Source organism: Xenopus laevis, chromosome 3S (genome assembly GCF_017654675.1).
Source record: "Xenopus laevis strain J_2021 chromosome 3S, Xenopus_laevis_v10.1, whole genome shotgun sequence".
Classification (NCBI taxonomy): domain Eukaryota; kingdom Metazoa; phylum Chordata; class Amphibia; order Anura; family Pipidae; genus Xenopus; species Xenopus laevis.
The window spans coordinates 38,122,913-38,267,091 of NC_054376.1; the positions used below are offsets into that span (position 1 = coordinate 38,122,913).

A 144,179-nucleotide genomic window follows, 5' to 3' on the forward strand; every position below is an offset into this window, starting at 1 on the left:
GAGAGAGGCAGTATTTTACTCTAGTGGACTGTGGCGATCTGTAACTTAGCCTCTTTGGTAACTATACCCCTCTATGTCTGATGCAGTTGCACCCAATGCATCAAGACACACACAATATTTGCGTTTTTTGATGAATTCAATGAAGATTTCTTGACATTTATGTATGACAGCAGCTTCAAGGATCCCATTAGTGCAGGAAGCATATTTAGGTGCAAGAACCTTTAATGAATGGCATCAACACAAACAACTGCATCTATTTTTGCAAGTCCAGAATTGTGGTTGCTGTTGTAAATGAGCTCTCTGGGTTTGATGTTTGATGTTCGGGGCCATTTTCTATGCTAATGCAGTATGAAAAGTGCAAAAAATGGTGGGACAAACATAGGAGTCCACTCTCCCATCCCATATATTTTCTCTAATTTGCATGTCATGTAGACACCCAAGTTGAGGAGCAGTAGGAAGCACAGGCAGCAGGGAGGCCCTAAAGCTGGGCATAGACGTAAATTTTCGTTTCCGTGTGTGTAGTGTCCTGACATTTTATCTTGCCATTGTGATCGGTCGTTCAGTCGAACGGGAGATTGCACTGCACGATCGTTCATCTAACATTGAAGGTATATCTGCACGTCTATGGCCAGCTTAAGGCAAGCGGTAAGGACAAGGCTCGCCTGCGCCCCTGGCACTACACTTTGTCCTGACACCAGATTTTTAAGCCATTGTGAGGAACAGAGTGCAGCTTTCCTGGGGCACAAATGGGAAATAGAAAAATACCCCTTTTATATAGCAGTAATATATTAAACAGCACTTTATAGAGAATGTTTAATCATTTACATAAACTACTGTCTAATTGATCTTATAATTTCCATACCTGTAAAGATGGCCATACATGAGCCAAAATAAGCTGGTAATTCAGTGCTTTCTGTGTATGGGAACCTGCAGCAGGCCTGCCCAACCAATATTGTTTTGTCGATGTGGCCCTCATCCTGACGGCCTGCATTTGCAATCATTGTGGCCAGAGGACCAAATGATCCAAACAGCCTGATATTGCTCACCACAAGATGGGCATATTGGGGGAAATGGACAATGCCACATGGAGAAATAAGCTGATACTTTCATTTATGAACCCATTTAGAACCCACCATCTTTGGCACCCCCACTGCGTGCGAATCACCTTTAAAAATACCCTTAATGCCTGAGATGCATTTACCATTATTTGAGACATATTTTTATTTTCTCTGTTTTAGGTCTGTTCAAGTGCATTTTTAAGAGTCGGCAGCATTTATCGCTGCAAGGAAAATCATAAAACTATGAGGAATAGAACATTTTTGTCCCCAGCAACATGTATAATGAACTTTGTTCCTGTCTTTTCTGGTTTGCAGTGGGTGAATCTTGAATGTCTTGCTTTGATTGAATGTGCCGCTCAGGGAAGAAATTTAAAACATATTTCATTGTCTTGGGAATGATGGAGTAGACAGTGCCTGAGGTACACAGACCTGGATGTTAGAGTATTTGGTAGAATGTCATTTGCTGAATAAAATTGTGAGTCCCTAGGTTAAAGTCTAGTGGGTGTACCGCTTGCTACTAAACATGAATGAGAAGCATTAAAAGTGGCACCTGCATATAGGACATCAACATGGCTGCTATCCAGCTCCCTCATCTGTAGTCTTTTCCTCTGTGACCTGCCATCTTTTGCCAAGCAATATGTACTTGCTAATGTTTAGTAACACCAAATATTTTCTTGACTCCTCAATTTGACCCTTAACCTTGAGCCATCCCACTGAACCCCATTATTGTCTACCTTAATGAAACCAGGAGACAGAGATGGGTGTAAAATGGCCACAGCATTTATTCACATTTTATATATTAAATAGATAAGACCTTGCCAGCTTAACCCAGAGCAATATTCTAAAGCCAGAATTTAAGGTGTGAGGCCAGAGCACAAAACAAATTGTGATGTGCACAAAATTTTGTTCTGACCTGAGTATGCAGTTTTTAAAAAATGCGTACACAAGTTTAAAATGTAGGCACAAAACATTTCATTTGCACACAGCTGAGAAGGAACATTGATTAGAGACAAGGTTTAATTGCATAAATAAACAGCTGTACTGCCAAGTAGAGTCTCCTGTTGACTGCCAGTCCGCATAGGGGCTACCAAATCAAACCCAATCAGTCCACATAGGGGCAACCAATCACAGCCCTTATTTGCCACCCCAGCCAGGGACCTTTTCATGCTTCTATTGCTCCCCAACTCTTTTCACATTTGAATGTGGCTCACAGGTAAAAAAGGTTGGAGACTATGTGTGTGGGGGGGAGGGTTCAGAAAAAGATTCAGTGGAAGACAAGTTAGATGAGAAGGGCAAAAGGAAGGGAAAATGGGGGAAGAGATTTGGTTGGGGGTATTGTTAAGGATAGGGAGGACCACATGTCATTTGTTCAGTATGGTACCAGTATTAAATTTATGTTTGCAAATGCAAGGAGTCTGACTGTTAAAATGGGAAAGCTGGAGGGAAAATATGATGTAATTGGTGTGGCCGAAACATGGCTGAATGAGTCGCATGACTGGGCAGTTAATATCAGTGGCTATACTTTGTTTTTTGGAGGGACAGGGGCAATAGAAGAGGAGGAGGTGTCTGTTTGTTAGGCATGATTTAAAAACTTATTTAAAGGAGGAGGTTATGTAAGAAAATAAGGAGGCAGAAGTCTTATGGGTAGAGTTCTTCACCAACTGCAAAGAGTCCAGCAAATTAATTGTAGGCGTATGTTAAAGACTCCCTAATGTAAGTGAGGAGGAGGAGGCTAAGCTCCTGATGCAAATAGAAAAGGCTGCAAGTTTGGGTAAAGTAATGATGATGGGGGATTTTAATTACCCAGATATTGACTGGAGCAACAATACTGCCAGATCAGTTTATATAAGTTTATAAACTTGTTGCATGACAATTTTGTTGAGGAGGCAACTAGAAAAAATGCTATTCTGGATCTAGTGATCTCAAATGACCCAGAAAATGTAGCAAATGTGCAAGTAATTGAACCCCTGGGTAATAGTGACCATAATGTTATATAATACACAAAAGCCATGAATATCCTGTAAATTATATCCTTATAAACAGTGAGTTCTGATGTCATCAGTTATAAACGGTGAGTTCTGATGTCATTTCTGTCACATGACTCACTGAAACTTGTGTATTATAATAAATAAAGTACCCCCAGTTGCAAAATATGAGGATATTAGAAGTTACCTTGGAGTTCCATGACATGTATAAAAACTCTCTGCCTTCGGCCTCGTACTTTTATATGGTCATGAAACTCCTCGGTAACTTCTAATATCCTTATATTTTACAAGAGGGGGTACTTTATTCACTATATAATTTAATGTCTGGTGCATACAACAAATATACACTGGGGCAACAAAAACCATGAATTTCAGAAAAGATCATTTTAGTGCCTTGATGGCTGCCCTTCAGAGCATTAAGAGCATATGGTACCTATGGATTGGAGAAAAGCTGATGTCGTTCCAATATTTAAAAAGGGATTACGAGCAGCAATCAGCATGGCTTTATGAAGGATAGGTCATGTCAGACAAATTTGATTGCTTTTTATGATGAGGTAAGTAAGATGCTGGACAGTGGAGGGCAGTAGATGTGATCTATTTGGATTTTAGCCAAAGCGTTTAATACCGTGCCCCACAAATGACTGCTTTCTAAACCAAGTTCTGTTGGACTTAATGAAGTCATTTGCACATGGATAGGAAACTGGCTACTGGATAGGGTACAGAGGGTGGTTGTTAATGGTACATTCTCTGCTTGGAGTAAGGTTCTTAGTGGGGTCCCTCAGGGCTCAGTATTGGGTCCACTTTTATTTTACTTGTTCATTAATGACTTAGGGGAGGGTATTGTAAGTAATGTATCAGTGTTTGCAGATGACACAAAACTATCTGGCAATCTGGGCAGCTAAGTGGCAAATAAGATCAATGTTGATAAATGTAAAGTCATACACCTGAGATATAAAAATATCCAAGCCACTTATACCCTTAATGGGACTGCACTAGGCTAATCCATTATGGAATAGGACCTCGGATTCCTTGTAAATAATAAACTTGGCTGTAGCAAGCAATGCCAGTCAGCAGCTTCAAGGGCAAATAATCTTCAACTTTATAGAGCACTGGTATGGCCCCATCAAGAATATGATGTACAGTTTTGGTCTCCAGTGCTCAAACAGGACATTATTGTATTAGAGAGGGTCCAGAGAATGGCAACTAAGCTGGTAAAAGTTATGGAAAATCTTAGCTATTAGGAAAGACTGGCCAAACTGGGGATGTTCACACTGGAGATGAGGCTGATACCTGGTTTCTGCTTGGCCACATTTTTCCGACATTGCATGTCCACTCCGGTGTATATAACATAAAAGAGAAGGGATTACCCATTAATACTGATACAAACCCCTCTCTGGAAACACTGGACACCAAGGATTCTGAATAATTAAATGATTCCAATAAATGCCCCATTACCTTTAGTAATAAATATAAAATCAAACAATGTCTTTCTAGATCTGTTTGCCTTTTTTTTGGTTCAGGCTGGTAACTGTTAAGCACCACAGAGTAAATGTTGTGTGACATGGGCTTGGCTGTCAGAGCCATTATTTAGATTTCTTATTTCAAACACAAAACAAAGGCTGCTACTATAATTATGCTTGTGTGTGTGTTTATTCTCAGACAAGCTATTTTATGTGAAAATCAAATAAAAAGTGTAAAATTTATACATAATTCATTGTGTTTTCAATGCAGCTGCTAAAAAAAAGACTTTCTGAGCCAAAAACTGTAAAATTACTGAAAATGCCAGTGGAAGTGCAAATAAGTTAAACGAGTATTTCATTATAACAATAGCTGCAATTCAGATAAAAGCCCTATAGCAACGCATGTAACTCCTCTTCCTAAGACCACTGCATTTTAACAAATTTATTTATAAAAGGTTGTTAAAATAGCTGCTTGAAAGAAATAATTTCAGAAATGCTAGTTAGTTCATTCCATATAAGCAAATAACATACTTAGGTGTTTTTAGTTCTCTGTTAATTTTTGTTTAATGGCATAGTAAACGTAAGGACATTGCAATTAAATGGCATTATTTAATGACTTATATTATCTTTGTTTCTCCAACTATTTACTAATTATACAAAGATTTATTCAGAGACAACCAGTCTTGGCCCTGTAAGGCCAAGGACACACTAACCTAAGGAGCGTGTTTTGGATACAGGTGGCTGAAAGCAGATGATCTGCTGCGTATGCCCTTGGCCTAAAGCTTACAATCTATAGATACATGACAAGATGTGATCTGAAAATTAATCCAATTTTTACTGAACTGAAAGACAGTAGCTCTATGTATTTATGATTTATGTCTCTGATGCTGGTAAAGAAAATCTTGTCAGTTGTTTATTGCAGCAGCATGCCTTACTGCTCAGCTTCTCTTCTGATCAATCCATCAAATTTTGGAAAGAATATATGTGCCCAATTTTCCCACTACACCTGTGACAGTGTATTCATTCACCCTGATCAACTTTGTTTTAGCTGAACCCTGCAAAAGTTAGGTTCTGCTCAACCAAGTGCCACTTACACCTAAGGTATTATGGGGGGGGGGAATCAAACCTGATAGGAACAGTCAACCATAGAAGTAGACTCGCAAGTGTCTCTAACACTAATTGGGGGCTTACCTGGCAGTGAGTAAAAGAAGCTCAGCAATGGAGAGAGACCAGAGGGCCAAAACACCTACGTAAGAAAAAATGAAGCAATAAGTATAGTCAAAACAGGTCCAGATCAGAGCATGAAGCAAAGATAAGCAATGAAATAGTGTATGTTAAGGGAACAGTCCAGTGTACAAATAAAAAATGTGTAAATAGATAGAATGTGCAAAATAAATGTTTCTAATATAATTAGTTAGCCAATGTAATCTATAAAGGCTGGAGCGACTGGATGTCAGACAGAACAGAACACTTCTTCCTGCTTTTCAGCTTTCTAACTCTCAATCCATCAGCGACTTGAAGGTGGGCCACATGGGACATAACTGTTCAGTGAGTTTGCAATTGATCCTCAGCATTCAGCTCAGATTCAAAATCAGGTGCTTACAGGGTCGGACTGGGGGGCCCGGGGCCCACCGGGACTGGTGTCCAGGGCCCCTCTCTGACCCTCGCTACCTTGGCGAATCGCCGCTCGGCATAATTGCCCAGGCGGCGCATCGCGCATGCGCAAACGGCGCTAGGCACGCATGCGCAAACGGCGCTAGGCACGCATGCGTAAACAGCACTAGATGCGCATGCGCAAACGGCGCTGCGATCCGCCGAAATTTTGTTTATTTTTTTAAAAAAAACTGTTTGGGAGAGGGGGTCTGGCCCCTAGGGTCGGGGCCCACCGGGTATTTTCCCGGTATCCCGCCGGGCCAGTCCGACACTGGGTGCTTATTTTTGAATTCCAGGCTTAGAGGCAAGTTTTCTGTCAAATAGAGTCTCCTGTAGTCTGCCAGTCTACATAGGTACTACCAATAGCCCATGATAGCCCTTAGGGACTTTACTCATAGTGTGTTGTTCCCCAACAATCTTTACCTTTAAATGTGCCTCATGGGTAAAAAAAAGGTTGCAGACCTCTGCCCTAGGTTATGTAGGCACTTATGCCTTTAATTGCATTCAAGGAGCTGTGCAGTGTTCTAGAAATTAAGCAATCCATTTTACACAAAAAGATATATTTTAAAACCAAATTGGTATGATATACTTAGCCCACCTTCAGAAACATAATGAATGTTCCTCGGGCCCCCACCCCAGCTCTAGATGCAATTTTCGGATTCGTGTCAGGGCCGACCTTGAGGAGGTGTTTGCCTGGGTGCGATCACATCCCCCGCAGTTCTGCCACTGCCCACCTTTGGTTACTTATCAACATAAATCTTCTTGTGCATAATAGGCATCAATGTAACATAAATGGGATGAGTTTAGTTTCACATATGGCACTAATCTCCTGGGGGTATTTGCACACTGTTTCGAAGATAGGCAAAATACATTCTCTGGTTCTAATAATCTGGATGTTATATCTGTCTATTGTGGGAAACTTGTGGGAATGTTTTCTTGTCCCCTAAGGTGGGGAAACCCTTCCAAAATAAAGGCGGTTTCCCAGTAAATAAAATTGGAGGGATGGCGGCTGAAATTCCCTGGGTGAGTAGCTGAATGAAACACAGATATATGAAGGCAGACATAGACATATATTGTAGTTTACAGTGTGCAATACTGTCTAAGGCCCGGATTTGTGGAGAAGCAAACAAAGGCCCGGGCCTAGGGCAGCAGGATTTTAGGGGATGGCATGCTGCCCAACCACACCCACATTGGTTCAGAAACACTGCGTCAATCCAAATTGCTCTGGTCCAGACAGGGGTACTTCGCAATGAGGCGAGTTGAGGCTATCGCCTCAGGCGGCAGCGCCCCACTAGGTACCAGGGGCAACAAAAATGCTGCTCCTGGTACTTTAAGAGCGAATTTCTGGGGGAGGGGGGGCAGCAACTGCTGCTGCCTCAGGCGGCAGAGGGGCCAGGATCGCCCCTGGGTCCAGATGATGAAAATGTGTGTGAATAAAAGGGAAAGGATGGGGGGGGGGGCGATGCCGACTATGTAAATCCGGCTCTGAGTCCTGCTGTCTTAATGGCTGTATAAAAAGGGGCAAAACAACCAAGATGACAGTTTTACCAAATGAGTGCTCATATTAAAGCTTGTACCTTCAACACAATTATTACACGGTCCAGAAGCTGGAGAAACATAAGGAGAGCAATGGGTGGTTCAGGTGACTTAAGCAAGGGAGATGTGCTGGTGCAACAATGGGTGTAGAGGATATACTATGTGCCTAATGTAGGTTTAATCACTAATAATAAATGGGATTTAGTGTCACACCATTTACATTGTATAAACTTAATGCGCCCAGTTTTAGACTCCTACACATACTCTATGCCTGCTACTGTATAACCCTCCTCGCCTTCACCATCATCATCATCATCATCATCATCATCATATCCCACTCCCTCATAAACCTTGTTCCCGCCCAAACTCGCACTAACCTCTCCCATTTTATCTCACCGTGCGCAGGTTGGACACGGGCTTCCCCGCTGATTGGCTCAGGGGTTGACCAATAACAGTGGGTGGAGCGGAGCCTCTAGCAGATGTCTAGAGCCGGGAAGTTGTGTACGTCTTGTGTGTGCTGTCAGTGGGTAGCGGACCTCGCACATACACCTCGCTCCCTCCGAGCTTTTTAAACATGTTCTCTACTACCGGCCGTCTCTTACTCTTGTTACTGGCCGCTTGCCTGGCTGACAATCCGCTCACCGTCTTCTCCAACCACTGGGCAGTGAGAATCCCGGGGGGGCTCGAGGCGGCGGCAGAAGTGGCTGCACGTTACGGCTACCTGAACCTCGGCCAGGTGAGTAGAGCTGGGGCTTCATACCTGTATAGGCACGTGTGTATTTATTGTGTTATTCCCACAGCACAAGGGACCTGCCTGCAGTTTCTCATATAGGAATAATAGTACTAATATCATAGGAAAGTGTCTGTTCCCTTCCAGCCAGGGTTTCTATGTCTAATTTTAAAAACCAGCCAATGGTGGCTACAAAACTAGCCATCAAGCACTTTAGAAGTAGCCTAAAATCAGCGCAATATGTGCAGTGAAAAAAAGTCTAAAAAATAAAGGAAACAGTGGAAATTTGTATTTTCACATTTAGTCAAATATTTTTCCATGAAGTGAAATGTGACAGATTCACTTGTCCCCAGATGACGTAACTACAGAGGGGGGCCCAGGAGCTATAGGGGTCCCACAAGTCCCTAATACATAAACAATTTCAATAAATATTGGTAAAACAGCTCAACCTCTAGACATTTAGGTGGCCGGCAGATTTTTGCCGCCAAAATTGTCTGAAATTGAGGAAAGTCGAGAATGGGACTGGAGACTGGGGTACAGAGCCCAAAAGCTGGTAACTGGCGACTTCTAGAAAAGTCGGTCTCATTGCATGCTGGGTATTGTAGTCTTACATTAAAAGTGGCAGTTGGAAAATTGTTAAACAAAAACTATATTATCCAACATGCATTGGGAGACACAGGCTTGGCACATTAGGGCAAGAAAAAAAACATTGACTGGTTTCCAAACGACAAACCAGCCAAAGGCTCAAAAAGTAGCCCAAATCCATAACTTGGCTAATTTGTACTTTCAAAACCCGTCTGGGCTTTAAATAAGTAGCCCAATTTGGCTGGAAAACCGCCAGCCTGGCAACCCTGCTTCCAGCTGTTGAACTACAAATCCCAGTTTCCCCTCTGTGTTTCAGCACCATTTGTAGGTGAGCTGTAAGAACTCATCCAGGGCAGTCATGGGTGGGGGGTCCTACTCTTTGGGTGCCAGGTTTTTGCTGGGTCTCTGTGAGCCTGAATGTCTTTCTGAATGTGGAATTAGCTCCCCCAATTGTTGCACTTTTATGTCCCCAAAGGGAAAAGTGGGTGATAATGTCACACATCTGGGAGAGAAAGGGGCACCCATGAATACACTGACTCCTGCACATGTGCAACTTGTAGCTCTGTAACAGCTGCAACATTGTCCAGTTCCTTTTAGTGCTGGGCGGCAGTTCCCTGGTTTTATATAGTGAATAAAGTACCCTCTCTTGTAAATTATAAGGATATTATAAGTAACCGAGGAGTTTCATAACCATATAAAAACACGAGGCCAAAGGCCTCATCGTTTTTTGTCTGATCGACGCCCGGCGACAGAACGCACACGACAAGTCGAATGGAGTCGCACTGAAGGAAAAGTCGGAGGTTACAATTACACGGTCCGACTGTCGGATGAAGACGCAGTTTTCTGCGTCCACATCCGACAGTCGTGTCACGTCGGATGTAATGTGGTTTTTACGTGCGACTTTTCATTCAGTCCAGTTAGAATCTTGACGCCTGTGTCTCCTTCTGACTTGTCGCGTGCATTTTGTCACAGAGCATTGATCCGACGAAAAACGTTTGTAGTTATACCCTTATTATCCTGGATCCCCAGCTTGCTCTTTTCCTGTTGTCAAACAACAAATACTTGAATCCCCCTAACAAGGGAAGGCTGCTAAGTTTCCTCTTATTTTGCGTTATAGCCCCAGCCTCCCTGTGCAGCCTCATCTACCTCTAACCTTTGTTATATTACATTTTATACTCCTTTTATATTCCACTTTTATTATAATCAGTCATCCCTTTAATGCAGAGCATTCTATATTTCATGCTCCTATCTGTTCTTGATGGGGCTGCGTTCTTTATGACCCTTGGCAGTTTGCTTGTTGGAGCAGCCGGTGCTACTTGCTCATTGTATAGCGCTTTTTAATAAAAAATGCTCAAGCATTATTGGCAATCTCAAGTGGCAGCACTATACACAGTAAATTGTGAAGTATTGTGGTTGCTGTCAGGAAGATTCGTTGTGCATGCTGGAAACTATTGCTCGAGCTTTCAGGCTGGAGGAAGTTAATGATCAGTAATTTGGAAGTGAAAAAGATATAAACAGGCATCAAATAGCCTTTTGCATAATTTAGGGCACAGCAGAGTTTTTATGTTTTAGCCCAATGGAAGAGTCCAGTTACATTTAACCCTGGGGGGGGGGGGGTCGGCGGGTTGTATGGAAATTCGGCAAACAAAGAAGTGACAGTATTTAAGGTATTGTGGGTGACACAATACCTTAAATACTGTCCCTTCTTTGTTTGCTGAATTTTCAGATGCACTTTATATTTATTTTTTTGGACGAAATGAATGAGAGGTGCATTATATTTCTTAGCTGCCAATTGGTGCTGTTGCTTTAGATCTTTAGCTGGTGATGAGTAGATCTCAAGACACTGTCAACAAACAGCTTGTCTAAATCACCCTCCTATTTCATGCTTTTCATTTAGATTTGTATTATGTTAAGATTACATAAGAAATAGTTGTTTATTAAATATACCAATATAAAATCTCTCATAAATCAATATAATGTTTAAGTAATATTTTTCTTGGAACAGAATGTGAGCAATGCTATTATGGATGTAGATCATAATGGGACATCACATTAGTAAAGTATGGCCACTCCTGCTTTAGATGGTCTGACTTGATTCTGTGTTGTGTTGTGTCTTGTATGAGGCATTCAGAATGTAACTAATGATTTCTTGTAACAATATATCTATGATAGTTTGTCTAGTCCTTTGGTTGTGTTTACAAATCCATTATGCATCATTTTTTTTCAAAATGAATGTTAATAGTGCTGCTCCAGCAGAATTCTGCACTGAAATCCATTTCTCAAACAGATTTTTTTATATTCAATTTTGAAATCTGACATGGGGCTAGACATATTGTCAATTTCCCAGCTGCCCCAAGTTATGTGACTTGTGCTCTGATAAACTTCAATCACTCTTTACTGCTGTACTGCAAGTTGGAGTGATATCACCCCCTCCCTTTTCCCCCCCAGCAGCCAAACAAAAGAACAATGGGAAGGTAACCAGGTAACAGCTCCCTAACACAAGATAACAGCTCCCTGGTAGAGCTAAGAACAACACTCAATAGTAAAAACCCACTGAGACACATTCAGTTACATTGAGAAGGAAAAACAGCAGCCTGCCAGAAAGTATTTCTCTCCTAAAGTGCAGGCACAAGTCACATGACCAGGGGCAGCTCCCCATGCCCCATGTCAGATTTCAAAATTGAATATGAAAAAATCTGTTTGCTCTTTTGAGAAATGGATTTCAGTTCAGAATTCTGCTGGAGCAGCACTATTAACTGATTCATTTTGAAAAATTTTTTTTTTCCCATGACAGTATCCCTTTAAGTGACAGGAGTGCAAAGTTGCTACTTGGTCCAGCCAGGCATAAGTAGGCGCCTCTCTAAGAGATTTCAGTAACGTGCCCCATAGGGCAGCCCTGGGCTAGCAGCAGATGTGGGCATTCAATGTGAATTGGTGTGAAATTGCCTCTGTGGAACAGATGTCAGCAGTATTTCTTGTTTTGACATTAATTAGCAGTTTCTCTCTCTGGGGGAATTTTAGCAGTAAATGCGAGAAAGATGTCTTCGATTAATGTTTTTTTTCCAGTTTTTTTATTTATTAAAGTAACAGTCCATTTTTTTCCCTGTTTATGCTCCTGATTGATGTATTTTCAGATGTTTTTGTATTTGTAACCTCTGTGCCAGGCACTTAATTGGCTCTGTTTACCGTAAATCTGTACAGTGCTCTTGGAGGTGATAGTACTATAGAAACAATAATAATAATCATGATAATTAACAAGAGTAAGTGGAGATTTGCTCAGTTTGGAGAGTACTTTTCTTAAGGGTAGGACTACATGGACGTTTTCGGTGCGATCCGATGCGCTGTGACAAAACGCAGCCGTCAAATCCCATGCAAAGTAAATAAAAAATCGTCTGCGTAGTCCTACCCTTATAGTCAGTGGTGATGATTATTATCCAATACACTATTAGCAGAAAGAATGGGAAAGCAGAATAGAATGTGGTAGCTTCTTAACAGGCTCATAAAGATATTTAAAGTAATACAGGTATGGGGTCTATTATCCAGAATGCTTGAAAGCTGAGGATTTCTGGTTAAGGGATCTTTCTGTATTTTGAAAGGACAAGGAATGTGTTAAGTATAACTTTAGCTGCTTTGAAAGGCATACCTCTGGTCACTTTTGTAGTGGTATTCGATCTCCTGTATTTCCAGCCATAATCTGTTTAGACGCCGCATTTTAGAAAAAAGTGCTGATTTGAAGCAAAAAAAAAATCCCATCATGCAGCTACTCGATGTTCACCTTTACATTCTTTTTGAAATGCAAACACATTGATATTCTGAGACAATTTGCAGTTTTAATTTTTCTGTTGTTTTTGAATATTTAGATTTGCTTACAGTTTAATCTTCTGGGGTTATCTGGTTGCTAGGAGCTAGTTTACCCTAGCAACCAGGCAGTCATTTGAGTGAGAGACTGGAGATGGCCTGAATAGAAGGATAAGTAGTAAAAAGTAACAACAAAATTGTAACCTCACAGAGCAAAGGTATTTTGCCTGCTGGGGTCAGTGACTCTCATGTGTAAGCTGGAAAGAGGCAGAATAATAGGCACACATTTTAAAAACTGTAAAACATGGAGGTCAAATTGAGAGGTTGCCAAGAACAGGCTGTTTCTATAATATTAAATAACTCAAATGTAAACTACCCCATTAATGCTTACTGAGGTTCCTCTATAGAAAAGGTATTTACTCCTTTGCCTTGTGTTTCAGTACATACAGGGCAAAGGCAACCTGTTTATTTGTAATTTTATTTGGAACTGTGTATTCATAAAACACTGGTTTGTGTCAATAAAAGGTTTTGCCATTGGCCTTGGTAGTTAGTTAACCAAGTGAAGGTCCCCATTATTCCTCTTTACTTGATTAGAATTTAGGGCTTAATTTATTGCAGTCCTGGGTGCAAAAAAACTATTAAAATTACCCCTAGAAAATGACTAGAAAATTACCCCTGCAGAATGCAGACATCACTGTATTCATAGCAAAAGCCCTTTTGTCTTTGTGCTGCATTCAGGATGCAGAGATCTTACCTTAATTTGCTAAACAGGGCAAGGTGCAAAAAGCATGGTATACACCCATATTTTGCATGATGCCTCATAAATTAGCATCAGATCATCTTGTACAGGTATGGGACCGTTATTGAGAATGCTCGGGACCTGGGGTTTTCCGGATCATGGATCTTTCTGTAATTTGGATTATTTGATTATAATGGAGTCTATGGGAGATGGCCATTCCGTAATTCCCATATCTGATCCTATATCTGTACTTTTTTTTAACTGTTTGATATAAGATTGCTTAACAGGATGAGAAGTTCCACAATCTTCAGAATCATGGGTCGCTGCACTTTCCACAGCTCGCTGTCCTAAGGTCTGTAATCTGTAGGAGAAATCCTGAGCTGCTGTTTTAACAGGGGCCAGCCTCAGTGAATGAAGTAATGCATAGTATTTGGGTCCACCCATTTTTCACCAAGGTTGTTGCTACTATGGAAAATATTATGAAGTAATCATTCTCCTTTTACAGTATTTATAGTCCACTCAGAGAAATCCTTTGCTTGTTGGTATTTTTTTTTAAATGTGAGCTTTATATTATATTCTGCAAAAGATGCTCTGTAGACTACAGTAGAGCCTTCATCAGTATAGATGTTAAACTCCATAAATAAATAGATAAATGTTAAAGGGACAATGAGCAGTTTAGAAGGCATTATACGTATCTCAGAGAATAAAACATATTAGCAAACATTGCAGCTGGAAATTTGTATTTGCTGTGTATTTGCTGTATTTTTCCATTCTGTTACTGTTTTTGACACTGGATACTGTATACTTTGATCTACGGATCTGTTCATAATATTCAAAATCTTATGCATTAATAGAATGCAATGCAGGTGTTAAAGCTAATATATATTTAGCATTAGTCAATATAGAACATAAGGTACTTGAAATATGTGCTGAGGTTTAACTAGGTGGTTGAGAAGATACTATAGTGCTGCTAACTTCACAACCACTTAAAATTATGTCCATGTGTACAGAGCAGCCTTTTAATAATATCCAATAAGTAGCTGATTTTTTTTACAGAACAAGAAGTAAAAAATATGATATAACTTACCCTCCTAACAACTTTGATTTCTGCTAAGAAAACATGTCTCTTTAGTGTTAGTTAGTGTAGGGGTTAGTGTAGGTAATTTGCTGATATGTTTCTATGACTTTTCTATATTTTTCTATAACTTTTCTGTATTGAATAACAGAATGCTTACTTAATTACAAAAGTAAATTACCAAGGTTTGATTCTGTAGTCTGCTTTGGCCATGAGCTCTCTTCTCATGGCCAAAGCACAGTACACCATCCCACAAAGAAACCAGAAGTGGAAGACATTATAAAATTGAAATGTTCTAAAAAATAAAAAACGCAATCTGCTTGTAACAGCACTACTTAATTTCTTTAAGTTAAAAATGCCATTATTGCATTATTCTCCAGGCATTACAGCTAAGTTTCGGGCATGTCTTGGCCCTTTATTAGCTTGATAAACATAAATATACTTCTGTACTTGCTTTTATTTACCTGGTGGAAGATGGCTTTCTTGTGAGTGCTTGCTCAACTATTACTTAGTTTAATCCACTCACTTTGCTATTGGGGGAAATCTGCACTACATTGGACGTTTGGAACCTATTGTGCCGACTACTTGCCGTTGATTTAAAAAAAAATGGCCATACAAGAGAGAAGAAAAAAAGAAATTAGTTGACATAAAGGGAATGTAGAATGGTTCATAAAAGAAAGAAGAGAAGAACAAGCGATCCCAATATAAAAATGAGGTGATGTAGAAATGTTGCATTTGATGGTTAAAGAGGTTGTTCAACTTGAGTTAACTTTTAGAATGACATAGAGAGTGCTATTCAGAAGACTATTTGCAATTGGTTTTCATTTGTTATTTGTAGTTTTCAAGTTATTTAGATTTTTCATTCAGCAGTTTACGATTTCAGCAATCTGGTTGATAGGGCCCAAATTACCCTAGTAGCCATGCACTGATTTTAACTAGAGACTGGAATATGAATAGGAGAGAACCTGACTAGAAAGATGAGAAATAAAAAGTAGCTATGACGATACATTTGAAGCCTTACAGAGCATAGGGTCAATGACCCTTGTTTGAAAGCTGGAAAGAGTCAAAATATAAAAATAATTTAGAAAACTATACAATAGAAATAATGAAAACTAATTGAAAAGTTGCATAGAACTGGTCATTCTAATCTCTAGCATAAAAAAACTTTACTAAAAGTGAACCACCCCTTTAAAGAAGTTTACTTTGCTGATAAGTTAGTGCTCCCTTCTGTGGATCCTCTTTAGGGATGTCGCGGACTGTTCGCCGGCGAACTTGTTCGCGCGAACATCGGCTGTTCGCGTCCGCCGCAAGTTCGCGAACGTCGCGCGACGTTCGCCATTTTGGGTTCGCCTTACCTGGCGCTTTTTTTTGACTTCTCACCCCAGACCAGCAGATACATGGCAGCCAATCAGGAAGCTCTCCCTCCTGGACCACCCCCACACCCCCTGGACCACTCCCCTTCCATATATAAACTGAAGCCCTGCAGCGTTTTTTCATTCTGCCTGTGTGTGCTTGGAAGAGCTAGTGTAGGGAGAGAGCTGCTAGTGATTTCACTGATTTGAGGGACAGTTGATAGTAAGTTTGCTGGCTAGTAATCTACTTGATACTGCTCTGTATTGGAGGGACAGAAGTCTGCAGGGATTTGAGGGACATTTTAGGGTAGCTTTGCTGGCTAGTAATCTACCTTCTACTGCAGTGCTCTGTATGTAGCTGCCTGCTGTGGGCACTGATCTCTTCTGATCTCATCTGCTGACTGCTGTAATAACCCAATAGTCCTTGTAAGGACTGCTTTTATTTTCTTTTTTGTTGTTTTACTTTGCTACTTTAACAGCCAAGTGCTATTAGTCTAGCAGTGTTGGGGAGTGGGACTGGTGTGCTACTGTGCTGCTCCTAGTAGTTCAGCAGCACCAACCCGAGAATATTTTTTTTTTTAATATACATATAATTTTTTTTTTTATTTTACTTATCTTACTGTTCTTTAAGGTGTCCAGTGCTGTTTGCTGTTCTTCATAGTAGTGCACCAATAGTAGTGCACTTGCAGGCATTATTTGCCCAGTGGCCATCTAGCTGTGTGAGCTTGTTCACATTCTGTCTAAATATCAATAATAATACCGTCTCCAGAAACACCACCTGAGTGACGTTTTTCAAGCAGCAATAATATATTCCGTATCCACCACTGCTGTAGTGTATACGTTGACCTTGTAGGCATTATTTGCCCAGTGTGTTCTTCATTTTCAAACCACTGCCACTTAGCTGTGTGAGCTTGTTCACATTCTGTCTAAATATCAATAATAATACCGTCTCCAGAAACACCACCTGAGTGACGTTTTTCAAGCAGCAATAATATATTCCGTATCCACCACTGCTGTAGTGTATACGTTGACCTTGTAGGCATTATTTGCCCAGTGTGTTCTTCATTTTCAAACCACTGCCACTTAGCTGTGTGAGCTTGTTCACATTCTGTCTAAATATCAATAATAATACCGTCTCCAGAAACACCACCTGAGTGACGTTTTTCAAGCAGCAATAATATATTCCGTATCCACCACTGCTGTAGTGTATACGTTGACCTTGTAGGCATTATTTGCCCAGTGTGTTCTTCATTTTCAAACCACTCCCATCTAGCTCTGTGAGCTTGTTCACATTCTGTCTAAATATCAATAATAATACCGTCTCCAGAAACACCACCTGAGTTGTTGTTGTTTTTGTTTTAAAAATAATGCCAGGCAAAGGCAGGCCGCCACGCAGAGGCACTAGGGGCCGTGCTGCTATGCTATCCTGTGGCCCTAGGAAATTGCCCAGTTTTAAAAAGGCAATGACCCTGAACTCCCAAAATGCTGAAGAGGTAGTTGACTGGCTTACACAGCACACCCCATCCTCTACCGTTTCTAACTTTACCACAACATCCTCATCCTCCACTGCTATGGGCACCCCACGTAACACTTCCTCCACCACCGGCGCCCCTTCTTCACTGGAGTCAGAGGAGTTATTTTCACATGAGTTTCTTGAACTGAGTGATGCGCAACCATTATTGGCAGAAGAAGATGAAGGAGATGAGGACGTTACACCAGATTTAATTCTGGCAGAGAACACAACAGAGATGGACATAATGAGTGATGACGAGGAGGTCCCCGCTGCTGCTTCCTTCTGTGAGCTGTTAGAAGAAATTGATGCATCTGAGGAGAATGATGATGAGGAGATTGATGTTTTGTGGGTGCCCAGTAGAAGAGAGCAAGAGGAGGATAGTTCAGATGGAGAGACGGAGAGTCAGAGAGGCAGGAGGAGAATAAGACTTAGAAGAAGCCGGGAGGACAGCTCGCAGGGAACAGTAGGGCAACAACATGTATCGGCACCTGTGGTCAGCCGGCCAACGCACCCGCCATTGCCGCCAACGCCGCCGACTTCTACTTTTACCCCCAGATTGCCAGCCTCAAAAAGGTCAGCAGTGTGGGATTTTTTTAATGTGTGTGCCTCTGACAAAAGCGTTGTAATTTGCAATGAGTGCAGTCAGAAACTGAGTCTTGGGAAGCCCAACAGCCACATAGGTACAACTTCTATGCGAAGGCACATGAACGGCAAGCACAAAGCACTTTGGGAGCAACACCTCAAAGGCAACAGGCAAACTAAAAGCCACCCTCCTTCTGGTCCAGCATCTTACTGCTCTACCTCTGCTGTCCTTGACCCGTCTGAACCACCCTCCACTCCGCCTTCCACCTTGACCACCAGTTCCCATTCCCAGTCATCTGCCCCCAGCCAAGTTTCTGTGAGGGCCATGTTTGAGCGTAAGAAGCCAATGTCTGCGAGTCACCCCCTTGCCCGGCGTCTGACAGCTGGCTTGTCTGCACTCTTAGCCCGCCAGCTTTTACCATACCAGCTGGTGGACTCTGAGGCCTTCCGCAAATTTGTAGCAATTGGGACACCGCAGTGGAAGGTACCCAGCCGCAATTTTTTTTCAAAAAAGGGAATACCACACCTGTACCACCATGTGCAGAGCCAAGTCACCGCATCTCTGTCACTTAGTGTTGGGCCAAAGGTCCATATGACTACTGACGCATGGTCCTCCAAGCATGGTCAGGGCAGGTATGTCACCTACACTGCCCACTGGGTGAACTTGGTCATGGCTGGGAAGCAGGAAATGTGTGGCTCAACAACGACAGTGGAGTTGGTGTCACCGCCACGGATTGCACGCGGTTCTGCCACCACCTCTACTCCTCCTTCGCTCTCTACCTCGTCTTCTTCCTCTTCTTCGTCCTCTGCTGCTGGGTCCTCCTCCTCCTCCACACCTGTGCACCCCCAGCTCCCCCTAGGCTATTCGACGTGCCAGGTACGCCGTTGTCATGCTGTCTTGGGGATGACGTGCCTGGAAAGCAAAAACCATACCGGATCTGTACTCCTGTCATCTCTGCAGTCACAGGCCGATCGGTGGCTGACCCCACACCAACTGAAGATCGGAAAAGTGGTGTGTGACAATGGAAGCAATCTGTTGGCAGCACTGAGACTGGGCAATTTAACACATGTGCCCTGCATGGCACATGTTCTGAATTTAATAGTACAACGTTTTGTCTCAAAGTACCCAGGATTCCAGGACGTTCTCAGGCAGTCCAGGAAGGTGTCGGCCCATTTCAGACGTTCCTATACAGCCATGGCACGCCTTGCTGACATTCAGCAGCGGTACAACATGCCAGTCAGGCGTTTGATTTGCGACAGCCAGACTCGCTGGAATTCAACGCTCCTCATGTTGGAACGTCTGCTGCAACAACAAAGAGCCGTCAACGAATACCTGTTTGAACTGGGTGGTAGGACTGGATCTGCAGAGCTGGGGATTTTTTTCCCCCGTTACTGGGTGCTTATGCGCGATGCCTGCAGGCTCATGCGCCCTTTTGAAGAGGTTACAAATATGGTCAGTCACACCGAAGGCACCATCAGCGACCTAATACCCTTTGCTTTCTTCCTGGAGCGTGCCGTGCGACGAGTGACAGATGAGGCTGTAGACCAGCGTGACGAGGAGCAGGAAGCGCACGATTTCTGGTCGGAATCACCAGAACGAACCCAGGCACCTGCTGCAACGCAGGGAGAGGTGTCAGAAGTGGAGTCAGAGGAGGAAGGTGGCTTTGTGGAGGAGGAGGACCAACAGGAGCAGGCTTCCCAGGGGGCTAGTGGTGACCTTTTGGGGACCCCTGGTCTTGTACGTGGCTGGGGGGAGGAGACCGTGGATGATGCAGTCCTTGATAACGAGGAAGCGGAGATGGATACCTCTGCATCCAACCTTGTGAGAATGGGGTCTTTCATGCTGTCATGCCTGTTGAAGGACCCCCGTATCAAGAGGCTTAAGGAGAAGGACCTGTACTGGGTCGCGACTCTACTAGACCCTCGGTACAAGCATAAAGTGGCAGAAATGTTACCAACATTCCACAAGTCTGAAAGGATGCTGCATTTACAAACCAGCCTGCAAAACATGTTGTACAATGCTTTTAAGGGTGATGTCACTTCAGGAACTCATCAACATTCCAGGGGCAGAGGTGCCAGTAATCCTGCCACGAGCGCACATGCAAGGACAAAGCACTTTGGCCACTCTGTAACGTCAGACATGCAAATGTTTTTCAGTCCAAGGCAGCGGCAGAACCCTTCGGGATCCACCCTCAAAGAACGCCTCGACCGGCAGGTAGCGGACTACCTGGCATTAACTGCAGATATCGACACTCTGAGGAGCGATGAACCCCTGGACTACTGGGTGCGCAGGCTTGATCTGTGGCCAGAGCTGTCACAATTTGCCATGAACCTCTTGTCTTGCCCCGCCTCAAGTGTCCTCTCAGAAAGGACCTTCAGTGCAGCAGGAGGGATTGTAACTGAGAAGAGAACTCGCCTAGGTCACAAAAGTGTGGATTACCTGACCTTTATTAAAATGAATGAGGGGTGGATCTCGGAGGGTTACTGCACGCCGGAAGACTTGTTCTGAGTTTCTGATTCTGACTCCCCATGCAGCTGTCCTTCTCTGCACGCCTCATGACTCCACATACAGCTGTCCTTTAGCGTCCTCCTCCCTCCACCACCGTTACAAACTAGGGTGCAAACCCTACTGGTTTAATTTGAATCCAGGTAAATCCTGAGTTTTTCTGGCCTCTGTGCTTCAGTGGCTGCGACCAAAAAAAACAGAATATTTTCAGCATTTATATGGCATATTTTTTCTGGCCTCTGTGCTTCAGTGGCTGTGACAAAAAAATGAATATTTTCAGCATTTATATGGCATATTGTTTCGGCCTCTGTGCTTCAGTGGCTGCGACAAAAATAAATGAATATTTTCAGCATTTATATGGCATATTTTTTCTGGCCTCTGTGCTTCAGTGGCTGCGACCAAAAAAAACAGAATATTTTCAGCATTTATATGGCATATTTTTTCTGGCCTCTGTGCTTCAGTGGCTGTGACAAAAAAATGAATATTTTCAGCATTTATATGGCATATTGTTTCGGCCTCTGTGCTTCAGTGGCTGCGACAAAAATAAATGAATATTTTCAGCATTTATATGGCATATTTTTTCTGGCCTCTGTGCTTCAGTGGCTGCGGCGAAAAAAAACAGAATATTTTCAGCATTTATATGGCATATTTTTTCTGGCCTCTGTGCTTCAGTGTCTGCGACAAAAAAATTTTATATTGTTAGCATTTATATGGCATATTTTTCCTGGCCTCTGTGCTGCAGTGGCTGCGACAAAAAAAAATTAATATTGTTTGCATTTATATGGCATATTTTTTCTGGCCTCTGTGCTGCAGTGGCTGCGACAAAAAAAAATTAATATTGTTTGCATTTATATGGCATATTTTTTCTGGCCTCTGTGCTGCAGTGGCTGCCACAAAAAAAAATTAATATTTTCAGCATTTATATGGCATATTGTTTCTGGACTTCTGGTTCAGTGGCTGCGACAAAAAAAACATAATTTTTCAGGAAAGTACACATGCCTAATTTTTCAGGGTTCTGCAACAGTGGCAAAATCGCATCTTTTATGGTCACCGCAGGTGATCAATAAAGTAGACCAAAACTGGGCCCACACTGCAGAATCAGTGTTTTTTGGTTCACTTCACTGTACATTGAATTACCTCTGCCTGACCGTGCACGTGCGCACAAGCACGGTGACTGCTAAACACACCACTACAGAAATATTGCCACCAACAGGACGAACATCCTGGAGGTGACAAGCATGGGCGGATTTTCATTAAGGCTTGGGGAGGCTAAGCCTCCCCAAACCTGTTTGTTCAAAAATTAAATAAAAAAACCCCTCCAAAAAAAATCAAAGCAAAAAAAGAAAAGAAAAATCCTTTATTGACTGACCGGTGGTTCTGTTTCTATCTGTTTAGGGGGGTGGGCAGCTGCCGATACCATATTTCTACATGTCAGGGTAATTCCAGTGTGCAATGACATCACCATGAGATTTGAAGGAAATCTCGCGAGATCTTATACAGGTGAATTCCACAGCCGTTCTGAGCTCCTTCGACTGTGCTCACAGTTAGGGAGAAATGACTGCAAGGTAATCCCAGATGGATCCACTCTTCGACACCTACACTGTCTTACAGAATAAAGGACTGAAGAGAAAGGAACTATACTGCAAGTGCTTTATTAGCTGATACAATATATTTAAAGTTAGCCTGTAAAGAGTCTTTATAATAGTCTTGTCTTGTAAATTGTGCCACGTGGTGTCTTTGCTGTTCTGTGTATTTGTAACAGTCACAGAGCTGCCCTAATACTAGTGTGTTTCTGAGTCCTTAGATTTGTGCTACATTCAGTATTCATATAGGTGTGTGATAGCAGACCCATGTTACTCCCCATCAGCGCTGAAATTAGAGCAGTGGGAATAGTTAAAGGGGTTGTTCAACTTTAAATTAACTGTTAGTATGATGTAGAGAGTGATATTCTGAGACAGTTTGCAATTGGTTTTCATTTTTTATAATTTTGTTTTTTTAATTATTTAGCTTTTTATACAGCAAGCAATTTCAGCAATATGGTTGCTAGGGTCCAAATTACCCCAGCAACCATGCATTGATTTGAATAAGAGACTGGAATATTAATAGGAGAGGGACTGAATAGAAAAATTTGCAATAAAAAGTAAGTAACATTAATATTGTAGCCTTAAAGAGCATTTGTTTTAAAGATGGGGTCAGTAAAACAAATGCTCTTTAAGGCTACAATATTAATGTTATTTAAAAAACTATAAAAAATAAATAATGAAGACCAATTGAAAAGTTGCTTAGATGTAGCTATTCAATAACATACTAAAAGTTAACCTAAAGGTGAACCACCCCTTTAAAGGTGCTGCAAGTTATGATAGAAGGAGACAGAGAAGAGGCTGATTGCATACCCAGAGTGAAAGGCATAACAGTTCAGTCAGTAAAATAAAAAATTTAGGGAAATTAGGAGGAGAGCCTTGTGCGTTAGAGTGATTGCATTACAAATTATAATAGAAGAACACTATTGTCTTACCTCACTGTCTACTCTCTAGTGCCAGGGTCACATACAATGGATTCATTAGTGGTGCTAACTTTCTTATTAACGGTGATTTATAACATGAATTGGCCCTAAACTATAAGCTTAAGGTAAACTGACCCTTGGTATCTCATAAGGGCAATACCCCCTCCCTGTGTCCATTTTTAGATTTAAAAAAAAGTCCTCTGGCTGAGGCTAAACTGTATACCTCTGAGGTAGTGCCCAGGTGAGAGCCAACCCAATTACTCTTAAGCAGCTAGGCCAGATTGTGTAAGTGCAGCAGATTCTTGTAAAACTTGCCTAAGAAGATAATATTAAGAATTAGGTCTGCTTGGTGGGCAGCTTGGGCCCCACCAAATTTTGATCTGGACAGTATGTTTTTTTCTTCAGGCTTTCTGGTACAGTGTGTAAGACTGCATATTCATTGCATTTTATGCAAAAGTAGACCAATAAAATGATTTGATGGTAAACAACCCAATCATTAGTCCTGATTTATAGTAATGTGGATGAACATCACATTGTTCTTTTAATGTTAATACTAAGTGTGCTATAAATATTGTTTTCAAAATAGACTGGACTTTATCCATGTGGAGTGACACATTCGTCTGCTAGTTACTTAGTATTTAAAGGAAAACTATACTCCCCGAACAATGTAGGTCTCTAAAAATATATTGCATAAAACAGCTTGTGTAAAACCCTGCTTCATGTAAATAAACCATTTTCATAATAATATACTGTTCTAGTAGTATGTGCCATTGGGTAATCATAAATAGAAAATTACCATTTTAAAAAATAAGGGCCGTCCCCTGGGATCCTAGGAAGAATGGTGCACATAAACATATCAAACAAACCATACATGTTAGGTCACATAAGCCAAAGCTTGATAAAGGATAGTTTGTGTCCGAAAATTCGCTATGCTACATTGAGATAAAAGCGGTTTTAATGAAAAACCTGGAGTGCTGCAATCTATATACACATAAGCCAATTATGCTTCCACACTTCTTCCTGTTAGAGCTGCAGTATTTCTGGTCAGGTGATCTCTTCCTGTTACAGTTAGAGCTGCAGTATTTCTGGTCAGGTGATGTCTAAGGCAGCACAATATTTACTTAAATATATATATATATATATTTATATATATATATATATTTATATATATATATATATTTATATATATATATATATATATATATATATATATATATATATATATATATATTTATTTGTAAAGATTCTTCAATATGTCACTTAATTTGATATAAACGTTTTGGGGGTATAGTTTTCGTTTAACCATTCAGCCTGTGTTAGAGGCTTTTTAGTCAGCCTGTGTATGGTACAGATTTCAGCCTGATCATGCTGGAGTGCTTTGTTAGACAAATCCACCCCATGTGCTCAGTGACAGACTTTTGGTAATGCCACATAATATGGGACTGAATCAGCTGTTTTTTTTGTCAATGGAAAATTGGTGGCAAACCTACACTTGCATTAGCCTCCCCAAACTAAAATATCACCCTCCGCCTATGGTGACAAGCAACTAGTAATTAAAAACTATTATTTGCTCACTTGACGGTATCATTCATTAAAGCTCTTTGCGTCTTTTTGCGTTGCAGTAAGCACCGCGTTTCGTCTTTGCGTGTGAACAGGCTGTAACCTTTACACGACTTGATTGGCATGTAGACGCCGGACGTTTTAAAGCATTTTATTACACAGGTTTAGAAATGTAGTGTGATTTCTGCCCTTTACAGCACAAAACGCAGCGCTGTGTCAACAATGGATTTTTTAGAAACATTTTTGCCCTTGATCCCCCTCTGGCATGGCACTGTCCAGGTCGTTGCACCCTTTAAACAACTTTAAAATCATTTTTCTGGCCAGAAATGTCTTTTCTAGCTTTTAAAATTCGCCTTCCCATTGAAGTCTATGGGGTTCGCGACGTTCGCGAACCGTTCGCATTTTTGACGCAAGTTCGCGAATATGTTCGCGAACATTTTTTCCGACGTTCGCTACATCCCTAATATTTGCCACTCTACAGGATTATCAGCATTACATGATGTTCACTCAGTGAGAAGTAAATCACACACACCTAGTTATACTTTATATAGGCCTGCCATATACACTGAATTTATACATCATTCACATTAGTCCCTCCCCAAGTGGGCTTTACAGTCTATGGTCCCTGTTACAATCAAACACAATATAATCATATTGATTTGAGTTTTTATCACAAGCCAGTAACCTGTCTGTATGTTTTGGCGTTTGGGAGGAAACAAGAGTACCCAGAGGTAATGATGATTACAAGTTGTTAAAAAGTGAGAGGGGAACTATCACGAAAATGAAAAATTTTATATAAGCTTCAGCAAACTGAAATAAGAAACTTTTTAAATACAATCAATTAAAAATTCTGTACCGTTTCTGAAATACTCATTTATCTTCACTATTCCTCTCTCAGCATCTGTTTCTTCTCACTCTGTCTTCATTCAGGAGTCGGATGAATGATCCAATATATCTTATAGGGGGGCTCATTTTGCATAGAAGATGTATTAGAGCTCACTCTATTAAAATCACCAGAAATCATGTTTCTCTACATGCAGAATTTGCAAATGGCAGTTATTTTGTTATATTTTGTTTACACTGGAATACGTTATTTAAGTAAGCTCTAATACATCTGCTTGGAAAGGGCCCCCTATAAGATATATTGGATCATTTATCTGACACCCAACTGCTGCATGCAGAGAGAAGGAAGGGTAAGTAAGGGTGAGAAAAGACTGGTCCAAAGTGTTATTTATTTGATTCCCCTGCTCCCCCCACACTGGTTTATATTGGTAAATGACTCCATGCTGTTTTCAAATAAATCTGGTTTATTCAGGTAAAATGTTAGAGAAGGGGGAAACTCACAGGGGAAAAATGGAACATTACTGAAGTACTGAATTTGCCCTCATCCTGCTTACTGTATATTAATGGTTAATAAATGTGCTCAGCACAAGGGAATATTAATGTAATGCGATTTCCTCCATTCCTTTAGGCATTATATTTCTGTAGTTGTCACACTAGCTGAATGGCATTTTAACTGGCCGTGCATGAGCTGAGACTCTAATTTGGATTCCCATCTTATTATGTGAAATGTCAGATGTAGGACCTCCAAAAAAAAAATCCCTGGAACCTCAGTTCAATCAATATTTAATTTAAAAATGTTCATTTTCACTCCCATTGAATTCAGATTTATTTTGCAAAAGGCGGGGTTGCTTAGCGTGGGTTCAAATAAATGTGGGAACTTGAGTATAGAATTTTCTGACTTACAAATCCCCTAGGGCGGTAACAGAACCTAATATTTAGGGGCCCTGCAGCTCTGAATGTGAGGCGCCAGATCAATAATTAAATGCAGAAACTGATGAAACCCAGCCGGAACAAGCTCAGTATTCGAAAGCTACCAACAGGCACATCTTTCAGTTTTACAATTTAACTGTTCTAGTTATGCTTTGATCCAAATTATTTAAAAGCGTAATTAAAAATGCTGCAGTTAAGAGTTCTAATAGTCTGGTTAATTTTTTTAGGATTATCTGATCAAAGTATTGAAGCACATTCCTGAAAGGTTAAACCTCCAGCTCTATTTTAATATACTTGCTATAGCCCCTCCTTACACCACATTAAACAGACAATGGTTTCTTATGGAATTTCTTTATATTTTTTTTTAAATCCAAAAGTAATTCCTAAATTTAACAGGTTGTCTTGAAGAATTGATAAAAATGTTGAACTGAAACAGATAAGATACATGTTTTTTCTCAAGAGAAGAAGAGCATTCTGTCCATGCAATGCTGTTTGCCTTTCAAGGTTTGCATAGTTTGATTCTAAAATTCTAAATAGAGAGTGTCCCTGGTGTAGTGTGTAGTAACCAGCTTTTGTGGCCATTTTGGTTAAGGGCATTCCTGTTGTTTTGCCATTACCTTATGATTAATTTCCTGTTCCTGTTTTACCTCTTCCTGTCTAAGCTGAGAGCAAGTGTGGAACAGGGCTGTGTTATCTGCCATGTTCTAATAAGAATTAGGGATGCACCGAATCCAGGATTCAGTTCAGGATTTGGCCAGGATTCGGCTTTTTTCAGCAGGATTCGGATTTGGCCAAATCCTTCTGCCCAGCCGAACCGAATCTGCTTCCTAATTTGCATATTAATTTTTGTGAAGGATTCGGGGGTTCGGCCGAATCCAAAATAGTGGATTCAGTGCATCCCTATGAAGTATAAATCATCAGGTATTTCCAACAATAATCCTGCTTCTATGTGGCTTTTATATTCTGCTGACTGTAGGATTCGTGACAACCTGCTATGGCTGGTTCTGCAGAAATATTTCTGTTTTTCTGGTCTTTCTACAGGCCCGCCATTGAGTACTGTACATTTCTGTTCTGTACATATATCTGTCTCCATATTGCTGGATATCTACTTTATCAAAGATGCAAGTCTGTATCCCTTTTATAATTTCCTGGGTCTTGGTGACAATATTGGATACAGAGATATTACCATTTCTCCTTATGTCTGCAGGACATTTAGTAACATGTTTAGGTGTCCCCCTGTTCACCCAGTAAAGTTCAAAACGTAACAATTGTGTGCTGTTTTCCTTCTGAGTACCGTATATATATATGTTGCAAGTCAAAATTTGTGGCTGCTCATTTATGAGCATCTATATGTATTGAAAATGCTCCAACCAACTTCTTTGTCTGTTTTAGTTAAACGTCATAGTTTATCTTGCTCCTTGATTTGATGGAGTATTGAGGCCTTGCATATTTGGACTTTATATGAAAAATTTCCCATTCTTGGATTAAGTTTCTTGCCTATCATTGGTATAATTGTACCCATTTTTAAAGAGAACATCTGCACATAGTCCCATATTTTGAAAATTGATACACTTGTATATGTAATGAGGTAGCTGATGGCTTAAGAGATAAGGTTAGCCAGGGTAGGCATTTAGCCCCATTCCTATGGTAAATGGTTTTGGTTATGTTAAGAGTTCCTCTTACCCCTAGATAGATGGAACCCAAGGCTGTGTTGTGTACTTGAACTCTGAAATAAAAATCTCCCCATTCCAGGGAGATGTTGACTATCCTTGACCTAAATGAACCAGTCTTTAGAGTCTGGTAGTGTTTTTGACGAAATATTCAATAAATCAATATACAGTATCTTGTTTGTTTTTTTTGGGTTTTTTTAAAGCACAATCCTTCAATATTTTAGAGTATAATGCACTTGCATGTTATTGGTTTTCATGCAATATGTCTTTTTAAGCAAAGAGTTATGAAGGGTTAATTTGTTGCAAAATATTATTTATTTATTTATTTTTCTAATTTTCAAGTAACTAAACCCTAAACACAGTGTTCTTCAGTTAGGGGGTTATTTACTAAAGTCCAAATTATTCTGGTCAAACTTTTAAAGGGGAAAATATGTTTGTTTTTTTTATAGGAAAACTCAAATTTTTAGAGATTTATTAAAATCCAATGGTGTTAAGTCTAATCTAAAAAGTACTTCAACTCAGACCTGTGGAGAACATTTAAAAGCCATTGGCAGATGACCCGTTAACAACTGGAAGTTTTTTGAGTTGTGCTGTGTTTCCGAAAAAATCTTTCGGGCGATTTTATGATAAAAGGTTTCAAGCACAAAATCTAAAAAAAAAAAAAGACTTTATTGTGACTTTTCACGCACAAGAAAAAAACGTGTTAATTTATTGATAAATAGGAGGGAAAAGTCAAGTGCGTATTTGGTCGGAGTGGTTTTCAGAAAATAGTGGGAAAATTTTGGATTTTGATAAATAATTAATCTATTACCATGAAGGGTTTAAGGAAAATCAAAGTGGAATTGGGGATCAAACTCAGTGTCCTATATAGAGATGCAGTGAATCTGAGATTCCCAGTGTTTTTTTGCAGGGTTTTGATTTAGCCAAATCTTTAGGGTTCATATTAGTTTGGCAGAATCCTTAAAAGCGCCCAACAACTAAAAGTGATGCAATGTTTTGATTTATCTTAAATTTAAATATGCAAATTAGGGTTTGTATTTGATTGAATATTCTGCTATATTCTTTGTGGAGGGTTGGGAAGAATTCAAAAACATAGGATTTTGTTGTAAAACATTTTTGGCCTAATGTGCAGGCAGTCCAGTAACACACAACTGACACATGTAACTCAGATAGCATGTGATCAACTTTACTCCATAGAAACGTTCATACTTATACATTTGATATTGTTGTATGTTGCATCTCCCTTGCACCCTGATTTTATAATGTGCATGAATTGGTGCAGTACTTGGGCAATGATCTGAATAGTTCATTAATTAGCTTACATTTGTTTTAGTGAATTAAAGTACTAGACAAAATGCAATTAAGGGTTGTTATAAAATTACATTCCTGCTGTTGGATATCTATTGTACAGTCTTTTTATTTTGAGATGTTTTTTTACATGGAGTATTTTTTCTAGTCGTTGTCCATAGTTGCATTTGGCATTCTGCATTTAGATTTTAACTTACTAACTGTACGTTTTCCCTTGGCATTTAATAGCATTCATATTTTAGACCAGTATATGTAATTAACAAGAAACCAAGGAAACGAATTCTTAGAAAGTGACTTGAAGTTTACACAGTCATTTGGTGTGGCTTTGTACTGGGAAGCATCCTGGATACAAGTTGTTTGGAAATGTTCACTCAGAATTGGCATTTCATATTTTTTTTTTAGCTTAGGTTTACATTTTTGTCTGTTTCAACATGAAAAGAGGGTAAAGGATAAATAGAATAGAAAATAAAACCGCAGAGCACTATTATGCATTATTTTTGGTATGAAAAGAAAAGCATAGGAATATCATCTTGTTCAACCTGCTTACCCCCTACATCAACCGTTGTTTCGCCATATGTGTCCCTAGTCAGATTCTTATGTTTTCCATTCACAGGCACGGTTCTATTTTTGATCTTGTAATTCTAAATAATTTGCCCAATATTTTTAAGGTACAGATATGGTATCTGATTCATTAAGCTCCGAATTACAGAAAGACTATCTCCTATAGGCTTCATTATAATTAAATAATCCACATTTTTAAAAATGATTTCCTTAATAATAAAACCGTACCTTGTACTAGATCCAAACTAAGATTTAATTTATCCTTGAAGCAAAACCTATTGTGTTTCATGGTTTATTTATGTGTTTTTTTAATGGGCAGATTTATCAAAGGTTGAATTTATGTGAATTTTTTTTAAGCTCTAATAAATTAAAATATACTCACAACTGGAATTGCAGGTTATTTAAGAAAAAAATTGAATGTCTAATATTCAATCGAATAGTCCTGACCTGAAAATTCGAATTGAGTTTTACCTCTGGAAAAAAATTCGAATTCAGGAAGGCGGTTAAAATATTCAAATGGTTCAACGGACCTCTGCCATTGACTTGAAAATTAACTCACCAGGTTTTAGGTGGCGAATATTCCAATTAAAATAAATCTCACATTCAAATTTACATTCAAATTGGGCTAAAATTCAAATGTGTGAATTTTGACACCAAAAAAATAAAAATGAAAATTCTAATTTGCTATTCGCTGACTCTTTAACAGTTCTAAATTGATACATTTAGTTGATACATTTGTTATCTTTGTCCCTGCTGAACAGAATCCCTGAGCTTCATTAAAGGTGGCTGCTAGAATTGATAAAATAGTTGCTAATATTCCACAGCTACTGCCTAGGAATGTATCAATTTAATGTAGCAAATTGTAACCGTTCAGAATCTGCTCCTGGATCACTGTGCTGCCAGACTGAAACCCCAAAGACAGGAACATTAAACTTAAATTTTGGGACAATGGTAAAAAATAAAAGATGGAAAGCAATTGAAAAAAGTCTTTGTTTATGGGGAGCAATCGGAAAACAATTCAACTGAAGTGTTTGGAAGGTGAACAACAAGAAACACTAACCTAATCAAGCAATTGTTACTATTCAGAAATCCTTCACTGGATATTGGCTGAGGGGCAAAGCTAAGATTAGTATTATTTTTAAATTTCCTGAAAAGATTAAGAAAACATCGGGTATCCAACAGGAAAACCAAATGTGACACAGCACTAAAAATGGTTGGCAAATTACAGGTCCTTCACCAAGAAATATCTATAGTTTTAAATGGTTTTCTTGCCTGATGTCTGTATTCTAAGAAGGCAGCCATTGTTGTTGTGAACTATTAAATAATCATAATAAATGGTAAGCCCTGTTAATATGTCTTTATAATAATATATTAGGGACAGTGCCTGTGCTCACTAATCTAAAATGGTAGTGGTTAAGCTCTCAGGTTCTCATTGGGATCAGTGGGAACTGTTTTGGGTGTTTTGTATAGTTGTGGCAGCTAAAATATTGAAATCTCCTTGTTTGCCGTTGCAAACAGAGATGGTCTGTTGTTTGATTTGATAAACATAGCATTAAATAACTAGAGAAAACCTGAATTACATAATTAACCTTGTTTTAACGGGGACCTCCGTCTTATGAAAAATGGTTTTCTACTAGATGTTGGAACATTCTTTGTATTCAGGGCTGTATTTATATAGGCACCTGCCTAGGGCAGCAACTTTTGGCAGGTAGCCTTCAGGTGCCTATGTAATTGAAAAAAATATATTCAACGCAAAATTAAAAAAATCGCAGCAGAGGGAATGAGGGGTACAGGGCCCCGTGCAGTATAATCCAGAAGTGACTTTACGCACACCCATGCACATAACATAATTTCATATGTTGGGGGGGTGCTATATGGACTGGTGCTTGAATTCGGCCCCAAACAGAGGTACATTAGACCAGTCCATTTTTATGTAAATTGCAAAGTGCTAATACATATCTTTTTAAGTGGAGTGATGAGTTTTGTTACAAGGAGCCAACTTTAGGTGCTTTACTGTTTGGCTTTGCTTCAGATCCTCCTTTCTGGTCAATGACACCTTTTGTAGGTCACACACCAGAAAATCAATCACGATTCCTAGCGGCCGGCACCATTCCTAGAACAAACAGGCACTGCTATCCCAAAATGAATCATACATTTGAAGCTGGCTCTAATTAATGGATCATTGGTGCTGTTGTAACCTTCTTTGCGTGATACTTTGACTACTTTATCGTTAATTACAGCTTCTAAACAATATCGCATAGTCAGCAGCAGCGCATTACAACTAATATTTAATGAAAAGGGAATAAGTGATAATTCTTTAATGAAACCCCGTTTACTAACCCCATAAACTGGCTAATCCAGTGCAGTATAATCCTGAGCAACAGATAAAGAAAGTTATAAAATTGCCTCTATTTTTTCCCCTGCATTTAAGCAAAAATTAGCACCTCGAGAAAAAGGGAGAACATTACTGCAGGCAAAGAACCTAAGCTTTACGAAGATACATATGAGTCTGAGACACACACACTGATGCCACTTAATATAGCAGAAGGCAGACAAATACACTGTTTAAGACAGAGAATGCTATTTGGAACCAGGTGTAGCACAACTATGCCAGATACACCTGCTGCTTAATGTATTGCTCATAGATAATATTACAATTAACTTTTATGTAATTCTCTGCCAGTATGGTGTTTTTGTGTAATTATTGCTGCTAATGTTACATGGCTAAGCTTTAAAGGACTCTTTCACCTTTACGATAACTTATAGTATGTTCTAATTCTAAGCAACCTTTCCATTGGCCTTTATTTTTTAATAGTTTTTTAATTGTTTACCTTCATCTCACTCTTTACGGCTTTCAAATAGGTCACTTACCCCACCTAAAAACTAAATGATCTTGTTATTGCTACTTTGTATTACTCGTCTTTCTATTCAGGCCCTCTCCTATTCATATTCCATTCTCTTATTCAAATCAATCAGATTGCTAAAAATTGCAAACTGGAGAAGTGCTGCATAAAAGAAGCTAAATAACTGAAAAGCCAGAAATAAAAACCAGTGGCAAATTGTCTCAAGCTATCACTCTCTACATCATACTAAAGGATTCAAAGATGAACAAGTTTAAGGGAACCAGTTGGTTTTAGGGTGCAGCCTTTTGAGCAGAAGTTACCTTTGTGCTGTTTTTACAGGCATGATCCAATGTGGCCATTATTAAGGAAATAACAAACATCTAACATTAGCAAGACATTTTTGTGGGCACCCTCTGCCTTAGGACACTGTAAATATTCAGAACAGGATAATACTGTAAACTTTGAAGTGTTAAACCCAAGGGAAATTCTGGTCTATCCTTCAATAAATGGGAGCCTCCAGTTATTTGAAGAAGAAATAAGTAACATGGTAAAAGGCTCTCTAAACTCCATTCCATGAGTCTCTCTTTCTCCCTTGTTTTGTAATAAGCAAAAGTATAGATTTTTCTTTAGCAAAAAGTATGTCCAGCACAAGGCCTATTTGTTGAACTCAGGGAGTACACTGCCCCTTTCAGAAATATGTTGGATAGGTATCTTATGGGTGTCCGTGGGTCAGCATGCATGGTACAGTTCCAGAATAGAACAAAAATCCATCTAGAAAAAACTAAACTGATCCCATAAAGTTCTACCAGGATATTGTTTGTATGTTTGCCTTGATAGATGTGATTTGCTTATCATAAGTATATGGTTTTTTTTTTAGGTTCAGGCTATCGCTTTGGGAACTGAGCCACAGAGGCGTAGACGCCGTATGGTAATTTCAGTTATTTGTTTTTCGGAAATGATAGCTTTCAGTGCCAGACTTTAAGGAAATATGCAATAGGCAATGCCAATATTCATACGCTCAGCATTACCAGTCTGGTGCCAACTTACAACATACAGAAGATATGCTTGTATCTGATTCTGTACAAGAATGCGGACTACTTTTATCCTTTTGTAGCTAGTGGCTATACTTGTATTACTATTTTGGGCAGTGGGCCCATTCTTGGGTAATTACTCAGCTGGATCCCAGATTGTTGGGTAGTGAGTGGGTGTCGCTATACAGATGATGTCCCATACAAAACCTCACAAACGCTTCATTGTGGAGCAATGTATGAAGCTCAAGCCCTTGTTCTTTATTCCATATATAGTAATTGGTCAAGCAAAATGGACCTAGCAGCTGTTTTGATGATCACTCTTTGGAGGAGTACATTGGCTGGCACTTGTTTCCATGGAAACTGAACCATCAGTGCATTTTAGTAAGATAATAATGGCATTTACTGTGCTGATAAAAAGGCTTCCTTGTTGTCTTTCTGTAACGGGCCCGAAGGCACAGTAATAGTGTAGACCAAAGAGGAGACCAGACCAGGTTCGAGGTACAAAAGGGTTTATCCAAAGAATCGTCAAAAATACAGGCAAAAGGTCAGACCAGGCAGAAGACAAGCAAAATCGAAGAACAGGCAGGAATCGGTACACAAGAATCAAAATAGATAATAACACCCAGGAACACTGTAGCAGGAACCTATAGTTGGGCAAGGACTGGAAGGGGAAGTGAGTTTAAGTAGTCCCTGGGTTGGCGCCAAATTTTGACGCGCTTGCGTCAGACGCAGACGCCAGCGTCCCCACGCTGACGTCTTGACGCCGGCGCCCGATTTTGACGCCGGCGTCCATTCCGTCGCCGACGACCAATCCTGGACTGGGAAGGAGATGAGGTCATAGACCTGTGCCCGGCAGGAGCCATGTGGTGAGGCAGGCGGTCGCCATCTTGGACGCCATCTTGAAGACTTGGAGTAGATTCCATTACAGTACCCCCCTCCTTAGGGGGGGCCTCAGGACCACCGAGTCTAGGGGAGAGAGGGAATAATTTATGGAATCTACGAACCAAGATGGGCGCATGGACATCTGAGCTCCTGACCCAGGAGCACTCTTCGGGACCGAACCCCTTCCACTCGATGAGATATTGAAGAGTGCCCCTGGAAAGACGAGAGTCCAAAATCCTCTTCACTTCGAATTCCTGGTGATTGTCAACCAGGACTGGAGCTGGGGGAGAAGAAGAAGAAGAAAGAGACACAGCAGGCTTAAGGAGAGAGACATGGAAGACATTCGGGATCCGCATCTCTGGGGGGAGTTGAAGACGAACCGCCACCGGATTGATGATTTCAATGACAGGATAGGGACCGATGAATCTGGGACCAAGCTTTGGGGTAGGAATCTTCAGGCGGATGTTACGGGTGGAAAGCCAGACCTTATCACCAGGAGCATAGGGCGGAGCAGGAATCCTCTTCTTGTCGGCAAACCTCTTTTGGATCAGAGAGCTCTTCTGTAGATTAGAGGCAACAGCAGCCCAAATCGCCATCATGTGGGCAGCCTGGTCGTTGGCGGCAGGAACATTGGTGAGGAGAAGATCCTGGGGAAACGCCAATGGATTCTGACCGTAGACACAGAAGAAAGGGGACTGATGTGATGAAGAATGCAAGGCGTTGTTATGGGCGAACTCAGCCCGGGGAAGGAGATCCGACCAATCGTCTTGGCACAGGGAAACATGGCAGCGAAGAAATTGTTCCAACGCCTGGTTCACTCTCTCAGCAGCTCCATTGGATTGCGGGTGATAGGCAGAAGAAAATTGTAAAGAAATGTTGAGAGCTTTGCATAAGGATCTCCAAAACCTAGAGACGAATTGTGAGCCACGGTCAGAGACGATCTCGGCAGGAAACCCATGGAGACGAAAAATATGATGGATGAAAAGCTTGGAAAGTTCAGGGGCAGAGGGAAGTTTGTGGAGGGGAATGAAATGAGCCATCTTGCTAAACCTGTCAATGACAACCCAGATGACAGTGTGACCGGAGGAGACAGGCAGTTCCACAATAAAATCCATGGCAAGATGAGTCCAAGGACGAGATGGAATAGGTAATGGAAGAAGGAGTCCTTTAGGGGGAGAATGTCCAGACTTGGAAATGGCACAGATGGTACAAGAAGAAACAAAGTCTTTGACGTCTTTCTTCATGGATGGCCACCACACCAGGCGAGAAAGGAGTTTGGTAGTCTTCTCTACTCCGGGATGACCAGCCTGTTTAGAACTGTGAGCCTGGGATAGAATAGACTGGCGACAATCAGGAGGAACAAAGGCAACCCCTAGAGGAATATTGTCCGGAGCAGAAGCTTGAGCGGAAAGGATTTGCGAGGCCAAGGAGGGAAATAGGGCAGCTACGATCTTGGAGGAAGGCACAATGGGTTCAGGATCTTCGGAACAGGGAACTTCAGGGATAAAACTTCTAGACAAAGCATCAGCCTTTCTATTTCTAGAGCCAGGACGAAAGGTGATGACGAAGTTAAAACGGGAGAAGAATAGTGACCATCTGGCTTGTCGAGGATTCAAACGTTTGAGGGACTGGATAAATTCGAGGTTCTTATGGTCTGTAAAGATGGTCACGGGAATGGAGGATCCTTCCAGTAAATGTCTCCACTCCTCCAGGGCGAGTTTCACTGCCAATAACTCACGATTCCCCACATCGTAGTTCTGCTCGGAGGAGGAAAACTTCTTAGAGAAGAATGCACAGGGATGCAATTTCCCATCCAAGGAAGATCTCTGTGACAAGACAGCTCCAGCTCCCACATCTGAGGCGTCGACTTCGAGGAAGAAGGGAAGAAGAAGATCAGGGTGTCTGAGAATAGGTGCAGAAGAAAAGGCAGTTTTCAGGGATTCAAAGGCTTCCAGGGCTGGAGGAGGCCAGTGTTGTGGCTTACCCCCTTTGCGGATGAGGGCCAGGATAGGAGAGATTTTGGAAGAGAAACCTTTAATAAATTGTCTGTAATAGTTGGCAAAGCCAATAAATCTCTGGATAGCCTTGACACTTGTGGGGAGGGGCCAATCAAGAATTGCTGAAACTTTGGCTGGATCCATCTTGAAACCCTGCTGGGAGATGATGTACCCAAGAAAAGGGATGGAGGACACTTCAAACGAACACTTTTCCAATTTAGCGAAGAGATTATTCTTTCTTAGACGAAGAAGAACTTCCTTCACTTGGGAGCGATGCTCGTGGAGATTTTTGGAAAAGACAAGAATGTCATCCAGATAGACAACAACACTTTGCCCCAACAGGTCTCTGAATATATCATTCACGAACTCTTGGAAGACCGCGGGGGCGTTACATAGTCCAAATGGCATGACTAGATATTCATAATGCCCATCTCGGGTATTGAAGGCGGTCTTCCATTCGTCCCCTTCACGAACTCTAATGAGGTTATAGGCACCCCGAAGATCCAGCTTGGTGAAGATCTTGGCCCCTCTTAACTGATCGAAGAGTTCGGAGATTAGGGGGAGAGGGTAACGGTTTTTAATGGTGATTTTGTTTAACCCCCTATAGTCGATGCATGGTCGCAGACCTCCGTCCTTCTTTTCGACAAAGAAAAATCCAGCACCAGCAGGGGAGGAAGAAGGGCGGATGAAGCCTCTTTGGAGATTTTCCTGAATGTAGGTCTTCATGGCAGCCGTCTCAGAGGGGGAAAGAGGATAGGTGCGACCCCGGGGAGGCATGGAACCAGGAAGAAGTTCGACTGGACAGTCATAGGGTCGATGAGGAGGAAGAATCTCTGCAGAGTCCTTATTGAAGACGTCAGCAAAATCTTGATAGATGGACGGAAGGGTCAACTTGGGAGAAATAGAAGAAACTTTGATAAGGGGCACAGCAGGCAAACAGTTCTGTTGGCAATAGGGGCTCCAGCGGGAGACTTGAGCGGAGGTCCAGTCAATGACTGGATTATGGGTACACAACCAGGGGAGCCCCAAAACAAGTGGAGTTGAAGGCAGTCGATGATTAGAAAGGCCAATCTCTCCAGATGCATGGTGCCCATGTTCGACGGTGGTTTGAGAAATAATGGCCGAAGACAGAGGGCGGTCATCAATAGCCAAGACTCGCAGAGGAGAAGCCAAAGGTTGTAGAGGAACCGCATAGCGAGCAGCAAAAACTCTGTCCAAGAAATTTCCAGCAGCACCAGAGTCCAGGAAAGCTTGCACTGGGATCTTCTGGGAACCGAATTGGATCTGTGCCGGAAGAAGGAAACGTTGAATAGAGGGTTGGGGAGAATGACAAACACCACCCAGATAGGTCTCCCCAAACCTACCTAGGTGCTGGCGTTTCCTGGCTTCACAGGACACTCATGGGCGAAGTGTGATTTGCCCCCACAATACAGGCATAGGCCGGCAGCCCTTCTCCGTAGCTTCTCCTGTTCGGAAAGACGAGCCCGTCTGATCTGCATGGGTTCCTCAGTAGATGGAGCAGAGGAAGCAGAAGCCGCAGGAGTAGGAGAGGGGAAAGCAGAAGCCGGATTGAAGAGTAGGGGTCTCTGAAAGCGAGGAGCCAGGGTGGATTGGAACCGGGGATACTTCTTCGAACGCTCTCTGTCGAGCTCGAGTTGAAATTCCCTCTGTCGGGTGTCAACCTTTATGGCCAACGCCACCAGATCCTCCCACCGAGAAGGAATTTCCCGGGAGACCAAATCGTTTTTGATCCGCATGGCTAGGCCGTTGTAAAAGGCGGCATGGTACCCATCATTGTTCCAGGTGGTCTCCGCCACTAGGGTGCGGAACTCAATGGCGTACTCCGGAACAGAGCGAGTGCCTTGCTGGATCTGGAACAGGCGAGCAGAGGATGCCGTAGCTCGGCCAGGGGCATCAAAGACAACCCGAAGTTCACGGATGAAGGCACTGGCATCGTCAATCAAAGGATCCCTCTTTTCCCACAAAGGTGATGCCCACTCCAAAGCCTTCCCCTGTAGGCGAGTAATCATGTACCCCACTTTAGCTTGTTCAGATACAAACTGACCTGGCAGCAGGGCGAACTGGATCTCGCACTGGTTGATGAAACCTCTGCATGCAACAGGATCGCCGCTGTAGAGGGGAGGCGCAGGAATGCGAGGTTCCGAAGGCTGAAGTGGGCTTGCAGGAATGGCCACAGGGACCGGGGCCACAGGTGACAACGCCGACAACTTGTCCAGGATAGCTTCAAGAGCCTGACCGAAGTGTGTCTGCTGGGCTTCGTATGACTGCATGCGGGAAGCCAAACCGCGGATAGCACCACCGACATCAGGTGGAGCTGGAGTCTCCTCCGAAGGGTCCATGGCCCAACTATACTGTAACGGGCCCGAAGGCACAGTAATAGTGTAGACCAAAGAGGAGACCAGACCAGGTTCGAGGTACAAAAGGGTTTATCCAAAGAATCGTCAAAAATACAGGCAAAAGGTCAGACCAGGCAGAAGACAAGCAAAATCGAAGAACAGGCAGGAATCGGTACACAAGAATCAAAATAGATAATAACACCCAGGAACACTGTAGCAGGAACCTATAGTTGGGCAAGGACTGGAAGGGGAAGTGAGTTTAAGTAGTCCCTGGGTTGGCGCCAAATTTTGACGCGCTTGCGTCAGACGCAGACGCCAGCGTCCCCACGCTGACGTCTTGACGCCGGCGCCCGATTTTGACGCCGGCGTCCATTCCGTCACCGACGACCAATCCTGGACTGGGAAGGAGATGAGGTCATAGACCTGTGCCCGGCAGGAGCCATGTGGTGAGGCAGGCGGTCGCCATCTTGGACGCCATCTTGAAGACTTGGAGTAGATTCCATTACACTTTCACATCCTGCAATCTTTGGACATTGTTGAGGAAAACTTTTGTCAATTCGTGTGTTCCACCTAAGAAATAGTTCTGGGAAAAGTTGAAAATATTTGAAAACCAATGTGGGTTATTAAAAGAGAAGGAAAGTCATCCTGCACTTGGGGGTGCCAAATGTTAGACACTCCCAAGTGATTGTATTGACTTACCTGAAACCCCAGGCCAGTGCTCCTATAAGCAGAAAACTGCACCGGCCCGGGGTTATACCAGTGAGCACCACCGAGCGATTCTCTTCTGTCTTCCTCTTTCTTCACGCATGCGGAGTAGAAAAAAAAGCTGAACTTTAAGTAAAAAGTCAGCTATTTCGTTCAACTGCGCATGCGTTTACCCCAGGAAACTTGAAGCAAGAGAAGCCGGAAGATGATCGATCTGTGGTGCTCACTGGTATAACCCCGGGCCGGTGCTGATAGGAGCAACGGGCGGGGGTTTCAGGTAAGTCAATACAATAACTTGGGGGTGCCTAACATTTGGCACCCCCAAGTGCAGGATGACTTTCCTTCTCCTTTAAGGGTGAACCTTGCATTCATGTTAAATATTAATTGCATACTTTGGCAGTATATAAAAAAAAATACTACCCCAGAACTATATCTTTCTTTTCTTTTTCAAAAAATGCCTATCTTTGTAGGCAACCTGACCCTGCATTTTTTGGGGTGACTATATCACTAAAAATATTTTTATTTTTTGTCTCTCCTTGAAAGTCATTGGCAGTGACCCCCAACTGACGCTGCGCTGCTTACATATTCAGAAACTGGTGGACACTCTGGTGACTTTTAAAGAGAGCTGCTGAGAAGAAAACCTTGAGTTAGCAGTCTAAAATTGCCAATATCTTAGAAACCACTAAAATAGAAAAATATTGAATATTTCAGGTGAATATGGATTCATTTTTTGGGTATAGATCCCTTTTAAAATAATTTTATAATTCAATTGTTTCATCATGCAGAATATGAAAATGTATGTAGACCTAATCCTTACAGAACCCAGACACAATCACGGATTTATTTTTTTGCTAATTAAAAGTCCATTTCCGTTGCATCTTACAATTAGCCGTTATTCACTGGCTCAGTGGTACAGAAACCCCTTTGTAAAGCAAATAAATGGCCAAGTCGATTCAGTAAGAGTGAGTCATTGTTTGAGTCACCTATGTACATGTGAGGATGTCCTTTAAAAGAAGCATTATTGCTTCAAGGAAAATATACTATTTATAAATATGGTTTATAGTCTCTTTATCTTATTTGATTTTATTGTGCACTGTGTGCAGCCACAATTTCAATGAATAATCTTATTAAAAAAAAACCCTCTAAATCAACCATAGTCCTTTTTAAGCAAATCGTGCTCATCTGTACCTCATGTGAGGATAACTAAGCTGCATAAATCCATATTGGTGGCAAAATAGTCCTATTGCATTAGGTTTTTTTGTTTTTTTTTTAGAAGATTTAAGGTTTAGATTTCACATTACATGAAGACCCGTTATATGAGAGTCCCCATCATTCCACATGATTGATCTCATACCTGTGTACATCACAAGAAGGATAATAAGGCATTTGTCTGGGTATTGTAAATAAAGCAATTTTTCAACACATGGCTGCTCCTGCATGAGAATATTGCAGCATTTCAAAGTTTTACCTCAGTTAAAAATATCTGAATCTATAGTCATTGTTTCACGGGTAGTGTCAGGGCCAGACTGGGGTGTCCAGGGCTCATGGGTGCTGCTGTTCTCCTTAACCCGGCAATCTGTTCAATGTTGATGTGCTCCAAAATACGTGTCCAGCAAAAGGATTGAAATAGCTTTGTGCTAAATGCTTAAATCTTTTTATCCTGTTTTCAATATTTAGAATAAAGTAAGCTTGTTTTGTGTTTGTTTTTTGTTCTTTATTTGAAGCTGAATTAGGATGAGTGGTTGTGTGGGAAACATTTTGCTCTCCGGTTAGAATTCTTTGATTTTGTGATTTATTACTATTATGCAAGGTCCAGCCAGGGGTTATTATGCCATGTGTATTTATTTTATTATGGTAGTTGGGTTTAACAGGAAAATGTAATAGATTAGTAGAAGAAGGAATGAAATTAGGAGGGTGTTCTATTTGTTTCTATTAGTATGTGGAAATGTGGGTGTCAAAAGTATAAAATGGACTGTGCTATTTAGCTCAACGATGCACGGAGAGAAATTATAGGAACGTGATCAAAGAGCTTCATAATTCTTGAATGTAAAAGTGGAGCTAAAAAAATATAGTAAGTTAAAGGCTGGGAGGAAGCTCTATGCCTGCATTCTTAATAAGAATGAGATTATTGTGGATAATAAAAGCCTAGAGCTATTGCTTACACAAATTAAGTGACTGATTATTCAGAATATTGTGAGCTGCACCACAGTATATGGAGTCACTAAAAGATTATGAATTGTATTAGTGTAAACCTTATTGTATTGTCATCTTGTAACCCATCATGCAAATTCAGATGCCTCTGGCACCTAGAAGAATGACCACTCAAATTACCAAACCATACAGTAAAAGAAGACCTTGGCCTGTGGACTTTAAATGCTGCGCTTAATTATGTACCACAGTTAAGGTACTGTTGGTATGAAACTTTCTTTGAAATTAAAATGTTACCTTTTTAAAGTATGTAAGTCTAAGCAACTTTCCAATATACATGAATTACAAATGTTGTATTTTTTCCCTTAAAGGAGAATTCAACCGTAAAGTAAAAACAAACCCTCCCCCCAGCCTAGCTGCTACCCCTAAGTCTTTATTTACCTCCCGGTGCAGATTCCAGCGGAGTTCACGGCAGCCATCTTTAGCAGCTTCAGTAATCTTTGGAATGAGACTGGCACTTTGGCAATTTCCGTAAGTTTCTGCGCGTGCGCAGTTGTTGTGAACAAGAAGATTGCTCCAACTATGCATGCGCCGCTACGCTGGTCTCATTCCGAAGATTACTGAAAAGGTTGGCTGCCGTGAACTCTGCTGGACAGAATCTGGACCGAGGGGTAAGTAAAGACTTGGGGGCATTTGCCGGGGTCACAGCTAGGCTGGGGAGGGAGGAGGTAGGGGGGTCTATGTAGGGTAGGTGGGTAGGGTTTTTTTTACTTTACGGTTGAATTCTCCTTTAAGGTTGTTTAAAGTGCAATGGTTTCAATTGTTTTAAAATGTGTAACTTTCTTTAATCTATATAGCATAAATATATGGACACCTTCCTGTCCAACATCTCATTCCAAGGTAATAAAACAGACATTACCAACTACTCTTCTGGGAAGGCTTTCCTCTAGGTGTTGGAACATTGTTGGTGGGATTTGCTTACACTCATATGAGATTGGGCAGTGATGTTGGGCAATCAGGTCTGACTTGTATTTACATTCCAATTCATCCCAGAGGTGTTAGGTTGAGGTCAGAGTAGGCCACTAAAGTTATTCACTCCCATCTTGGCAAACCACATTTGTATTGACCTTACTTTGTGCATCGGGTTATTATCCTGTGACAAGAATGAAATTGTAAGATGCGACACCGTTGCCTTCAAGGTATTGCTTAAAGGAAAACTATACCCCCCAAACAATGTAGGTTTCTATAGAAAGATATTGCGTAAAACAGCTCATATGTAAAATCCTGCTTCATGTAAATAAACCATTTTCATAATAATATACTTTTCTAGTAGTATGTGCCCCTGGGATCGTAGGATTCACTGTACTCACAACCATACCAACAAACCATACATGTTAGGTCACATGAGCCAATTAACAGACAGAGTTGTGTCTTTTGCTTCCACACTTCTTCCTGTTACAGTTAGAGTTGTAGTATTTCTGGTCAGGTGATCTCTGAGGCAGCACCCATACCATCACGAAATGGTGGCTCAAGGCAAGAGATGTAAAAGGGCAATATTTACTTAAATATATATTCCAGTTTGGTAAGATTCTTTAATATGCCACTTAATATGATATGAACTAACTGTTGCTTAAGTGTTCATTTTGGGGGTATAGTTTTCCTTTAAATAGCCCATTCTGATAATTAGAAGGGTTGTCCGTATACTTTTGCCCATATAGTGTATTTTGGATATGAAATGCTTAGTATGACATCTTTCCTTAGGCAACATTTTTGGGGACGTACGCACCCTTTTAAATGTGTTTGGTCATAGTAATGCAGCTGTGTGAAATGTGGGAGTATTCAGCAAAGTGACAGTCAGGATGCTGTACAAATTGTACTTAATGTTGATGACGTTTAATTGGCCAAGATGTGAGTTCAATTGGAATTTTTTTTTTCCAGTCAAACTTTGCCTGGTGTGTTCTAGTTGCTTACAGGAGGGCAGTTCTTGCCTGGCATTTGTTGACACTGTTTTGTTCCCAGGAGATCTTTGTGGCTTTATAAATGTAACTAGAGATAACAACAAGCTGGGCCATGATTGCTTTTTGCGGGCTTTAATATTTTAACTTTATGGAGATAATTAGGTAGAAGCACAATTTATAGACACAGGGGCATGTGGTGGGTGTTTTCATGTTTCAGAACTGCTGTAGAGAAGCCTGCCAAGCTGAAACCATTTGTGGTGGAAAAATATTTTCCAGCAATACGTGATAATGAATTAATTCTGACCTTAATGTCTGTTATTTCCATTGTTAATATTTCTTAATTGGTGCAATTATCGATTTGTTTTCTTAGGACTCTGTAGAAGCTTGTATTCATAGGTACCAAAAAGGTCTCTAGATTCATTCCAGACAGTAGACTGTGCCTTAAAACATCAAACACTCCTTAGTGTCCTTATCTGCTAGCATGTTCTAAATTCTGGGACATGCTTAGGATTTTCACAGGGGAATTATCTAATTTTTTTACTTCTAATGAACAAGGTGGTATTGCTTTCATAATGGTAGAAATTTGCTCTGCGGCAGCTTTATCTTATCCATATTTGTGGTCTGTTAATTTCTTTGGTACCTCATATACCCTGCACTTTGTTGCACAGTTATAACAACTCATATTCCAGCTTTAGAAAAGCTACATTTATTTTATATTTTTCTTTATCGTTGTTTTCCTGCTCATCTTTTCACAGATTGGAAATCTGGAGAATTACTACCATTTTTATCACAGCAAGACCATAAAACGTTCCACGTATGCTAGCCGTGGCACGCACAACTTTCTCAGGATGGATCCAAAGGCAAGTGACTTGTATCTGCATATATACTACCAAGGAAGGAGAAATTTGAGTTTGGTGTGTGTGTATAGTGGTCCTTTGATTCATCCAGGCAGATGTCCTCTTTTCCTGGGTACATTGTAGTTTGTGTTTGCCAAGTAGATGGCAGGGTTTAAAAGTTTAAAAGGGAAAGCACGCATGTGCTCCAGGCTCTTAGTTGCTCTAGGAGCAAGAGATAGTGACAGGGTAATTTAGTGAGCAGCTTTCTTGCTCCAACAAGGAGATTAGTTGAGGTCCGCACCCTTGCGGTGAACAAGCTGCCAGACAAGGACATAAGGGGGCGAGCTCAGTAGCAAGAATAGTGCCAAGGAGCAAGATACATTGTGGGATCCCTAGTGCTGGGGCTTATCACCAAGATGGGTTTCACTACCCCTTAGAGGGATCTACTTGCAATATCCTAAAGTGTGATGGTTTTCCACTGATTGAATGTATAAGAAGATATTATTGCCTGAAAGCTGTGATCAAGATACCTGTCACTGTCCAATAAAGAAGTTATTTATTTGAAGCAATTAAATAATTAGTGGCCAGGGTTCCCCTATACTTTACTTACTTCCTTAACAGCCCCCCAGGAAGAGAGCTTAGGTGCCTCTTTCTGTACTGCCAATTGGTCACTGAAGTCTATGGGCTATATTTATCAAAGAGTGAAGTTAGAGGTCACCACAGTCCTCTAGAGTGAAATTCCGCCACTCTCCATTCATTTATATGGGATTTTTAAAAGAGTATTTATAAATGGGTGAATGTTCATCCTTTGATAAATACGCCTTTCAAAATCCCATAGAAATGAATGTAGAGTGGCGGAATTTTACTCTAGAGGACTGTGGCGATCTCTAACTTCACTCTTTGATAAATATACCCCTAAGTCAGGTACAGCTTTACAGGGATTGGATGGGTGAAGTTTGATCTTCCCCTGCAGCCTATCCAATCCCCATGCAGCTATCCTATCGGCAGTAAAGAAAAGCTGTTAGCATGAAGACGATGCCGGTGTGTAAGCTCCCAACCACCCTTCCAAAGTCTTCAGCTTGTTAACATGTTACATGTTACCAAGTAACATGTAAGTGCAGCAAGGCTTGCCCCCCTGTACCCCCCTGAGTCACATGCAGATCAGACCAAAAATGTCCGTTATAAAGTAGAAAAAAATCATATTTAGACAATCATATTAAGCTTTGCACATTTGTAAGCTTTGCTAATGATTAAGTGTCAGATGGTTACGAAAGAATGAAGCATAATAGGATTGTCTAAATAAAAATTTTTTATACTTTTTAACTGACATTTTTGGTCTGATCTGCATGCGACTCCGAGTGCCCTATAACTTTTTATTGTTTCTACACAGATTGACCTCCCCTCTGAGCTGAGGGCCTGGGGCAGGTCACTGCTTTACTTCGGTGAGTTTTCTACACAAAATCAACACAATTGTGCTTATATTTGCATTTGGTATTATGCCATTCTTGTAATGGTAACAACGTTGACATAGTTCCAAAACAAATCTGCAAGTTTGGAAATGTGCAGATTCTCTATAGTTATTTTTTGAACCATTAAAAGTTGTTCAAATACTTCAGTGTAGGTTGAAGTCCCTTGAGCAGATGCATTAGCGAACCCAAGTAACTTCTGAATTGTAAGTGGCATACCATTTTGGCTGTTTATAACCAACTAGATTTACACATTTTATATTAACCACTACTCAGATTAATCAGATCCATTAGGAAATTGAGTCTGGGGAACTTTTCATGAAAACTTACATAATTGACAATATCACAAAGTTTTTGATGGGTCAACTCGGAGGTCTTATTCAAGTGCATTATATATCTGCAAAATGTACCCACATTTAATCTTGCAGTAATTAGGCTAGCTAACTTGTGCATTCTTTTATCCAATCAAACACACAGTTCATGTGACTCTTAGCTTGCCGCTTCCTGGTGCATCCACATTTTCACACTAGTGATGCAGGGTTAAGAAAAACTTGACCTGCACTGACCCCTGCCCGCACCCAATTTCTGCGGACTAGCGCAACCTATAACGCCGGAAGATGGCAGACCTGCAAATGGGGGGAGTGAGGTAGGCCCGAAGCCTTACCCGTGGGTCCCGCAGGTATTGGGCCGGCCTGCATATCACAATTTCACACATCACAATAATAAGGTGGCAGTGAATATTATTTAACTATATATACAGAAAAGGTACTTCTGTCAGTACCTCAGAGGCTTCAGGACATCTATTCGGGTACATCACACACACCATAGCTTCACACATTAGTACACATGTTAAGTTTTTTTTATGATGTGTTCTCACCCACAAATGTCCAGGGCAAGTGTAATGATTGTCGGTGTATTATTGCATTTTGCTTGAGGACACCATACTTTCTCCTTAATGGATACTAGGGATCCAGATTCACTTTCAGTTCTAGAAGGTGCTAGAGACACCTCGCCTCACCTTAAGAGGGTCCGTCTTTCCCTTAATTCCACTGAGGTATTCTTCTTAAGCATCCTATACCCGGTACTGTCCACACTCCTGCCTTCAGTCTTTTTTAATTGCTGTTGTGTGTCTGTGTGCTCAGTGGGTTTGTCTTAGAAGCTGTTGCACACACAACCTTCCTCTTCCAATATTTGTAGACAAAAATTGTTCCCCTTCCCCCCCGCAAATTCCCTCTGGGGTTAGTACTGTCTATCTGATGTCATGAAAGGTGATGGGTATGTGGCGCTTATAAGTAGGGATGACCTGAATCCAGGATTCAGTTTGGGAGTCGGCCAGGATTCGGCCTTTTTTAGCAGGATTCGGATTCGGCCGAATCTTTGTGCTTAGCCGAACTGAATCCTAATTTGCATATGTAAATTGGGGGCGGTAGGGAAATCAAGTGGCTTTTTGTCACAAAAGAAGATTTTTTTCCTTTCCTGCCCCTAATTTGAATATGCAAATTAGGATGCAGTTCGGTATTCGGCTGAATCTTTCACAAAGGATTCAGGGATTCGGCCAAATCCCAAATAGTGGATTTGTTGCATCACTACTTATAAGTAATGGCTGCTGAATGCCAGCCAGCATAGTAATGTCAGTGAGGCTCTTTATTTACTTAAAATGTTATAATTTGACATGAACACATTTCCATGGTCAATTTCAAAATTGTACAATGACTTACTCGCTATACTCATCGACTGGGGGAGTGGGATAAAAAATTTAGACCTACGCATGAAACTGCACATATCCCCAGGTGTATGGAATATCTCAGAAAATCCTTGTACCTGACAAGGCATAGAGGCGGGGCAGGCAATTACGTTCACTTTCCATTCAACACTTCCTATACGTCGCTGCTCTCCCCATGTTCCCCCATTCTCTTTACCATTTAATTGTGTAACTAGTGCATTGGAATCAACATCAGGTCCCTCATTCTGGTGCACAAACACGATTTTGAGATGATTTTGAGATGATACAAGGCTTGTCTTAATAACAGTGTCCACAAAATGGATGCAGCCTGCTTGCTGTAATTATGAATTCCCAGACTGGAGGAAACAAGATTCAAATACTTTATACCGTGTAATTAAAGTTTATTTTGCTTGACTAATGTGATAAAATAGGATTTGGAATATTTTTTTCGGGTGACAGGTCCCCTTTAAGTGAATTCTTCATGAATGGGTACTTGTGGATACTAAACTTGTGTAACAAGTAGTTCCAGTTTGCAGCAGCCAGGACCAGCATGATATCCTCCAAGAAAAGGGTTATAGGTCTTCATGTGCTTATTTCTGAATTCCTGACTTGGAGGCAAGATTAAGTTGCATTAAAACTGTTTGCACTGCCAAACAGAGCCTGGCAGTCCAAATAGGGGGATACCAAGTAGCCAATCACAACCCATATTTGGTACATCTAGGAACTTTTTTTGCATGCTTATGTTGCTCTTTAACTTTTTTTATATTTGAATGTAGCTCATGGGTTAACAAGGTTGGGGACCCCTGGTTTAGAGTCACAACCTTTGGAATGTTCTAAGATATGGATAAAGAGGAAAGGAGACCAAGGGCAATATAGTAAACCAGAACTTCATACATGACTACATAATTCAAGTTTGTCTAATATCTTTATATGCAGCTATTAAACTACAGTTCCCAGAACCCTTTGACAGCTTTCAGCTGTTGTACTTTAACTAAGGATCGACTCGTGAAGAGCTACTTGTTACACATGCCTTTTTCGTTTTGTTTCCGGATGTATTTATTTGTGACCTAAATGGCTGTCAATCCTTACTCGAGATATCTGTTGGTCTACTGATGGTCCTAGCAGACTAATGGGTACAAAGTCTTGTGTGTGAGTACCATTTCAGTATTCTCCTTCTAAGAGTGCTGTAAGTGTTCAGTTGATATTGCTATGTATTATTGTTGACCTCTGTATCCCTGACTGGCCTTACCTGTTCCTTACCTAAACATTGACTATCCAGCTACACTTATGTTCTTTCTGATGTCCTTCCTAATCTTCCAAGAGTCTGGGGCCCCAAAACGGTGTTGGTGAAGACTAAAGCCAGTGTAACATACATTTACTGTAAGCCTAAGGGATCCTTCTCTTGGAAAAAATACATAATATATGGTGTAAACTATGTTAAACCTTCTTTTAAAGTGAATGACTTGCTAATAGCGAAACTGGATAGTCCCATTGATCTTTATTAGTTTGTTTATAACCTCAGTGCACATTTATTAAAGGGTGAAGTGGCTAACGCTAGCGAAAATTTGCCAGCCTTTTGGCACTTCGCCGATTTACTAACGGTCCCTGACGTAAATTCGCTAGCGAAGTAGACAGACTCTAGCGGTACTTCACACCCTTACACCAGACGAAGTTGCGCTCTGGCGAAGGGACGTAACTATGCTAATTCGCTAAGTTGCGGATTGTACTGAACATTACCTCTTGCGCCAGACTTTACTTCGCTAGCTCAGACCAGGCGAAGTGCAATAGAGTAGATTGGAGTTTCTCTAAAAATAGTTGAAATTCCCAAAAAACGCTGGCGTCTTTTACTTTTTTCAGGGTTATAGGCTGAAAAAGATAGTAATTTTTTTTGGGGTACCCTCCTTCTCCCCTACATTTCCTAACATATGGCACCTAAACTATACAGTGGGCACATGTGTAGGGCAATATAACACCTCTTTTTTATTTTATTAAGGTTTCCCGGGCTTGTGTAGTGTAACGTATTTGCTGCAGCATATACGTCTATTGTACTTTAAATTGGCCCCGTATGCAAATTAGGCATCGCTAGTGTAACTTCGCTATGCTTGATGAATTAACGCTAGCGCAACTTCTCTACCTTTCGACTCCCTGGACATAACTTCGGATTTTAGTGAATTTGCGCTGCCCTGGCGAATCTACGCCTGGCGAAGTGGTGCAAAGTGAGCAAAGCCGTCGCTGGTGCAACTTCAGAGCTGAGTAAGTTTGCCCCTTTGTCACATTATGGAGGTCACATTGCTCTAGGTTACTGACTTTTTGGGCACCATGGGGGTTTAATCCCAAACCTTACCGTGTCTGATATTTCTGCTTATTTGAAGAGAGGTTTTGTTTTTTTGTTTTTTTTTTACAATAACCTTTACATATGTCAGATGAACAAGAGTGTTAAGGAATTAAAATGTAGCATTTATATATTTCATGTTTTAAGCTCTGCAGGTCTGTGCGGCCAACTACTAAATGTATGACCCTCTAGCTGTTCCTACTAATGAGCTTATCATATTCACCAACAGCCAAGGGTCATTCATTAATTCAGCATTACCTGGAGAACTCCAAGTTGTAGACACATGTCATAGAGTATAATTCTTCTTTAGAAATGCGAGGTGTTTATTAATCCTTTTCCCTGCAGGTTGAGTGGATGCAGCAGCAGGAAGTGAAAAGAAGGGTTAAGAGGCAGGTGCCAACAGATCCAAACCCTGTAAACTTTAATGACCCCATATGGCCAAACATGTGGTATCTGGTAAGTACTGACCTGTTTGCTATGACTAAATAGGGTGAACCTGACAAAATACTAGTAATGACTGATTGGTGGAGTCCCGAGTGTGCAGTGTACCTTGAAATAAGTAATTGACACTAAAACAGTGGCAGCCGCAAAGAACTAATCTGCAAAGACATCGGATGACTTGACCAGCCAGTTGGCCTGAATTAAAAGATGTTGAAACCTGTGGTGTTACACAAATGTGTTGACTGAAACCATCCACTGCACAATGTATGAGGAGTCACAGATAAAGGCCTTCTTCACTGTTTGTTGCCATCCTTGTATTAACATGGATTCTGTAGACCTGTAGACATTCAGACTGGTTTCTGAGACATTTAGTGTGCCTGGGTTTCATCTGGGAAATCCTAAAGTCTATTGAGTGTGATTCTTCATATAAGTAGATTCTGTCCACACAGTTCTCTGCAACCCAGTTAAGGATGGTCTTCCTTCTGCAAATTTTGTTACACTGCATACTTGAGTTGAGTCTTATGCAGTAGATCCCCCAGATTTAGTTACCTGTACACTGTTTTTACCCAGTGTTTTTTTATTTATTGCTTTCACTCTTGTCCACTCTTTGCTGGGATTTTGGTAAATTTAGCTGGATGACACAAAATTAGTAAGGTTCTAGCTCTCACATTGTTTAGCAGATGTGCTGCATGGTGATGGACTGAAATCCATCACCATGTGGGTCTCATCGTGATGTTTTTTTTTATGGCAAGTTTAAGATTTCCCTTTATAGTATGCATTTAATTTTTATCTGGCATTTAAACTACATACTGGTTTTGGTTCCATGACAATATTATTTTATAATACGTACCTAGACAGCATAGAGGACAGCTGGGTTAATACACTTTTCCCTTTAGGAGACCACGTAGCATGAACCATGCAATGATGTTTACCCAGGCAACCCTAACAGTAACCGTCTCCCTGCACAGTTCTTTGCCATATTGCTTTCTGAAGGTAGGATTCCATACAGCTAGGCTTTAATTTAGACTTTATTTTTATAGAAGTGATTGCTACTTATCACTTATTAATAACTGGAAGAAAATTGCTTCTTACTCTTTTTCTTGCCTCCAAATCCATCTCCCACAGAGAGAGAAAAAAGGGTTTTGAAACATATTTTCAGCTGAACTCTGTAACATAATTTGGTTCCTGATGTTCAAAATGGAGTCCCTAAAAGAGTAATGAGTAAGTGAGGGGGGGCACTTTTTTTTTCCAAAGGTTGTCATCTTTCCACCCATGGGGGTAGAGGACATTAACTTGACTGTCTCCTGTGCTGATTGGACTTAAATGATTGATGAGCAGTAAACATTCTTTATATATTTACTGGGTTTTTTTTTAAATTATTCTGGGGCATTCCACTTTGGACTACAAGTATCAACTATATCCAATACCAGTAAGCAGGCTTGGACTGGCCTACCAGAGTACTAGGGAATCTTGCATTGGGTCACAGTCAACTCCCAGCAAATCTTTCTTAACCCACCATAGGCCTGTATAAAACCCATGACATTTTGCACTACATTTCTGTATTGTGACAGTGGGTCCTAATCCTAAATGCCATGTTCTCTTAGGAGGTTCAGTCTTGCTTTGAGGATGACAATAGAATTACTTTTTTGGTGAACTGTGCATTCCTTTATTATAGTCTTTAGCTCATTATTCATTCACTGGATGTTTATGTTTCAGCACTGTAGTGATAAAAGCAGCCGGTGCAGGTCAGAAATGAATGTCATGGCTGCCTGGCAAAGAGGCTACACAGGCAAAAATGTTGTAGTTAGCATCTTGGATGATGGGGTAGAGAAGAACCACCCGGATCTCATACAAAATTACGTGAGTATGTTTTGGTTCACTGTCTAATGGGGTAAAATTATAGGTTGGATAATGGGTGCATTTTCACCTACCTTTTACCTTCTCCAGTGCTCCGTTTTGGCATATTATATAATAACGTTGATTTTCCATCTGAATATTGTATATATTATTCTGGCCATGGCTGGATTTCAATAAAATAGAGTGTGAATCTCACTGACCATTTCTCTTTAGGATCCTCATGCGAGCCATGATGTTAATGGAGATGATCAGGACCCAAGTCCACGCTACGATTTCAGCAATGAAAACAAGTGTGTAGGCCCTATTTTGTTTTGGATTTATGTATTTATTTATTTTTTTTATAGTTTTTGCCAGAGATACACTGAATCCAAAGCTTTTAGGCATGATTCAGACAAATCCATATTTTAAAGCAATGCACAATATGAATTTTAATATGATGTAACGCATATGAGGAAACGTAATTAGTAGTAACTAACTGGTTTCCCAATATGTGGTGCTACATGTTATGTATTTTTGGGTTGTTGTAGGTGATTACACTACAGTAAGCTAGGCACTTTTTGTTACATTGCCCACATGAACTGTTGCATTTGCAATAGTGCATTAGCAGTGGAGCAAAATGTCTGGTTATTACAGATAACCCCTTTAATGCTAATTCGTACCTATAACTGTGACTCAACTTTAATTGAGGCTGTATGAACATTTTTTTATTTTTTAAGTAAGCAAAAAAGAAAAACTAGGCTGTTGCCTCCCTCATTACGTGGCTAGAAGAATGGTTGACCCTGGGCTTTCTAGTTTGCACTTAGGATGCAGTCAAAAAGTTTCAGGGGACTTTGCAGGCTTTCTTATGGTTTCTTTGGTTCCATATAGCAGAATCCGAGGCTGGCATAGAACCCGTAGTGTGGAAGCTATTATGTAGCATGCATGATTTTGTAAAGATCAGAGCCTTTATGTAATCTAATATAGAGTACCCTAAGGCTACTAAAAACTATTTACACATAAAAAGCTCAGTAACATTGTTCTGCCATAAACATGGAATTAGTTAGGTAAATATATGGAACAACCGCTATCGGTTGGAAGAAGATCATTAAATGGGGCACCATGATGGAGAATGACATGCCATATTTGGAGCGTTCTGTATAATAAGCTTTCAGATGATAGATGGATTATGTGTTTATGTACATGAATAAATGCAGTAAGTTCTATTTTCTGCTTTTTCCCTTCCTAGACATGGTACTCGCTGTGCTGGGGAAGTAGCAGCATCAGCCAATAACTCACACTGCATTGTTGGCATTGCATACAATGCCAGGATAGGAGGTATGTTTTAAGTCTATCTAAAATATATACTGTATCTAAGTTATTGAAAATATACTGTTTGTAAGATATTGCTACCTGACGTTGCCTGTGGTCGATTCCTCTGACAATGGAAGAGTTAGGAAAACTGTTGTTCATGTCATTGTATACAATTTATTAATTGTAACAAAAAACGGCTTCATAGAATGGCCTTACCCCTTGAAATAATGATAGTGCTTTTACAACGGGTTTCTGCATGTCAGAGCTCCTCTTACTTGAGCTAACCTGGCCTTTCCATTCCTACTATACAGCCCTCAAGTAAGTAAGCATGGAAATGTACAAAGTCAAGCCCTAGGAATCATATGTGTGTGACCAATTAGAAAGAATAGTTTAGAAGTGCAGTTAACAGCCAACTTTCTACAAGTCTGGCTTCAGTTTGTACTCTGAGTATGACTTGGCACGTCTGCTTTTCTGGCCTTTTCATATATACATAGCGTGTGTTTTCACAGAAACAGTAAGTCCCGGAGTATAAGGACATGTCTATTGTACATTGCCTGCTCTTGGGCAATGAGCTGGAACGTGGAACAGGGGAAATTTCTTGTTAGTCACTCTCAGGCTGCAGTATTCTCAGTACATCCTGTATCATTTTGGGTAGCTGGAGGCCAGATACAATTTCTCACCGCTACCTGATTTTGCCTTGTTACATACTGAGCAGCTACTAAGATTTCTCATATAGTTTTATCAGCCTTGTCAACCCAGATATGCAGCCTGTGCAAACATATTTCAGCTGGAAACTGATAGATGTACAGAACACTGGTTTAGAAAAATCTGCACAGCACAGTTTCAAATGACCTAGGGGAAATTATTTTACCGTATATTCATTTTGCTGTAGACTTTTTCTAAATGTCACTGGTGGCCAGCTGTCTTTTTACAATACAAAGAACCTCATTTAGAAATACATATGTAAGAATAAATATTGCAATCAAATACAGTACTTAAGCATACTGTATAAGCTTTTAAATCTTGTTAAAAGCAAAACATGTTGGGTCCTGCCTAGACAGCAGGACATTGATTTTAGGCAAATGAATGTGTTTCTCTGGACACTCTTGTAATACTATGGCTTGATCACAGTATCTTCAGTATTTTATCTAACCTTGGGGGTTATTTATTAAACTCTGTATGCTAAAGACCTGAAAAAATTGTGTTTTTTTAGTAGAAAAAAACCCACTATTTTTTTCGGGCTTTATAATAAGAGGATGGAAAAAGTCAGAATCCAAAAATCTGCCATCTCAGGACTGCGAGGTTGCATGTAAGTCAACTGGAGAAGTCCTGAAGTTATCTTGATCTGTGCTGGGATTCATGTAGTAATCTTAAGATTGCGTGGTTTTCGGGTAAAAATCTGAAAAAAAAAACTAGTTTTCGGGTTTAAAAATCTGAAAAATTTGTATGACTTTTTCCCCCACAAAAATTGTTCAGGAAAATGCATTGATAAATAAGGGGGAAAAAAGTGCAGATTTGGTCAGAGTAATTTTTATAAAATTAGATGATTTCAGACTGATAAATGGGCCTCCCCTTGTTATAAGCAGGAAGGTTGGAACAAGGTTTGCAGCATGTCCAGCTTTGAACCACACCGTCCAGTTTACAAAACTGTCTGTTTATCTTTAGAGCTGTGAAACCTGGACAAAACGCTGGAGGATTTGGCAAGCCCCAGTAGCAATCAGTCATGTCATTGATCCTGCCTTTTGATGTCATCAGGCCACCCCAAACGTTATAACCTCTGCCCACTGACATCTTCCCTCCACCCACTTAAAGTTGTAATGTATTAAATAGCATTAACAAAAGCTATAGCAGTCAATTGGCAGGTAGCAGGGCATAACTATTCATTGCCAATAGTTTGGTTGAAAAAGCATCATTGAGATTTACAGTCATATATAAAAAGTTTGGGAACCCCTCTTAATTCTTTGGAGTTTTTTTTATCATTGGCTGAGCTTTCAAAGTAGCAACTTCCTTTTAATATATAACATGCCTTATGGAAACAGTAGTATTTCAGCAGTGACATAGTTTATTGGATTAACAGAAAATATGCAATATGCATCATAACTAAATTAGACAGGTGCATAAATATGGGCACCCCAACAGAGATATTACATCAATACTTAGTTGAGCCTCCTTTTGCAAATGTAACTCTAGATGCCTCCTTTAGCCTTTGATAAGTGTCTGGATTCTGGATGGCGGTATTTTTGACCATTCGTCCATATAAAATGTCCATATAAAATCTCTCTAAAAAATGCAGTTAAATTTACACATAAACACCTTTGTAAATTTCTAAGTGTGTTTAGGGTCACTGTCTTGTTGGAATATCCAACCCTTGCTTAATTTTGTGACTGATGCTTGAACATTATCCTGAAGAATTTGTTGATATTGGGTTGAATTCATCCATCCCTCAACTTTAACAAGGGCCCCAGTCCCTGAACTAGCCACACAGCCCCACAGCATAATGGAACCTCCACCAAATTTGACAGTAGGTAGCAGATGTTTTTCTTGGAATGCGCTGTTCTTCTTCCTCCACACTTTTTATGATCAGATAACTCAATTTTTGTCTCATCCGTATATTTGTTCCAAACTGACTGTGGCTCATCTAAATGAGTTTTTGCATACAACAAGTGACTCTGTTTGTGGAGTGAGTGCAGAAAGGACTTCTTTCTCATAACCCTGCCATACAGATGTTCTTTGCGCAAATTGCACTGAATTGTAGAACGATGTACAGACACACCATCTGGAGCAAGATGTTCTTGCAGGTCTTTGGAGGTGATCTTTGGGTTGTCTGTAACCATTCTCACATTCCTCCGCATATGCTGCTCCTGTATTTTCCTTGGTCTGCCAGACCTGGGTTTTACAGCAACTGTGCCTGTGGCCTTCCATTTCCTGATTACATTCCTTAGAGTTGAAACTGACAGTTTAAACCTCTGAGATAGCTTTTGTAGCCTTCCCCTAAACCATGATACTGAACAATCTTGTTTTCAGATCTTTTAAGAGTTGCTGTCACTCTTCAGAGGAGAGTCAAACAGAAGCACAACTTGCAATTGGCCACCTTAAATTGAGCAACTACATGCATTCAAATTAGCAAAATTACAAAGGTACCCATTTTTTTGCACAGCCAGTTTTTGACATTTGATTTAATTTCATACAACTGAATACTGCTTCACTAAAAATCTTTGTTCAGAAAACACCCCAGTACTCAGATGTTCCTGGGAAATGAAAGACATACCACTGTTTTCTTTTTTGTTGAAAGTGGAGTTAATTATTATGCAGGCTTAGAGGGTTCCCAAACGTTTTCATATGACTGTATAAGCTTGGCAGTTTTACTGATTATGGCTTAGCGGGGAAGGCCAGTACCAGAATTCCATTTGTCAAGATAAGGTAAAGTAAACTTGACTCTTGTGGCATTAGTAAGTATTGCGTGTCACTGCTATAGAATCATAAGTCATAGGAGCAAACCTGAAAAAATATGAAAGCATTGCTTGGTCAGATAGTGGAAAGGTGTTGTTTGCCATTGCTTGAGCCTATTTATTTCCCCTAAACTCCACACATTACAGGATCACATTACAAGCCCATTTTAGGGACCTGGTTATATATTAAAATAACCACATATGTAGATGCATATTTGATTATGGAAAATGCACAACATTATAATATAAACAAATGTAAAAAGAACCATTACAATTTACACTAGTAGTAGTCCATTACTAAACACAGTCCATGGGTAATCCATTCAAAATAAGGTGCCTCTGTATCAGTTGCCAAAATGGTCTGTTAAAACAGGCATATTTCTAATGTAGTGATTATACAAATTTAGTATATAAGCATAATTAAAAAAAAAACATCTGTAACTCTAGGTTCTAAAGAACACAGCTTGTGTAAACCTGTCGGCACCCTTTGATTGTACAGTGCTGCAGAATTACTGCATCTGAAACAAGCAGCCCACCTGTGATATAATCAAATAATTATTAACTTTATTGAAATCTTTACAGAGAAATCTATTTTTCCATACTTGTATGTGATGGCAAAAAGTGTAGAAGTAAGATTTCCTTGAGCAGATAAAGATGCATCCAGCAGGGCTCCTGCAATTCACATCAAGTATATACTGTATGTATTGGCCACACAAAAAGCCCCAGACAGACATGTATCCATGCACCTATTCTGAAACAAAAGTTGCACATCTCTTCTAAATCTATTATCCATAATGCTAGGGGCCTGGGGTTCTCTGGATAAGGAAAAACAACAAGATCACCGTACCTTAAGTTTTCTAAACATTTCATCATAAAAAAAAAAACCAGTAGGATTGTTTTGCCACCAGTATGGACACATTCAGCTTAGTTACCATCAAGTACAAGCTTACAGGGAAAAAGGAAATGGTTTTTAAAAATTGTTTAAAAAATTATAATTTGCTTAAATTGGACTTCATGGGAGATGGCCTTCCCTTAATGTGCAGCTTTAGGGATAATAGGTTTTTGGATATATAATACATACCCGTATTACAAAAAAATAATTTTACTGTGTACAGAGGTAAAATGCCTTTTAAATCTGGAAGCTTTATGTCCCCTTTAAGGCCACTCCACATATTTTTAGAGCATTAAATGTCAGGCGGAACGCACTGCACCAGATTTCTGTCTGAATGTGTTCTTACTGCTGGGTCACACAACGATACACTCAATTTAATGCTAGACTGGGAATGAACTCTCCAGAAGCCATAAAAGTGGCTCGTATTTTACAGATGAACAAACCTAATGTCCAAGGTGAGACCTAAGGATCAAATACTTTATAATCTTTTTGTTTCTGGTTGTTATGTTTGTATTGCACAAAGCAAGGTGGCACTTGGGGGAGGAAATTGCAAGAAAGTCAAAAAATGCTTTGAAGTTTGTTACTATACACTATAGCAATATGCATAGGGCTTTCTTTGAAATTGTGACATGTTTGATAAATTTACCTTAGTTTAATTTCTCTCTCCCCTTGTAGACCTTCTCCCTTCTTGTTCTCCATTTCATATATTCTGATTTAACATTGCTTTCCCCCATTTTTTTACTTATGATATCACCTTGCCTAGTGTTGTAGAGGTCGTAGCCAAAGCAAACCTGAACATTTCCAATAAATTATGACAATGAATTGTAGTTAATGTGTGTAAAACATGTAAGTAAAATTAGAAAAACTCTTGTGATTGCAAGCTCTTCATATTGCAGCTATCCTTAATATCCCACCACCTTTAAATGTTAACAACCTAAAAAAACAAGGATATGCACGTATCACCCATAGTTTTAATCAGTTGTACCCCTAATGCATCACAAATGTAATCTCACATTTATTGTGTTTTACAGTTCTTTGGACTGTGCCACCATCAACTGTTTTCTTTTAACTAAAGGAATTGTACTTGACAGTAGTAGTTGCTTGTAATCATAGGTGCCAATGAACTTCTTGCATAAATGAATGTTCAGATAAACTTTCAGTTCATTTTTGCGTAACAGAGCTGGTCTATGAACTTGGCATGGCATCTGTTTCACTGCTTTCAGTGCATTTGCCTAGGGGCTGGTATTGAGTATTCTGTAAATTGTATCCTTATAAATGGTGCTTAGTGATGTAATTTGTCACAAAACTCACTAATATGTATGTGTTTTAATAATGTATTAGTTTTGTAAGAGGAGGCTATTATGTCATCTCTGAGTCCCATAAACTGTATAAAAGCACTCAGCCTTCTGTGTTGTACCTTGATATGGTCATGGAACACATTGATGACCTATAATATCCTTGTATTTTACAATAGGGGTAAATTATTCACAATTTCCATTCAGAAATTCTCCTTTGGGGTTCTCACACAAGGGTGTTTTGTCTGTGTTCCCCTATGGTTAGTTTTAATTCATTTCACAGCAGGGGATCATAAAACACATTAAAACTGGCCACAGTGGAACACAGGGCAAAACACCCATGTGTAAGAGCCCTTTCATTATTAGCATAGATTTGCTAGTCTTAAAGTTGTAAATGTACATAAAGTAGCTGTATCCTAAAATCACACCAGACACATTTCTACAAATGCACTTAGTCAACTGGATTAGAAAAACCCAATTTATTTTATGTTGAAACAGATTACTTTAATATGTGAATCCAGTATATCTTCCCTTTAATTAACAGTAACTGTTTCCTCGCTTTGATTATGCCATCTAGTCAATTAAAACTAGAATTTGCCAAATCCTTCAGAAAGTTTTTATTCTCTTTTAACCCTTTCAACAACACAGATTGTACATTGTTGCCAAAAAGTAGAGCATCAAAAACAGTGAATCTGTGTTTCTGCATTTTAATCCAATGATTGGAAAAATCACATTGCCCAGCAACATGCGGCCTCTGGCAGGAAAAGGGTTAAAATGTAAATATTTTCTAAATATGTTCTAATCCCTTTTAAAAAAAAAAACAAACACCTGCTTGTAACTAGTTCATTAACAATTAGGGACAGATTTATCAAAATATGAGTTCAGATTTTAATGAATAAAAACTCCCCCATGTTCTATTCATGCCTATGGGATTTTTGGAAGCCTGTTTATCAAATGGTGAGATCTAAATCTCACCCATTAATAAATCTAAAAATCCCATAGGCATGAATAGAACATGAGTAAATTCTTATTTATTAAAATCTGAACTTACATTTTGATGTTAGGGGGTCATTTATACACACATATTTCCCTGCAGAAGTGTGCTCAGGTTTGCACATTTAAGAACGGAAGGGTTTTTTTTAATTTTTTTTATTTTTTAAAAATTTCTTATATAAGCAGTCCCCCATGTATCCTGTATATGTTGTGACAAATAGAACAACATACTTGTTTATAGCCTATCCATATTCCTAACATAATCTGAATTAATCTTACTTAGCCTTCTGAGGAAATGTCGTCAAGTTTCTGGCATCCCTCGTAATCTGAATAGCAAATTGGGCCAGTTAGCAGACCCAGAAGTTTCCCTGGGTTGGTCTGCTTGATTAAATTATTAAAGGGCCCAGTTACACCAAAAATGAAGGGGCTTCATATACATTTAAATATTGTGCACCCCAGAACTACAAATTGTATGTTTGCTTCAGACGGGCTTATAATATTTATGTAATTGATGTTTTTAACAATGGAGGTTTCCACGTAGAGACCTACATGTAAATAATGTAATATAATGTATCATATTCATATAAGGAAAAAGAGCTCAAGTGCTATGAGACACAGTGTAAGGGTGGTCCCTGCCTCATAGAGCTTATAGTCGAAACATTGGTAGAGATGCACCGAATCCACTATTTTGGATTCACCCGAACCCTAGAATCCTTTGCGAAAGATTTGGCTGAATCTGAACCCTAATTTGCATTAGCACTGTCAGGGAGCCGGGAGCCCCCTCTGGGGAGTAGTCCGGATCTAGGAGGAAGCCCCTCAGGAGGGATCAGGATCGTGGTATCCAGGGATAAAGCAGAAAGGGTAATCGAGTTCAGGCAACAGGTCACAAGGCAGGCAGAATAGAATCAAAGTCCAAAGTCCAGGCAGGGGGTCAGCAACAAGAGATCAAACAGGAATATCCTCAGGGATAACAGGAATAGGCAACAGGGAACCCAGGAATCAATACAGGAACAGATCCTATTTTCGGGCGCCATCTTGGCGTCTCAGGCGTCCTTTTATATTTGAATTTGGCGCCCTTGCGCCAGCGTCAGCGCGCCTGCGACCGTCGCGCCGCGCTGACGTCACGGCGCCGGCGTCGGAACCCACGTGGGTTGACTGGGCGCCGCCATCTTGGATTCTTCGCCGCCGGGAGCGGACGCGACTCCTCGCGCTCCCGGCGGTCTTGACAGTACCCCCCCCTCACGGGGGGCCTCAGGACCACCGGGACTTGGTTTCTGGGGAAACTTGGAGTGGAAGTCTCTTACCAAACGAGGAGCATGCACATCACGATGTCCCTCCCAAGAGCATTCTTCGGGGCCAAAGCCCTTCCAATGGATGAGGTACTGAAGGGACCCTCTGGAGATTCTGGAATCAAGGATTCTCTCCACCTCGAATTCTTGTTGACCCTCCACAGAGACAGCAGGAGGAGGAGATTGGACACCAGAGAAACGGTTGGAGACGGTGGGCTTCACCAGGGAGACGTGGAACACGTTGGGGATTCTCATCTCTGGTGGGAGTTGAAGTCTGATGGCTACAGGGTTAATTATCTCCAAGATGGGGAATGGACCCAGGAACTTCGGACCCAACTTGGGAGATGGCACCTTCAAGCGAATATTCCTGGAAGAGAGCCAGACAGTATCACCCACCTTGTAGGGAGGAGAGGGCCTTCTACGGCGATCCGCGAAAGTCTTGTGGACTAGAGCACACTTCTCCAGATTAGACTTGGTTGCAGCCCAAATAGCAAGCATATGGGCTGTCAGATCATCTGCAGCCGGGACGTCCGACAACACGAAGTCCTGAGGAAAGGCTTGAGGGTGCTGTCCATACACCACCATAAATGGAGACCTTCCTGTGGAGGAATGACATGCATTATTATGAGCAAACTCCGCCCACGGGAGGAGGTCAGACCAATCGTCCTGGCAAAGAGACACGTGGTTCCTCAGGAACTGTTCTAAGGCTTGGTTCACACGTTCAGCTGCCCCATTCGTCTGCGGGTGGTAGGCAGATGAAAATTTAAGTGTTATTCCCAAGTCTTTACATAGAGAACGCCAGAACTTGGCGGTAAACTGGGTGCCTCTGTCGGAGACGATCTCCACCGGGAAACCATGCAAGCGGAAGATGTACTTAATAAAGAGTTGGGATAATTCCACCGCAGAGGGTAACTTCTTCAAAGGGATGAAATGGGCCATTTTGCTGAAGCGGTCAATGACAACCCAGATCACAGTATTCCCACCGGAGGGAGGAAGTTCGACAATAAAGTCCATAGAGAGGTGCGTCCACGGACGAGAGGGAACCGGCAAAGGCTGTAACAACCCGCTGGGGCGGGAATGGCTAGGCTTAGAAGTGGCACAGACATTACAAGCAGCCACAAAGTCCTTTACATCCTTGCGGATATCAGGCCACCAGACTAGGCGCCTCAAGAGTTCAAGGGTCTTGGCCGGACCAGGATGTCCAGCTTGTCTGGAGCAGTGGGTTTGTTGCAGGATGGCCAGGCGAAGTTCTGGAGGGACGAAGGCCATGCCAATCGGAGTATCTTGAGGAGCCGAGGACTGCCCAGCCAGAATCTGGTCGGCAAATTGGGGATACAGAGAGGCAATGATCTTGACTGGTGGAATGATTGGTTCCTGCCTCTCAGGGTCACGGTCCACCGGAGTGAAGCTACGAGACAAGGCATCGGCTTTCAGATTCTTGGAACCTGGGCGATAAGTCAAAACAAAGTTAAAACGGGAAAAGAAAAGGGCCCACCTGGCTTGTCTGGGATTTAGCCTCTTGAGGGACTGTATAAACTCCAGATTCTTGTGATCTGTGAAAATCTGGACAGGAATTTCAGAGCCCTCCAGGAGGTGACGCCATTCTTCAAGGGCAAGCTTGACTGCTAAGAGTTCTCGATTTCCGACATCATAGTTCTGCTCTGCGGATGAGAACTTCTTGGAGAAAAACGCACAGGGGTGCAATTTTCCATCAGTGGAGTGTCTCTGAGACAGGATAGCTCCGGCTCCGACTTCAGAAGCATCAACTTCGATGCAGAAGGGTAGTGCAGGATTGGGATGTCGGAGAACAGGAGCGGACGTGAAGGCCTCTTTCAAGGACTGAAAGGCTTCTATGGCGGATTGAGGCCACAGGCTGGGTTTACCCCCTTTCCGGATGAGGGCCAGGATAGGTGCAATGCGGGAAGAGAACCCCCGGATGAACTGTCGATAATAATTAGCAAATCCGATGAACCTCTGGATTGCCTTGGTACTCAGTGGGAGAGGCCACTCCTGGATGGCCGACACTTTCACGGGGTCCATCTCAAATCCCTCTGGAGAGATAATGTATCCTAGGAAGGGGATCTTGGATACCTCGAAGACACACTTCTCCAACTTGGCGAAGAGAGAGTTCTTCCTCAGACGAGAGAGTACCTCCTTCACCTGGGAGCGATGACTTTCAAGGTCCTTGGAAAAGATCAGGATGTCGTCCAAGTATACGACTACGAACCTTCCTAGGAGATCTCGGAACACATCATTAACAAACTCCTGGAAGACGGCAGGGGCATTGCATAGGCCGAAGGGCATAACAAGATATTCATAGTGCCCATCCCGAGTGTTGAATGCCGTCTTCCATTCGTCACCCTCCCGGATGCGAATGAGGTTGTAGGCCCCCCGGAGATCCAACTTGGAGAAAATCTTTGCCCCTTTCAGCTGGTCAAAGAGCTCGGCAATCAGGGGCAGGGGGTACCTGTTCTTCACGGTGATCTTATTCAGACCCCGATAGTCTATACAAGGCCGAAGGCCTCCGTCCTTCTTCTCCACAAAGAAGAACCCAGCCCCTGCAGGAGAGGTAGAAGGGCGGATAAACCCCCGCTGGAGATTTTCTTGGATGTACTCCTTCATAGCGGTAGTCTCTGCAGGAGAGAGAGGGTAGGTGCGCCCTCTGGGGGGCATAGCTCCTGGCAGGAGTTCAACCGGACAATCGTAGGAGCGATGTGGGGGAAGGAACTCTGCCGACTTTTTACAAAAGACATCGGAAAATCCCTTGTAAGTGGAGGGCAAAGTTTTTAATTCCGCAGAGGAGACATTCACCTTCTCGAGGGGTTTTGGCGGAAGGCAATGTTGCAGGCAAAATAAACTCCAACGAGAGATCTGCCCAGTGGACCAGTCTATGGAGGGGTTATGCAGACGTAACCACGGAAGACCCAATATTACTGGAGTAGAGGGACAGGGAATGATGAAGAATGAAAGTTTTTCTTGATGCAGCGCCCCAACTTGTACAGAAAGTTCCGCCGTGAACTTTGTGACGAATTCAAACTCCAGGGGTTTGTCATCTATGGCGGTAATTCGCAGGGGTGAAGACAATGGAAGCAGGGGAATCTTCATGCGTTCGGCAAAAAAGGCATCCATGAAATTGCCATCCGCTCCGGAGTCGAGGAAGGCCCTTTCGAAGATAGATTTACTTGCCAGGTGAATCTGCAAAGGAAGGAGGAGTCTGCGTGAATTTTTTTGATACTTCTCCTGAGGCCCTCGAGTGATGCCCCCTACATGAGAAACCTGAGACATACCTCGGGGTACAAAACTCTTGGCTTTGGCAGGACAGGTGTTGGCAAAATGGGAATGCCCACCACAGTACAAACAGAGACCTGCCATACGTCTTCGGAGTCTTTCCTGCTCGGAGAGGCGAGCCTTTCCTACTTGCATAGGTTCCTCCAGAGGAGACGTGGACACATGAGTCACAGGGACAGCGGGTGCTTGCAGAATCGGCCTTTGAAAGCGAGGGGCCAACATGGGAGAAAATCGTCTGCTGCGCTCTCTCTCCACCTGGTGTTCTCTGAGACGGGTGTCAACCTTAATGGATAGAGCGATCAGCCCTTCCAGGGTGTCAGGAGTCTCTCTGGAGACGAGATCATCTTTGATGCGGATGGATAGGCCTTGGTAGTATACGGCCTTGTAAGCGTCATCACACCAGGAAGTCTCCGCCATCAGAGTTCGGAAGTCTATAGCGTACTCATTGACACTGCGGCTTCCCTGCCGGAGCTGCAAGAGACGGGCAGGGGCGTTCGTAACCCGACCTGGAGCATCAAAGACTATGCGAAAAGCTTGGAGAAAGTCTTTAACATCGTAAGTCACCGGGGAATTCTTCTCCCAAAGAGACGTTGCCCACTCCAGTGGCTTGCCTTCCAATCGAGACATCACATACCCCACCTTGGAACGCTCACTTGGAAACTGTGTGGGTTGGAACTCAAATTGAATTTGGCATTGTGTGGCAAATCCCCTGCAGGCTTGTGGGTCCCCACTGAAGCGAGGGGGAGGTGGAATGCGAGGCTCACCTGTCGGGTAGCTTGCGTTCGTAGGGGCTGCCGCCATGGGGGGATCTCCAGTAGGTGGAGCAGTGGAAGGCTCAGAAGGCACTTGTGCTAGCAGGATATCGAGTGCTTGCCCAATGCGAACCTGCTGGTTTTCGTAGTCCTCCATGCGGGATGCCAGTCCGCGGAGCGCTCGTCCGACATGAGGTGTGGCTTCCTCAGAAGGATCCATGGCCCGAAAATAATGTCAGGGAGCCGGGAGCCCCCTCTGGGGAGTAGTCCGGATCTAGGAGGAAGCCCCTCAGGAGGGATCAGGATCGTGGTATCCAGGGATAAAGCAGAAAGGGTAATCGAGTTCAGGCAACAGGTCACAAGGCAGGCAGAATAGAATCAAAGTCCAAAGTCCAGGCAGGGGGTCAGCAACAAGAGATCAAACAGGAATATCCTCAGGGATAACAGGAATAGGCAACAGGGAACCCAGGAATCAATACAGGAACAGATCCTATTTTCGGGCGCCATCTTGGCGTCTCAGGCGTCCTTTTATATTTGAATTTGGCGCCCTTGCGCCAGCGTCAGCGCGCCTGCGACCGTCGCGCCGCGCTGACGTCACGGCGCCGGCGTCGGAACCCACGTGGGTTGACTGGGCGCCGCCATCTTGGATTCTTCGCCGCCGGGAGCGGACGCGACTCCTCGCGCTCCCGGCGGTCTTGACAAGCACAAAGTGTGCGTCAAAACATTTTTACTTCCTCGTTTTGTGACGAAAAGTCACGTCATTTTAAGGACGGGCAAATCTGAATTCTGCTGAAAATGGCCGAATCCTAGCCGAATATCAATCCGAATCCTTGATTCGGTGCATCCCTAAATATTGGCCCTTTACATGTTGGCAAATATCTTGTTAAAGTAATATTACAATAATTTTATCATCAGGGAACAAACATACACATCTGTCTCACAGCATAATAATACTGTTGTTGGAGAAGCCAATGCCCAGATTCTTTTTGGCTTTACAGAATCTTAAAAATCAAACAAATAAACATTATTGGCTTCCTTGTTTATTTTATTAATTTTTTTTTTATTTTATTTTTTAGGAATCCGCATGCTTGATGGTGATGTAACAGATGTTGTGGAGGCAAAGTCACTGGGCATCCGACCAGACTACATTGACATTTATAGTTCAAGCTGGGGCCCTGACGATGATGGCAAGACTGTGGATGGCCCCGGACCTCTGGCCAGAAAAGCATTTGAGGATGGCATTAAGAAGGTAACAGCATTTTGCATTTTTAAACCTTCCTCTGCATGAATTCTGTGTCTAACCCTTCCTCTGCATGGTATCCTCCTTCTGTATCAGTGTCATACATTTTCTCAGTTATATGATTTGCCAATACCATATAAGTGTAATTACCAAAGGAGCAAAAACAGACAACGGAAAGCATTTAAATGTTGGCATAAAATAAGATGTTACTAAATGCAGTAGTTAAGCAAAATTATCTGTTGTAAGAGCTGTTTTTTGTGTCCAAAAGGTCTGTTTAATTGGTTCTTTGCCACAGTGATATTTTGATGTAACATAACCTAATTTCCATTACATGCATCCATATATTTGGGGTGTGAATACAGCTGACACGTTTGTCACATGCTGCAATGTGATAAGGCATGAAGGGATTTGCCCACAGTTATGGGTCAAAGTACTGGAGGAACCACTTGAATATTCCCAAACTGTCCATTATCAAATGAAAAGACTCCGATGCAGATGTGAAAGGCTGATCTTCTTCCAGGGCTGTCAGTGATGTCCTGGCCTAGAGCCACAATAAATTGACTTTCTACTCTTTCCCCCTCCTTTAAAATTTATTCTTGGGGACGTAAAAATTAAAAACTTTGGGACGGTTTGGGAACAAAATAAAGACCTTTTGTTTGGCTAAAGCCAAATACAGAGTGAATTACCTGTGTAAAGTGCACCTTGCACGTTATGACTGTTGGATTGTGATAAAATGTTGCCTATACATTAGCAAGTTTTTTGTGTCTGCTGCATTTTATTCAAAGTAAAGTTTCCCCCATGTCTCCTGTCTGGCATCCAATCATTTTGTACTCAACCTGCTTGATGGATTCACTTCAACAGACTTAAGAGTAAATTGCTAAAGTAAATGAACTTAAATAGTTTCAATATTCTATGTAAATATAAGATATTTTAAAGGGGTATTTCACCTTTGGGTTGACTTTAAGTATGTTTTAGAATGGCCAATTCTAAGCAACTAAGCAATTCTAAGCAGCTTTTCAATTTGTCTTCATTGTTTTTTGAGTTATTTGACTTTTTCTGACTTTTTCCACTAACCCCCATCTAAAAAACAAATGCCCTGTAAGGCTTAAAATGTATCATCATTGCTACTTTTTATTACTCCTCTTTCTATTCAGGCCCTCTCCTATAAATATTACAGTCTCTTATCAAATTCATGCATAGTTATTATGTTAATTTGGACGTTAGCAACCAAATTGCTGAAATTGCTAACAGTAGAACTGTTAAATAAAAAGCTAAACAACTCAAAAACCACAAATAATAAAAAAATGAAAACCAGTTGCACAATGTCTCAGAATATCACTTAATGCATCATATCTTATGGCACACACATCAGATCTTACATTTTATTATTCCCCATATGTAACTAGCAGTGTTTTGTTTTTTCTCAGAATGTACCAATGTACCAATACTGCTTTCTGAAATTGGGTCCCACCACCCACTTTTTATAAGGATCATATATATAGTGGCACACATCTTTACTGCATTCGGTTTTATAGTTACTTTAATTTGAAAAGCATGAAAGTTATCAAAGCTAAGGAGCTGGTTGCTGAGGGCTACTGACCTCATTTGCCCTCTGTGTGTAAATAACCTAATGTGTCAGTTTAATAATGTGAACTAAAACATACCATAGTCTGGTAAGCTTTACCAGTTAATCAGCATGTAGCCCTTACCCCCCCCCCCATCAGGATTAAACTACCAATACCATTTTTTTTAGATTACGACATAATCTTAGTTTTGTGTAACATCTCTCTGAGTGCCATGAAAGTTACATTGGGAAAAGAACAGAGATTACTATAGTGAAAAGCAGTTTGATATAACAGTATGCTAACTTTCTTTTATATATCAAAGGATATGTAATGTAATATTGTGCCTCACAGGGCCGAAAAGGACTGGGCTCCATCTTTGTGTGGGCATCTGGCAATGGAGGTAGAGAAGGAGACTACTGTTCCTGTGATGGATATACCAACAGCATTTTTACGATTTCCGTAAGCAGTACAACAGAAAATGGGTATAAACCGTGGTACTTGGAGGAATGTCCATCAACTCTAGCAACAACATACAGCAGTGGAGCCTTCTATGAGAGGAAGATTGTAAGTTATCTTACGTTAACATATTAGAGATTTTCTCTTGAAAGTGCTGTGACTTCCCATTGTATGAATAATTAGAAATAAAAGGACATTTTAAATACAGAGGCTGGACATATATGAAGGAAATGCAAATTGATACATACAGTTTGTTACATGATTTGTAGCACAGTTAAATGCTCCCATCGAACACTCAAAACACTTGCACTTTGGCCCACTCTAGTAGTAAAGGCATACCGTTGTCATACTTAACATACCACTCTTGCCTGGTCTGCCTAAATTACCAAGTTCTTTGTTGTGAATGCGTTTATTTCATGTTGTTTTTATACATTTATAGATTGCTTTGTAAAATGTCTATTCCTAAGACACTGCTTCACTAAAAGCACCTACTATGACTTGGCCTATGCTCCACTATCTAGTAAAAGATCCCAGAAAGTATCTTCCTTCACTCTGTCATCACTTGGGTGCATAATGAATGCCACTGCCAGGCTCTTACACCTTTCCAGTCACTTAACTCTGTTACCAGTGTATGTAATTTGCACATATCTTCTTGCTTGTACAGGTATGGGATCCGTTATCCCCAAACAGTTATCCAGAAAGCTTGGAATTGTGGAAAGATTGTCTAACTACATTTTATCCAAATTTTTAAAACATATTTCTTTTTTCTCTGTAATAATAAATCCGTACCTTGTCTTTGTCCAAACTAAGATATTATTTATTGGAAGCAGTACCAGCCATTGGGTTTATTTGATGTTTTACATGATTTTCTAGTAGACGTATGGTATGAAGATCCAAATTAAGGTAAGATCCATTATCCAGAAAGCCCCAGGTCCCAAGAATTCTGGATAAGTGGTCCCATACCTGTACCACAAAGAGAAGTTCATGGGTTTGGAGTAGTACTGGCATTGACTGCTGTTTTCCAAGATGAAAAACTCCCATGTATTGCGATGGCAAACATTTGCTGGTCAGTCCAGGGAGACTGTGAGCCAGTGGGAATGTGCAACAGTGATTGGAGCTTTGCTCACTTTACTTAAAATTTCTTTGGAAAACCACATTCCCTTTGTTCAAGGCCTTTATTTATTCCTAATGATTCACATGGAGGTTTTGTAGCTCTGCCTATTCATGTCTGAAATGTTAAAGATAAAAAAACAAGTTTTCACCATTCAGAATCAAACTGTAATAATAAGCATGAATCAGGGCTGTACATAATCTAGCATTAGCCAAAAAAGAATAAACCTTAACCCATTTTATTTATTTTTCTCTCGCTGTTTCAGAAGCCTCCCATCTGTCCCCTGCAGTCTGCTAAGCCCAAACAATAGGTGTAGCATCCAATTACTGAACCTCTATTTCTGGAGCCTATTTTCACAGCATTGCTCAAGAACGTCATTTAAATATTAAAGCTCTTCTTCTCCAGACTATCTGCCTCACTAATTGACTGAAAGGATGCTGAATGCTTGTGATAATTAATGTACCTGATATTTTAAGATCAAGCATTGGCACAGCATGAGACCTATTTATGTGTAAAGATAAATTGCCCAAAAGGGTTTGTCCTTAAATGCGTAGCATGCACTTCAGAGCTAATAAAATTAAAGCATTCAGCCATTTAATACTTTTTTCAATACTGCAGGCTTCTCACATTTTGAAAATGGTAATGTGAATGTCGAATTTACAAGTGAGGGTAAAGATTGGTAACAGAACTTTGTTGCTCAGAACTATGAATTTAACTTTGTTTTAGATCAAAAGATATTTGGTATTACCCCCTTTGCAAAGCTTAGCTGAAAGCAAGTGCTTCCTATAGCCATTAATGAGCTTTATGATGTTTTATAGTGACAATTTGAACTTCTCTTCATTTGCAAACTTCTCCAGTTCTTGATCTGACCGATACCTTCTACTAAACTATTGTTTACGGATATTTCCACAAGTGTTCATTGGGTTTAGATCGGGACTCATTACTAGACACTTTAGAACATTTTTTCTATGGGCACACAGGCTGAAGGCTTCAATGGTCTAGTGTTTTCAGTAATTTGGACCACCATAATTTAAGACTACTGTAAACATGAACTTAGCATTAATTAATAATTCATACAGCCTAGTTATGGTCAAGTACAAGTTATTGTGTTACAGAGAAAACGGAAATCATTTAAAAGAATGTTAATTATATGCTTAAAAGTGTTCCTGTGGGAAAATATGGGTCTTCCCATAATTTGGATATTGGGTTTCCAGATAAGAGATCCCATACCTATACTGTTAAAAAAGTACACATCTATTTTTCCATGGAGCAAAATTATGCAGCACTATTTAAAAAAGAATTAAATTGTACCTAAAGAAATAGCGTAACATTGTTGTACATTGGGCTTTTAACAGGGAAGATCTGTGCCTCGAAAATGCCCACATAGCTTCCCAACTTCTTTTCTGCTGATTCACTGTACATGCTCTGTTCTGCTGTCTGTTACTGAGCTTAGGGGTCAATAATCAATGTATTCAATATACCTGCAGATAGATCTCTCTCTCTCTCACTAGACAAAACGAGCTTAGGGATCGACGTACAATATACTGAAAAAATATATGTCACAATGTAAGACTGAGGCTGTTTAGTAAATAATATTGGCAAATGTCAGCTATATATATATATCTTTCTCAGATTTTCTGCTTGATGATTTGCAACTAAGCTTATCTTCTCAACAGCTGCTTAGAGCACTCTGAGCATGTGTATGTTGTAGACACTCCTGAATCCAAGATGAGAGAACACCTATGACAATTTTGAAGGCCTAGATTATTATTATTATTATTATTATAGAGATACTGAACCTTTAGGCTGGTTCAGTAAGTTCAATATATAAAATATGGCATTTCTAGCCATATTCATTTTTAGAGTTTAATTCTCCTTTAAGCACTTTAAATTACATTAAATAGGATTAGCATTTCATTAGAAATAAAATGGAACCTTAAAGGGATTCATTTTACTGAAGCCACGTGAACGTGTATTTGCTAAGAATGCTATGCACTGTGAAATGGCAAGTGGAAAGGATGCAAAAGTCATTCGTAGCAGTTGCCATACTTTATATTCTGCTTGTGCTTATAAACTGTAGCATTTACCATTTGTAGGTCACCACGGACCTGAGACAGGGCTGTACAGATGACCACACAGGCACTTCTGTTTCTGCACCAATGGTAGCTGGTGTCATCGCTTTAGCACTGGAAGCCAAGTGAGTTCAAGGGTTTTGCTGGGTTATTAGAGTCTATGGGGCAAATTCACTAAGCGCCGAAGCACCTAACGCTAGCGTCAATTTGCTAACGTTGGGCATTTTCGTTACTTCGCAAATTCACTAACGAATGCTGGCGTAACTTTGCTAGTGTTACTTCGCACCCTTACGCCTGGCAAATTTGCCGTAACTACGCAAATTCACTAACGCGCGCAGTGTACTGAACGCTACCTTTTACGCTAGACTTCCTTTGCCACCTCAGACCAGGCAAAACGCAATAGAGTAGATAGGGATTGCTTCAAAAAAAGGTCAAATTTTTTCTAAGTCCCAAAAAACGCTGGCGTTTTTTCTATATTATGGGTGATAGGCTGAAAAAGATCGAACATTTTTTTTGGGGCTCCCCTCCTTCCACCCTACATTTCCTAACTCATGGCAACTTAACTATACAGTGGGCACATGTGTAGGGCAAAATAAACATTTTATTTGATGTTTTGAAGGTTTCCCAGGCATTTGTAGTGCTGCTACATATTCCTCCATTGAAATTTGAATTTGGCGCCATATGCAAATTAACCATCGCTAGCGTAACTTCGCTTCGCTTAGCGAATCAACGCTAGCGCAACTTCGCAACCTTACGCTACCCCTGAGCGCAACTTCGGATTTTAGTGAATTTGCGGAGCGCTAGCGAAACTACGCCTGTCGAAGTGTGGCGAAGTGCGGCGAAATTACGCCTGGCGCAACTACGAATCTTAGTGAATTTGCCCCTATAGCTCTTGACAAAATCTCACCTTGCTGCCCAGACAAGCCTATTTGACTGCAGGTAAATCTAAAGGGGTATCTGGCCATCAACAGATTCATTTTGCATGACTCTACCCAATCCCAATATATAGATGCCCATTTATCAAAGGTCGAATGTCGAATTCATGTGATTTTTTTTTAATTCGAATATACTCAATTTGACTGGGAGGTTATTTTAGAAAAATTTGAATGTTTAATATTCAATTGAATGGATCTGACCCGAAAATTCGAATCATATTCGATTCAAATTAGGACTGTTTGCATGTGTAAGGGGGATTAAGGGGTTAACACCATCACCATGGAAACCCAACTTGATCCAAGGATTGAAGTCCACACTCTTGATTATAAAACAAACTTGAACTGTTTATTTGGTACACTTTCTTTCATCAGTTGACTCTTCCACACATCAGGGCATACAGTTATACAGTCCACGGCAATGATACACTTCTCCTTTGCTGGCTAAGGCTTTCCAGGGTTACTCACCACCTCCCTGCTTCAGCCGGGCTGACACCACGCCAGTGCACCACTGACCTTTCAGGGTAGGACTTTTCTTGTGACACCTTCCGGTCCTACCAGTCCGGCATACGACCTATGCCCCTCTGGCCTACTCCGGATAGGACTTTTCTTTTCCCCCTCCTTCAGGATGTCCTTTTCCTATAACTTCCACTTGCACCCTCACTGGCTTAGCCTTGGCACATATGCCACTACCTCCTCGTTGGGGTCTTAACTACCCATGCTAAATAGTCCTGACTATCTGAAATACCTAGTATTTCACACTTGTGCCCTATCTCTATCTTAATCCAAACGCATGTGAACAACCCTTTGGGTGTGTCTCCCCTTTAAATACCTTCTTCAATTAAACACTACCCTAACACTTACTGTTCATGTGCTGTTCTCAATACTGTACATGTGCTTTCCCTCTGTTATCCAGCATGGAACTTTAGCCTTCATTTACATGACAACACTGCCATCTTGTGGTACATTTTACACATTACAGTCTTCCAACACATTTAATACTTTCAATCACTTTAACATTTTTCACAGCACTCACATTCACTTTACACATACAATACACTTTCTCACGCACACAAACCAATCACCTTCTTACACATGGTCGAGTTGTGATAAATCTCACATCCAAATCTGCATTCGAATAAGGGGATTAAAACCTGAATGTGTGAATTTTAAAACTCGAAAATTCTAATTTACTATTCAACCATTGATAAATCTGTCCCTTGCATTTTTCTCCCATTCCTCTAATATTTCTCCATTAAAGACTCCTGTACTGTTGTACATGAGCTGACATCACCCCTTGTGCTCCAATTCCCTGTGTCTTTTGGCATGGAATGTGTGTAGAGTTCAACGTTGCAGTACTGAACATTTTATTAAAACGCCATTTTGGTGAACCCCAGCCTCCTCCAAACTGCATAGTATAAGACTTGAATACCTGCTTTTGGCCAGGAGTCATTTTGGGCACTTCTCTTACAGCAAAAATACATATGCTGGGGGCAAAAATGCTCTGAGGAAAAGTAATTTAGTAGGACAGGTTCAGGGTTTTTTTTTTTTTTGCTTTTATTCTACTCAAAATAAACTTCTATATTGTTTCAATTAATCTAGGCATGCTCCTTACAGTGATTTTATTTTCTTTCACAGCCCAACGCTCAACTGGCGGGATGTTCAGCACTTGCTTGTGAAAACTTCACGCTCTGTCCATCTCCGTGCCCCTGACTGGAGAACAAATGGAGCTGGGCGCAAAGGTCAGAAATTAGTTGCAACAATAAAAAGTTTTTAAAGATCTTATTTTCCGCACACTGTAGATTACTTCATGTAATATATTAATCAAAATTAACAAATCCTCAGAGAGCCCAAAAATGAATGATTTAATTTTTTGAGGTTTTTTAATTCCAAATACAAAAACAGTGAAAAATGCTATACAATTATCAATTTAATAAATACAATTAATTATACCACAATTCATGTATATATAACACTATATATTGTTTGTATCATATTTTTAAAAGAATTAATTTAGCTGCTAATCATTGATTATGCAGATAATGAGGCTTGGAGGAGACGTTTAAAAACGCATCATTTGGATCAGCATTCCTTGTTTGTCAGATTGAATTATGTCCATGGTATTAACCTGCCTAAGTAAAAGTCACAATGAAGCGCTTGTTAGTGGTTTTAAACATTGTATGCAGGACATATTCACTTCGTTGCTGATAATAAGAAACAATGTAGCAGAGTTTAGGAATGTATTCAAGACACTTGCAGCCATAGATACGAAGAGCTGTGCCTTTTGAAATACTGCGCTGACAGATAAGTAGTATGACCGGCTCACATAAATTTTAGGTAGTATAGGGTTGACTGTCAGTCGGCTACACGCCAATCATACATTACCACCTTATCGGTGTAGTCTTTGTGGCGGTTACGTTGCTCGCAGAGCCATCCTGGCTTGCACTTCCAGAGCCGATCTGAAGAGCCAAAGATCCCAGTCACTCCTCGTTCCATGTATCTGATTTCCAGATTATTGAATGCACTCAAATGATAGCATTTCTCTCCTCCACATGGCTTTTATATAAGCAAACCAAGTATAGACCATATATAAGCAAACCAAGTATGGTTTAATTGCAAAAAAAAGATTAGAAGGCGCACTCTCTTTTTCAATGCAAGGTACTAATCCAACAGGAGGTTTCCCATTAAGTCTCCATTGTGTATATACTCAAAAAGGAAAAACTTGGATAGCACACTCTGTAAATGCAAACAGTAAAAAAAAGTTACATAGTCAAATCATTTGCCCTACGTGTTATGACCGTGTAGCGGTCTTCATCAGGGGCAGAAAATAAAAAATAAGCAAAAAGGGCTTTTGCTTATTTTTCATTTTGTGCCCTGTAGAACTAGAGCTCCTACTAACCCACTACACACTGCTCAGTTCCAATAATTCAATTATTCTTTGAAGAGTTGTTTCACCTGTACACACTGCCACCAAAGTGGGTTAAAATCTGTTAAAATTTGATACAGAACCAGTGGTGTTGCTTATGAATCTGTGATGTCCCAACTGCAGCCCCTAGCACCTGCTGAACATATCTCTGCATCCTTACATTTGGAGGTTTTCTAATTTTTAGTTCAATTCATGCTGAATTAGTGGCTGTGACCCTGGCTGTGTTGTGCACTGTGTTGGGACTGTGGGATTTTGGGCAATTAACTGCTTGGTATTTATTGCATTTTTAAACTGATCACGGAGCCACCAGAGCTGTGCTCAGCAGCGTCCCCCACCAAAGTTTGGTTATGGCCACATCTGAAGCCACAGAAACATGTGTATTTTCCGAAGAGCCACTGATGTATAGTGCTTCCCATCATATAAATAAAATCCATGGAACATGATGCACATTTACACTGCAAGAAGAATTCATTTACATTAAGTGCATCATGTAATGTTTAATTTGTCTCTGGTCTTCAGCTGGTAAAACATAAGCATTTCCGGAGCACAGTGTGCTTTAGGGTCAGGGCACACAGGTAGATTCCGGGAGATTAGTCGCCCGTTGAAAAAATCTCCTCTTCAGGGCGACTAATCTCCCCGAACTGCCTTCCCTATTTTATGGCTAAAATATAAATCGCCGGGCAGGATGGCACTCAGCGCAATTCGTTTTCCGAAGTCGTCTGAAGTTGCCTCACGAGGGAAGGCAGGGGACGCAGTTTGGGGTAGATTAATCGCCCTGAGGAGGAGGAGATTTGTTGCCGGGCGACTAATCTCCATGAATCTGCCTGTGTGCGCTGACCCTAAAATAATCATGGGAGGCTACCTAGTATTGCACTGCTAGGCTTCCTATAGTGTGTAGAACGGGAAATGCCATTTCTCATTTGTCTGGTGATACTTTCCACCAACTCTTGAGCAATATATCCTTCCACCCTCACTCCCAAAAAAAAAGAAGTGCTGTGCCGATGCAGCCTCCCTTGACTTAAAAGAGAAATGCATGATGTAAACTGTTTATTACCGTTCTCAGTAGTCTATCGATTTAATCTTTCCAGAATTGTCAGCTCTCTATTTTTTGCAGTCAGCCATCTGTATGGCTTTGGTTTGGTGGATGCCGATGCTATGGTGGTGGAAGCCAAAAAGTGGAGAACAGTCCCTCCTCAACACGTCTGTATAGGTGCATCTGACAGGCGGCCCAGGTGAGTAAACTGTTTGTATAAAAAAATATGTGTAATTGTAATTGCTCATGTTCTAGATTTATGCAGGTTTTACGGATTCGTTTTTACTGTATAAAGCTGTTTGATATCACTGGGTGATTTGGCGTTTACGAATGCTAACTAACATGGGCGCATACTTGGTCACATGTTGCATTTGTACGTTGTGCTGTACAGTAGAACAATCAATTAATGGAATAAATGGGTCATTGCAACAATTAATACAAAAATATATGAAATAGTTAGACACAAGAGGAAGGAGGTCCCTGCCTTGTAGAGCTTACAGTAAGGGGTGATGCATCAAGGGTTGAATATCGAGGGTTAATTAACCCTCGATATTCGACTGGGGAATGAAAATCCTTCGACTTCGAATATCGACTGTGCGGAAAAAGTTCGATCGAACAATCGAAGGAATAATCCATCGATTGAACGATTAAATCCTTCGAATTGAATGATTCAAAGGATTTTAATCCAACGATCGAAGGATTATCCTTCGACCAAAAAAATTTAGCCAAGCCTATGGGGACCTTCCCCATAGGCTAACATTGGGTTCGGTAGCTTTTAGGTGGCGAACTAGGGGGTCGAGGTTTTTTCTTAAAGAGACAGTACTTCGACTATCGAATGGTCGAATAGTCGAACGATTTTTAGTTCGAATCCTTTGATTCGAAGTCGAAATCGTAGTAGCCCAAAAAACACTTCAAAATTCGAAGTTTTTTAGTTCGAATCCTTCACTTGAGCTTGGTGAATTGGCCCCTAAGTGTGTGGGTAACTAACTGACACAAAGTGCTGCAGGTTACACTGACACTGCACTATATGTGCCAGAACTTTGTTATGCATGTGTGCCCAAGAGGTAGTCTTGGAGTTTATTTTTAAGAATACCAAGGGAAATTCTCCATAAAGGAAATCAGGGATGACATTCCAAATATAAGCATGTGGCAAGGTTTAAAGCAGGAAACAGCAGCAGCAGGAGTGGAGTGGAGTTACCAAGCAGTTCTGAGAGAAGTGGAGAAGGCAGCCAGGAATGTATAGAGACACAAGAGAAGGGATGTGGTGAGGTGCAGAGAAATGAAGGGCTTTGAAGGTTATGAGGAGTTTATATGTTGTAGTGTTTTTTATGGGAAGCCATAATACGGACCTCAGCAGGGGCGGGGCCTGGGTAAAAGGAGGAGGAGAATTCTGGCAGCAGTATTCAGAGTGTAGTGGGAAGAGATGGGAGTTGGGGAGGCCAGTTATTGGTAGGTTACAGTAGTCTAGTTAGGATGGCATAAGCATCTTAGCTGCTGCTTGTGAAAGAAAATGACAGATTTTGGCAATTTTGCATAAGTATTAGTATCAGAGAAGGAGAGAGGAGTCGAAGATTACCCCCAGACAATGTGCATAGTTGAGGGTTAATGAGCGTGTAATCAGTATAAACAGTATGTGGGAAGAAGGACCAGGTCTAGGTGGAAAGATGAACAGTGCAGTTTTTGTTCAGGTGCTCTGTTGTTGACAGGCAGAGATTGCAAAGAGGCAGTCAAAGATTTTAGTCTGTTTTAGCTGTTCTTGAAGGAGGTTATTAAATATATTTGTGAGTTAACTCATTTTATGTGCCAGAGATTTGCTAAACATATGTGTCTTTGTTTTCAGTGGGAATGCCACATACACACAACTTGTAGTAATGGCATCTCCATACAGATGCACATATATACTTTTATACAATTTGTGGTTTAATCTCATGTTCCTAAGTGCAGGCTTACTTTTTCAACTACCCCTCTTTCTCAGAGTTTTGGATCATTCCTTCAAAATTAACGGCAGGTAACAAAGGAGTATAAAAGCTTGGGAGAGGGAGGGCCATTATTTAGCCATGTTCGCCCCATGGTTGCTGCCTAGTGCATAAGGCCAGATTATATTTATTATGGCTATGGGGAAAGCAGATAAAAACTCTGAGCATCTGGTGGTGAGAGCTAGAATTTAGCTGCCTAGAGGTAATTTCTTTTCTTTTTTTGGAGGGTGTAAGTAAGGAGCAGCTCTAGCTGTGCGATATGCCTGAGGTTCTTATAGGAAATTCATGAAATATTTACATGTTAATGTGGGTTATTTTATATGACTAAGCTTTGAAGCTTATTTGAAGTTTTGTAACTGGAAAGAAACGGAGCTTTCATTTCCTCCTCCTGCCATCTCTAGCACCGCATGGCACTTAGTGACACTTTTCTATATAGATGGCTTCTAAACCATATTTAAAGCCGTCTGCATTATTGCTTCATTTTACATCTGGAGTGATCAACTCCAAAGCTCAGTTACAGTTCTATAGGTTAAGGAATTGACAAGATAGACTATAATGAAAGCTGTGCATGTCTCATTGCTTTGTGTGCACCTCTATTATGCTGCATAGAACTCTCTATAGAACACAATGTCCATTGCTGCGGGGAGTTGTTATCGTAGGATGATGTTCATTTAAGATTAGTGATTCATTTGTCAGACTTAGGAGGCAGTTAATACATTTTTAAGATTTCCAGCAGTTTATAATTTATCCCAACTATTAACACTTTCGTGACCAAAAATTTACCTTGACCATAAAGAAAGAGTTTTAACAAATTGGCACATTTATGACTGCTCTGAGCAATCATAATCAGTTCTGTCCTATAGGATGGCAGCACAGATTTCTAACATCCTACTAATTATATATACTCATAAAGAGCCTTGTGTCTGTCTATATTGGTACAGTTGTTTCAGTCCACGGTGAGGTAAGTGGAAAGTACACTGCCCCAGTGTAATTTAAAAAGAAAAATCACATTATCCTAAGGAAAAGAGCCATATACCCTCTAGTACAGTAATCCCCAACCAGTAGCTCGTGAGCAACATGCTGCTCTCCAACCCCTTGGATGTTGCTCCCTGTGGCCTCAAAGCAGGTGCTTATTTTTGAATTTGATGTTTGGAGGCAAGTGTTGGTTGTATAAAAACCAGGTGCACTGCACTGCATTGAAAAAGTCTCAATGTAGGTTGACAATCCACATAGGGGCTACTAAATGGCCAATCACAGCACTTATTTGACACCCCAAGAACATTTTTCATGCTTGTGTTGCTCCCCAACTCCTTTTACTTCTGAATGTTGCTCACGGGTGAAAAAGGTTGGGGATCCCTGCTCTAGTACCTTAGTACCGGTATGGGATCTGTTATCTGGGAACCCATTATCCAGAAAGCTCCGAATTATGGAAAGACAGTCTCCCTAAGGGGCAAATTCACTAAGATTCGTAGTTGCGCCAGGTGTAACTTCGCCGCACTTGACCACACTTCGCCAGGCGTAGTTTCGCCAGCGCTCCGTAAATTCACTAAAATCCGAAGTTGCGCACAGGGGTAGCGTAAGGTTGCGAAGTTGCGCTAGCGTTGATTCGCTAAGCGAAGCGAAGTTACGCTAGTGATGGTTAATTTGCATACGGCACCAAATTCAAATTTCAATGGATGAATACGTAGAATCACTACAAATGCCTGGGAAACCTTCAAAACATCAAATAAAATTTTTATTTTGCCCTACACATGTGCCCACTGTATAGTTAAGTTGCCATGAGTTAGGAAATGTAGGGGGGAAGGACGGGAGCCCCAAAAATGTTTTCGATCTTTTTCAGCCTATCACCCATAATATAGAAAAAATGGGTTTTTTGGGACTTAGAAAAAATTTGAACTTTTTTTGAAGCAATCCCTATGTACTCTATTGCGCTTCGCCTGGTCTGAGGTGGCGAAGGAAGTCTAGCGTAAAAAAGTTAGCGTTCAGTACACTGCGCGCGTTAGTGAATTTGCGTAGTTACGTCCGTAGCGAAAATTCGCCAGGCATAAGGGTGCGAAGTAACACTAGCGAATTTACGCCAGCATTCGTTAGTGAATTTGCGAAGTAACGAAAATGCCCAACGCTAGCGAATTGACGCTAGCGTTAGGCGCTTCAGCGCTTAGTGAATTTGCCCCTAAGACTCCATTTTATCTAAATAATCCAAATTTTAAAAAGTATTTCCTTTATCTCTGTAATAATAAAACAGTAGCTTGTATTTGATCCAAACTAAGATATAATTAATGATTATCTGAAGCAAAACCAGCCTATTGGGGTTGTTTCATTTTTACATGATTTTCTAGAAATTGAGGTATGAAGATCCAAATTACAGAACAGAAAGATCCATTTTCTGGAATACATCAGGTCCTGAGCATTCTGGATAACTGGTCCCATACCTGTACACCAGACGACCACTGTATGTGCTCAATGGTAGTGGTTGGTAAAACTCCCCTGTCCTCTTGTCACTGCTGTAATGTTACTAAATGAGGAGGCCATGGATAAGCATTTTCTAGCATAAGTCCTCCTGTCACTGCTCTATATTCTTCCCATACTGTCATTTTTATTCAGGAGCATTAGCAGCAGTGACAGATGAACAGGTGTGTTTGGACCGTTGCTGTTCTTGGCTATAGAGCAGGAGCAATCAGAACATCTGTGTGTTATTAGCCAAGAAGTTTAATCCTGCACACAGAAAAGCTTTTTCCAGCTCTATAAAATGGTCATGGTATATTCTGGTTGAGCAGCAAGGAATATGCATGTAATACATTGCTTTTTTTCAGGTCCTGACTCCTTGCCATTAGCACTGGTCACTGAACATCTGGAAGTACAGAGTTTTGCATTATTTCTGGAGCAATTAAAAGTACTTCTCTACAACCTATAATTTATAATTTACCCAACTATTTTATGTCCCTCCTTTTTTTCACACTCGTGGTATTTGCATGGAGGTTTTCTCTACCATCTAAATCTGTCTTTATACATATTGCCTACATAGCAACGTATAATAGACTCATGCTGACATCCGCTTGTTAGAGCACGAATAGTTGAGGAGCTTGCAAATAAAACAATGATCTAAAGTCCAAAACATAGCAGATGTGAGAAATAGTGATGGGTGAATTTGTCCCGTTTCGCTTTGCCACGAAAAATTAGCGAAATGGCGATTTTTAAAGTCAGTGGGCGTCCGTTAACCATCGCTGGTGTCAAAATTGGCCCTGGCTTTGGAATCATCGCTGTCGTCGGAAAAAAACGTCACCGGCGTCATTCCGCAGCAAATTTATTCACCGGCGGCGAAACATGCAGATTCACCACGAATTTGCGCCTGCCGAATAAATTCACCCATCACTAGTGAGGAATACAGTACATTGTGGTAGAATGTTGTCATAATGACATCAGTTGAATCGGTTTTCTCCCAACATCAGAAATGTGTTTAAAGAAATTGTTGCATGCAATGTTAATGTTTCGCTGCTAAAAACCTCATTTATATATGGTCACTGCGGATTTGGGAGCTATAAGTGAGAAGTACTAGACTTCCTGTGTAAGAAAACCATATATGGTATCAATATAGTGATAAAAATGAACTATTCTGTGACGTTGCATGAGAAGGTACCATTCTTCTAGTCTACTCTCTGAAACTCCTGTTCATTTTTATGCTGCATAACCAGAATGGTATTCTTTACTTCCATCATTTATAGAGATACACATATAATAATTGTGCGGTGATGGGAAGGTCATCATTGTTTTATAGTAATGCTAAGTAGATACAGGGCCAGGTGTGGTTGAAAAATGTATAAATGTTAATTTTATACTACAGAACTGTAACATGCAGGATTTGTTTAGCAACAAATTTGGACCAGAACGATTGTAGCAAATCACATTTTTACATGCATGGACCAACTTCCAGACCCACTACCTGCCATAAATTGTGTCTTCATAAAACCAGAAGGAATATCATTAGGGGGTGGCCTGGATGTAGAGATGGATTTTTTTGTGGCCTGCCAACCCACAGCACTAGGCGTATCTGCATATACCTACTACTAACCACCCCCTTATCTGCACTTTTTTCTAGGTACTTGACAATGGCAAGTCTGTATATTACACCATGCAATTCACAGGCCTGAAAAGCGGATAAATATTTAATGTCTTTCTCATTCAAGGTTTATCCAAGCTGATCAGCTGATCCATACTACCACTCAAACCAGCGCTTGTGTAGACAACGCCGGTCACTGTGTGGCATATCTAGAGCATGTAGTTGTCAGGGTCACCATATCTCATCCACGGAGAGGGGACCTGCAGATCTACCTCACTTCTCCCTCAGGAACAAAGTCACAACTCCTGGCTAAAAGGTATTTCCAAGTATCCAAGTTAAGAAATATGAGGGCAGTAGTAATCGGATGTTTGCATAAGGAATGCAAGTTAGAACCGATTGGTTTATATGTATCACAGTCCTTTTTGTAATAAAAGAGGGGCTTATTTATAAACACTGAGCAAAATCGCTCTTAGGCAGTAACTCATAGCAATCAATTAGTGATAAGCCCAGATTGATAAATGAGCCCCATTGTAGAGCCATAGTTTCAAAGGCAGGTAAAGCAATTGCTGTCAAGGGTTACAATGTCTAACACTGCTGTGTTGGCTTTATTTCTATAAAGAAAATAGGAGTTGTCAGAACTAGTCATAACATTTTTTTTGTACATGCATGTTGTACTGTGTACTATTAGCTACTTTGAAACAGCAGCCCAGAGTAATTATAGACTTGTTTTATATTAGAGCTACCCGTATTGCCTCTACTGACATTCTGGTCACTGTTAATAAATAGACCTGTGCCCTACAGTTACTTATGACTTTAAAGCCTGCAGTGAAATCCATGACTACTGTGTCAGAATGCTTTTATTAAGAAAGCCAGTATATAAAGGCTGAAATTAGACAGCTATGAATAAGCACAAATACAGCCACATTCAAGCAACTAATTCACTGTTTACAACACTCATTTTCTCTATTAAACAGTGCAGATAATAATATATTTTACTGAAGGTGTCCCTTTATTAACCCTTTAAGTGCCACAGAACGTAGAATCTACGTTCTGTGGATCAAAGGACCAAAGTGCCACAGATCGTAGATTCTACGTTCTGCAGCACTTCCGGGTTTGCGAGCGGAGGAGCGGCTGTTAGAGCCGCTCGCTCCGCTCCTTCACGATCCCCTGCCCCTAGACAACGAGCAGAGCAGGGGATCGTGTGGCCCCTGGGGCGCGATCGCCCAGGGGCCCCAAAGCAGCAGCAGGGACGCGTTTCCTATGCGTCCTGCTGCTGCCTGCGCTGCACTTCCGCCCAGCTCCGCCCCCACATGGCTGATGACCGTTGGAGCTGCAGATCTGCTGCGTGGAGCCCTCTCTCATCGATCTGAGGCATCTACCCCAGGTAAGTGTAACATTTACACACACAAAAACACACAAACACACCAACACACACTTATTACAGTAATATACACTTACATTCACACTTACACACACTCACACATAGATTTTTGGGGATTGGGGGGGTCACACACACTCACAGCACCCATGTACACTTGCACACGCGCACACGCGCAAATAACATGCAATTTACCCGTTGTGCACACGCATATGTACATATATGGCTTTGTGGCTTTTTTTTTTTTTTTTCTTATCGCATCGTCTCTTTTTGGGCTAAAAAAAATGTTTTATTGCCGTTCCGAATAGCGTATTCGCTAACCGTACTGTGCAATAGCATTTGTATGTTATTTTGGTGGTTATATTGCAATTTTGGGTATTTTGGTGCATTTTTAGCCATTTTATTGAATTTTTTGCCATTTTATTGCATTTTCAGCTCTGCATTTGTGTTGTTCACTTGTTTCTGTCCGTATAATCGATTTGGCCCAGCTAAAATATTCAAACGGTAATTCTGGTGGCCGATTACACTAGTGTGAAAAAAAAAAGCATTGATTTTTGTGGTTTTATTAGTTTTTGGTGATTTATTTGCATTTCACACTGTTCTGTGTTATTTTGTTTTGCCTATGTAAATTTTATCTACTATATATCCATTTGTGGGTCTCTGTGCGCCACATAGTTTGGTATATCTATGCATATTGGGCATCAAAGTGTTCAGTAGACCCCTGGCGTTCATATTTAGGATGTTTTATGCTGATACGTTACGAAATGTGGGGCACATAATGGGGTAAAATTCAAGCTTTGTGACGATTTTCAGAAATTTGATAAAAACCGTTATGTTCAGCATTGCTTTGCAGTTTGGCAGTTTGCAGTAGAAACACTTATTTACCCATATTGGATTCGTCAGAATGTGTACTTTCTGAAAATATATGGTTTTCTGGGGTCTCTGTACTGTTAGGGGGATCTAATGTCGCATATTACACACACCAGGTGCTTATATTGCAGCAGCCAGCGCGTCAGCTGTGAAAATGTCTATACATATTGTCATTTGGGGGTCTCTGTGCGCCACATACTTTGGTATATCTATGCATATTGGGCATCAAAGTGTTCAGTAGACCCCTGGCGCTCATATTTAGGATGTTTTATGCTGATAAGCTACGAAATGTGGGGCATATAATGGGGTAAAATTCAAGCTTTGTGACGATTTTCAGAAATTTCATAAAAACCGTTATGTTCAGCATTGCTTTGCAGTTTGGCAGTTTGCAGTAGAAACACTTATTTACCCATATTGGATTCGTCAAAATGTGTACTTTCTGAAAATATATGGTTTTCTGGGGTCTCTGTGCTGTTAGGTGGTCTAATGTCGCATAATACACACACCGGGTGGTTATATTGCAGCAGCCAGCGCGTCAGCCGTGAAAATGTCTATACATATTGTCATTTGGGGGTCTCTGTGCGCCACATAGTTTGGTATATCTATGCATATTGGGCATCAAAGTGTTCAGTAGACCCCATGCGCTCATATTTAGGATGTTTTATGCTGATAAGTTACGAAATGTGGGGCATATAATGGGGTAAAATTCAAGCTTTGTGACGATGTTCAGAAATTTGATAAAAACCGTTACGTTCAGCATTGCTTTGCAGTTTGACAGTTTGCAGTAGGAACACATATTTACCCATATTGGATTCGTCAAAATGTGTACTTTCTGAAAATATATGGTTTTCTGGGGTCTCTGTACTGTTAGGGGGGTCTAATGTCGCATATTACACACACCAGGTGCTTGTATTGCAGCAGCCAGCGCGCATCAGCCGTGAAAATGTATACACTATTGTCATTTGGGGGTCTCTGTGCGCCACATAGTTTGGTATATCTATGCATATTGGGCATCAAAGTGTTTAGTAGACCCCTGGCGTTCATATTCAGGATGTTTTATGCTGATAAGTTACGAAATGTGGGGCATATAATGGGGTAAAATTCAAGCTTTGTGACGATTTTCAGAAATTTGATAAAAACCGTTACGTTCAGCATTGCTTTGCAGTTTGACAGTTTGCAGTAGGAACACATATTTACCCATATTGGATTCGTCAGAATGTGTACTTTGCGAAAATATATGGTTTTCTGGGGTCTCTGTACTGTTAGGGGGGTCTAATGTCGCATATTACACACACCGGGTGCTTATATTGCAGCAGCCAGCGCGCGTCAGCCGTGAAAATGTATACACTATTGTCATTTGGGGGTCTCTGTGCGCCACATAGTTTGGTATATCTATGCATATTGGGCATCAAAGTGTTTAGTAGACCCCTGGCGTTCATATTCAGGATGTTTTATGCTGATAAGTTACGAAATGTGGGGCATATAATGGGGTAAAATTCAAGCTTTGTGACGATTTTCAGAAATTTGATAAAAACCGTTATGTTCAGCATTGCTTTGCAGTTTGGCAGTTTGCAGTAGAAACACTTATTTACCCATATTGGATTCGTCAGAATGTGTACTTTCTGAAAATATATGGTTTTCTGGGGTCTCTGTACTGTTAGGTGGTCTAATGTCGCATAATACACACACACCGGGTGGTTATATTGCTGCAGCCAGCGTGTCAGCCGTGAAAATGTCTATACATATTGTCATTTGGGGGTCTCTGTGCGCCACATAGTTTGGTATATCTATGCATTTTGGGCATCAAAGTGTTCAGTAGACCCCTGGCGCTCATATTTAGGATGTTTTATGCTGATAAGTTACGAAATGTGGGGCATATAATGGGATAAAATTCAAGCTTTGTGACGATTTTCAGAAATTTGATAAAAACCGTTACGTTCAGCATTGCTTTGCAGTTTGACAGTTTGCAGTAGGAACACATATTTACCCATATTGGATTCGTCAGAATGTGTACTTTCCGAAAATATATGGTTTTCTGGGGTCTCTGTACTGTTAGGGGGGTCTAATGTCGCATATTACACACACCGGGTGCTTATATTGCAGCAGCCAGCGCACGTCAGCCGTGAAAATGTATACACTATTGTCATTTGGGGGTCTCTGTGCGCCACATAGTTTGGTATATCTATGCATATTGGGCATCAAAGTGTTAAGTAGACCCCTGGCGTTCATATTCAGGATGTTTTATGCTGATAAGTTACGAAATGTGGGGCATATAATGGGGTAAAATTCAAGCTTTGTGACGATTTTCAGAAATTTGATAAAAACCGTTATGTTCAGCATTGCTTTGCAGTTTGGCAGTTTGCAGTAGAAACGCTTATTTACCCATATTGGATTCGTCAGAATGTGTACTTTCTGAAAATATATGGTTTTCTGGGGTCTCTGTACTGTTAGGTGGTCTAATGTCGCATAATACACACACCGGGTGGTTATATTGCAGCAGCCAGCGCGTCAGCCGTGAAAATGTCTATACATATTGTCATTTGGGGGTCTCTGTGCCCCACATAGTTTGGTATATCTATGCACATTGGGCATCAAACTGTTTAGTAGACCCCTATGTTTATATTTAGGATGCTTTATGCTGGTAATGATACATGGACAATACGATGCTGGAAAGTTGAAGCTTTGAGGCAATTTTCAGAATATTTTACCAAAACCGCCAAATTTGGCAAAGCCTTGCGACTCAGTAGTTTGGGGGCAGAAAGGCATGGGTACCCATTTTAGATTCTGTATAATGTGTACTTTCCAAAAATATATGGGTTTGGGGGGTAAACATATATTTCTGTGTTTTTACCCCACAAAAATGCAGTCAATGTGTTGATTTTTCATTAGCTGAAGTTACCCACAGGACTATTTGTATGCGCTAACTTCATTTTGGGGCCTCTAACTGCCATATACTTTGGTAAACCTATGCACAGTGGGCACCAAACTGTTTGGAGGACCCCTGGCAATCATATTTAGGGTGTTTTTTTTTGGTGCGTAACGATACATGGGTGATATGGTGCTGAGAAGTTGAAGCTTTGAGGCAATTTTCAGATATTTCACCAAAACCGACAATTGTGGGAAAGCCTTGCGACTCAGTAGTTTGGAACAGAAAGGCATGGGTACCCATTTTAGATTCTGTAGAATGTGTACTTTCCAAAAATATATGGGTTTTGGGGGGTAAACATATATTTCTGTGTTTTTACCCCACAAAAATGCAGTCAATGTGTTGATTTTTCATTAGATGAAGTTGCCCACAGGACTATTTGTATGCGCTAACTTCATTTTGAGGCCTCTAAATGCCAGATACTTTGGTAAACCTATGAACAATGGCCACCAAACTGTTTGGAGGAACCCTGGCAATCATATTTAGGGTGCTTTTTCTTGGTGCGTAACGATACATGGGTGATATGGGGCTGAGAAGTTGAAGCTTTGAGGCAATTTTCAGATATTTCACCAAAACCGACAATTGTGGGAAAGCCTTGCGACTCAGTAGTTTGGAGCAGAAAGGCATGGGTACCCATTTTAGATTCAGTAGAATGTGTACTTTCCAAAAATATATGGGTTTGGGGGGTAAACATATATTTCTGTGTTTTTACCCCACAAAAATGCAGTCAATGTGTTGATTTTTCATTAGATGAAGTTAACCACGGGACTGTTTGTATGCACTAACTTCATTTTGGGGCCTCTAAATGCCAGACACTTTGGTAAACTTATGAACAATGGCCACCAAAATGTTCAGAGGAACCCTGGCAATCATATTTAGGGTGTTTTTTTTGGTGCGTAACGATACATGGGTGATATGGTGCTGAGAAGTTGAAGCTTTGAGGCAATTTTCAGATATTTCACCAAAACCGACAATTGTGGGAAAGCCTTGCGACTCAGTAGTTTGGAGCAGAAAGGCATGGGTATCCATTTTAGATTCTGTAGAATGTGTACTTTCCAAAAATATATGGGTTTGGGGGGTAAACATATATTTCTGTGTTTTTACCCCACAAAAATGCAGTCAATGTGTTGATTTTTCATTAGATGAAGTTACCCACAGGACTATTTGTATGCGCTAACTTCATTTTGAGGCCTCTAACTGCCAGATACTTTGGTAAACCTATGAACAATGGCCACCAAACTGTTTGGAGGAACCCTGGCAATCATATTTAGGGTGTTTTTTCTTGGTGCGTAACGATACATGGGTGATATGGTGCTGAGAAGTTGAAGCTTTGAGGCAATTTTCAGATATTTCACCAAAACCGACAATTGTGGGAAAGCCTTGCGACTCAGTAGTTTGGAGCAGAAAGGCATGGGTACCCATTTTAGATTCGGTAGAATGTGTACTTTCCAAAAATATATGGGTTTTGGGGGGGTAAACATATATTTCTGTGTTTTTACCCCACAAAAATGCAGTCAATGTGTTGATTTTTCATTAGCTGAAGTTACCCACGGGACTGTTTGTATGCGCTAACTTCATTTTGGGGCCTCTAAATGCCAGATACTTTGGTAAACTTATGAACAATGGCCACCAAAATGTTCAGAGGAACCCTGGCAATCATATTTAGGGTGCTTTTTCTTAGTACGTAATGATACATGGGTGATATGGTGCTGGGAAGTTGAAGCTTTGAGGCAATTTTCAGATATTTCACCAAAACCGACAATTTTGGGAAAGCCTTGCGACTCAGTAGTTTGGAGCAGAAAGGCATGGGTACCCATTTTAGATTCTGTAGAATGTGTTCTTTCCAAAAATATATGGGTTTGGGGGGTAAACATATATTTCTGTGTTTTTACCCCACAAAAATGCAGTCAATGTGTTGATTTCTCATTATATGAAGTTACCCACAGGACTATTTGTATGCGCTAACTTCATTTTGAGGCCTCTAACTGCCAGATACTTTGGTAAACCTATGAACAATGGCTACCAAACTGTTTGGAGGAACCCTGGCAATCATATTTAGGGTGTTTTTTCTTGGTGCGTAACGATACATGGGTGATATGGTGCTGAGAAGTTGAAGCTTTGAGGCAATTTTCAGATATTTCACCAAAACCGACAATTGTGGGAAGGCCTTGCGACTCAGTAGTTTGGAGCAGAAAGGCATGGGTACCCATTTTAGATTCGGTAGAATGTGTACTTTCCAAAAATATATGGGTTTTGGGGGGTAAACATATATTTCTGTGTTTTTACCCCACAAAAATGCAGTCAATGTGTTGATTTTTCATTAGCTGAAGTTACTCACGGGACTGTTTGTATGCGCTAACTTCATTTTGGGGCCTCTAAATGCCAGATACTTTGGTAAACTTATGAACAATGGCCACCAAAATGTTCAGAGGAACCCTGGCAATCATATTTAGGGTGCTTTTTCTTAGTACGTAATGATACATGGGTGATATGGTGCTGGGAAGTTGAAGCTTTGAGGCAATTTTCAGATATTTCACCAAAACCGACAATTTTGGGAAAGCCTTGCGACTCAGTAGTTTGGAGCAGAAAGGCATGGGTACCCATTTTAGATTCTGTAGAATGTGTTCTTTCCAAAATATATGGGTTTGGGGGGTAAACATATATTTCTGTGTTTTTACCCCACAAAAAATGCAGTCAATGTTTTGATTTCTCAGTAGCTGAAGTAAAGTCCTGAACAATTTGGATGCGCTAACTTCATATTTGTGTCTCTAAATGCCAGATACTTTGGTAAACCTATGCATAATGGGTATCAAACTGTTCAGTGGACCCCTGGCAATCATATTTCAGGTGCTTTTTCTTGGTACGTAATATAGTTTGGGATATGCGGAGCAGCAAAATAAAACCTTTGAAATGATTTTTCAAAATTTTGAATTTTATTTTGAAAAACCGCTATGTTCAGACAAGCTTTTCTGTTTGGTAGTTGGGAGTAGAGAGACATAGTTACCCATTTTGTAATCGGCAGAATGTGTACTTTTCAAAAATGTATGGTTTTCTGGGGTAAACCTATGGTTTCAGGATTTTTTGCCTTGGAATCTAAAGCATGCCGTTTTCTGCCTTAGTGCTTTCAAAATTCAGTAATATACTGCCGGGAGTTTTTGCTGTACAGAAATCCTAAATCTCCCTAAAACTATACATATCTGGTATTGGCACGTTCGAGAGACATAAGGCTTTCCAAATAAGTTGGATTTTCATCTGTAAAATGAAATATTTTTCTGGTATAAATTGATATACGATGAAAAATGGTAATTTTTCATTTTTTTTTGTTATTTAGCACTATAAATTTTTTTGCACAGGTGGAAATACATGAAAACTCAGGCAGATTTAGAAAGCTCAGTTTCTACCGAAAAAAACAATGTATAATTTTCCTAGGTAAACTATAGGTTTCCCCTCAGAAAATGCCCCTAAAGTGAGAGAGCACAAAATGCTTAAAAACGGCTGGCATTTCGCGTAACCAAAATGTGAAATTCTGCTGGCACTTAAAGGGTTAAAGATGGATTTTTCTTGTAAGCAAGTGTTTCTAAATCCATAATATAGTAGTAGTAAATAGTAATGCTGCATGTTAGAGAGACTACTTCTCCTGTTGGAAGCCATGGAAACCAGTTTACGTAGAGAACTAATAGCTGGTGTATAACTCCAGCATAACAGATGTCAACCTATTGCATGAACAAGATCGAGCTGGTAAGAACATGTCAACATATTGGGTTAAACAAAGGAAAGTGGTGCTTGGTTTGGTTGATGAAGATGTACTTTACCTTGCAGACATTGAGCAGGGGCTTTTTCCTTTCAATGCAATGTGCAATTACTAGCTAGGATCATTTTCTCTTAAAATCTAATTTGAGTCCCACTGTTATTGTCATGATGATAGTGTAGCTAAATGTTCATATTGAAAATGTATTCATCTACTTCTCCATAGCTTTAACAATGTCCAAGGATGCTTGTATCACACCTTCTTATTTTAGTTTCTCTTAAATGTGTAAACTCTTGAAATGATGGCTCGAATCATCTATATTACCAAGTATTACCATAGCAATAAAAATCTGTCCCTAGATCAACTTGCACTAAAAGCTACCTTTTATAACCTTGACTGATTCAGGGAGAGAATTCCACATCTTCACAGATCTCAATGTAAAAAACCCCTTCTGAATATTTAGACAGAACCTTCTTTCTTCTAATCGGTATGGGTGACCTTGTGTCAGCTGGAAAGACCTACTGGTAAATAAAGCATTAGAGAGATTATTATATGATCCTCTATATATTTATATATATATATATATATATATATATACATATATATATATATATATATATATATATATATATATATATATATCATATTTCCCCTTAAGCGCCTCTTCTCCAGCATGAACAACCCCAACTTGGCCAGTCTTTCCTCATAGCTAAGATTTTCCATACCTTTTACCAACTTAGTTGCCCTTACACATTACTTACAATACCCTTCCCTAAGTAATTTAATGAACAAGTTAAATAAAAGTGGATCCAATACAGAGCCCTGAGGGACCCCACTAAGCACCTTACTCCAAGTAGAGAATGTCCCATTAACAATCACCCTCTGTACCGATCCTGTAGCCAGTTTCCTATCCATGTGCAAATGACTTCATTAAGCCCAATAGACCTTAGTTTAGAAAGCAGTTGTTTTTGGGGCACCGTATCAAACGCTTTGGCAAAATCCAAATAGATCACATCTACTGCTACCCCGCTGTCCAGCATCTTACTTACCTCATCATAATAAGCAATCAAATTAGTTTGACATGACCTATCCTTCATATACATAACCATGCTGATTGCTCCTCATAATGCTATTCACTAAGACAAAAATTTGAATGTGATCCCTTAACAAGCCTTCAATTAATTTGCCCACCACGGATGTCAAACTTACTGGCCTATAATTGTCAGGCTAAGTTCGTAATCCGTTTTTAAAATATTGGAATGACAATCCATAGGTACCATACCAGATGAAAGCGAATCAGAGAAAATCAGAAATAGAGGCTGGTCTAAAACTGAAATAAGCTTTATTAGAACCCGGGGGTATATGCCATCTGGTCCTGGCACCTTGTTCACATTAATTTTCATTAAAGCTTTATGAACCATATCCTGGGTCAGCCACTGACTAGATTGAGCTGAGCCAACAGTGCAGCTATGAAGTGAGCCTGGGAACTCTGACTCCTTTATTGTATACACTGAAGAAAAGAACTGATTTAGCACATTTGCCTTTTATGTATCTGTTACAACCATACTGGTACCGTTTTTTAAAGGAGCAACACTCTCAACCCACATCTTTTTACTATAAATATACTTACAAAAACTTTTTGGGGTTAGACTTAGCCTAAAATTAGATTTTTTGAAATTAATGGTTTTTATTGCCCCAGTGTATATTTTTTTTGGACTAGACATTAAATGAGATCACATTATGGTCACTATTTCCCAGGGGTTCAATTACTTGCACATTTGCTATATGTTCTTGGTCATTAGAGATCACTAGATCCAGTATAAAATTTTGTCTGGTTGGCTCCCTAACAACCTGTGCCATAAAATTGTCATGCAACAAGTTTATTGATACAAGTACTGTTGACCCAGTCAATGTTTGAGTAATTATCGTTACTTTCCCCAAACTAGCAGCCTTTTCTATTTGCATCAGGAGCTTAGCCTCCTCCTCCTCACTTACATTAGGGGGTCTATAGCAAACTCCTACAATTAATTTGCTGGACTCCACCCATAAGACTTCAGCCCCCTCGTTTTCTAACATCACCTCTTCCTTTATATTAGCTATTAAATCCTGCTTAACATACTTATTCCTCCTCCTTTTCTATTGAATCTGTCCCTCCAAAACAAAGTATAGCCACTGATATTAACTGCCCAGTCATGCGACTCATTTAGCCATGTTTTGGCCACACCAATCACATCAGATTTTCCCTCCAGCACCTCCAACTCTCCAATTTTACCAGTCAGACTGCTTGCATTTGCAAACATACATTTAATACTGGTACCATATTGAACAAATGACATGTGGTCCTCCCTGTTCATATACAAACCGGTTGCACTATTAAACTAAAGAGAATCCCCTGGTTGCTTTTCTTACACCCAGGACCTTTTGTTTGTTGTAATCAGGGGTGTAACTTTAGAGGAAGCAGACCCTGCAGCTGAAGGAAGGTCCTAATTCATATACAATTTAAATAAACATTGGTAAAACTGGTCAACCTGTGGGCCTAAAACATAATCTGCTGTGGGGCCCAGTTTCAATGGCCAAAAAAAGTCATACTAGTGACCAAATAACTAGAAAAACCCAGTCTGTTTCTCTTAAAATATATATATATAATAATAATTTAATAGTGATATTTAACAGAAGTGCTATGACATTGTACATGCTGTGTTTGATAAAGCGTATTCCTATTTTGACAGTGAGTGTATCTAGGACTGCTCCAATTGTGATGTTTCACAGATTACAAAGTGAAGGGGCTCTAAACGTGTTAACAAGAGATAATGCAATTTGCTGCACAAACTATGGCTGCAGTGTATGTCTGCTGTATATTACAGAACATTTGATTCCTCAAATGAAGGCTTCAAAAACTGGGAGTTCATGACTGTGCATTGTTGGGGTGAAAAAGCAGAAGGGGAATGGACTTTGGAAATTCATGATTCCTCATCGCAGCTGCGCAATCCACAAATACAAGGTAATTATTATTGTCACATAAAGCAGCTCTTTACAATAAATGTGCGTATACATTGAACATACAGATTTACATACAAAGATAAATATCAAAAACATGCACAGTTTCTCGCTTAAAAACATTTATTGGTGCATATAAACCACAAAAAATAACATATCAATATTCAATTCACACACACCACAAAGCAGTGTCTCCCCCCCAGTCTGCCTACCTGTTGTTAGCCACACCCTCCTGACGCGTTTCGCGCTATTGGGCGCTTCATCAGAGGAGAGGCTAATAACTGATACAAGGAGTAAAGAGGGAACTGCCCGAAAGAACATACAATCTAAATGGAGAAAGGGTTGAGATACAAGACATAGTGGGTAGGTGGGCATGACTAGGAGTCATAAATCAGGCATTGAGATCTGCATATAATGCATGCTGAAGCAATGCTAAGTTACATGAGGGTGAGCTTCTCTAAAGAAATATACTTCAAAAATAATTTATTTTTGAAAAAATAAATAAGAAAAAAAAAAGAGAGAATTCTAGCAAAGTCTTGAATAGGAATATGTGAGGAGGTAATGAGAGGAGTTGGTCAGTAGCATAACAAGCAGTTTGTTGGGTATCTGGAGATGAGTTCAGATACGTAGAGTGGGGCTTAGTTATAAACTTGTTTCAATGTCATGTTCATTAGTTTACATTTTATTTTAAATGGCAGGGGAAGCCATTTAAAATTGTCAGAGAAGCGGTTTCTGAGGTGTATGAGCCTAGTGGCAGAATTCATTACGGACTGGAGAGGTGACAGGCCATGAAGGGGAAGGCCAATAAAGCATTCTAGTAGTCAATGTGTGAAATGATGTGTATGAATCAGAGTTTTGCTGCCATCTTGGGCGATAAATGATCATAATTTGGAAAATTTCCTTAGGTGACTTAGCAAGTGACTGGATATAAGTAGTGAAAAACAGGGTAGAATCACGAATAACCCAAAGGCAATGGGCCTGGGAAGATGAGGTGATAATTAAGTTAACTGGTATAAATATGAACATGCCCTCATCACTTCATAGAGGTACTTTCATACTTCCCTTCAGTCCCCCTCCTGCTAAAGTATGCTATACCCAAGGTAACCATTTAATTTACCTACCCTATTGCTATATTATTCAGCACCAAACTCATCTTTGGTCAGGTCCTTGCTCTTGCTCTCTTTCATCCGACACCAGCGTGTATTTTATGCTAATTAGAATGCGTGTGTTTTATGTATTATAAATACATAATGGGACATTTTGATAGGTCTGCCTTCATGAAAGTATATGCCCTGTATTTGATTCAAATATAGAAATATTAGGAGCATAGTGTTGTGTGCACAGAACATTCTTTGTCTGCATATTTGTGTTAAATAGCTGGAAGCTATGTATTGCATTCCTTGGCAGAAGTATTTGCGTTAGACATCAGGAAAAACACCCTTAGTCGTCATCCGTAAATTGTGATGTTTTATAGTCAAAAAATTCTTTGTGCAGACAAAATATACTTGTATGTGTTGTTTAGTTCTCTTTAAAATCCCATGCAGTATCTTCTTTAGATCAGTGATCCCCAACCAGTGGCTCACAAGCAACATGTTGCTCCCTGTGGCCGCAAAACAGCATCTTATTTTTTAATTCCTGTCTTGGTTGCATAAAAACCAGGTGCACTGCCAAACTGAGTCTCCTGTTGGCAGTCCAGATAGGGGCTACAAATACCCAATAAAAGACCTTACTTGCCCGTTATTTTTTTAACTTTTGTTGCTCCCCAAATACTTTTTTACAATTGAATGTTAGTCACATGTTATAAAGGTTGGGGACTGTTTTAGATCTTGTAAGTCACCATCCTAATGAGGATAGTTGATTTTTACCCTTTATCCTTAGATCTTTTATCCTGGTTGGTTTAGTGGAAAGCAAACCACAAACTACCCATATTCCCTCAATAATAACACCATAAGATGCTGTCTTAGGGACTGGACTACACATGATGTTCGTGGATGTGAAGTTACAGCACAATCTTTGGACTTCCCACCCTCCACATCTGCTGCCCGATTTAGTAGGAAAGTATCCAGCAGAAGGAGAAGTAGGTTTTTCTCCCACCCATCATTTTTTTCACCATATAGGCATCAGAGGGCCACACCCTTAAAGGAGAAGGAAATTCCCTGGGCGCAAAAACCCTCCCCCCGTCCCTGTGTTGCCCCCCTCTTTCCTCCCCCCTGGCCTACCTGTCCCCCCGGGCAAATGCCCCTAACTTGTTACTCACCCCTCTGCGCAGGTCCTGTCCACGGAGTTCACAGGTGCCATCTTCTCCCAATCGATCTTCTTCCTGCTTTGACCGGCGTTTATGGCGCATGTGCAGTAGGAGCATTTATCCGGTACGGATCTACTGCGCATGCGCCAAAAGTCACAAAGTTTTCCGATTTCACTTCGTACGTAGATCCGTACCGGTAAATGCTCCTACTGCACATGCGCCAAAAACGCCGGTCAAAGCAGGAAGAAGACCGCTTGGGAGAAAATGCCACCTGTGAACTCAGGGGGGTTTCCTTCTCCTTTAATGCTGCTGCCCTAGGCACAGGTCCTTCAGTTCCTATATGATAAATACGCCAACACTGTGCCTGTCAATGAAGAGGCAAAAGCAGTGGATTCCAGCAGATCAGTTATTTCTCACTAGTCTGAGGCTGTAAGTGCAAGTGTGTGAGTAAGAAAAACTACGGTTACTGATCACTGCATCGGATGCACAGATTCACCTGCTAATATGTGTGTGCCCAAGGCATGATTTGCTTGTACAGTGGATTAAGATGGCCACATTGGCTCAGAGTTATGAGGATTATATTATTTCCTCTGCATCGCATTTTTTTCACCATCAGGCTATTTAAAATTGTATCTGACCAATAGTTTTCGTTTTCAACTGTATTAACAATTCCATAGCTAGATTTGTGTCTTTGCTATGAAAATATTTGTAGACATTTTGCTTGTGATGCTTTTAGCTACTTGCCCCACCCTGAAAAACTTTCTGTGGACACCCATGAGAGTGTTGCCACACTGCCCGACTAGATAGTATTTGTGAGTGTAAAAATGAAGTTTCCTGATTCCATTCATAACAGGCATATTCTTCACATTCCAATGGAAGGTTTTTTTTTCTTGGTTTATACTACTGACAGATGCTTTGGAAATTATTAATTTCCCTCCAACTCCCTGTATCATCCCTGATCACTGAGTTACATGAGGTTGGAAAATTGTTTTTCTGCTCCCTGTTCTAGTATTTTATTTACCTGTTTCCGTTCATCTTGGCCGCTATGTTGATTCCATATATGATGGATCTGTCCCTCTTAAATAATATTGACATGGAACATTTTATTAAAGCTCAGTCAGTTTTAAGGTGGCTTCTTGCAAATGAACCCTGGCACTTCTGTTACTCGGACTCTACCACACGTTTACTTTATCCCTTGGGAAGTCACAAATACATTTTTCAAATGCAACAAAAAATGTTTTCTTTGAGAAAACAGACGAGTCATTTACAAGGCGTTTTCCTTTCTAACCACAGTTTAATTAACAGATGAACTGCCTCGCAGGTATATTTAGAATGTTGGAGTTTTCTTCATACACATTTATTATTATTTATTATAGTAAATATAAAATGTGGGCAATTATTGTCATACACCACTTTGAAGCACCACTTTACAATTTAAACACAAAAGTGTGTTTCAAATAACTCTTCATAAATATAGGGGACTTCACCCACTAAACTTTTTTTTGGGCTTGTATAAGACTGGAGGATGAATAGAGAGGGGCCTGAATAGAAATAAAATAATAAAGAAAAATAAATAACAATTGCAACTTTTTTTGCCTGTTAGAGAGTAGCGTTTTTGACTTCTGTTGACCACAATTTGAAGGCTAGAAAGGAAGAAGGCAAATAAACTGAACACGGCATTCCAAAATATCCTTAAACTAAACTTAATGGTGTACTACCCATTAATAAATCCTTAATTGGGATTGGGTGACTAAATTATCATTCAAACTTCATACTGAACCCCCTTTTCAAAGAAAAAAAAAGACAAGTAGATACAAAAAGGAACAACTATTGACAACCTTTGGCATCGCTGCCTCTAAAAATGCTCTGACCTCTAATAGCTGTCATGGAGGGCAGTGCCCAGGTTAGTTCTTACCTATTACTGTTTGAAGTAACCAGGTTATAAAAATATACAGAACTTTTCTAGTTTTGTCTTTTTGGTAACATAACAACATCGGCCAATGGATATCAAAGCTCTTCCATTTTCAGCAATTTAGAGAGGGGATGTGTAAGTGCTGACTATAAAGCTCCTAATTTCTAAATATTTTTGTAAATGTTTTTTAAGGGAAGTTGAAAGAATGGACTTTGATACTTTATGGGACATCTGAACACCCATACAATCAGACTGGTGCACAGCACTCAAGAACAAGAATGTTGGATATTTCTGCCACTGACTTGGAACCATCAAAATCTACTGTGATCCAGAGTCACCTGGAATTCATAGAGGAAGAGTATTCAGGTAACTGAAGCTTGAAGATCATTTAGGATGGGGGGTTGGGCTAGCATTTTTATTCTATAATATTGCTAGATATTCTTGGAACGGTGAATGGAATGTCTGATGCAGCAGTGTTTTTTATGTACATTTTTAATAGTTATGAGCATGGAACCTTGGGTGGGTGGGAAATGTCTTTAGTACTGTAAAGCCAAACGTGGATCGAAAAGTAAAAGCATGGGCAAAGTGAAACATCGTTAAAGGAAAGGTTTAAATCACTGGGGTGCCAAATATTATGTTACGTATTATCAATCACTTACTTGATACCCCTGGCCGGTGCTCTCTTAACAGAAAACTGCACCAGACCAGGGTTCTATTGAGCAACCACCCTGAATCCATCACTGTGTTCCTCTTCCTCATTCTTCAATGGCCCCCAGCATTCACTCTAATGTACATGTGCATCCGGAGTTAAGAAGAAGCAAGCAGGAAGACGATAACTATGCCGTGCTCATTTAGAACTACCCTGGGCCAGTGCAGTTTTCTGCCAACAGGAGCACCAGCTCCAGGTATCAAGTAAGTCATTAGAATTACTGGGGGTGTCTAAAGTTTGGCATTCCTCAGTGATTTTACCTTTCCTTCTCCTTTAGGTAGAATTACTAAATTAACTTTTACTAAATTCTCTTTTTTTATGTGATGTAGAGAGTGATATAATGAGACAATTTGCAATTGGTCTTCAAATTTTTAAAAAAACTGTTTGGAAATTACTTTTTGTTAATTAGCTTTCCAGTTTAAAACTTCAGCAGGTCCAATTTACTGTAGCAACCAGGCAGTGGTTTAAATGACAGACTTGTTTATTATATTTCTTATATTGGAAAGTGCTTGAAAGGCAAGTAAAAGAAATAATAAAATTGTAGCCTCACAGAGCAATAGGTTTTATTTTATTTATTTTTTTGCTGTCCTGGGCAAAGGTCCCCATTTAAAAAGCTGGAAAGAGGCAGAAGAGTAAGTCAAAGATCCTGTAGGGTCTGGACCTCGGTGAGAGACCTTTCCAATGATACAGCCAATGCCCTTGTCAATGTTGGAACCAGAGAAGGAAGTTTATTGAGATACAGAATACAAAGCATTCAGTAGCTCGGGTGAGAACGTTCTGCCCATCCCAAACCCTTACACACATATTTATTAGGTTTTCGTAACATACCAAAGCATTGTGTTTGGATAAAATACCGCTGCAAAATCTACCTAATAAGGCTAAGCAAAAATATTCTTATATAGGCATAAACTTTATACTTGGTAAAGTTGTTTATTTACCTGACCACAAGCAATTTCATAATAACCGGCTAGCTAGGCGTTGGTCGTTAGGTTCCGCTTTTATAACGGTTACATTGCACGTAGCTGCATCTTATTAAGTGTTTACTGATATACAGAAATATACTGCTATATGAAAAATATATTGCTATAAGAAGTAGAAAATTGCATAGGACAGAATCAGAGTTCAAAGGAATATAGGCCTCACAAGTAGAAATGGGATCAAGATCCAACAATCCCCATTTGAGAAAATGAAGACCAAATGAAATGTTGCTAAGATTAGGCCATTTGATAAACTAAAAGGTTAACTACTCCTTTAACAAGTTTAAATTTTTTTATTGTTTTGCATTGTTCATTATTCAGATATAAACGGCTGCTTCAGAGAGCAAAGCAATCTAACAAAGCGATATTTCAGTATGTACTTAATTTACCAATAAATTCACTTATATTGGCAAAAACCCTTTCAGAAACTGCAGTGCTCGTCATGTGTGTGACCTTTTGTGTAAATCTATTGCTGTACATTTTTGTTTTGAAGGTCCCTGCCACCTGGAGTGTGGTGACAGGGGGTGTGATGGACCATCCGCTGAGCAGTGTCTTAACTGTGTTCACTATAGCATTGGAAGTGTCAAAGCTGGCAGGTATTGTGTGGAATTCAAATGTCGCTTTTGCATTAGTTTAATAAAATGGACTGGGTTTTTGTTTTTTTTAAATGGTAGAAATTATTTCATGTAAAAAATGGTAAATTCTATTGGAACTCCGGCTTCCAAACTAAAATTTGATAAAGAGGCCCACATAACACAGAAACCCCTAATATACCCATCACAGTTACCTGTTACCTGGCTGAGGACAGATGGCTGCTGATACAAAGTAACAGTAGTCAGCCAGCTCAGCAAAGTAGTCAGACAGATCAGCAGGAGAGCAGGGGGCTAGGCTTAGGGAACTGTTCCAAACCATTAAAAATCATGTAAAGTCTGCATATTTTTTTAATTCATGTATATTGCAAAGTTGCTTGAAATTATGTTTACTTTTCGAAAAGCTTAAGTTATGTTTGTGTGGAGTTTCCTTTTATAGGAAAGCTATACCCCCAAATGAATACTTAAGCAACAGATTGAATACATCATATTAAGTGGCATATTTAAAGAATCTTATCAAACTGGAATATACATTTAAATATTGCCCTATAAATCTTTTCCATTAAGCTCCCATTTTATGATATACTCTGTGCTGCCTCAGAGATCACCTGACCAAAAAATACTACAACTCTAACTTTAAGAGAGTTCTGTGTTTTGCTTCCACACTTACAATACTACAACTCTGTCTGTTAATTGGCTCATGTGACCTAACATGTTTGGTATGTTTGTGTGCACCATGAATCGTAGGATCTCAGGGGGCGGCCCTTATGTCTTAAAATGGCAACTTTCTATTTATGATTACCCAATGACACATACTACTAAAAAGGTATATTATAATGAAAATAGTTTAATTTACATCAAGCAGGGTTTTACATATGAGCAGTTTTATGAAATACATTTTTATAGAGCTACTTTTTTTGGGGGTTATAGTTTCCCTTTAAACTGCAGGAGAATAATATGAATTATTTTGGCATACCTGGAATTACTAGACTTTAACCCAATAAAGGGGTGAAATATCTCCATTTACAATAGTCTCCATTACTCTTGCCAGTGCATCAAAACTCTAAAATGATATGGTCAATATTGCTGTCATATACAGGTCGATGGTATTTGAGACCAAGGCTTATGTTCTGCTGTCTTAGGTGACATTTCTTTTTTGTAGGGTGTATCTTTTCTGTCCACATTTTTAACCATAAAAGCAATAGGGGCAGACAACATGGGAAAGCAGATAGGATTTAACATAGATATGATATTGATTACCCTGCTCACTGATTGTAATGTTGTGTCCATCTTTTTGTTGTGGTGCAGGAGGTGTGTCCGTTCCTGTCCCTCTGGCTTCATGGTGGATGTGGCTGAACGGAGATGCCGGCGATGTTTTAGAGGATGTGAAGCATGTTATGGACGAGGACACAACCAGTGTAGTTCCTGTAAGCGAGGTTTCTACCTCCAGCTGGATAGTAGCTCCTGTGCCTTCTCCTGCCCACTAGGGACTTATGCAGATGAAAGTAAGGATGCCAGCCCTGGAATGGGATTGACTTCTCTCATCTTACTCAGGTTCTCTTCTTACCTTTCCCGCTGCTCCTTTTCTGTGGCCTGTGCTAATGTCCATGTCCTATGCTGCCAACAAGGCGGATTACTTCCTCTAAACTATATTTACCCCCTAATTATTAAACCAGCTAGGGCAATATGTATTCCTCAGCTATAAAAGTCATTTTATAGTGCTGCCAATAGATTTCCGTTTGTTTTTGGAGGAAGCTACCTTGTCAGGGTGACCGTGGTAGTTCATAATTATTAAAATAAATATATGGAGATAAAGCCGTTTGTGCAAAACCTAAGCCAATATGTTTTAGTAAACAATTGCAGAAAAACCTAATGAGACCTTTACTTACAAACAGTATATTTTGCCTTTAATATCGCACTTAGTTTACTTGTACTTACTCTATATTTTAAATATATTGTAATAAAGATATCAATACCTTCAGACCCAGCAGGGCGTCATGAAGAACCACCTACACTGCTTCTAATGAAATTTCTGTCCCTCTAATCTAAAGGGGTGGCTTCTGGTGTGTTTGTCCTTTTTTATTGATAAAAAGTAGGGATGCACCGAATCCAGGATTCGGTTCGGGATTCGGCCGAATCCTTCTGCCCGGCCGAAACGAATCCTAATTTGCATATGCAAATTAGGGGCGGGAGGGAAATTGCATAACTTTTTGTCACAAAACAAGGAAGTAAAAAATGTTTTCCCCTTCCAACCCCTAATTTGCATATTGAATCTTTCGCAAAGGATTCGGGGGTTCGGCCAAATCCAAAATTGTGGATTCGGTGCATCCCTAATAAAAAGGTCCCCCCACTATTTGTCAATAATGCCATCTAATGTACTTGCAAAAAGTAATCCTGCCCCTTGCAAGTGCCACTTTTGAGGAAACAATGCCAACCGTGACAGTCTCAGTCCCTTGTAATTTAAATCCTTCATCCCTCTTACTAGTTTAGTTGCACGTCTCTGCACTTTCTTTAGCTCATTAAGGATATAAATGTGCTGTATAATCCAGGCCTTACCAGGGACCTACAAAGAAGCAAACATATTGCTTGTTTTGAACCCTTAAGTTAATGCCATTTTTTATGGAAGACCATACAGATATGGGACCTGTTATCCAGAATGCTCGCAACCTGGGGTTTTCTAGATTACAGATTACCATCCTGCCCTGTTCATTACTATGTTCTCCAGTCTGTTTAAGAACCACCCCAGCAGCTCTCTGTCCCTGTGAATTAGAAGAGAGCAATACATGTCAGAGGTGCTGGCAGATGAGCAGAGGCGCTTGGACTTCTTGTTGCATTTACAGTAGTTTGATAGAATATTGGATATTAATGGTGCTTGAATTTTTTCTTCTGATCTGTTATGAAAACAACACTTTAAAGATTTTCTAGAAGCTCGGTAGAGACACCTTTCTGTTTTTTATTTTAAATCTCTATTCTTTACTTAAGATCTAAAGAAATGCATCAGATGTCAACAAAACTGTATGAAATGTGTTGGGCGCTCAGATAAATGCACCTTTTGCAAGAATGGGTTCAGGTGAGTCCAGTGTTGGTTTTTGAAGTTACAGTAGGTAGTTCTTTCAGGGTTTTAGGAGCTATAGTTGAAACAGCATCTGGGGGGGATTTCAGATGATTTAGAACAAGGCAACCCCCTGAATGTTCTTTAATTGAGTTGCTTTTTTAGTCTCTCAGGATCCCTGTGCGTGCCAGAATGTGAGCAAGGGACTTTCTACAATACAGGTGTAATGAAATGTGAAAAGTGCCACGCATCGTGCCTTAAATGCATGGGTAAGATCTGTATAAAGTTTATAAAGATATTAGCACTAGTGAATGCTATATTATTATAGAACGCAGATTTCTGTTCTAATAAATGCTCTAGAGATGAGCTTTATGTCCTTTAATGAAAATGTAGGAACAGTAGGATGCTGCTGATGAAGAATAGAGGAACTTGGCAGAAACCTGCATAATGAACATAAATATTTTGCTCTGTCCAATTTATTTGCAAATGATTCTGTGACGAAGATTGTCTGCTCTGTGGCTTTGCCACACACACTGTTCGGAAAATAACTGGGTGGGCCTGTGGCATGATTTAGTGCTGGAATACCTATGAATTCGGATATTATAAGGCAAGATGACAGCTTGAGGGTGCCGCTTCAGTTGCAGTCTGTCAAAACCATAGAAACATTCAGGAGCGGCATTATTTGTAGGAGGTTCATTCAGAGATGCTAATAATGAACTTTCAATAAGAACAGTTAAGCTATGCTAGCACTTCTAGCATATATTGGGTTGGTTCCAGGTTGAATTGGTACATAAACAATGCTAGACCATAGGTTTCTGAAACATGGTTTATTTCTGATCCTCTTGTTTAGGGTCTGGAAAGGAGCAGTGCACACAATGTGCAAGAGATTTTCACTTACACAAGTGGCAATGTGTCCCTGCCTGCAGCCCAGGCTTCTATTCCGAAGATGTTCCAGGGTTGTCCCACAAGCTCTGCAGACGGTAAGTTATTGTAAAGCAAACTGCAAAGCCACAATCGTGTTTGTTGTACTTACACTCTATGGCCAGAAATATCCAGGACACTTTGTAAAATGACATGTTCCCAATTGTATCTTGAAACAATGTGAGGTCAAGACTGTTTGTTGGGAGCATGGAGTTTTATGGGTAAGCAGCTGCACACAGCTCCTACCAATACTAAGCACAAGGCCAGTCATCTGCTGAATGCTGCAATTTGATTCTGGAGCAGTGAAAGGATTTAATTGGCCTGTACAGAGCCTCGACTAAACACCTGGGTGAATTGGAACACAAACTGTGAGCCAGACCTGATCCCTAACTGGTGCTCAACATCACTAAGGCTATGGGCCACAGGCTGTTGGCTTTGGCTGTTGTCAGCCTGTATATTTTGCAGACTGAGAGAAGCAGATCTGCTCAGTGCCCCTGCTCCATTGATTTGAATCCGATCAGTGACCGGTCACACACAGGCCCAAATACTGACCTCCGCTGTGTGTGACCACACACAGGCTGATCAGATTCAAATCAATGGAGCAGGGGCACTGCTCCTGCCGTCCTTCTTCTGTCCATGGGATGCACAGGGTCCTAATGCCTGCCCCCCACCATTGCATCCTAGACGTGCTGCCTACCCCTTAAGCTGGCCATAGACGCAAAGATCTGATCGTACGAATCGAGGATTCGTACGATATTCGGAACGTGTGTGGAGAGTCCCGACATTTTTCGTCCGGCGGAGATCGGTCGTTTGGTCTATCGGACAGGTTAGAAAATTTCTGTCGGCTGCCGATAATATCTCTGCGTGTATTGCCGATCGTACGATTTTCAGTGGGAGACTGTCACTAGCTTTGGTTGGACATAGATATCGTACGATTGCTGTCAGGGGCAGAACATTGCTGATCTGTTCTTTTACTAATCTGACTGGTAAGACTTTGATCTGAATGGTAAGTGGCGGGTCGGGAGATGGGAAAGTCCGATCGTACGATGATGTTTAACATCTAGTGGAAAGCCTTTCCAGAAGAGAAGACATTGTCATAGCAGCAATAAGGCCAACTTCATATTAATACCCTTATTTGCGGTATGTGATGTTAATAGATACTTTTGTCCATAGTGTTTTTGGGTTTTTTTGAGTTATGGAAACTGGCCTATAACTTTGCTTTCATTCAAGAGACTAGGCACAAAAAAATGTGGGTGACTGGGGAAAAATAGTGAACACCAAGAAATAAATCTTTCAGTATTTATATGCAGTGTATTGTACGTGGCCAAACGGATAATACTGTACATGAAATGGGGGAGAAAACTGTGTTGTTGTGTGAAAGTTTCTAATACAGCTCTAAGGATCACCATTAATTGCATCACATACAGTAAATGAGTATTGCAGAGCTTGCATGGCTAAAGGCCTCCATTAACCTACCTAAATATAACCAATATTATAAGCCTTATAATTCTCAGTATTTAACATTTCTACTTTAAAATTGTTGCGGTAATAACTGGATCTGACTTTTAGGTGTGTGGATAACTGCCTTAGTTGCGAGGCAAGTGGAAGGAACTGTGTGCGATGCAGAGAAGGCTTTAGTCTCCTCAGTGGATCTTGCGTCTCTAATAACACCTGTAACAATGGTAAGTGCGTGCCTCTTTGGTAAAGTATACTAATTGTAAAAACCCTTGTTAAAATTACACCTTAAAGAGAAGCTCTGAAAGGGGCATTTTTATCTGATTTTTTAACTCTTGGCAACAACTCCTGAGGAAATGGAGCTCTACCTTAGTAGAAAGTAGTAAAAGGAGAGCACTCAAAATTGCAGATTTAACTGCTTTTGCTTATTTATTTCATTCTGTGAAACACAACATGTTTCGGGCCCAAGAAAGCCCTTTCTCAAGTGCACTTGAGAAAGGGCTTTCTTGGGCCCGAAACATGTTGTGTTTCACAGAATGAAATAAATAAGCAAAAGCAGTTAAATCTGCAATTTTGAGTGCTCTCCTTTTACTACTTTCTACTAAGATTGATACCTTTGGATGCACGGTACATCCATACAAGAGGATTGAGGCATTCACTGCATAACCATTGTTGGGCTGAGCGCAGATTCCCCCATATTCTACTGAAATGGAGCTCTACACCTATAACAGTCTTGCCATAAGTCAGCCAGAAAAGTCTGTCAGGAAACATGCGTTTATGTCAGCAGTGCAACTAGAGAAGGTTTTCACAGTGAAATATTCATACTGTATATTTTCTGAAAACCATCAAGAAAGCAGGATTAACCCTAGATTTTTGTTTGACGCCTTCTCTCCTGGGAGCAGCTGACGAGATGTTCTGTGAGATGGTGAAGCCCAGCAAACTCTGCGAGCGGAAGCTCTTCATTCAGTTTTGCTGTAGGACTTGTCTCCTAACAGGATGACTCCACCCACCATGACTGCTGGCAGCTTTCTACTTTGGGTGGCTGGTCTCAACATTTGAAGAGCCCAGAATGTACAACATGCCCACTCTATTTACAATGGTGCAAAGCTTGACTGAACGTGTAGGCGCCAGATGCATCTCTGGTGATGAAAGAACTCCATTTTATTTTACGTTTCTGTTATGTCACCTATTTGCTTTTATCAGCGCCATTGTCTCCTAAAATATGTCAAAGACCAACTTGGAGTGATTTCATTCTAGAGAAAGTATCAGAATATAATGTCATCTCACCTACTCCCTCTAGAACCCACTGCATTGGCCACTTTGCTGTCATCTCATGATGGATATCTATGGTCAGTCATTTTATTTCAACGCTAGTGGTTAAAGAACACCTGAAGGGAACTGAAGGGAACCCATTCCACTGGGAACTTGGAAAGCCTTGAATATTTTCCTATACGGGAGCTTGGGGCAGTCCTAGATATATTAACATGCGGCCAAATGCTTCCAGGGGTTAGTCACAAAAACGACCAATCTTTTTAATGGGGCTGAATATATCACATTAGAAGGTCTGAATGCAGTGCCTATATACAGTACATAGTTGAAACACACTTTTTATTTAAGAAAATGCACAATAATGCACACTTCACCTATTGCACATAGTCCATTCTAAAGTCAGAGTGTTTTAAAGCACATGTCTCTTCTCCAGAATGGATAGAAAATCGTAAAAGAAATCACACTTTGGAGATTTAAATGCCGTCACTTTTTATCATGTTATCACGCCATAGCCAATGGAAAGCACTCTGGGATTTAAGATTAATTGCTGGAATATTTTCTTATGCAGGAGCATAGGGTAATCCTAGATGCTTTCAGGGGTTAATCACATAAACTACTTTATACTTGGACCATTCTCTTTAAGAGGGCTGATCACATTAAATCAAAAAACCAGAAAGCAGCTCGTATGCAGCACAAAATGTAAACGTATTGCTACATTTCATTTACTATTTCAATGTGAAAAGTAGCCATTAACCAACCTGATTTATTTATAGCACTTGTTTTAGAAAACGTACAGTGATGCACACATCACCTATCACACAAACTAAATTCTAAAGTCGTGGGGGTTTTTTAAAACAGATATCACTTCTCCATATAGGAAAGAAAGTTTTAGAAAGTGACAGCATTTAAGTATTCAAATGTGATTTCTTTTATCATGTCTGCCAAGCCTTTGCCAATAGGAAGCATGCTAGGATCCAAAAATCCATTTATTCTTTTAAAGGGATCTTGTTTAATTGTACCTGAAGGAACTGGAACTGGAGCACACTCACACACACTAACAATCGCTCACACACACTCACTCCATTAGACTGTTTTAGTTGAAAATTTTCCCCTTAAAAAGGGCCCTTTATACAACATCTGTTGAAGTACATAAGAAAATCAATTCATACTTAACCCGATTTTGTTTTCCTGTACTGGAACATGGCAGCGGGCACACAATGGGTTATTTTCCCCGCCACGTGGTTGGACAGGAATTCCTCTATAAAAAAACGTACTTCTGCCCCTGGCTGCCATCTTTGACCTACTGGAGTCTCCCCCAAAACAGGGTGGGAAGCTGTGCCCACTGCCATGTACCAGTCCAGGAAAAGAAAATCTCGGTAAGAATGATTTGATTTTCTTATTTCCTGTTCCTTCCACTTGGCAGTAGGCATACAATGGGACATACAAAAGCTCAACACGAAGTTCAGGGAGGGAAAATTTTAATTATTAGGTAAGGCAGATTGCAGAACAGCTGAGCCAAAAGCTGAGCACTTTTTTATGAAAACATCAAATTTGTAATGCTTCACAAAGGTGTGAAGAGAGGACCAAACGGCCGCCTTGCAGATGTTTTCTGCTGAGGCCCTGGACTGGAATGCCAAGGATGCTGCCAAGGCCATAGTTGAGTGTGCTTTTACCTTGAGGGTACTGAGTCAAACTGACCCTCGTAAGCTAAATGTATGCACTGCTTTATCCAGTTGGCAATGGTAGACTTTGAGGGCTGAGTTCCAGCTCTGTTTCCTGAGGAGGTCACCAAGAGGGAGTATGATTTTCTGATGGACTCAATTCTATCAAGGTAGAAGGACAGGCATCTCTTTACGTTCAGATTATGCCGTCTTACTTCCTGATCGAAGGTAGGATCTTGGAGGAAGGAAGGTAATTCGTTATCCTGCGATAAGTAAAAATCAGAAAGGGTGACTCTGTCTTGGAGAAAGGTTAGTTTAGGGGAGCTAGTGGCACCACCTCTGCTTGATATTCTTTTGATTTTCTGGGAAACAGATATGTTGAAGTTCCACTTCCTCGAAAAAGCTTCGGAGAAGACCGCTGTTTTGTCTGGGCCCCAGGACACAAAAGTTGTTCTTGCTGGAAGCCATCAGGTCTAAGGAAAATGGACCTCATTTTGCTTGGAGTAGACGGAACACCGTCTGGTGTAGTTCCCATTCTCCCGGCACCATGCAGGAGTGACTCAGTTTGTCTGCCAGCGAGTTGAGAATGCTCATAACATATACCACCTTCAGTTCTAACAGGTGACGTTCTGCCCAGGAGTACATAAGAGTGGTCAAGGTTATCTTGTTCCGCCTTGCTTTTTGATGTACATTACCGCTGTCATGTTGTCGGACTTGATCCGTACTGCCTTTCCCTGGACTTTAGAAGGCTCAAGTGGATGGCTTTTATTTTCTTCCAGTTTGAAGATTTGAATACATGTTCCTGTTGCCTGGTTCCCTGTGTCCCGAGATCTCCTAGGTGGGCACCCCAACCTCTCTTGCTGGCGTCCGTTGTCATAGTTATCCATTCTTTTGAAAGGAGACATATTGGTTGAAGAAGGTTGTCTTTGTGTAGCCACCACTTGACTTCCGGGCTCAGTCTGATGAGTTGGTTCGGATTTGAGTAATCATGGTCCCATTTAGAGAGGAAATCTATCTGGAGAGCTCTGGAGTGAATTTGAGCCCATTTTACGCATTCTGAGGTGTGTAAAACTTGCAGTTGTCATGGGGAACCCTGGTGAGTTAGAGAACAGATCTCCTGATGTCCGGGACTTTCCTGATTGGGAGACTAATGGAAAGCGTCCTTATCAGGAATCCCAAAAATTCCAATTCTTGAGTAGGCTGTGTGTGGCTCTTTTCCCAATTGATTATCCAGCCCAGGCTTTGCATGTAGGATGTAGTCTTCCAGAGGTGTGATGTTAGAAGATCCCTGGAGGGAGCTATGATAAGGAGATTGTCTAGGTAGGCGAATATCTGTATGCCCATCAATCTGAGGTTGGCTACCACAGGAGCCAGAATCTTCGTAAAGATTCTTGGTGCCGTGGCAAGTCTGAAGGGGAATGCTCGGTACTGGAATTGTTGGTTTAGAATTTTGAAACTGAGATACTTCCTGTGTAGGTTTCTTACTGGTACATGTAGGTAAGCATCCTTCAGGTCTAGTTTCAGTAGCCAGTCTCCTTGTTTTAAGCATTGTGAGATAGACTTCAAAGTCTCCATCCTGAAGGAAGGGACATGAAGGTTGCGGTTGAGCTTCTGTAGATTTAGGATCACCCTGAACTCTCCATTTGGGTTTCCATTGCCTGGAGAAAGGTCTGCCTGGTTTGTATTGTTTTGCATCTTTTAGAGTGGGTCTAGAGGTGGAGGTCTGCCTCTGAAAGTTTTCCCATCTCTTTTTTCCTGAGGCGGAAAAGACGATTTTCCTGCTGACGCTTTGGATATAATCTTATCCAATCCAGGGCCAAACAAGAGGTTTCCCTTAAAGGGTAATGAACACAGGTTATGTTTGGATTTGGGGGTAAGCGCTCCAATGTCTGAGCCATAGTCCCCTCCTTGCAGAAACTGACAGGCCCATGGATTTCCCAGCTAGCTTGACTAAATCCATGGATTCTGCAACAATCATTTGCTACTTTGATGTCTTGTAGCATGTGTGGGAATTGCCTCTATCTTTACCTCTTTTGACCTCCTCTTATAGTTCCTGTAACCAGATATTATTGGCTCTGGTAACTGAAGTGATTGCTATTGCTGCTTTGAAGGTAGCTCCTCTGGCCACATATGCTCTTTTTTTAAGGAGGCATCCTGCCTTCTCTCCATTGGATCAACTGGGAGTGTGGTCCTTCTGGCCACTCGAGCGATTGTGGCGTCTACTTTGGGAGCGAAGTCCCATGTTTTAGACAGTTCAGACTGAAAGGGAAACATTTTCTTGAACCTTCTGGAGATCATGAATTTTTTGTCCGGATTTTCCCATTCTGAATCAACAGTTTTCTTGATCAGTTCATGAATAGGGAATAGATGATTCTTTTTAGACACAGCTTTAAACATCTCATCCCTTTTTATGGGTGACTTAGTTTTGTAAGGTACAAAGAGGTTGAAATGAAATGGGTATTTTTTAACTTTGAGTTTCAACCACACTCTTCAAAGCAAACTTGTTCAGTGTGATACATGTGGAAAGTAACACGATTAAAACATAATCTTTACTGACAACGTGCTAAAATGAGGAATGCTCATAAGCCACACACTCACTGCAATGACCAACTGTCTGCAGTACTGGACACTGAACTAGTTTGCTTTGAAGTGTGTGGTTGAAACTGAAAGTTAAAAAATACCCATTTCATTTCAACCTCTTTGTACCTTAGTTACTTATTTACAAACTTGCGGTGTGTATACATGTGACCCTTAATTTAAATATAAATATATCAATAGCTCCTTTTCCAAGTGACTTAGTTTTGTCTTCCAGATCCAGAGTTTTGCTTGAGGCCTTTATTAAAGGTTCCACTAAGTCCAGATTGAAGGCGGACTCTTCTGTAGTAGAACTGTCTGAAGAAAGTTCTGAGCTGACCTACATATCCATGGGACTAGACCGGTCATGAGTAGAAGATCTAGGTTCAAGGTTGATGTGGATTAGTGTTTTTAAGAACATTATCGGTGACTTTTAAAACCATGTCTGCCATTGATTTGTTGAAAGAGTCTTTCATCTAAGACATGAATTCTTCAAATTGAGCCACATTCCCAGTCTCGAAGGCAGTGAGCACAGTGGTCTCCATCTGGCAAGGCTGGATCTTTACAAGAGATGCATTCTTTTCTGGTACATTTTCTCCTGTGACCCTCTCTTGGTGAATACTGTTCCAGTTTGCATAAAAAAATTCCCTGTATCCAGTTGAGTTTCAAATGTCCATTCTTATGCCTCTCATTATAACTCACCACCTTGAGCCCGAATGAGAGCTTCTTGAACTCATGATAGCTGTTAAGACTGACCCTGGAAGAGAGTAACAGGAACAGCTAACCAGGTAATTCACTCCTTTAAGTGGGCTAAACTTGAACAGCAGAGGGTGTGTACCCTCTGAAATGCACAAAAGCACACACTCCAGATTTGTCTTACCAGTCTGGCGGCTTGTAGGTGGATAAATAGGCGCTGCATTTGAATTTTCGTGGCAAAAACAACTTTTTTCACATTGTTCAGATTAATTTCTGCCGGGCGTCTGACTTGACGTGCATCTGCGTTGGAGCCATTCGGCGCATGTGCACCAATGACTAATCTCTGTGCACGCCGGCACCATGTTGAAAGTGGGAACACTTTGGCGTCTTATTGCGCATGCGCCGGTATACGGCATTGTGGCTGACTGCACCGAGGCACACTTTGGCCATAAGCCTCAGCTCAGGAGCTTCAGCAGAAGAGAAGCCATCTGCTGGACTTTAGGGGGGAGCGACAGGAGGATGGCACCCAGGGGCAGAAGTATGTTTTATAGAAGAATTCCTGTCCAACTACGTGGTTGGGAGGATTAACCCCAGGCCTGGATTTGTGGCAAGGCCACATAGGCCCGGGCCTAGGGCGGCGCAATTTCAGGGGTGGCCCAGCCGCATCAGTAACTAGCACTGGAGACTCACGTCAGTCTCCAGTGCTGTTCCCGAGTGTTTAGATGTGCGCATGCGCCCGCACACACTGAGGGGGAACTAAGAAGACGGCACCTGGAAGGGGAGGGACATCGCTGGACAGGGGGAAGCGGAAGTGGAGGCGACAGTGCTGGACAGGGGGAAGCGAAGGGGACAGCACAGTGCTGTTCCCGAGTGTTAAGCTATGCGCACGCACAGAAAGCGGAAGGCCCTGGAAGGCAAGGGGACATCGCTGGACAGGGGGAAACCGGAAGTGGAGGTAACAGTGCTGGACAGGGGAAGCGAAGGGGACGGCAGGGGAGCGGGGGCGATGAGTAGAGCCGGCCTAGGGGTGGCAAGTTTGTAAATCCGGGCCTGATTAACCCATTGTGTGCCCACTGCCATGTGGAAGGAACAGGAAACAAGGTTATGCTCTGTAGACTGGAAGTAGGAGAGAAAACAGATGCATATTTCTAACAGTGTTGAATAAACTGGAAATGGGGGCTGGATCTGAATTAAAATATTAGCACTGTATGTTTGAGAATATTTGGTTTTAAGAAACATGGGCTAGCCAAGATATGTATGATATATGTACAAATTTCCTATAAAGCTAGGTTTATCAGTCTTCTGCCCTCCCTATTATCTGCTGGGTTTAAGAGTGTCCTGCTGGGTTTACATGAATACCAAACAATATTCACATTGTAATTGCACCCACTGAATCTCCGATTCTTGTTTTGTATAAAATATTTGCCAGTAGCCATTTTCTTGCAGTGTTGCAACTCCCAGAGACAATAAAAAATGTTATTCTTCTATTTTAATGTAATGATTTAAATTACGCAGCACTTTTTTTTCTTAACATTGTGTTTTATTATTTTTCATAAATGCTATTTTGTATACCATGTGGTTTTTTTTGTCTTGTGTTTCTAATGGGCATCATCTGTCAGGATGAAGAACACTGCACATTTAAAACAATGTTGAGATTTTCATGTAGCTTGGGACAAGTTTGGCCCTCTGCTGGCTGCTGATTGGAGATAGGAGTCAAAGGAGCAGATTTACTAAAGGGTGAAGTGGCAAAATTTACCAAAAAGACAATCCACAAGGGACATTGCCAATTTACTAAAGGCATAGATGACAATTCACTAGCAAAAGAGATCAGCGCTAATGAAGTTTTGCACCCTTTCGGCAGGTGAATTTTCGCTCAGTCGAAGGATTGTTACTCCACAAATTCATCAAAGTGCGAGTTTTCCACTATGTTACCCAGGTTATACCTGGCGAATTGATAAGATGAAGCTACATCCTCAACAATCTGTCGGTGACATCATATCCTGTATGCCGAAACGTCATAAAAAAACTACAAAACACTGGTGTTTTTTAATATTTCAAAGTGGGATTATTTTTAAAAGTTGTAACTGTTAAATATATAATTTAATCATTTGAAGGTCTGGCCACATCTGTTTTAGGGTGGGCTCATGTCTGAGTCAATAGAGAATCGCTTTTGTCTTTTGTGCTTCCTTCGACATTTGTAATAATAAGTGGCCACTTCAAGCATTTTCACCAACCTCACTAATAAAGACGTCTATATGACCTATATGTATCCGCCATATTCAAATTGACCTTAGCATAAGTGTGTTAACGAAGTTTCACAAGGAAGAAAGTAACGCTGGAGAAAGTTTGATTAGAAATGCTCACGCTCTAATGCAAGAGACTTCTTGTAGTATTCTTTACTTCACAGGCTACTTAAAGGAGAATTCAACCCGAAATAAAAAAAAACCCTCCCCCTACCCTCAGTAGACCCTCCTCCCCCCAGCCTACGTGCCTCCCCCCGGGCAAATGGCCCTAAATTTTTACTCACCCCTCCGTGCAGATTCTGACCTCGTAGTTAACGGCAGCCATCTTCTTCTTCTCCGGTAATTTTCGTGTATCACGAAAATTTCTGAACATTTTTGTCGACTTTTGGCACATGCGCAGTGGTTCGGGACCAGAAATTTATTCCAACTCTGCATGTGTCCACACACACTCTCACTCTCTTCTAATCCGCATATGCAGTTGTAATGGAACTGGATACAAAACCTCACATCTATCAGCAAACAACCAGCAATAATCTGAGCATATTTAATCCCACTTGGCATACCCTGTGTTTATACCTTTCCAATAAACTGAAGTGTTAATTGTGATGTTCATGGAAGTCAATTTACTTTGCAAATGTAATCCCTGGTGGTGGCAACAATAATATATTTAATGTTTGTGTAGATTCTCAAACAACAGTTACACCAGCGTATGGCGCAGCACAGAAGAGTTAGCTCCTCTGGTCAGGACTCAGCCATGTACATGTAAAAGAAAAAGGACACACATTTGAAGACTGTCAAGTCCAGAGTCTAGACCAAAAGAGCAACTGGTTCAAAAGAGGTGTTAAAGAAGCCATATATGTAAAAACTGAAAAGAACAGGTGGGGGTGCGACACCTATTGTCAGGGCATCGGAGTTCACGGTTGCCATCTTCTTCAGTAATCTTACTTCCCGAAAAAGACAGAAGAGAAGAAGATGGCTGCTGTGAACTCCGATGCCCTGAATCTGCACCAAGGGGTAAGTAAAAAGTTAGGGGCATTTGCCCAGGGTAGCAGCTAGGCTGGGGGAAGGGGGTCATGTAGGGGTAGGGTTTTTTTTTAATAAGGGGTTGAATTCTACTTTAAGGTATGGTGATGGACAGACAGACCTTTGATCCAGAAGACTACTCCTTAGCAAAAATAAAGTGTAAATCCACTTACAAACAAAAATGCGTGTTTATTTTCAGTAGTTTTACATGAAATTCACACGAAAGTGATTTATTATTAACATGTATTTATAAGGCATCGCCATTTTAAGCACATGCAAAAATAAATGGTTAAAGAGGGTCCTGTCCGTAAGAACTTACAACTTGTTGGTAAGACATAATGAGCAGAGTGACCCAAGCAATGTTTTTGGCTTCTCCAAACCTTTATCAAATCCATCAAGGTGACATTCAGCCAGAAACCCAACGAAGGCAACTCGGCCTCGCAGGTACATGAGCAGGGGGGCAATTCAAATAGTGCTAAATGGCACAGGTTAAATAGATAGTATGTTCATTTGGCCTCCTTTACTCCCATCTCTCCTCCCATAACCTTCAAAGCCCTTCATTCCTCAGCACCAAAATACATATCATCTCTCATCTCTCTATATGTCCCTGTCTGAATCCCCCACTACTACTGCTGTTTCTCCCATCAAACCCTTCTGTCTTGATGCTCCTTATATTAGGAATGCTATTTCTCTGGAGAAAATGTTTCCTTAATGTCTTCAGAACTAAACTCAAAGACTACCTCTTGGAGCACTTGCAGAACACCTGAACTGGGAACTGACACTTACAGTATATGGCAGTGTCACCCTGTCACTGTAACCTACAGCACTTAATATCCCTCCGATCTGTCTGTACATTACTCTCCCATTTAGACTGTAAGCTCTATGGGGTAGTGACCTCCATCCTTTTGTCTCCTTGACAATAAGCACTTAATATGTATTAGTGATGGGTGAATGTTTCCCGTTTTGCTTCGGCAAACAATTTGCAAAACGGCTGAAAATTTGCATTAAAGTCAATGGGTGTCCAAATAATTTTGATGCGCGACAATTTAAATGTGCTGGACAATTTTTTTTTTGACACAGTGAATCTTCGCCGCAGTTTCAAGAATTTATTTGTGGGCTGCGAATCGCAGAAATTGGCTTCAGATCCATGCCTGGCGAATTTATTCGCCTATCACTAGTAACTATAGTTAATATTTGTGTGTATTGTAATTTTTTACTTATTATTGCAATGAGCCCTGTTTCTTCTACTTATTTACAATTTATGGTTTTGCTGTACAGTGTTCTGTCCTCAAGGAGCGCTATACAAATAAAAATATACATACATACATTTGGAGAAACTGGTTATAAGAACAAATAATATTGAGTTGCTGCCCTCTGCTGGTTCCTTTTGAGTATAGGTTTTATTTTAAAGAATTGCCATTTAACAAGACTGTTAGAGGTATTTTTTGGGCAGATTAAGAATAGCTCCATAATTGCAGTTGGTGAGCCCCCTATAGGTTTCTTGGGCCCTTTACCCTGGTGTCAGTAATGGTAATCAGTACATAGGTGTTTATCTTAAAGAGAATGTCAACCCAAAAATTTTTTGTTGCCTAATAAAAGAAAACATAATTCTAAGCATTTTTGGATTATACATTCATTGCACATTTTCTATGGTATTTAAGTTATTTGTATGTATATTGCTAGTAAAAGCAGTATTTATCCCTTTTTTGGTGGCTTAGACTGTTGATACAATGTAAGACAAGGCATCTGATTAACAGACCTATGTTTGCTGGAGAACTAAGACTTTTGCAACATTGTCTAAGGGCAGGGGCACACGGGCAGATTCGGGGAGATTTAGTCGCCTGGCGACTTATCACCTCTTGTTTGGGGCGACAATCTTCTCAAACTGCCTTCCGTCTGCTATAATGAGAAAACGCCAGCGCAATGGCACTCGCGTCGCTTCGATTTCCGAAGTCGCCCGAAGTTTCCTCGTAAACAACTTCGGAAAATCAAAGTGATCCGAGTGCCATGCCGCCGGCGATTTACATTGTAGCTGACGGGAAGGCATTTTTTTTCTTCGCCCGAAGAAGAGGCGATTTGTCGACTGATCTATCCAAGTAGCAGCGTGTGCCACCATCCTAGGGATACAAGCAATAATAACAAAATTAGACGTCTTTATATTAGATTAGTTATCTGATTTTATATATTAGAACACAGAACAACACTTGCTGGGTTTGTTGAAGGACCAGCACTCCATTACTTGACTAACTGTAAAGGTGTTATATTTCACACATCACTGTGAACATTTTTACATTTAATTAAGTTATGGAGTGCTGGTCCTTGATCGTATATATATATATATTTTCAGTTTTATGTATATCTACCTAGAGTGTCTTGGCAACGGAACCCTGCAAAATCAAAGACAAGTTAATAAAGAAAAGCAGTGGCGTAACTATAGAGGAAGTAGACCTCACAGGCCTGGACTGCAGGGACTACTTCTATAGTCCAAAATAATATCCCTCCCCCCCCAGCCACTGTCTTACCTGCAGTGAGGAACGGGGATGTAGGTGGCCGGGAGACTCTAGCGTGGGCAGAAAGTTGGCCGTCGCGGGTCGTGGAGTCGGCGGCCGGGGGAGCAGTTGGGGATCACAGTATGCTGGGCCCCTCCAATGATTTTTTGTTGCTGGGGGGCCTGGTGCACTCTAGTTAAATCACTGAAGAAAAAGTTATGTTAAAATTACACATTGTTCTGAAAGTCATGCAATATTTATTTTAGGCTTATTCTGTTAGGCTTAGGCACCTTAAACCATTAGATATATGGGAAAGAAACGTATTCTTGCATTAATGCCTTGATACATTGTATAAAATCTCACACATAAAAGTCTGTGAATTGAATTTATTCTCAATAAAGAAAACTGACACATAAAACGCAGCTAAGGTTTAAGAAAGACCCTACAGTCAATCAAGCTCAGTCTATAGAAAAAGGCTGTAGTTCTCATATGAATTCACAAAAACTGTACATTACAGGTTGCCACATAAGAACATTGCCTGATGGGACACCAACATGCTGGGCTAAAGCATAATAATCGGAATCAATAATCAGATATTGATCAGATAATAATCATAACCTGTGCAAATTGGCTATTGGTATTGGGTAGGCACCAGATACATTGTCCAATGAGCTACTCTCAGGCTGAAGGGGCAGAGTTGCAGCTCAAATGTACATGCTTTGTAGCTTAATACACCAAATCCCCCTTGCAAACTCTATGCAATATACAGTACTGATATTGACAGCTCAGCCTGCAGTCCTGGTTTTTAATAAAAAGCCCAGAGTTTCTCTTTGATCACCTGCACTTACACCAGAAAATTATACAACGTTTATGAAACTTAATTAAAATAAGAGGCTTTTTGGAGGAAGCCCAGAACACGCAGCAGCTGCACTTAGATACATTTGAAACAATTTAGATAAGCAAAGATGGGGGGTTTAAACTGGTGACCAGTAAATGCTATTTCCCCATTGGTTGCTATGGGTAACTGCACCTTTGTAAATTAAGGGTCTTTTATTTGACTTGACCTCATAAGAGAGTTCTGCCGAGCAATATTCCATAAAACCAACAACACACGGTCAGTCTTCCACATACAGCACACCAGTGCTTATCATTGAACGATAACTACACTGAGGCAATGCTGGAGGTAAAAATCTGTGCGCTCGATTATTCTTCCTTCTCTGTAATCCTACTTTCTCCTGCCTCTTATACATCGTCGTGGTCACACGCTGAGGCGCTGCGTACCGCCCCTTTTCAAAAGTTTATTGCTGATTGGCCATTTCTAGAGCGCCTAGCCTTGGCGGAAGTGACTTCCCCCGGACTTCCTGTCGTGTGGAGCTGCGCGTTGTCTTTGGACCTAGTGTGTAGATTTTTCGCGGGGCACAATGGTGAAACTCACGGCTGATTTAATCGAACAGGCTGCGCAGTACACTAACGCTGTGCGAGACCGAGAGCTGGATCTCAGGGGTGAGGAGGGAAGAAAATGGCGGCCTTACTGGGATGCACAATTGTTTCCAGACACAGCCCTTAGTTTTCTTTTTTCTGCTATTTTTATTTTTATAATTGGTTTTATTTGATTTATTTGATTGGCTTTTATTTCTGCCATCTGGCTACCACGGCTTAATTACCATGACAACCAGGCAGCTGCTTGGATTTTAGACTATAAGGTCACAAGAGCTCGCAATCTAGACATTTAGGGAACAGTTGGCAATGTATATATATGATGAGAATGTTTCAAGTATTTATCCAAATGCTCCCAACAAGCTTTGGAGGATGGTATGTGTCCTTGGTCCTGTGCACTAGCCTGAGGGAGGTCTCTGGTAATTAGACCCAATGGGGGTCATTTATCAACACTGGGCAGTAACCCCTGGAAACCAATCAGATTGCTGCATTTATTATTCTACTTGCAGTTGGCTTTAAAAAGCTTATCACTGATTGGTTGCTATAGGTAACTGCCCATGGGCAAATTTGCCCAGTGTTGATAAATGAGCCCCAATCTGTTTATGGAGCCCTTGAAATACAACTACCAGCCCTGTCCTTTTTATACTGTATCTGGTGCATATTCCCATGTAGCAAGGCTGATCAACCATAATCCTTACGGGGCTGTGTAGGTAACAGCTGGGTGTGTGATGTGGATATTATTCAGCCCTTTCTCATGGCTTTTGTATGTGTTTAGGAGAAATCCTCCAGGGAGTGAGGAGGGCAGTTGTTGCTTGGAGTTGTAGTTTTAATTAGGGATGCACCAAATCCACTACATTGGATCAAATATACCAGGGTAGTATTTGCTGGGTTTCTATTTTATTTTGGTTTACTCCCCTTTGGAATATCACTTAATATGACAAGAATTTGGAATCTAAGATAAAAGTATGCAGGAGCAGGTTATAATACAAACTTGCCACCATTGTCAGTCTTTTTAATATTTGTCAATGGCTCCAGGTTCTAATGTAATGCAGAATTAATGGTCATTAAATACCTTCTGTAATTCCCTTATCTGTTATCTCACACAGGCTACAAAATCCCAGTGATTGAGAATCTTGGAGCAACGCTGGACCAGTTTGACACAATTGATTGTTCCGATAATGAGATTAGGAAACTGGATGGATTTCCCTTATTGAAAAGACTTAAAACTCTCCTATTAAATAATAACAGAATATGGTGAGTTTTGTTTTCATTGTAGCTATCCTAAGGTTACCAGATCACTTGAAAATACAAGGATTCAAAATCCAAATCGTTGGTAGCCCAGCCAACAGTCAGAAGTCTTGTGACTTATAAGAGCCAGACATCTGAAGGCAAGATAATGTTTCCATCTATAGCATTTTATGTGGGGTTTTGCTTGAGCTTACAATATCCACTTTAGTGACTTTCATCAGAAGCCAGTAAATGTTTTTTTTGTGAGAAAACAGACATAAAAATTATATAGATACAAGGAGATCACAATCTCTATTAAAACAATCATGCCCATGAACCCAGCTTTTAAATTGTAACTTTTAGTAATTGGTTTAAAGGAGAAGGAAACGGAAAAAATATAACCTACCCCATTATGTGACATCAGCGTCTCAAAGTTTTCGCGCAGTTTTAAGTTTGGCACCACCATTTTCAAAAAGGCACATCATTTCCACTCCCTCGTTACTGCGCATGCGTCTTCATGGCGTCATCTTACACGCATCGTCATCGATACACAGGGAACCTACCGGATTCTAGTGTGCAGGGCACTGCTGCTAATGATTGCTCATGCATGTGCCCTATTCAGAGTGATTTTCAGACTGCAACCAGAGGAAGATAGTAATGAGGGAATGTTTGGTGTTACAGGTAAAGTCTCTTTATTGGCAACACTTAGAGCTGAACTTGATTTTTAACTTTCCTTCTCCTTTAATCCGCCACAATGATATTAGAATTATATGTCCTTCGCTTTTATTTTTGCTTGTGCAACACAGGTATTCAAACTTGTCACTTTGTGTGAAATTATACAATTCTTCCATATTTTTAATTAAAATATTCAAGATGCACTTTACCTTTTTTTTTTTTTTAAATTGACAATTTTTTTTAATTGTAGCAATTGACCTCCACAGAATATGCTGTAGTCTCATATAAACACAGACTTGCTATGCCCACTTTGGTCTTTCAGCACCCAATAACTTTGAACTTTGCAAAGTTTTACTAGCTCATTAAAGAATTCTTCTGACCTTGAAGCCACCGCCCCCTTTGCTCCTAAGAACACGTTATGATTGGATGAGCCATAACTGAGCACTGTATTGTCAGAGGAAAGTTTGTTTGACAGCAGCTGTTATTGCATACCTAAATGACACATCTTAAAAGTATATTAGAGCAGTGTCCTTTAATTTATTTTTGTTTTGGGCATAACGAGGAGAAAAAACGCAACATATGTCTCAAGCCGCTTATGAAATTGCGACTCGATATCACCAAACAAAATGTATGCTACAAACCTTCTGCGTACCTTGTTTTTAGCTAGAACACATCTGGAGAGACTGTAATAAGGCGCAATAACATCAACATGAAAAACAAAATTCCATTCACATTTAACCACAGCCAAACCACATGTAGAAACAGGGAGTGCAAGTCCTTCTCAGTATAGAGTGGCTCCCTTAGGAAAAGCAGCAGTGGTGTTTTTCTACAAGAGAAATAATCCTCTCAGTGAGCTGCAAAGTTGATTGATTTATTGGATTTTTTTTTTAAAAAAATAACTAACAGTGGTGCCTTATGCTCTGGTTATAAAGCATATTTATTCTCGTTGCGTATATAACCTGCTAATGATAAGCAAAGGTTCTGCGAGTCCTGCATCTAGCCCACGAGACACCTCAGCATGGCTTGTACTGTTTGTCACTGTGCTTTCTCCAGGTGTTACATGAATTTTAACATCAGTATCAATGAAACTTAGTAATGAAGCATATCTCTGGAAGCTGACCATGGGCTGCATTGTACAGCAGAACTAAAGCTTAACTAGAGATGTAGCTAGAATTGTTGTACATTATATTTTTGGTTTCTGTACCAGCGCAAGGTAACCACTGCCTTTTAGCAGTAAAGATCTGTGTCGCCAAAGATGCCCCAGTAGCTCCCCATCTTCTTTTCTGCTGATTCCCTGCACATGCTCTGTGCTGCTGTCACTTACTGAGCTTAGGGACCCACTCACAATATACAGTACACATAGAATAAAAATGTCACAATATACGTCAGATAATTACTACATTGCAGCACAGAAACCACTTGCATCAGAATTTAATAATCAGACCTGTAGCATCAGCTTATATTACAGACAAACCTCATTTTCTGCGTGATCATTTGTGACGACCCCTAAGCTTAGCTTCTCAGCTGCTCCATGAGCATGTGAGTGTCACAGACACTTTCCAAGATGGTGGCCCCCTGTGACAAGTTTGAAGTCCTGGATCATTGCTGCTATTAAGAAACTGAAACTTTAGACAGGTGCAATAAGTTCAGTATATATAATATGGCTTTTTTAGTTTATTTCTCCTTGAAGCAGCTCATATTTGTGGGTCATACTAGCACAGTCTATGTATTTATCTGCATATACTGTGTGGCATCCATGAGCACAAAATATAATATACATGTTCATATATCAATTCATAATGTACCCCTACCCTTTATGTAAATGCCAGTGAATGAAATTGATATTTATGAGCCCATGTTTTTGTTTTTTTAATGTTTAGTCTTGATTTTTTTTTCCTGCAGCCGCATTGGGGAAGGTCTAGAAAATGCTTTACCCAATTTAACTGAACTGATTCTCACAAACAACAGTATCACAGAGCTGGTAAGTACTGCATGTTCATTTTGGTCACTTTAAGCAGGTGCCAAACGCTTTATATATTGAAAAATGTTTGTCTCTCCAACCTGTTGGTGACTCGGGGAATATCCCAAGTGATCCCCCACCCAGCAGGCCTGGCATCTGCCATAGGCAGAATATTTCCCATTCATTTGAATGGCAAGGGACTGCAGGTAAGGGAAGGTGACTACTTCAGTGTGTGCCATAGGCCTTAACATTCCCAGCAACATCATTATTAACAAACTTATCCTTATAAAACAAATTCCATTTTCTGTTCCCTAGTTCTTCGGTAATCCTTTGCTAGTCTCTGGGTGGAGAAATACAATCTGTTGGGGTATTTTCTAGACTGATGTTCTTGTCTAGGTTCAGTCTCCGTGCGGACCTCTTGTATGCAATAGGTGCAGTAACTAAACATTAATTACACAATTATTTCTTTAGGGTGATCTGGACAATCTAGCACCTTGCAAACACCTCACATATGTCAGGTAAGTGACCAGTGTGCTTTTTACTTCTGTTTTCTTTCACATTCACACGGTTAAAGTGCATTTTAATGTTGCCCTGTGTGTTTATGTGACTGCTCCTGTTTAGTTCAGTATGTGGCAGATTTATTATGGGTCGAATTTCGAAGTTATTTAAAACTCCCATAAACTCGAAATTCGATCAATCAAAATGTATTATCTAATTTTCTCAGCTCGGATTTAATCAACCTGAAAACTCGAATCGAATTCGATTTGAAATTATAAAAACTGTAATCAAATTAAAAAAAAAAAACTTAAAGTTTTTTCTCCGAAAAAAAACTTGAATGTCAGGAAGGCTGCAAACAACACCAAATTGATTCCTGGACCTCTCCCTCTGACTTATACAGCAATTCAGCAGGTTTTAGGTGGCGAATAGTCGAATTCGAGTTCTTAAGGGGTATGATAAAGCTCAGAATTCAAATTAAAACTTGAATCGAGTTTGGATAATTCACAATTCGAATTTGAAAGTTTTGACAAAAAAAAAAAAATAAAAAATTGATTTTTGTACTATGATCACCGTCTCCGTATTGTGAGCATCCCTTTTCCATATAAAATGGTTTGATGTTCATCTCTTTGTGTGTATTGGTATGTGCTTGCCACATGAAGCCATGTACAGCAGAGCTGCTACAGTTGTATGTGTTTGGCCCATTTACTTATTTTCCCTACAGCCTTCTGAGGAACCCAGTAACAAGCAAGCGGCATTACAGAATGTACTTGATTTACAAAGTCCCTCAGATTCGGGTTCTAGATTTCCAGAAAGTAAAACAGACGGTAAGTTACTGGGGTATTGCACTTTTGTCTGTTGGATTTGGGTTTTGTTAAATTCATTTCTGGAGAAAAACTAGTTTAATAATTGTTTAGTTTTTGTCTAATAAAGATACTCACTAGTGGTAGCTTATATTGACTTCTCACAACTGAGCATGTCTATTATCAGACATCCCTGGGCTGTTGAGGCCTAAGATCCTATGCTATAGCTGCTGGGCTCTATAAAGGGTATAACACTGTTCTCCTGAACTAAGAAGACTACTGTGCGCTCAGTCCCATTGCATTTGCTCTTGTTCTACCTTAACTCTGTGTGTGGTATCGCTTCAGGAGCGAGAGGAGGCAGCGAATATGTTCAAGGGCAAGCGTGGTGCACAGCTTGCAAAGGATATTGCCAAGAGATCAAAAACGTAAGATACGAATTTTCATCTGTCAAATGGAACTCTCCTTCACAAGCACCTTGTACCTGTGTGGGTGGCTGGGGGGGTTGTATTAAAGGGGACCTGTCACCCTAAGAAATAATTCCAAATTATTTTTTATTAGGGATGCGCCGAATCCATTATTTTGAATTAGGCCGAACCCCCGAATCCTTCATGAAGGTTTCAGCCGAATACTGAATCAAAATCATAATTTGCATATGCAAATTAGGGTTGGAAAGGGGAAACATTTTTACTTGTTTTGTGACAAAAAGTCGTATGATTTCCCTCCATGTCCCTAATTTGCATATTTGGTTCAGCCGGGCAGAAGGATTCGGCCGAACCCTGCTGAAAAAGGCAGAATCCTGGATTCGGTGCATCCCTATTTTTTATCATGTTTGTTGAGCAAAATAAAACACACATTTATTATTTAAATTTTGTTTGCTTCAGTCTTGGAATTACACAATCACAGCACGCAGGCAGTGGCAAGCATTTTGTGGACACTGTTATTAAGACAAGTTGTGTATCACCCCAAAATCTTGTGTATGTGCCCGAATGGGGGACCTAATGCCCATACACATTACCCTAACCAATTATAGAGTGTGAGGAGGGAGGGGGAAATGTGGGGAGCTCAGTAACATGTAGGAAGTGCTGAATGTAAAGTGAAAGTAATTGACTGCGCCACCTCTATGCTTCGGGCAAAGAGACATGGCAGGTAATATTTGATTGACAGCTCAGATATTTAAACGCCTTTATAACCGATATTGATGCTTTAATGAAACAAACAATTTGGATTTCATGTTTAATTTGGAAATTACTTTTGTAAACCAATTTTTATGTGTAGGTGACAGGTCCACTTTAATATGGCAGGGAATCCTCATAAGATGAGCGTGGGTCAATATGCACATGAAAAAGTCAGCTCTTAAAGGGGCATTAACATCAAAATATACTTCCCATTTGTGTCCCGTATACAAAATAGTATAGCACTATACACACTTGCTGAAATATCCCTGTTTTTTATAGGACTCATTTCATTTTTAAAAACTGCAGATTTGCCTGGTTTGTCCTACCACAATGGTAACATTACATTTGTAGCCTTGCTAAAACTGAGAATATTTGCTTATATATTCCCATTGCTGGGGCTTATTGGGTCTTGTCTATCAACCAGTAAAGTAGACATTTATGGGTGTAGAATTATGGCAGCAATACGCCATCAATGCAGCTTTTCCAATTATCTAAGCAGGAATATGCGCAGTGATTGATGCTGCAGATTTTGAGACAATATGTCATGTGCCTTTAAACAAATGTTTTTCCTTTAGACTTTTCTGCACATATGACATTTTAGAACATTATTTACATTTTGCATAGATATATCTGTATGACTGTCATAGTCATGTCAATTTATTTTATTGCAAAAACTCAATAAAAAAGACTTTTCTGCAATGTAAACTTGTTTTTATAAATGGGAACTTAACTTGATGATATTATCCCTTAACTGACGGACTTGTGTGCAGCCAGGCGCTAATCTAAAAAGTCGTATGTCCTCGTTGATTATCATTGGTGCAGTCGGCAAAGGACTTTATATGTGCAAAATAGATAAACAAAGTATTTGTGAAGGTGAATTTCTCTGTATCAGTTGTTAACTAAGATGAGATACTACACTGGTCTTAAATCCCTTTCATGTGAAAGAATAGAGAAGCACATAGAGATTTGGAAGAACTTATGTGGTTTCTCTCTACTTAAGATTCGTTCCAGGTGCTGGTTTGCCAACAGAAAAGAAGAAAGCTGGTCCCACGCCAGGTGATGTTGAAGCCATTAAGGTAAGTAAATTCCTGGTGTTCAGTAAGTGTCCTTGTATATCCAACTTGCTGTTCAACTGCAACTCACCAGCATTTTCTCTCTTTGGCTGTTAATGGTGCTGGCAGTTAATGGTGTTGGCAGTTGTTGTCCAGCAACAATTTGTGAGCCATATGTTGGCCATACATATGACCGATTTAATTAAGCTTGGCAATGAATGGCCATGGTGTAAAAGGGCTATTTCTGCCTGCCATATTTTTCAGCATCTGGGGATGGGTCAAACTGCCAGAGGCCATAAACTGTATGCAACAACAACCTTATGTAAACACTCCTGGAATATTACACATAATAGTAATAATATGGAATAACTGTAATGCCTGTTACTGTTAGGGATACACCGAATCCAGGATTCGGTTTGGGATTCGGCCTTTTTCAGCAGGATTCGGCCATATCCTTCTGCCTGGCCGAACTGAATCCAAATCCTAATTTGCGTATGCAAATTAGGGGCGGGGAGGGAAATCACATGACTTTGTCACAAAACAAGGAAGTAAAAAATGTTTTCCCCTTCCCACCCCTAATTTGCATATGCAAATTTAGTTCGGCATTCACCCGAATCTTTCGCAAAGGATTAGGGGGTTCGGCCGAATCCAAAATCGTGGATTCGCTGCATCCCTAGCTACTGTATCTGAAAAGTTTCAGGCTCATTTCATGAGGTTATATCCCTCACAACTGTATTGTTTCTAACGTTTGCCTTTTTGGGAAAGACCTAATAACTGTTTTCTTTTACAACCGGTATATGACCCTGATAATAACCAAATGCCATGTGTTGTGCAGAATGCCATTGCTAATGCATCGACTCTAGCAGAGGTGGAGAGACTGAAAGGTTTGCTGCAGTCTGGTCAGATACCTGGCAAAGATCATATGTTGGGTAAGTTTGTGCCTACAATTTACATACTGCCGTTCAGTGTTGATACCCTCTACAATGCCAGCATTTCTTGGACTGTGAGGCTAACTTTTTGGTAAGACTGAATGCCACTACACCCAGCCTACACAGAATGTCTGTAGTGTTGTCAGTCCTATGGATAATGTGCCACACACCATTTCAAGCTTAATCTATTGCCAGGTTTAGTAGCCCTGATTGTTACATTAGTCACAAGCACTGTCCAGTTATTGCAAGGGGTTTACTCTCCTCCTTCAATTATTTTCATACTCTATTACAGCAACATCCGAGGAAGCTGAAGAGGAAATGGATGAAGATGTTGTTACAAATGGCTCCTGAGCTGAAGTTTGTGTGTTGCTAATGTTCATTTTGTTCTTTTGAGATAATTGTAAATGTTCTCCTGTAAATGTAAATCCAATAAAAAGTCTGTTTTGTATTTTACCTTAACTGGAGATTTGTCTTTTAATACGTATATATTTGCAATAAAGTGTAAGGAAAAGCATTTGATTGTGGCAATCTGTTGTATAACATGGAGAGCAAGAGGAGAAATTGTAATAAGGGATAGTGTCTCACATGCAGCCTCCCATCTTTGTTAGGATTATTCTGGTTTCAAAAATGTTACACACACCATTACAGGTAAATGTCACTTGCTTTCCACTACCAAGCATTTAACCAGGATCCACAAACAGCTCTAGCCGGCACCGGAGATGTCTATGGGGAGCTCCTATAAAGGCACAGTTTTTTACTTCGCCTCAGAGTGCTCCCGCAACCCCCCTGTTTACCGTTTTTAAAGAAAGCTCATTTTGAGTTCAGATTAACAGCTATATAAAATTCATTGCTGCCGCCTTAAAAGCTTCATATTTTTTTGGACATTTCCGTGCTACTGGTAAATAAGTGCCTGATGCAGGAAAGAAAATAATGGCTGCACAGTAGGACACGGGTACTGCAGCATGGACATCCTACTCTATAGAAATGGGTTTGGAGAAGGGAGGTGGAGGAGATCCACATTCACTTAGAGGCAATTGGTTTTTACCCACCAAGGAACTTCGACATGTATTTATACCCTCCTCAGATATACTAGTGTGTGTGTATATGAAAAATAACCTTATCACATGTATTAAGCCCACATACCACGTTTGTTATTCTGTCGGCATACCCACTAGAGCAGTTGAACGGAAGAAAGCGCAAAGCAGGCAAAACCGCCTGTGTGTGAGGGTAGAGAAGATTCGGGGAGATAAGTGGACCGGCAGCAAATTGCCTCTTCTTTGGGCGACTAATCTCTCTGAACTGCCTCCCCGCCGGCTATAATCTAAGTTGCTGGTGCAATAGCACTCAGAGCAATTTGTTTTCCGAAGTTTCCTTGTGATGCAACTTTGGGCAGCTTCGGAAAACGAAGCGCTCTGAGTGCCATCCCACCGGTGACATACCTCCCAACATTTTGGAAGTAAAAAGAGGGACAAAAAAATTTTTTCCGGACGTAGCGCAGCAATTTTTTGACCAGACTCCTTTCTGTGGCCACACCCCCTAATTACCATGTTTGTTTTACAAAATTTGGCAGGTTATGAAAGTTTGAAAATATTTCTCCTTCTCTAAACTGTGTTACAAAGTATCTTATTTGCACCTGTTAGCTGTTTTGGGCTCTCTGCTAAAAGCCAATTAAGTGAGAAACTTTGTTTCTTTTTCTGACTGTTCAGTGCAGAGAAAAGAGGGACTTTCCAGTACAAATGATGGACTGTGGGTTGAGCTGTCAAAAGAGGGACTGTCCCTCCGAAAAAGGGACAGTTGGGAGGTATGCGGGTGATTTAGGTTCTAGCTGGCGGGGAGGCAGGTCAGGGAGATTAGTCGCCTGAAGAAAAGGCAATTTGTAGCCGGGCAACTAAATCTCCCCGAATCTTCTCCTCTGTCTCTGCCCTAAGACCCCTATGAGCCTTTACAGAATAAAAGTATTAGATTTATGTCACATGAGGAATGATGACTGATTAAAGGGGAGCTTCACCTTACAGCTAACTTTTATTATATAAATTCTATGAATATTACTCGCTGCTTAGTCCCATGACTAAATCTAATTTATTTTCATCTTCGTTTGAATCAGTCACTTGCAGCAGCAGGTCATTGCATCACTTTATTACTCTATACGGCACACTGAATAGCAAGCGAGCCCTCTCCAAATGCAGCAGGCCATTTAGAGGCTTGGAACGCAAAGTCAGTTCGGTTATTGATTGGTCGCGTCTGTTTCCAGCCGCTGGCACTGTGGGTTGACACGTCACCTCGGGTTAGCATTGGTCGGTCCGAGAATAAACACGGAAACCGGATCTTTTCCTGTGTGGCCAGTCAACATGGAACTGGGTAACCAGCCGGGCCAGGGGAATCGACCCGAAATAGAACTGGAGTGGTACCAGTATCTTCAGAATACAGGTAATGCTAAATGCTAGGGCTTCTATTCTATTCCGCGCATTCTCTTTGGAGTTTCTCCCTATTTCTCTGAGCTGTGAATATAGGTAATTCATTCTGTAAATCACAGAATCCGTGCTGCTGTGCTGCATCTCTCTAGTGTGGCTGCCACACGGGCCATGTTATCCGTATAAATAAATACAGGCCAGAGGCAGTGTTTGTCAGTGAGGTGGATAAGCTATTCAGCAGCCCATACAGAAATGCCTAAATGCCACAAGAGTCCCATGTTCCCTCCAGGCCACCAAAGAGTCCCACGCTCCCTCCGGGCCACCAAAGAGTCCCACGCTCCCTCCGGGCCACAAAGGAGTCCCAAGTTTCCACCGGGCCACAAAGGAGTCCCAAGTTCCCTCCGGGCCACAAAGGAGTCCCAAGTTCCCTCCGGGCCACAAAGGAGTCCCAAGTTCCCTCCGGGCCACAAAGGAGTCCCAAGTTCCCTCCGGGCCACAAAGGAGTCCCAAGTTCCCTCCGGGCCACAAAGGAGTCCCAAGTTCCCTCCGGGCCACAAAGGAGTCCCAAGTTCCCTCCAGGCCACAAAGGAGTCCCAAACTCCCTCCAGGCCACAGTCCCTTTGCAATTTTTATAGATGCTGGACTGCACTGATTTCTAAGCTGCTATGTAGTATTGCCTAGGTGGGGTTTTGTGTGTTGTCTTTTAAAGAGGTGTGCATAACAAGTTCAGAATGTCAAAGTTTGTATGAGTCAGCGCTAAAAAAAGGGGGGGGGAACAAGAATGCAGCATAAAGGGAAATCTAAGTGTAGTAGATTATTGGTTGTTGTGGTTTGGCTCCGACCCGCGTTGCCTCCACACACTGTAACACTTCTGGCCGCTTGGGGATGACGTCAGCTGCCTTCGCCCTATGCGTTTCGTCACTTTAGCACTTAACCAGAGGCTTCTGATGGCTGAAAAAATGTGTGTGTGTGTGTGTTCACTAGTTTGTCTGCACTAGTTTGTGTGCAAGTGCCCTGCGGGGCCTCAGGCCATAAGACAACATTTAGTACAAGGATAGAATTAAAGGCTCTTTGATTGTAGTGCCTTGATAACTGTTTTACCCACAATCTAGAGTATCCCTAGTGCATCTTCTATCTAGCTGGAGAAATGATTGGCTGCTATAGGCCAACACTACTAATTATTTAGATAAAAGACATTTCTAATATTCAACTTTTCTTTTTCCAGTGGGTGAAGCTCTGTCAAACTATGGTTGGTACATCTTACTTGGCTGCATCGTTATATATTTCTTGATTCAGAAGTTGTCGGCGAACTTCACACGAGCTGTCGCGTCTACTCGCACAACTGTGACAGGTTTGTATCTCTAAGTGCATCAACTGAATCCTTGTTGGGGGGGGGGTGAAAGCTTCCAGTGCCAGAAGTTTTGTAGTACTTGGCAGGTCTGTCGAATTCAAAGGGAAGCTATATTCCCAAATTGGTTAATTGAGAGTGCTTTGAATTTTGCTGTCCGAACATTCATTCGTTCAGTGGTTAGCAGTAAGGCTTGTGTCGGACAAGTGACTCTACCTTGGTATATGTCCCAAGAGCTGCTGATAATGTTACTTTTACATTTATGTAATTAAATTCAGTCTTGAGGCACCAGCCATAGGTCTCTGGACATTAATCTCTTGTCTGCAGGATGGTTTTAAAAAAAGAAAGCGTCCCGTAATTCTTAATGTTTGTTTTTACTGTCCAGACCCTGATGAGATTGTCAGAAGACAAGAAGCAGTGGCAGCTGCCCGGATGCGAATGCAGGTGGAGCTCAATGCTCAGGCTGAATTATACAAACAGAAGCAGGTTCAGGTAGGTGTCTCCAGGTGATCTTCTCTAAAGCTGCCCATACAACTTTGTGAATGTTCTTATCAGCTAAACAACCATTTTAGCAAACTATGCGTCCATCAATGGTTAGGGTAAGGGCACACGGGCAGATTCGGAGAGATTAGTCGCCCCTGCGACAAATCGACTCTTCTTCGGGGCGACAATCATCCCGAAACTGCCTTCCCCTTCCTTCCTGGAATTAAGGCATGTACAGTGAATGATCATTTAATGATGATTATCTGATTGTCCCATCCACTGACCAATTTCGACTCACAACAAAAATGTTTTTAATCTGTCTGATCGACTAATAGGATGATGTTGTTGCAACGATTGTAAATTTTTGTTTTTGTTTGCGCCCTGTCAATGTAATGATAAGTAGACAATTTTATCAGATCGTGCTAAAATTGGTTGTTTTCACACAACACAGTCTGAGTGTATGGCCACCATAAAACCGTGAAACCTGGAATGGAATTGATATTTTGCCCTGACATGGCTTTAGTTTAAAAAAAAAAAAAAAAAAAATATATATATATATATATATATATATATATATATATACACAGCAACCAAAAAACCGCACTCACAGGACTTGATTTGTGCAAACAAAAAGTGTTTTTTTATTCCGACGTTTCGGCTCTAACACTCGAGCCTTCTTCAGGAAGCCTTCTTCACTTCCTGAAGAAGGCTCGAGTGTTAGAGCCGAAACGTCGGAATAAAAAAACACTTTTTGTTTGCACAAATCAAGTCCTGTGAGTGCGGTTTTTTGGTTGCTGTTTATACTATTATGTAACCAGCACCCAGGCAGTTGCCTACTTTGTATGTGAGTGCTCCAGCTTGCTTGTGATATATATATATATATATATATATATATATATATATATATATATATATTATACTGTTGGTTAATGCGTTTTATAAAATGTTCCTTACAAAATATTATTTTCTGCCGACACATTCTCTTATATAGATAATGACTTCAGAACAAGTGAACCCTAAGGCTTGGTAAATTATTTGTTTCATGGAGCAGGGCAGTAAATGTGCTTGAGTCCATTGGATAAAGGTTAACTGATCCTTGTCTGGTTGGACAGTGGAACCTCTGCATAAAGCAACACAAGTCATCAGTTACTTGCCAGAAATGAACTAGATTTAATCACCAGTAAATGGTTTCCCCCATGCAAAAACATAAAGTGGCAATTATTTCCAGCAAAAAAGCTAAAATCTTTTGGCCCAAATTAATCGCAGATTTCAGACAGACTGTGCTACTGTTAGTCCCTTGTCCTGATCAAGTTCTTTTTTTGTAACAAGAAAAGTGCAACATGTTCCCTTAATCTGAAAATTAAAAAAAAAAAACACATGTTCCTGTTCTTGATCTCTCTAAATAGGAGTCAGTAAATCAAAAGCAACAAATAAGTTCTGTTTTAATCTGCCTCAGTTTCTTCCAGACATTCAAAGCTTTTCCCCATTTTATTCATAATCTTATTTCTTAGCAAGTTTAAAGCCTTTGCAAAATCTCCTTTTCTTTTCTAACTACGTGTAGTGTTCTAGATCAGTGCTGCTCATCCTTGCCCATGAAGTCCGTTATCCTCTGTATAATGTTCAATATGTTATAATAAAACAATGGTGTCCTACAGAGAAGCATAGAGGCCCACATCCATCCCAAGGGCTTCCAGTTGGATAGCATTTTTTTGCCCCATACCCCCAGTACCACAGTCTAAGAGCTGATTGCCACTTTAATAAGGCATTTTGTAGCATTGTTTCATTTGCTGAGGGCAATTGCAGAAATGGTTTGAAACCCTGTTCCATAATAATTTGTGGGAAATGCATTTTTGGGGTGATAGTTGCTAACATTGCTGAAAGCCCTTTAATTGGAATTGGATATGATTTGGGTCAATGTGTGATACGTATTCCTTTGGATTGAGGTTTCTCCTAACGCAGTAGCCCACTTTGGTGCTGTCAGAATAGTGAAAACTGGTAATTCCACTGAAGCACATGTGCACCTTTATTAGTAAAAAATAAAAACCTAATGCATCTGATGAGGCTGGCCTCTATCACTTACTGCATGTTTTTTTCATTTTTGTCTTAGTTACAAGAGGAAAAGCGGCGGCGAAACATAGAGACCTGGGATCGTATGCAAGAAGGGAAGAGTTCCAAGGTGGGCTGCCGCCTTGTCCAGGTGAGAATAAAATGATATAAATCTATTTCATGAGTCTTATTCAATCTCTCCAACTACAGCCTGTCCAATCACAAGCTCCCAAACTGCATTTACCTTGAATAAAGTGTATCCCATATCATGACTGGATTGATTTCCTTCCTCCTGCTGATTGTTTACTGCATCCACAAACTGAATATAATTCTTAACCCTTATTTTATACCGACTGGCATATCATTGAGTTATATCGTATCACTTGCGAGGTTTTGGGACACAACATTGTTGACTTCTGAATCTGTTACAATTTGATACATTAGTCACTCATTCAGCCTTTCGAGGCAGACTGCACATATCAAAGGCTACATATCAATGCAATGCTGTTTAATTTCCTCCCTAGGATGCATCTCCTAGAACCTCCACTTCATCATCTGCCCCAAAACCCAAGCCAGAGAGCAGACCATTGCGTGACAGTGGTGAGTATAACGTCAGCCTGTAAGGCAAGGACACGTTTAAACTCTCTGTTTATGTTTCCAGCCTTGCAGCTGCTATTCAGAGTAATGACTCTGTCTACACCAGTATGTACTTTCCCTCTAGCTCTAATTCTTTTTTTTGCATAATATTCATATAGAGAGTGAGAGCGAAAACTGTTTGGTTTGGAATTTAGGCTCAAGACATTTTTTGAAGATCCAGAATTTGAGCCGTATCCAATAATGTTGTATTTTATGCATGCATATTTTAGTAACATGCATAATATATCTTTAAAGAAACAGTTCAGTGTTAAAATTAAAACTGGGTAAATCGATAGGCTGTGCAAAATAAAAAATGTTTCTAATATAGTTAGTTAGCCAAAAATGTAATGTACAAAGGCTGGAGTGACTGGATGTGTAACATAACAGAACAGAACTTCCTGCATTTAAGCTCTCTAACTCTGTCAGGGGGGCCACATGGGACATTAAGGGGCACATTTACTTAGCGCGAGTGAATGAATAGAATAAAAAATACTTTGAATTTTGAACGTTTTTTTTTGGCTACTTCGACCATCGAATTGGCTACTTCGACCTTCGACTACGACTTCGAATCGAACGATTCGAACTAAAAATCGTTCGACTATTCAACCATTCGATAGTGGAAATACTAAAAAAACTTCGACGGAAGGTCCCCATAGGCTTTTTAGCCAATTTGAGATTGAAGGAAAATCGTTTGATCGATGGATTAAAATCCTTCGATTCGAAGGATTTAATCGTTCGATCGAACGATTATTCCTTCGATCTAATGAATAGTGCTAAATCCTTCGACTTCGATATTCGAAGACGAAGGATTTAACTTCAACGGTCGAATATCGAGGGTTAATTAACTCTCGATATTCGACCCTAAGTAAATGTGCCCCTAACTGTTCATTGAGTCTGCATTTAAATCTAAGCTGAATGCTGAGGATCAATTGCAAACAGTTATCACCCATGTGGCCCCCCTCAAGTCACTTATTGGTTGCGCCTGGTAACCAATTGGTGGAAACCAAGAGAGCTGCAAAGCAGGAAGTAATGTTCTGGATATTATGTTAGACATCCAGTCACTCCAGCCTTTATACATTACATTTGTGGCTAACTAACTATATTAGAAACATTTTTTTATTTTGCACAGCCTATCTATTTAACCAGTTTTTATTTTTATACTGAACGGTTTCTTTAAAGCCAGATATATTATGTATGTTAGTAAAATATGCATGCACCAAATCCACCATTTTTATATTGAACAATTCCTTTAATCATTTCATACGTAGGGGTCACCTCAACCCAATAAACAGATTCTTATGTACCCTAATACTATTATATCTTCAAAACTGCTTTGTCCTGACAGGATACAATCCTCTGACTGGAGGTGGAGGTGGTACATGTGCCTGGCGACCAGGCCGAAGAGGCCCTTCTTCAGGAGGTTCATGAGGTTAAGCCTCTTGCTGGTATTTCTTCTCCTGGGAATATCAGCAAGATGAAATGAATGCACCACCTGCAGTATTAGTGCCGATTGTAATGTGTCGATTCCAGTCTGTGATTCTTCAGTACTACAGCTTGGATATACCATGTGATATACCATGTACTTTCCGTCTCTGCTTGTTATGGAGGAAGTCATCACTTGAATATTAAGGAGCTCTTGGAAAGAAGAAGCTGCAATTCTGTCTGATTAGATCAGGCTGGGGAATTTTGTCACTGCAATCTGGTACTCTGCATGATGTCATCCTTATAAATGGCACAGTAGCCAATGAGGTTGACTGATGTTGTTTGGTGGTATACATTCTGTATAAATGTTTTTTGTTTTCTGTTTCTTTGTGTCTGCTGCTTCAATAAATGCTTTGCACCACTGCTCTATTGGTTGATGTTCATATTTTCTAAGAAATCTAGAAAAAACCCAGAAGCTAATGCTCCCATTATAGTGATGATGTCACTTTATGCTTTCAAGTGTTTCTTTGCCCAGGATATCAATAGTAGTTACAACTGTGTGAGCCAGGCTAGCTAGCAAGTGTGCAAAATAAATACCTTTGGCACACTGGGTATTTTGTCACCCTTGCAAAATAATCTTTCTTGGGCACAAGAATACCCCAGACTCACCATATCCAAACCAACTGAACTGACTAATCTAATGCACATTTTTGAAGCAGAGTGAACTATGGACTATGATTATAACAGCACAGGCATATCTTTGTTTTAAGCACCATTGTAGAGGAATATGTGAGGGTATGCTGGTCCTTTAAAGGAGAAGGAAAGGCTTGCAGCACTTGGGGGTGCCTAACATTTGGCACCCCAAGTGCTGCAAGCCTTTCCTTCTCCTTTAAAGGACCAGCATTGGTGATTGTATTGACTTACCTGAAACCCTGGGCTGGTGCTCCTATCAGCAGAAAGCTGCACCGGCCCGGGGTTATACCAGTGAGCACCACTGAGCAATCCTCTTCCGTCTTCCTTTTCTTCACGCGGCTGCGCATGTGCAGTAGAACGAAAAGCAGAGTTTAACTAAAAAGTCGGAAGTGGATCGCTCCGTGGTGCTCACTGGTATAACCCAGGCTGGTGCAGTTTTCTGCCGATAGGAGCACTGGCCCGAGGGTTTCAGGTAAATAACTACAATCACTTGGGGATGCCTAACATTTGGCACCCACAAGTGCAGGATTGCTTTCCTTCTTCTTTAATATGTCATCATGAATAAGCCTGGCAATAAAATAAGCAACAGATGTGCATTTATCACAGCAGGGACATGGGTCATGTAAAATGTGAGTGTGAGATTTCTAGCCTCACTGGCTCACTCATTCACTTCTGACATGTCCTGCGTTTAAATAAAGCTAGCCACGCACTGGCTGAGAGCATATGCCAAGCAATGAACAAAGGAATCATTTTTCTGATATGGCCACATTACTATAGTTAAAGGAACAGTAACACCAAAAAAATGAAAGTGTTTTAAAGTATTGAAAATATCATGTAGTGTTGCCCTGCACTGGTAAAACTGATCTGTTTCCTTCAGAAACACAACTATAGTTCATATAAACAAGCTGCTGTGTAGCAATGGTGGAAATTAAAAAAGGCTTTATGGCACAGGTTAAATAGTGGATAACAGATAAGATTATGTTGTACAGAGCTTATCTGCTGTGTAACCTGAGCCTTTTCTCCTTTGAATGGCTGCCCCCTTTGCTACACAGCAGCTAATTTATATAAACAATAGTAGAGTTTCTAGAGCAAACACATCAGTTTTACCAGTGCAGGGCAACACTGCATTATATTTTTATTACATTAAAACAATTAAATGTTTTGAGGTTACTGTTATTTTAATAATTTGCACTGACAGAAGGACTGGAAGAGGGCTGCTCCCCGATGCACCACACACTCCTAGACTTGACTCATCAGCAGATGAAATTTCCAAACCTACCTGCCCTCCAAAGCCAAGTGATGTTTTTAGTACTTGGTCAGGATTGGCAGACCCCCCATACACATAAAAAATGGAACCAGTTTGTGTTGTTCCGCCAAACATATTCCAATAATAATGTACAACAGGGGAGGACAGACAAACAGCACCGAACGCAACTGCACTTCTGGTTTTCCCCTCTTGGCTTTATACTGATGTCGAGAAAAATAAGAGTCAATCCCCCATACCTATGGGATAAGAACTTTTTTCGCCGGCGGGATGGCACTTGGGAGTACTTAGTTCTCCGAAGTTGCTTCACGAGGAAACTTTGGGAAACTTGGGAAACGAAAGCGAGTGCCATCCCGCCAACAATTTTGATTCTAGACTGCGGGAGCCAGTTCGGGGAGATTAGTCGCCCTGAAGAAGAGGCGATTTATTGCTGGGCGACTAAATCTCCCTGAGTCTGAGCGTGTGTCTTTGCCCTTAAACAAAGCACTGATAATGAACTCTCCCTCTGATTTGTTTCCTGCTAGTGGGTTAAATCCTTCCCATTGTTCAATCATTGGGTGCAGGACTGGCATAATCCTATTCTGTTTACAGAGTGATTACCCTGATAGATTTGATTCTTCCCTTACCGAATGGCAACTTCTTTCCCCATGAAAGGCAGCAGTATGTAATGCAGTGTGTACAGATTGCTGCAATAAGGAATCCTGCAGTCTGTGGTGGGCACACAGGCTTTTTGATTACCCCACAGATTCAAACAGAGTTCCTCTGTCTCATCTGATGCTTCTGCAGTACAATAGTTGAGCCCTTGTTCCTTGTTATGTATTTGAAAGAGGCCAAACAAAGGAAGCTTAAAGGGATAACTGAAGTCCCATAATAACATATCTGCATGCTTCCCTATCAAAGTTTGTGCACAGCCATCTATTAGTCTTGGGCTATTGCTTTATATTACATACAGTTGCTGCACAGGTATAGGATTCATTATCAAAAAAGCTGAACTAAAGGAAGGTCATCTCCCATAGACTACATTTTAATCAAATAATTCAAAACTTTAAAACAAAATGTTAAAACAGTATCTTGTACTTGTTGCTAGCTAAGATATAATGAATACTTGTTGGTGGGAAAACAATACTATTTGGTTCAACAATCTGGATAACAGGTCCCATACCTGTATCTGTTTTTACACAGTGGTCATTCTTTGCCTCCATTAAAGTGGTTGTAAACTTTCAAGTTAACTTTTAATATAATTTAGAGAGTGATATTCTGAAACAATTTGCAATTGGTTTTTATTTTTTATAATTTCTGTTTTTTGAGCTATTTTATTCAGCAGCTCTCTAGTTTGTAGGGTCAGCAAATTGATTGCTAGTGTCCATATTACCCTAGCAACCATGCATTAATTTGAATAAGAGACTGGAATATGAATAGGAGAGGCGTTAATAGAAAGATGAGTAATAAAAAGTATTAATAATACTAAGATTGTAGCCTTACGGAGAATTTGTTTTTAGATGGGATCAGTGTTCCCTATTTGAAAGCTGGAAAAAGACCAATTGAAAAGTTGCTTAGAATTGGCCATTCAACAATGTAATAAACGTTAACTTGAAGGTGACCCCCCCCCCCCTTAAGAGGACACTTGCTTCATAAATTATTTCATGGGGGTGATTGGGTATATTCAACAGCAACACAAACAACCCTCATGTTGGCTTGAGTTAGTGACTCATAAATATCCTGCAAACTGTCATTATAAATGGCACTTAGTGATGCTGCTTGTGTCTTGTGACCAATTGTGTTCATTCTAAAATAAGAATGTACCCCCTTTTGTAAAATATGAGGATACCTCAAAGTTCCGTGAACTGTATAAAAGCATTATTTTTGCACTTTCCCCCTGCCTTTCTCCCTGGACGAATTACCACGGGTCTCTGTACATAGTGCAGTGAGCATACACATCTAGAGGTTCATTCTTGCAATTTGGCTTTTAGTATATGACCCTCATAATGACCAGTTCAAGCATTGGAAAATGTACATTTATACAATGGGGCTAATTTACTTCCATACGTGCTGTAACTGTTCAATTTGACAATTTCTGGTTTTTGAGCTATTTTATTCAGCAGCTCTCTAGTTTGTAGTGTCAGCAAACTGATTGCTAGGGTCCAAATTACCATAGCAACCATGCATTGGTTTGAATCAGAGACTGGGATATGAATAGGAGAGCCCTAAATAGAAAGAGCTTTTCGGTTTCTGAAGTCACCCGAAGTTTCCTCGTTAGGCAACTTCGGAAAACGAAGCGCAATTTAGATTGTAGCCGCAGGAAGGCAGTTCGGGGAGATTAGTCGTCCTAAGAAGAGGCGATTTGTTGCCGAGTGACTAAATCTCCCCGAATCTTCGCATGTGTTTCTGCCCTAAAGTTTATATAAAAGAGTGATCAATTCTACGTTTAACTAAGGAAGAAAAGCTGGACCCAAAGTCTTTTTTTTTTAAAGTCAGGTACAACAATTCTGTTGAGGGTTTCCACTTACTAAAGCTGAGCAAGCGTGATACCAACTGTTATATCAATGTATCCACCAGAGGTCGTACTTTTACCAGAATCCATAGTTAAATGGAACTGAGTGCACAGATGAGGAATAGTGTGGCATGCCCCATTTATATGTATAAGAAACACTCAACATATAAAACAATGTTTTACTAAACATTTAAAAAATCTGCTTAGAAATGGGTGTATTTTACGATGAACTATTATAGTATTAGAAGTAGCAAGTGCAAGTCTTACCTGGGAACAGAGGTGAAGGTGGAGCAATGTTTGAGTATTACAGGAACAAAAGCAGAACAGGACTGGACAAAGGCAGCATGGAGGAAACACAGAGGCCCCAGACGAATCACAATGAAATATGTGTCACTAAAATAAAAGGCAACTGTCTTTTGTGACCCAGTTCATTAGATAAACTGACAGGCCTATTAGGTACAGGTATAGGATTCATTATCTGGAAACCTGTAATCCAGAAAGCTCCAAATTATGGGAAGGCCGTCTCCCATAGACTCCATTTTAATTAAATAATTCAGAATTATTTAAATGATTTTAATTATAAATGAATTTAATAATAAAACAGTACCTTGTGACTCTTCTGACTGACCCAGCTTTCAAATGGGGGTCACTGACCCAATCTAAAAACAATTGTTCAGTAAAGCTACAAATCTATTATTATTGTTGCTTTTTATTACTCATCCTTCTATTCTGGCCCTCTCCTATTCATATTCCAGTCTCTTATTTAAATCACTGCATGGTTGCTAGGGTAATTTTGACCCAAGTAACCAAATGGCTGAAATTGTAAACTGGAGATTTTCTGACTAATAACCTAACCTAGCTTAAAACTCGCAACTAATAAAAAATGAAAACCAATTGCAAATTGTCTCAGAATATCACTCTCTACATCATATTAAAATTTAACTCAAAGGCTTTAAGGTATGGAGATCCAAATTACAGAAAAATCCCTTATCTGGAAACCCCCAGGTGCTGAGCATTCTGGATAACAGATTGTCAAAAACAAGTTGTATTTTACTTGGTAAAAAACAAGTGTTAAAGACCTACAGAATACTAACTTATATAACATGGAATGTCAGATTGAGCACAGAGGAATATCCCTTATAGGCCCTTCTCTTATCCTTCCTTCTCATGTTTCAGATACAATATATTTAATTTATATGACTATTGCCGGGTCTGGGTATGTTGGAATAAGGGAAATGCAGTTCAGGGTTCATTTATAGCTTGAAAGTGCCACATGCCTTGTGGGACGTCACATTCACTTATTTCACTTGTCTGTGGGTTGGGAAGTTGTGTACGAGGCTCCAGCCATGGCTCTAACGGCTGTGACAACCTACCCCACTGCTCGCATAGTTTAGACAAAGGCACATAAATATATAAACAGATAAGATCTTTAGATGTTTTGTAGTGGTTTGAGGTTTAATGCTTGGGTGCTGGTTGCATTTCTTGTTTTGTTCTGTGTGTTTTAGCATCCAAGACAAGGACAAGATTATTCTCTCTCTCTGTTTAACCTACATACTGGCCAAGTGTCATTTTCATGTTGCACAGAAGCTTATTAAAGTATAGTTTCTGAAGCAAACAGCACTTTTACAAGTTCAGGACAACATTACATTATATTTTAATTACTGTAAAGCACTGTTCCTTTAAGTGTACTACAGGCTGTTATAGATATGGGATGTGCCTATGCAGTGTCAATCTAGGGAGTGGATTACTAGAAGAATGAAGATAATTTTAGGTTAGGTTCGATTGTGTAACAAGAAGTTCTTGGGTAGACAGATTAGAAGAGATAGGTGTAAGGGTATACGTTGGATATACAAAATAACGAGCAATAGGTGGAGGGGGGTGGTGTGTGTGTGTGGGTGGGTGTGTCAGGTACATCTTATTTTCAGAATTGGGTGGCATCAGTGTCGGACTGGCCCACCGGGATACCAGGAAAACTCCCAGTGGGCCCAGGTGTCAGTGGCCATCATGCCGTTATACGTTTGGCCTATTGCATGGTCATTCCCTATTTCTATGAGAACAAAGAGGCTAAATAGATGGAATAATAGATTATCGTATGTAAGAAAAGAGACTAGCAGAATAGAGGTTGAGTGAGAGTGGTCCCCTGGTCGATTGCCATTGCTCAAATGTGCATTCTGGGACAGAAATCTGTACCATGTACAGAATGACAAGCAGATCTGATTGTAAGCTCTTGTGAGTAGGACCCTCTGATCATATTTTTCACTTTGTAACCCTTGTTTCCTATAATATTGTAAGATCCCTGTTCATTATAAATTAATGTAAAGCACTGCATAAATGCTTGAGTTACCTGTATATACTGTAAATAAATGATGCTGATGATGAAAGTGAATTGCAGGAGGAAGAATCAGGCAGGCACTTTCAGATCTGCTGCTAATTTGTTTCTACTGCTATCGGTGCCTTTAGGTGGTGCCTTTACCTACGCATGCATTGTCTTCCTGTGTGGCTGGCCCATAACTTCGTCCTCACTACCCACAGGGCTCCTGATGTATTATTATCTCATGTTAATAAACCACAAAGGCACATGGCATGATTTCACTGAAGGCATGACTACTTGAAAGCTGTAAATGACACCCTCCCCAGACCTCGTATTAAGTTTTCTTAATGCTTTATACAGAGAAATACCATAATTCAGTGCCAGCACAGATATTGTCCTGGCATGCCACAGCAAGATTTAAAGGGATAGTTGCCCATTAAACTACGT

The 144,179-nt window shown here is 40.6% G+C and overlaps 3 protein-coding genes across 3 annotated transcripts; all 3 read left to right on the forward strand.

Annotated features, from left to right (window-relative positions):
• Positions 1–8,092: 8,092 nt before the first annotated feature.
• On the forward strand, positions 8,093–113,639 carry LOC108712815 (proprotein convertase subtilisin/kexin type 6). Its single transcript, XM_018255267.2, has 21 exons — positions 8,093–8,428; positions 44,624–44,728; positions 50,571–50,681; positions 52,383–52,526; positions 52,737–52,813; positions 53,749–53,837; positions 66,848–67,020; positions 68,928–69,140; positions 72,240–72,340; positions 74,786–74,889; positions 77,188–77,305; positions 83,267–83,455; positions 94,926–95,062; positions 99,408–99,581; positions 101,395–101,497; positions 102,800–102,996; positions 104,474–104,561; positions 104,709–104,812; positions 105,394–105,523; positions 107,034–107,146; positions 107,822–113,639. Exons 1-21 carry the CDS (start codon positions 8,267–8,269, stop codon positions 107,917–107,919), a joined length of 2,730 nt encoding a protein of 909 aa, XP_018110756.1. The 5' UTR covers positions 8,093–8,266; the 3' UTR covers positions 107,920–113,639.
• Positions 113,640–120,234: 6,595 nt separating this feature from the next.
• Positions 120,235–129,080, forward strand: snrpa1.S (small nuclear ribonucleoprotein polypeptide A'). The gene is given in 9 exon segments (NM_001094394.1): positions 120,235–120,377; positions 121,418–121,565; positions 124,116–124,194; positions 124,645–124,691; positions 125,393–125,495; positions 125,817–125,896; positions 127,647–127,722; positions 128,534–128,627; positions 128,920–129,080. Coding segments are annotated over 9 exon segments (768 nt in total). The 5' UTR covers positions 120,235–120,295; the 3' UTR covers positions 128,979–129,080.
• Positions 129,081–130,902: 1,822 nt separating this feature from the next.
• selenos.S (selenoprotein S S homeolog) lies at positions 130,903–137,396 on the forward strand. The gene is made up of 6 exons (NM_001094097.2): positions 130,903–131,054; positions 132,264–132,389; positions 132,772–132,878; positions 134,977–135,066; positions 135,440–135,515; positions 136,897–137,396. The coding sequence occupies exons 1-6, from the start codon at positions 130,976–130,978 to the stop codon at positions 136,983–136,985; spliced, it is 567 nt and encodes a 188-aa protein (NP_001087566.2). The 5' UTR covers positions 130,903–130,975; the 3' UTR covers positions 136,986–137,396.
• The last annotated feature ends 6,783 nt before the right edge of the window (positions 137,397–144,179 follow it).

Bases quoted from the DNA above. Each gene is read 5' to 3' on its own strand.
- LOC108712815 (XM_018255267.2), top strand. From the start codon at position 8,267: ATGTTCTCTACTACCGGCCGTCTCTTACTCTTGTTACTGGCCGCTTGC. The intron at 102,997-104,473 runs GTAAGGATGCCA...TCTTTACTTAAG, and splicing joins AGGGACTTATGCAGATGAAA to ATCTAAAGAAATGCATCAGA. The intron at 105,524-107,033 runs GTAAGTTATTGT...TCTGACTTTTAG, and splicing joins TCCCACAAGCTCTGCAGACG to GTGTGTGGATAACTGCCTTA.